Source organism: Nyctereutes procyonoides, unplaced genomic scaffold (genome assembly GCF_905146905.1).
Source record: "Nyctereutes procyonoides isolate TBG_1078 unplaced genomic scaffold, NYPRO_anot_genome, whole genome shotgun sequence".
NCBI classification, from domain to species: domain Eukaryota; kingdom Metazoa; phylum Chordata; class Mammalia; order Carnivora; family Canidae; genus Nyctereutes; species Nyctereutes procyonoides.
In genome coordinates, this window is record NW_026575132.1 from 24999980 (window position 1) to 25114180 (window position 114201).

General features: G+C 51.6%; 6 protein-coding genes across 9 annotated transcripts; 4 read left to right on the plus strand and 2 right to left on the minus strand.

The window, feature by feature from the left end:
• Nucleotides 1-2366: 2366 nt before the first annotated feature.
• Nucleotides 2367-32168, plus strand: ARPC2 (actin related protein 2/3 complex subunit 2). Its single transcript, XM_055345495.1, has 11 exons — nucleotides 2367-2487; nucleotides 2702-2783; nucleotides 10373-10407; nucleotides 12292-12404; nucleotides 16849-16894; nucleotides 19778-19964; nucleotides 20757-20850; nucleotides 26575-26701; nucleotides 28370-28470; nucleotides 28932-29032; nucleotides 31712-32168. The coding sequence occupies exons 2-11, from the start codon at nucleotides 2710-2712 to the stop codon at nucleotides 31734-31736; spliced, it is 903 nt and encodes a 300-aa protein (XP_055201470.1). The 5' UTR covers nucleotides 2367-2487; nucleotides 2702-2709; the 3' UTR covers nucleotides 31737-32168.
• Nucleotides 32169-36438: 4270 nt separating this feature from the next.
• Nucleotides 36439-39465, plus strand: GPBAR1 (G protein-coupled bile acid receptor 1). Its single transcript, XM_055345413.1, has 2 exons — nucleotides 36439-36554; nucleotides 38230-39465. Exon 2 carries the CDS (start codon nucleotides 38266-38268, stop codon nucleotides 39256-39258), a length of 993 nt encoding a protein of 330 aa, XP_055201388.1. The 5' UTR covers nucleotides 36439-36554; nucleotides 38230-38265; the 3' UTR covers nucleotides 39259-39465.
• Nucleotides 39466-39650: 185 nt separating this feature from the next.
• On the minus strand, nucleotides 39651-44557 carry AAMP (angio associated migratory cell protein). Of its 2 annotated transcripts, none has more exons than XM_055345334.1 (11): nucleotides 44364-44557; nucleotides 43798-43953; nucleotides 43038-43157; nucleotides 42395-42534; nucleotides 41986-42130; nucleotides 41609-41692; nucleotides 41388-41503; nucleotides 41145-41248; nucleotides 40885-40975; nucleotides 40553-40707; nucleotides 39651-40110 (listed from the first exon to the last, which is right to left on the minus strand). In XM_055345334.1, exons 1-11 carry the CDS (start codon nucleotides 44482-44484, stop codon nucleotides 40035-40037), a joined length of 1308 nt encoding a protein of 435 aa, XP_055201309.1. In that variant the 5' UTR covers nucleotides 44485-44557; the 3' UTR covers nucleotides 39651-40034. The 2 variants fall into 2 exon arrangements, with proteins under 2 accessions (XP_055201309.1, XP_055201308.1); XM_055345333.1 differs by having other exon boundaries at nucleotides 43798-43956.
• A 322-nt stretch (nucleotides 44558-44879) lies between these two features.
• On the plus strand, nucleotides 44880-47426 carry LOC129523026 (probable hydrolase PNKD). The gene is made up of 3 exons (XM_055345652.1): nucleotides 44880-44997; nucleotides 45733-45901; nucleotides 47017-47426. Exons 1-3 carry the CDS (start codon nucleotides 44931-44933, stop codon nucleotides 47207-47209), a joined length of 429 nt encoding a protein of 142 aa, XP_055201627.1. The 5' UTR covers nucleotides 44880-44930; the 3' UTR covers nucleotides 47210-47426.
• Nucleotides 47427-48141: 715 nt separating this feature from the next.
• Nucleotides 48142-66423, minus strand: TMBIM1 (transmembrane BAX inhibitor motif containing 1). Of its 3 annotated transcripts, none has more exons than XM_055345650.1 (12): nucleotides 66316-66423; nucleotides 55926-56166; nucleotides 54060-54160; nucleotides 53208-53272; nucleotides 53018-53071; nucleotides 52461-52511; nucleotides 51957-51996; nucleotides 51712-51749; nucleotides 51438-51525; nucleotides 51030-51125; nucleotides 50003-50056; nucleotides 48142-49570 (listed from the first exon to the last, which is right to left on the minus strand). In XM_055345650.1, exons 2-12 carry the CDS (start codon nucleotides 56125-56127, stop codon nucleotides 49424-49426), a joined length of 936 nt encoding a protein of 311 aa, XP_055201625.1. In that variant the 5' UTR covers nucleotides 56128-56166; nucleotides 66316-66423; the 3' UTR covers nucleotides 48142-49423. The 3 variants fall into 3 exon arrangements, with proteins under 3 accessions (XP_055201625.1, XP_055201624.1, XP_055201626.1); XM_055345649.1 differs by lacking the exon at nucleotides 66316-66423 and adding an exon at nucleotides 64763-64905; XM_055345651.1 differs by lacking the exon at nucleotides 66316-66423 and adding an exon at nucleotides 64753-64895.
• Nucleotides 66424-84306: 17883 nt separating this feature from the next.
• LOC129523024 (probable hydrolase PNKD) lies at nucleotides 84307-104790 on the plus strand. The gene is made up of 9 exons (XM_055345648.1): nucleotides 84307-84479; nucleotides 98288-98403; nucleotides 98543-98655; nucleotides 99237-99295; nucleotides 99979-100071; nucleotides 100442-100605; nucleotides 101297-101383; nucleotides 102527-102642; nucleotides 102889-104790. The coding sequence occupies exons 1-9, from the start codon at nucleotides 84319-84321 to the stop codon at nucleotides 103060-103062; spliced, it is 1083 nt and encodes a 360-aa protein (XP_055201623.1). The 5' UTR covers nucleotides 84307-84318; the 3' UTR covers nucleotides 103063-104790.
• Nucleotides 104791-114201: the final 9411 nt, after the last annotated feature.

The following is a 114201-nucleotide window of genomic DNA, read 5'->3' on the forward strand; positions in this document are numbered from 1 at the left end:
TAGTGATTACTTAAAAAATAAATAAATAAAGATATTTTCAAATATGCAGATTCCAACAACATATCTCTTAAGTTCCTTCCTTAGGAAGTTACTAGAGAAGATGCTTTAGCAAAACACGTAAACCAAGAAAGGAAAACCTGGGATCCAGGAAATGGGCAAAACAGCCCAGAACAGCAGTGAAGGAAAATCCCAGAATGACAACTGTACAGTAAGTCTAGAGAGCAGTCAATCCAGACTGAAACAAGAGAAAGGAGGCACTCTGGGACAAAGACTCTAGAGAAAAAGTGGAACTTATGTATTTGAATATATTGGAAATATTGCTAGACTTTGACAGAGTCTTAGAGCACCTGAAGAGGGGATAGGCAGGCAACTGCAGATAATATACAAAATTGACAAGTAAGAGAGAAAAAAGGCAATAATCAGGTCTAAGGAAAATAAAGGGTTGTATAAGTTAGAAGGCATGGTTGTAGTGGACTTCAGGGCTCATCAGTGAACGATATTTGCATACATAATAATTTAAGTGCTTACTATTGGTTTCACCAAACTTTTTTTATTTTTTTTTTAATTTTTATTTATTTATGATAGTCACACAGAGAGAAAGAGAGAGGCAGAGACACAGGCAGAGGGAGAAGCAGGCTCCATGCACCAGGAGCCCGACGTGGGATTCGATCCTGGGTCTCCAGGATCGCGCCCTGGGCCAAAGGCAGGCACTAAACCGCTGTGCCACCTGGGTTTCACCAAAAATTATTACATAACTTTGCAGAGGGCAAGGGCAGAAGTGAAAGACCATGTTCTTCTGTTTTTTAAAAGATTTTATTTACTTGACAGAGAAAGAGAGCACAAGCAGGGGGAGTTGCGGGCAGAGGGAGAGGGAGAAGCAGGCTCCCCACCAAGCAGGGTCCCTGATGGGGGGCTCCATCCCAGGACCACGGGATCACAACCTGAGCAAAGATAGAAGATTAACCAACTGAGCCTGAGTGGCTATCTATCAGGTTCTTATCTATCAGGGCAGAAAGTCAACAGGTAATGCTTAAAATTAACAAATCAAGAATTAACAGTACAAGCATTTATTTTGATTTATGGATGGAATCAGGATATGTAAGAGTTGAAGATACTGCATTTACAAAGTAGGCCAGGGAACTGCTTTTTTTTTTTTTCATTACGAGACTTTTAGTTTACCTATACATCTTTACACTGCGTTTGTGCATTATTTTAGTTCAATAAACACTAATGCTCAAGTATTAGCACGTAAGAATCTGTTTTACAGAGCTGCCTGGTGGGGCGCCTGGGTGGTTCAGTCAGTTAAGCGGCTGCCCTTCGTCTCAGGTTGTGATGTCAGGGTCCTGGGATCCATCCCCCAGTATCTGGCTCCCTGCTCAAGTGGGGGGGGAGGGGAGTCTGCTTCTCACTCTCCCTCTGCCCCTGCCCCTCCGTGCCCAGGCACTCTCTCTCCCCCCAAAACAAATAAATAGTAAAATCACTTTGGATTCTAAATGTTTAAAAATGTTAATCAAAAAAAAAAACAACAACAACAAAGAGCTGTCTGGGCCTTGATGACAGGGGCTAGTTTTTGTTCATTTTTTGCTTTCTCCCTCTCCCACCCCCAAGAGTACATGGCAGAAAACAAGTCCACGCGTGTAGGAGAGACTCCACGGAGTCTGCTAAGATTCCCCCTGGAGGAGGAAAGCACAGGGCAAGGCGCACGCGCAGAAGGCGCAGACCCTGCACGCGGTAAGTATGCACGTGTGCAACGGATGGGGAGGGTGTCGAAGCCAGGGACCACGTGCGTGGCACCCACACGCAGCCCCCCAGGCACAGAGATGCAGGCGTGAGGAACCCGGGGAGGCCCATTCACCCGGGGGGCTCCTCACTGCCCGTCTAACTGTGTGTAGTTCTGAACTGAGGGTTAGTCGGTCACGCTCCCTCGACCAGGCTGTCGACTCCACGAGGGCAGGACGTCCGTGCCCCTCGCCGCTGTACCCCCAGCACAGAGCACCAGCGCATGGATTCGCGACGATGCCGCCGGACAGCCCTTAGCGCCGCACGGGGGGCACAGCGACGAGCTGAGAGCCACGAGCAGGCCGGGAGACGACGCGGGCGACACTCACCGCGTCCCTGACCTGACAGGACCGGAAGGGTGGAGCTGAGCCTCCGGGACGAGCGGGAGGGAGGGGCTGGACAGACCGGCGGGCTTCGGAGCCCCAAGCGAGGCGGGGGGGGGGGGGGCGGGGACCGGGGGATGATGGGGGGGTCGCGCATGCGCCAGCCCAGCCTCCGCGGCGCCCCTGCGTGCGCGTGCGCGAGGGGTCGAAGCGGAAATGGCGCCGCGGGGCCGCGCGTCCGGGCAGCGAGCGGAAGTGGGTGTGAGAGCGGAAGTGGCCGGCTGGAGCCGGGGGCTGGGCGGGGACCGGGCTTGTCGGTGAGGCGGCAGCGGCGGCGGCGGCGGCGGCGGCGGCTCGGCAGGCGGGTTCAGGCTTCGGGGGCCAGGTCGGTCGGGTGGGTGGGTGTCTCCGCAGCCCGCGCGTAGGAGGGCGAGCGCGCGTCTGCGCCTTCCCCCGGCCCCGGTGCCGGTCCCCTCTCCCCCTGACCCCCTACCCCACCCACCCCCCTCCTCCGGGGGCAGCGGGGCCGCTCCCTCCGTCCTTGCCTCCCTATCACCCACCCTCACCCTCCCTTGTTTCTCCCTCCCTGCCCGGGGCAGCCGCCGCCATGATCCTGCTGGAGGTGAACAACCGCATCATCGAGGAGACGCTCGCGCTCAAGTTCGAGAACGCGGCCGCCGGGTGAGCGCGCGCCCGGGGCCGGGGGGCGGCGGGGGCGGCGGCGTGGACCCCCGGCTGGTCCGCGGGGTCGCTCGGAGGGACGAGGGCGGAGGCCCGGCTGGGCGCGCGTCCGGCCCCGGCGGGGTGATCGTGGGAGGCGACTGGGCGCGGCGGGGCGAGGGGCCGAGATGCGTGGGGAGAGGCTGGGAGGAGGGATGCGGAAGCGGCGGGGCACCGGGGCGCGCGTGCCAGAGGGCAGGCGACCTGTGGGACGCGCGGGCAGCTGCGGCCGAGGACCCCGTGGCCTTCTGGAGCGAGCAGGCCCCCTCCCTCTGCACCCCGCGTCATTGTTCTGAACCCCGAGAAAGCCCGTTTGGGGTTGGGCTGGAAGGAGTTGCCAGGAATTCCCGGGACTGGAGGAGGACAGAAGGTGCAGGCCCAGATCCCCGCCGGCCTCCTCGCTCCCCGGCCCCGGCCCCACCCCCACCCCCACCCCCACCTCTTCGTCTAAAGGAGCAGAAAGCAGACCCAGGCTTGCAGCCGGAAAAACGCGACTTCTCTAGTTTCCCTTCCCCGAACCTTACTGTAAGACATAAGACACACTGGCCATTTTGTTACATATTTCTCAAGCAAAGCAGATAGGCTCCCCATCCGCACCCCTCCCTTATCTCTCTTCTGAGGTTCTAATACTCCTCTCCCCACCCATTTATCTTTTAAACTCTTATACAAGACCCCTGGCCTGTGATTTCTTGAGTGGTAATCCTGGCCCAGGTACACACTCAGAGGCATCCAAAGTCTATAAAGTTCTCAGATAACCTTTTTTTTTTTTTTTTAATTTACCAGTGGCCTTTTTAAAGGTAGCCTTAGCACATATTTCCAAGGCAGCCTTCTCTGTGAAACGCAAGCATCAGTGGAAAACAACCTCCTCCTCCTCCTCCTCCTCCTCCTCCTCCAAAGCTTCTTTGCTTTTTTTAATATTTAAAACGTGAGCCAGGGATCTGATTTTAGCTTCTGATTTTCGGTCGCCTGTAGCCAGTCCCTCTGCCTCGTTTCCCGCATCCTGAGGCTGGGGCCTCGCCTCTTGGTTGCACAGTTGAGGAAATAAGTGCCCACTTGCTGGTGAACTGGGAACTAGGGATAGGAAAGTAAGTGGCCGGGAGAGGATTGGTGGAGGGGAAATTCTAAGTGCTCCTAATGAACTTGTGGCTTGGAGGCATTAAGAAAAGTGCTTCTAGCTCACTGCTTAAATTGAATATATTGTGTCTCCTATCTCTTTTGTAAGGTCACAGGTTTTATCTGTAAAGTAAAGCATGGCTTTCCTTGAAGTGAGGCTTACAGTAAGCAAGAGCTACTGTTTCCTGCCAGGGGCTGCAGTTACTTATATTTTAAGCTAACTTGCTTCTTGTCTTCAGCCTCACTTACCAGTTCCTTTGCATTTTAAATGTTTGAGTGAATCAGCTCCGAGTCTTATTTTGGGTGATCGCTGGGTACTTTTTTGAGCAGTGTAGCACATAGGAGGAAGTTAAATTAACTTCTGCATTTTCACAGATGAACCTGTTAAGCGCATTCTCGAGTCCAGACTAGCAAAGAATGAGACCTGTGTGGTTATAAGCTGATCTACAAGATAAATGCCTGTTCATTTTCAAGTAGAAGCATGCCTTGTAGTGTAGAAGTACATTCACATCTATTTGTGTGTTTGTGATTCCAAAATGAAGCCCATTATCCAGACCATCCACTCTTTTCCTTTTAGAAAACTATAACTCTTACAAAATATCATTTCAGAGGAATTAAAATAGGCACTCAAGTCTGGAAGCCTAAGTTAGAACTTCTAGGACGTTTCTCAACAAAGTATATGTTATAGCGATGTTGGATATTGGGGCAGGGCAAGTTTTGGCTTTTAGTCTGGCCTGTTTTCTCTTTGAGATGCTACTTTAAATACGTGGGCTTAAAAACATGTTCTGCTGAAAAGCACTCTGAAAACCTTTGAAAAGAGACCCGGATATCAGGCCTAGGAGGTAGAGCTTTCTTGGGATTGCAGATGTTAACAGCCAGCAGGAGCTGGCCTCTAAGCTTGCGGTGAGTTTCCAGGCATACATGGTGAGGCAGCAGTGAAGGAGTTAACGTTATTTATTAAGGCGCATGCCTACTACACCAGAACTTCCAGCAAGAAATGACTAGTGTGATCATCATAAACATTTATGGGATTCTACCAAGCAGGGACAGAGAAAGGAGGCCTTTCTGAAAGAGCCTGTTGGCAAGAGAGGAGCTGAAGGGTGAGGTGTGTTAGGGTGGCGCTGGGAGAAAGACATTAATGAAGAGAAGTAGCTTGCAGAAGAAACCCTGAAATCGGAATGGCTTTGCCAGTGGGGGGACCTGCTGGGAGGGGGCAGCTCCACCTGGCTTTGCTTCTCAGGGCAAACCAGTTGGGGAACTTAGGGGTTCAGAGCAGCATTTTCCTGAGTGAATCTCTCCCAACTCTGTGATGTCCAGTATAATAACCGGTGGCTGCATGTGGCTGGTTAAGTTTAAATAAGAAAGTGAAATAAAACTAAAATTAAGTTCCTCCTCACACCAGCCACAGTTCTAGTGCTCAGTTGCCACATGTGCCTGGTAGCAGCCATATTTGGAGAGCCCACAAGTAGAACATTTCCATTATTGCAGAAAGTTCTGTAAAACAGCACTAGGACTCTTGCAGCTACTGAAAATGCAAGCATGAGATAGTCTTAAAAATAGTTCTGTGGTATATGCTTCAGTATACAGTTGCAGTAATTTTCCTCCTGAGGTTGATTTTTTTTTTTTTTTAAACGATGCCTCACACCATCCTCCTAAGTCGTCTTGCCTGTGACATCCTAGTACTAAGTAAGAGTCTAAGACTCTAAACTTGCTTTGGGTAAAACAGCTCTGTTATCTAAATGTTAAACATTTAGGCATGATCACCTTTTAATTTGGAGGCAGTTCCAAAAGCCTAAGATTCATTCCCAACAAATTGCTTTTAATTTTTTCCTACCACACTCCTGGGAAAATGGCTTATTGGAACAATTCATATATCGTCACAAAATGGTAATTATTAGTAAACAGTCTCCCCAACAGCCTACACACTAAGAGAATATGCTGATGAAGAAGCCATGCTCAGCACTGCAAATAAGCTCATGCAGGTGTTGTCAACAGCATTACCTTTTCATTTAGGAATTCTTACCCAGATCCCCAATTAAAGCAGAAGTAATCTGGCAAATTAATTTAATTTTTTTGTTACTGTATACACACCAAGAACCTTTTCAGCCTCAAAAACTAGGCCTGTCAACTTACAGTCTGAAGTCCAGAATTGAGGAAATGCTGTCAGATGCGAATTGCTGTTGCTTTTAAATACATGCTGGCTTCTTGCCACAGCTGTGCATATTGTGGGGCTCTGTGGTTGTGTGAGGGGGAGTGAAGCTCAGTAAGCAAGCGGTGCCAGTTGGGGTGGGCAAAGACCGTGGGAGGAGAAACTTGAGAAAGGAATAAATTAAATCTTGCTGATACCTTGTTCTCATTCCTAAATATGCTGCATATGTCCTCAGAGAGACAGACTGGTTTGAAGTGATATGGAATTGGGACATTAAGCATCCAGAAGAAATGGAAATGTCTGGTTGGTCTTTTTACAGGTCATTACAGTTGCACACTGCTGCCTAGCTTCTGACCTCGGCATTGCTTTGTGCATGAAGTCCTAGAGCTATGCTGATGGCTCCTTAAGGTCAGGGCCTATCACTTTGGTTGTCTTCTTTCCCAGCATCCTCGTTGTATATATAGTTAGCTCAGTAAATATTCTCTTGAAGGAATGGATGAGGCCAGGCAGAATGGATCTTTGTTTCTTCGGGTGCTTAATTTATCACTATTCTGATGCTGTGTGAATCCGCTTTTAGTCATGTTGGTTCTTCATATTTTGAGATACGGCTTAGAGAGTAGGGACCACAATTTTTTGGTCTTTGCTTAAATAGGATGATAGGAGCCTTATAGGGGAATTACAGAAGAGTGATCAAAAACTTTATAGTGAAATAGCAGAATTCAGTAATTCCTCTCGTTCAGCTCATAGAAGGGGTAAGTAGAAGAGGGACATAAATGCCCAAATGGAGAATTGGATGCATTCAGGAGTAAAAACTACCAAAATCTTAACAAGAAAAGAAGATTGGAAAATGCAGCTGTCAGGAGTCCTTTATTGATTGGTGACATTTTAGAAGCTTCCTTACAAAACGGATAGAAGAAAATTTTTCCTAAGGATTTTAAGAATAGCTTTTGAAACCCATCTGGATGAATTGAATATGTTTGTGTCCTGTGCTATCCAGTCAGTTACCCTGAGGATTTATCTAGCTGGTTTGTTCTAGGATTTTGGACATTAGAACACTGATACTAACAGGGTTCTGTTTCTCCTTGTAGTGCTGACCAATTCGTGATTCTGGGAGTTAGCACGGTCCCACAACTTCTTCCAACCATGACTTCAAAGTCTGGTCTTTTCTGACTCCGTCAGAAAAACTGATTCATCAATCACTGTCTATGAATTAGACAAATAAGCAAATAGCTTATTTGTTATAAGCTTTGAAATCATAATTCCATTTGATTTTAAAATGTGCCTGTGTGACAGCAGTTCCCATTTACAGTTGAGAAAACTAGGGCTCTTAAGAGTTGTGGAGGGAGTAGACGTATGCATGAAGCATTGTGCAGATATCTTTCACTGACTTCTAACCTTATTTATGATCTGTCATACACAGAACATATTTGCATGGCAAATTTGAGTAAATGGTCTAGCCTAGAGATCCTGCTACTGGGCTGCCCCTGAGGGCTGTGAGGCTCATTATCTCATCATGTCTGTAACTTAGTCACAAGACACTGGTTGGGAAACTTTCCTGTACACATGTCATCTCAATTAGTCTTCACAACAACCTTTTAATCTTCATTTTCTAGAAAAGGATCCTGAGGCTCAGCAACATCTGAGCCACATTGGGTATGGTTTTTAGCCAATAGGTGACAGGACTTGAGTTGAACAGTCAATGCTAAAGGCCTTCCTTTTATTGTGATTAATTAACCTCATTCCCAGCATCTGAAACTTTACCAGATGGTAAAACAGAAAAACTTGAACCATTTATCTTCTGGGCTTGTTTAATGGTACACTTCCCCCCAGACCAGTCTTTCTGGGGAAACAAACACCTGGTCTTAGTAATTGACATGCCATCCTGTTTGGTATATTTCACTCTTGGTATGATCTGTTTGTTGGGGTACAGAGTTGTAATTCCCACATGACCTCTCAGGAACACTCCTTTGGCCAGATGTTCTTCTCTACAGCTTGTCTCCTCTATAACCTATTGTGTAGCCATAATTAGTAAACTAAAATATTAATGGCAGTGATTTGACAAATATTCCCAAGTCAAGCAGCAAACCACTTAGTATACCTCTTCCTAAGCAACTTCTCCCAGTGGGGATATGCTTAGGGAACTTTACAGCCTAGAGAAGTTCATAATTTTAGTTAAAATGTTGATAGCTTGGGGGCACCTGGGTGGTTGTCAGTTAAGTGTCCAACTCTTGATCTCAGATCGGGTCTGGATCTCAGGATCATGAGTTCAAGCCCTGCATTGGACTCAGTGCTAGGTGTGGACCCTACTTTAAAAAAAAAAAAAAAGGTGATTTTGTTTTCTTTTGTTTTAATGTTTACAGCTTGCAACCCTTAGGGTTTTTATTTATACCTAATTTTTCTCAGTCTGCTGATAAAGTAGGAGAGTGAGGAACTCAGTCCTTTGTTGACTGAGTTAAAGTCTAAGGATTTAAAAAAACAAAAAAAAACCAGCTACCTACTAAGTGATGTAATACGGACTTTTACAAGCCTCCACCCTGACTTTTTTGGCATAGCCACCCTTTCCCAGGAAAATAGACTTCCATGCTTCCTCCCATTGTGCAGCCTCTTCATATTTCGTTCAAGTGAGCCATAGATTAATGTTTGTGCTGCTTCTTCCTTTGTTCTTGTTTTCTAGAGGTGAGGAATGGTGGTTGGCCATTCATTGTCTTTGCTGGCTACAGTTTCTAATGAAAGATCAGAATCAGTTTAAGTTTTCATCTCATTCTTTTCATCATACTCTAAACTCATTGCTTCTCCATAAACCCACTTGGTGCTTCCATTCTTAGAGTCTCCCAGAGCGATTTTCCTAAGTCACATGGATGGCCATGAAGGAGTAGAGTGGAACTCCGTATGTGACTTGTATTGGTTGATTTTTCAACAGGGCTAACGTATGCTTCGTAGAAGCCAGTTTCCTGGAAAGGTATTGTGTAGCATCTGCAGCAGCTTTTTAACACTCATAAACCACGCCACGTATTCCACTATTTCCCAGCAACCCTAGAGGGCAGCTCAGTTGTGGTTCTCTTTACAGGTAAGGGAGCGGAGGTAGTATAAAAGAGATGTACTTGATGGTGTGGTCTTGAGCAAATTAGGCAAGAATAATTGTGGAAATGTGTGTGTCTTGTCTGCTGGTCCATAAAACAAAGTGGAATCATTGCAGTCCTAGGTAGCTAGAGATAAAACCTTGGAGTCTTCCTTTGTTTCCTACCATTGGGTTTTGAGGAGAAGTGGGGAAATCATGTAAGGTGGCTTTTCACAGGAGGTTAATTGACCATTATTGTGTATAGCTAGTATGTATGTCATGCTTTCTAGGTAATAACTCAGCAGCATTTATCAAGTAGAAGTTTCTGTACCAGGCTGAGCTAGGAGCTGCACAGAAAGTATCAGGCTGTCCTCATTGCCTGCCAGGATAAGTTATTCTGTGTCTGTTCTCTTTATCTTTAGTAGTTCTATAAGGTCAGTAAGATCACTTGTATTCTCCCATTTTACAGATGAATAGGTGAAAAAATAAAAGCGTGCAGTGTTAATTTGTCTGAAAACATGGTCCTGATGAAAAGCTGAAGGTGGAAAATTGATGTCTTGACTGTTCTCAGTGATTCCACAGGGTTGTTTTGTCCTGCACTTCCATAGAAAGTGGATTTTCAAAACAAAACAAAACTAGAGTAGAACCAGTGAAAGAGGGCTTCCTGAAGGAGAGTGGTGAGTACTTTGGTGACATAAAGGGAGAGGGAAAGACATGTAGGAAGACTTCCAGATTGTCTTTGAAATGGTATAGAACTTCTTGTTTTATGGACTGAAATTATGCTTTCATCTTCAATAAATTAAGACCATTCTGCATTCTGTTTAGCAGCTCTCCTGTGGAATGTACTACCTCCACTTCCATCACTCCTGTCCTGTGGGGGAGACATTGATCAAAAGATAGCATTTGGTAGTTTCTATATATATGCAAAAGTGTGTGTGTATCATAGTCCTAAGGAATTCAAAACTAGAGGTAAGACCAACCATGACAGAGATTGGACAGCAGCTGAAAAAAGCTGTGTCTGTCCTGCTGCCTTTTTGTATTCTCTACCTTAAGTGAGCCTAAAGGTTCAGGTACCTGAGGAAGCAGATTGTGTACTCAGGTCAGCAGTGAGCATAAGATTGGTCCAGAATGCTCCAATCTGAAGTAAAGCTCAGGGGTCTTTGTGAGTCCTTTTGAAGGCCAGCAGCAATACAACTATCTTTACTAAGGAACTTTTCTTTTGTTTTGCAGTAACAAACCAGAAGCAGTAGAAGTAACATTTGCAGGTAAGTGTCCTTACCTTAACCCTGTAAGAGAAGGCACAATATAAAAATAGAAAACAAAATCATTCCTAAAGTAAGTTTTGAGATTTGGAGTACTGTCCCCTGATTGTCAAGGCTTTTTGAGATCTTTGCTTTAGATGATTATTTATGGATTTATTGAACTTTGTAAAGTTACCTACTGATATCTCAGAGGTTTGGGCTTAATGTTATGATATAAACTAAAGTTTGTTTAATTTGGAAATATTAAATTACTGTCTTCAAGTAACCTTCATCTCAGTTTTCCCAACACTAGAGTAGTGGGGAAATATGGAAAATACTAGAGACCTGTTCAAGTCAGAGAGGTTACTGCTTTCTGTTCCCTATTAAGAATTAGATATTGATGCTACTCATGTGCTGTGTGGACTTCATGGAGTTAAAACAGTCACCCTCTGTATAGTGAGGGTATTTGACTAGGTGATCTGGGAAGACTTTGCAGTTCTGAAGTGCTGTGACTGGAGGCTAGGCACCATCCCTGTCCTCTCCCACTAACTAGCAATGTCAAATCTCCCTAAACTGAGGTTCTCAGCACCTGGTTTCGGGAACTACACCAGTTAAATCCTCTCTGCAGGAAGGTAGAAGCCAAAGAGAAGGGAGGCTTGTATATAGATTAGAAGAAACTTAATAACCAAACGCAGTGTGGGGCCCTTATTTGGATCTTAATTCAAATAAGACAACAGTATTTTAAAACCATTGTGGGGTTTTTTTGTTTTGTTTTTATTTTGGTTTGGTTTTTTGAGGCAGAATATTTGAACACTTGACTGGATATTTGATATTAAGAAGTTGGTTTTAAAAATTTAGGCTTGGTACTGGTATTGTAGCTGTGCTTTCTAAAAAATTCTTGAGACGCCTGGATGGCTCAGCAGTTAAGCTCTGCTTTTGGCTCAGGCCGTGATCCTGGAGTTCAGAGATCGAGTCCCACATTGGACTCCCTGAGGGGAGTCTGCTTCTCCTTCTGCCTGTGTCTCTGCCTCTCTCTGTGTGTATATCTCATGAATAAATAAAATCTTTAAAAAAAAGTAAATAATTCTTTATTATTTGGAGATACATTGTGAAATATTTATGGATAAAATGATGTGATGTCTCAGATATGCTTTAGAATAAATCATTGAGGGGGGCATCTAAATGAAATAAGATTGGCCGTGTGTTGATAATTATTGAAGTCACAGGGGGAAATTAAGAGTTGATTATACATTATAATCTAGGCTTGTTTAAAATACTTCTCAACAAAAGCGTTTTTAAAAAAAATACTTTCAGGGGCACCTCAGTGGCTCAGTGGTTGAGCATCTGCCTTTGGCTCAGGTTGAAATCCCAGGGTTCTGGGATCAAGTCCTGCATCAGGCACCCCTCAGGGATCCCTCTGCCTATGGCTCTCCTTCTCTTCTATGTCTCTCATGAATAGAGAAATAAAACCTTTAAAAAAATACTTCCTGGGCAGCCCGGGTGGCTCTGCAGTTTAGCGCAGCCTTCAGCCTGGGGCGTGATCCTGAGACCCGGGATCAAGTCCCATGTCAGGCTCCCCACATGGAGCCTGCTTCTCTCTCTGTCTCTCTCTCTCTCTCTCATAAATAAATAAAATCTTTAAAATATATATATATTTTCTGCACCAAGCTATGATGAAGGTAAGAATAGCTTTGTAATTTTAGAAGAGAACCAAGAGATAAGTACTTGATAGTTTTATCCCAGTGTTTTTTTTTGCTGACTTTCTGCATGGATTTAAAATAAATACCATTTTATTTATGTGCCTACTTCCAAGGGGGACCTCCTTGTGTCCTGTAACAAGGCAGACCAGTGTTTTGAGATCTTACTCCCCATTCCCAAGTTAATCAGTTTTATTTACTTTCTTCACAGATTTTGATGGAGTTCTCTATCATATTTCAAATCCTAATGGAGACAAAACAAAAGTGATGGTCAGTATTTCTTTGAAATTCTACAAGGAACTTCAGGCACATGGTGCTGATGAGGTATGTTCTGCATCATTTTCCTTGGGACTCCTGTTTCCTCTTCACCTTTTATTGGTAGCTTGCCATTCCTAGAAGGTCTGTTGCACTGATCAGTCTGGACAGCTAGCCCACTTAACCAGTGAAGTGGTTGACTTCATTTTCAGTCCAATTTTAGTATATGTGCTGCCGAAGCGAGCACTCATTTTCAGTCCAGATGTGAAGTGAAGTGACTTCACTTCAGTCAAGACTTCTTGACTTCATTTTCCATAATGATAGCATATTTTTCAGAAAAAGCTTTGGCTCTTTGCTTACTTGTTTGCTACTCCAGAAAAATAAAGATGTTCCCTAACCAATGAAAACAAAACAACTTTAGTTCTCAAAAAATGCACCAAAGAGTACATTCTTTGACCAGTATAAAAATAGCTATCACGGGGCAGCTGGGTGGCTCATTTGGTTAAGTATCAGACTCTTGATCTCAGGGTTGTGAGTTCAAGCCCTGCATTGGGCTCTGTGTTGTGGAGCCTTTTTTTTAAAAAAAAAAAAAAAAAGCTATCAGATGGGTTCCATTTTATTTCTATAATATTGTGAAGTAGGTATATAGCTCTGGCCTTTAAATTTTATGGTCTTAATTTCTCATTCTGGAAATTTAGGTACAAATCTACCCTTTTTGATGTAAACTTCTTTAGAGCTGGTCTCCTTGAGTTTCTCTTCTTCCTTATGACTACCACAGGGGAAATAGAAAGGCTCTCTGTGCATTTTGAAATTCTTAATGGCCATGCCTTATTCACTGGCTTTTTTCTATAGCTAAAGTAGCAGGTTTGGTTCCTGTTGAACTATATTTGCTCTGGATAGAACCATTTATGGAAGAAAGAAAATGTTGTTACACCAGTGAGCACACGTTGTGGTTGGGTCTCAAAGCAGGAAGTATGACTCAGTTCCTGAATCAGTTTTCAGATATCTTTTAGTTTTAACAAGCTAGGTTCTCCTTAATCCAGTTAATGAAGATACAGCTATTTCTAGTTTCTTTCTGATTAAGGGTGATTCCTTTTGAATTACTTAAAACTTATGCAATGAATATGGTGTTTGTAAAAAAAAAAAATCTCTAAGTAATATTTTGGTATAAAAATTAAAGTTGATGTTAAGTAAATGCAATCCTAGAAATCATAGACCATTATTTCTCTTAATTATTCATATGCAGTTGATCTGTCCCAGCAATTCAAGGGAAGAGCCAAAACCTTTTCCGATTTGCCTTATAAGTTCAAGGGAAGAAGAAATGTCTAGAGAATTTGTATTCAGGGTGATTTTACCTGAAAGAAAAGCTTAAGGAGGAAAACCTAGTCTGATAAAAACATATGAAGGATTATTCTATAAAAGTTAGCGGCCACCTCTTCTCTTTACCAGATGAAGAACAGAAGGAAACAAGCGGCTATTAAGTGGCCCTGCTTTTGATTAACCATAAAATAACTACCTGAAAAGAATTGTTAAACCTTCGAACAGACAACTCAAAATTCTCCCTAGACAGTTTTCTTTCTTTAAAGATGCAGGTGCAGTGATAATAATAATCTTTGGAAGGGAAAAAAAGCATTAAAGCTGGATTTCTTAAGCCTCCTTTCCAGTCTGTGACTTCCATACCCTAGAACTCCAAACACAGTGCTGTTGTTGTAGCTCCCGCAGGGTCAAAGAACCGACCCCACCCACCCAAGTGGGTGGAGCAAGTAACATTCGGAGTTTTGGAGCAGAGTGCACAGTAAATGGCTCTTGGGTTTGGTTAAACAGTGACTAGTCTGTGATAACCAGAGGAAGCTTGTTTCTTTGCCCAGGCCCTTTTTCAAGGCAGAAAACCTCTGTTGCTAGGGCAGGTAGATCTGATGGTGAGTGAGGACTGATGGGTTGTTGCCTCCACGCATCTTCTGGTGTCAGGTTGGAAGAGGGGGCGTTCATTGAAAAAGTGAATTGTGGTTTAAAGTACAAGTGGAATCAACACGGAAGCGTTGGCTGGTTTTGCCAAGTGGGAGGAGCTGAACAGGGTATAAATTTGGCTCTTAGAACCTTTTAGATCTCAGAGTATTAAGCTTGGAATTAAACTAAATCTTAGGAGTTACGGTTTTTTCTTCCACATCTAATTTCCCCTTCTTCCAAGTACCCATATTGCACACAGTACAGTATTATGACTCAGAGATAGCATGCTAGTTAAAATTCTTATGAGATACGCCTGGTTATACACCACCCCATCCCTCAGACTCTTTTAGGAGAAGTGGTGTATATAAGACACCTGAAGGTCAGATCTCTCTGTGCCACCAAAACTCTGTGACCTTAACATCTCCTTTGAGTTCCTCTTCTGTAAAAGAGAGAACCTCACAGTGGCTACATGGTCACTAGATCGGAACTGCGTGTGGTATTACTTATCTTTTGCCTGGATACAAATAAGTGTGATCACAAAGTCATGCATTGAGATCTATTCTGTTATCTATAGTTTGCAGATAGAGAATTTCTGCCAGCTGTAAGAAAGTGGTGAAATAAGTATGTGGAATATTAAAGAGTATTTAAGAACAGGAAGGAAGGAACCTCACCTTGTGATAATTTTTTCAAATAGGACAAAAGATACATGGTTTGCTGTTGCTTTTTTTTAATTATCATTATAGAGGGTATGTTGAAAGTAAGATTAGAAGAAAACATCAGGGATCCCTGGGTGGTGCAGCGGTTTGGCGCCTGCCTTTGGCCCAGGGCGCGATCCTGGAGACCCGGGATTGAATCCCACGTTGGGCTCCCGGCGCATGGAGCCTGCTTCTCCCTCTGCCTGTGTCTCTGCCTCTCTCTCTCTGTGTGTGTGTGACTATCATAAATAAATAAAAAATTAAAAAAAAAAAGAAAAGAAAACATCAATATTGACTAAGCTCTGTTTACTGCAAATCCCCATACACAGGCATGTGTGGGTGCAGAGACCACAACAGTGAGCAGGGCTGAGCTCCTGCTCACATGGAGCTACCCTCTAGTCTGCCTATGTTTGCAGTGCTTTCTCTGGCTGATAGAATTCTTTAAAACATGCGTTTATAACTCTTAAAACTAAAACAAAAGTTAATGCTTTTGTTTACTTTTAACTTGGTAGATTGTTCTGTATTAAGTATCCTTTTTTAATTTTTTTTTGATATCCCAGAAAATTCCAGAGGATCATGAATGTGTTTGTGGTGAGATAGTGTTGAGAAATTGACTAAAACATCTAGATACAAAATCCTGCAGCCCATCGTACTGCTCTTACATATACTGTTAAGATACTGGCCTCAGTTTTTCCCTTCTTGCAGAATAATGACGACCCCCCCTCCCTCCTAAGTATGTTTTTAATGAGGGCTAAGAATCAGCCATGTCTGTTTTGCTCTTAAACATATAAAGACTGATTAAATAGTTCTGATTGCTCTAATGTTTACTTTTTTCTGTCTTCAGATAGCTGCCTTTTGCTTACCATAGCCTATGTAACATTTAAATCTGAACTAGTCCTTCTAAAATGTTTGTTTCTTGAACTGTCAGCCTAGGAGCAGTTTCCACCAGGTGAACCAGTTATACTAACAGAGAAATAGGAAGGTATAAAAAAAGGGTTCTTGTTTTATCATTTACTCCTCAAAGCTGGAGAGTAGCCAAGCAGTAAGTATTAGTTTTGGGGAAACAAACAAACAAACAAAACATGTAGAAAGTACAACCTTCTGTGGACCCACCAGTGTAAATAAATGGCTATGCTTCAATGATCTATTGTCTTTTGTCATAAAACTGTTGGTGAGCTAAATAATTTTAAAGCTTACAAGATAAGCAGGCTAACTGGAATCTGTTCCCAGTAATTCTGGTTTTATCTCTTCACTTACCTGGGTTACTGGTTTGGCCTGTACTTAGCTGATAACTGACATAATCTTCTTTCACTTGGGTTTGGCACCCTTCAGCACTCTTGAAAATAAAAGTGATTGTGTGCAATACATGGTCTGGGGGAGAACAGAACATATATAGGGTGTGACCAATTCCTAAAAGAGTAAAAGATGAGCCTTGATTTAAAAACAGATCCTAGGGGATCCCTGGGTGGCGCAGCGGTTTGGCGCCTGCCTTTGGCCCGGGGCGCGATCCTGGAGACCCGGGATGGAATCCCACGTCGGGCTCCCGGTGCATGGAGCCTGCTTCTCCCTCTGCCTGTGTCTCTGCCTCTCCCTCTCTCTCTCTGTGTGTGTGACTATCATAAATAAATAAAAATTAAAAAAAAAATCATTTTAGAAAAAAAAAAAACAGATCCTAGATTAACCTTTTGGATTTAATCTCAGTTCAATGAGTGACTTGCTTGGTAACTCAGTTAAATCTGCTTCCCTTTATGTGTCCAGTGTCCCATCCACCAAATGAAAAATTCTGGCTTAGAAGAAGCTTGGCAAATACAGTGCTTTAAAAATGGCATTATCATGCTCTTTGGATTAACATTTGTTTTTGTATTTTCTAGTTATTAAAGAGGGTGTACGGGAGTTTCTTGGTAAATCCCGAATCAGGTATGTAGCCATGTGAGCAACTGTGGAGTGACATGGGAAGATACCTGTCCTGTTTTGTACTGTGCTTTTTTTTTTTTTTTAACCAAAGCATTTCATTTAAATATTGTTCCTTTTACAAATATTTTTGCCTGAGCCCAGTTCCCACTTCAGCCCTCTCCATGAAACTAGTTTATAAGGGGCTTTGCTTTATCCAGTAATGGTACACAGTGTGGTGTGCAGAATTGATGTTTGTCATTTTTAACATTTATGTTGTGGAGCCAAGTGACTTGCGCTCAGTGGGCCACTTGTTTTCTCATGGTGATTTTCTCTTAGCCTTTTGAGACTAATCAAACATTGATTTTCACCCCAGCCCCTAGTAACACCATTTTCTGTACTCTGCACATTTGGAGAAGGAAACACAGCTATTCTCACACATTCAAAAAACAGAAATTTCAGCCCCTCCTTTTAATCCGTTCTTCTAATGAAGAATAATAGCCTCTTTGCAGCCAGAGGAATTGAAAAGCACCATGGCCTTCCTTGATTACAACAGCTATGTTCTATTGCTTTATAGAAAATTTAAAGCAAAAAAAAAAAAAAAAAAAAAAAAACGAACAGTATTTTCATCCTTGTGAATAAGTGGTAGTCTTAAATTCTGAGGCATTTAGCTTGCCCCCCCTCCATGAGGACCAAGTAGTTAAGTTCCTTTAAACATAATATTACTTGAATTTTATTCCTGTGGTGTCTCTGTAGATCATTCTAAGAAGGTAGGCATGTCTGTCTTTCCACAGTGGTTACTTCTGCTAGCTTATTTCCTCCCTCAGCCTTTGTGAGGGTTTTGTTTGCTTGTTTGTTTTCTTATAATATGACATGCCTCACCACTCCTAGCGGAAGACCTTTCCCTGTCTTCTGTATGCTCTGGAAACAAAATATCAAATACAGAGAGATGTCTTTGGGATGAAACTTGTTTTTAGGAGTACTGTGGGCAGAAGCATTAACTGCAGTCCATGAAGAATATTGGAATATGTTCATCCCCAAATTGATGGTAAAAATATATGGAGAAATAAAAACCAAAAAATAAATAACACTGTAGGCTTTAAAAGGAATCAAGGAATTTCAGAGAGAGAGGGAGAGGAAGGAGCAGAACTGGAATAGAAAAAATTTGTGTAGGAACTCTTGGGTGTGCTTGACACAGCTCAGATCTCACAATCCATCAGAACTCCTGGAGTGTAACACAGAGGGCTTATGTTTCTGTCCCTGGACCTTTTCTTCCACTTCTGCTAAAGCACAGGCATTGCTGGATTGCAGACCTTGTGTTCATACAAGTGGAGAGTATAAAAACGAATGAAAGTAGTGTGTCACCTCCTGTCTTTCTATGGGTTTATCTAAGCAAGCTTGGGGGGTCTCACCAAGCCATACTAGATTTTTACTTTTAATCGATCCTCAGTATGTTTTTCTTCATCATATCAAAGCCTTACTTAAGAGTCTGACTTTAGCTGTAGTTTTACTTAGCTTGTTTTATTTGGCTTCTTAAAACTAACAAACCTGAACTCTAAATATTTTCTTTTTCTATCTCCTCTTGTAGTCTGCTTATCGGTTTTCAGATGCCCAAAATGGAATGATGATTGATATTAAGATTGGAGTGCCAAAAATATGCCAAAAGCACAACCTAGAACAGAGATTTGGATAGTCCGTGTTCTCAGTGAGGATAGATACAACAAAAAACAGATCTCAGGAATGTTCTTAGAAAAAAATTAAATAGTGGCAAAGTATAAATGTCTAAGACATTCCATACAGTTCTGATAAAATTATTCCCAGCAGTTATCTATATAAAAAGATCCACAGTGGTGTACAGATACTCTTACAAAACCACCTATAGGCCTTTTGGCATGTATTAATCATTTGATTAGATAATCAGTTGTCCCAGCCTTGTTCGGTGGAACTCCTACTCAACATGCTGTAAAGAGGCAGAATAGGGTGTAGTGGTCAGCAGACTTGGCTTCAGGTCCCATTTGTTAATGACCTACTGTGTTCTGGGCACTTTAAAATACTGTACACTCTAAATTTTCCCAAGGGCCTCCCCCTCTCACTATCCTTTTTAAATAGACGCAGGAATTTTGGAGGTTAGGTAGTTTGTCCAAGGTCACAAAGTGGCAAGGCCAGGATTTGGACCCAATTCTGTTCAACTCAAAATAGAATACCTACGCCTCTGTATCATGCTGCATTTAGCATAGCACTCTGCTCCTTTGAACTTCTTTTCCCTGTAAAATAAGAATAACCATATCTGCCTGCCAACTTAAAAAATTCTTATAGAGACCAAATTAAGTAAAATTAAACACTTTGAAATTTTTATAGAGTATGCAAGTAAAAGCTCTTGGGGAAGTATATACATGTACACACACACACTTTTTAGATTTTTCCATACTTAGCCTCCTTCCACAAAGGATTTGTAATGGTATGTGATGGGGTTTTGTTGTTGTTGTTTTAATCAAAAAGCTACCCAGCTACTGGTTGTGTTAGCACTTGGCAGGTTAAACCATCAGAAAAAAATGTGTAACTCATGTTATTATAGCTTGATAGCATACACAAGTCCCCTCTTGACTACGGTATCTGGAATACTAGATTTCTAATCGGAGTTCCTGCATTATGGCTTCTACTTGTTATCAGTCATCTTTGATACTGATTCCAATTTTGGCATAGCATCTATTAGTTAGCTGTATATATTCATGTGGTTTTACAAGAATTAAGGTTTTATCTTACTTAATTTGCCATATGAGACAGATGAGAATAGATAGCAATCTACCTGGGTTAAAAGAATGGACACTGAAATAAAATAGAATGTCCTTAGAACCTGCAAAGTTGTTTGTTCTGTATTTAATATAACCACTGGGTTTTTCCCCCATCCAGGATACAATGTCTCTTTGCTATATGACCTTGAAAATCTGCCGGCATCCAAGGATTCCATTGTGCATCAGGCTGGCATGTTGAAACGAAATTGTTTCGCCTCTGTCTTTGAGAAATATTTCCAATTCCAAGAAGAGGGCAAGGAAGGAGAGAACAGAGCGGTTATCCATTATAGGGACGATGAGACCATGTGAGTATAGAACTTGCCCCCCCCCAAAAAAAAAATAAATAAAATAAAATAATAAAATAAAATAAAATAAAAATAAAGGAAGGAAGGAAGAGAAAGAAAGAAAGAAGAAAGAGAAAGAAAGAAAGAGAAAAGAAAAGAGAAAAGAAAAGAAAAGAACTTAGTCCCAAAGCCTTGGTGTGACTGTTACATGCCCTTTCTGAAAGACACATGGTTAGGTCAGACCCTTAAACTCTGTTGTATGAATCCCCCCTACCATGTCTTTCTCATAAAATTCTTTAAGCCAGGAGATAGATGACAGGGGGAGAAAAGGAGGCCACTTTTGCTCGTCTCTATATCAAAAGTTGGCAAAAGTTGAAAGGCAAATCCAGTGCTTTTCTTTAAAGCACCACTATTCTTCAGTCATATAGCCTGAGTAATAGGGAAGTAGAAGGGACTGTGCATTCTGTATGTTTGCAACTCTTGGATCATCTACATAGTAGGAATCTCCTAGTATATAAAGAAATTTTTAGAAGTGAGGTTCTGAGAGTCACAAACCCTAGATTCCATGTCCTACCACACAGACAAGTCAGTACTAGCCACTGAGGGTGATTTTCCTCTCCTGCCCCTCTCAGGGCATGCATGTGTTATACTGACTTTGTTGGCCATACATACTGAGTCTCCCTTGGCATGCCTGGTTTTATGAACTAAGAGATTTATTTGGCTTTACCCATCTACTTCACTTGGAGATAAAGTTCTTGACAAAACCTCATGCTCATTCTGTACTTCTTACCTCGTGGGTTTTGTTATCCTCAGGTATGTTGAATCTAAAAAGGACAGAGTCACAGTAGTCTTCAGCACAGTGTTTAAGGATGACGATGATGTGGTCATTGGAAAAGTGTTCATGCAGGTATGGAGTGGACATCTTGGGGGGAACACCATGGGTGTGGTGGTTTATACCTGGGTACCGTAGCACACATAAATATAGAAAACGGGCAGCTCTTTGGATGCCAGAGCTTGAAGATTCAATTAAACAGCTCCTACCAAACTCACTGTGGATAGTTTTTCCTTAGTGGCTTTAACCTTTTGCAGGACTGAATTGGAGAGTGCATTAAGGATTAAACATATTAATGGTGTGACTGAGTTTTAAGCATCCTTGCTGCCATAGGGTCTTTGATTTAAAGCTTAGTCACATTTCCTGCCTTGCGTTTCCTGTGATTTCTTGGCAAGATCCATTCTTGGCTTGGTTTAGTCCTAAAGTCTTCTCAGAACAGAATCTCTAAAAATTCTTAGTAGTAAGTATTGCATCAATAGGCCAGAGTCGTTGAGTGGTCAGTGAGGCAAATTAACCGTAGTTTGCTTGAGGTCACTGTAGAGCACGTCCCTCAAAAGCAGCTCACGTACCAAGAAGAGGAATGGGGTTTTAGTGGGACATTTTGTAAATGAATTTCTGGTACATCTGGACTCCAGTCTGATACGATACTTCATTGTGGCTTTGTTATGCTGTCTGCTAACCAGTTGCTGGCTCTAAGACATGAAGAGCTCATCATTGAAGTAATAAAACAGGCTGATTTCTTCTGAGATGGCTCAGCATTCAAAATCTAGTACAGTGGTTAAATTTTTAAACACCTTTTGCACATTCATGCTGTTCCTTGGCAGGGTAAGGAGATTTAAGAATTCTGGGACAGAATCTTTTTTATTGCGTAGAGTTGAAAGATGGTTGTGCTTAATGTAGTGAGGATATTTTATGGGTGTCCTCTCTAAGCGGCAAGGAAAATGCTCAAAAGTGATAGCCTCAATTTGATCTATCTCTGGGGGCTTTTTGTGTTTAGTCTAATTGATCAGAAATTCTAATTTTGGAGCCACTATACAGAAAAATTGGAATATTGATACAGCATCTGGGAGTACTAAACTTTGTGTTAGAGAGAGAGAGAGAGAGAGAGAGAGAGAGAGAGAGAGAGAGAGAGAGTGTGTGTGTGTGTGTGTGTGTGTTTCTGTGTACGTACAGACCTATAACCTATATCTTGGGTCCTAAATGTAAGCTTCCAGAAAGGCATTTCATCTGTTTTTATGCAAATTGACAGGGGAATTAAATGCAGTAGCTTAGAAATTGGCCTGAATCCAGACTGAGAAACTAATTTTAAAAGCTATGAAGTACATATTTAGATTTGGCTGGTTTTTTACCAGTCTTGTTCCATTTTATTCCAGGCGACATCTTATTTTTATGCTTTAAACAGACCTTATCTTGGAGAGCTTCCAGGAGATTTGTTCCTTAGGAGAACTTAGTGTATTTTTTGCATATGAATTTAAACTCCTCCCTCAAAGTACATGTGGTAGGGCACTGGTCTTAAAAGAAAATCTCAGCGTTTTTGCACTGACCGTAACTCTAGCTAGTGACTGGATGGGCACCATGCAGCCCCATCTGGCGTCCAGGAATATGGAAAGGCTGTGTTGGGGAAGCCATCTGCCTTGCCTTCCTCACCAAAGTCCAAGGCTGGGGCAATTTATTTGAAATGACCTTAGAAACCTGGGTTTATTTTGCTGGCTTTTACCCCAGAATAAATCATCTGAGAATTTTCCTGGGCCTTGTTATAAAATCCTGGGAGAACAGTGATGCCTAGCACAGAATGCTGCGACCCAGGGACGCTGTTTGAAGTCCCTCCTGGTCACTTACCTGTTTGCTGTGGGCCTTTGTGGGTTTCCCCCTCCTGGTGTGGACCTCCAGTCTGCTCAGAACACTTTTGTCATTCAGCCGGCAGACTCTGAGGGATACTTCCTGCCTTTATTTATTTATTTATTTTTAAGATTTTATTTATTCATGAGAGACAGAGAGAAAGGCAGAGATACAGGCCAAGGGAGAAGCAGGCCCCATGCAGGGACCACAAGGTGGGACTGGATCCCGGGTCTCCAGGATCACACCCTGGGCTAAAGGTGGCGCTAAACCACTGAGCCACCAGGGCTGTCCTCCTTCCTGCCTTTAGGAAAAAGACAGAGTTGCTATTCCCCATTCACAGGGATATTCTAGTGTTTGCCTTTGGTATGTTATCTTTATCAGCATGCAAGCTGAGCACTAGAGAAAGTCTGATAGAGAGCATTTCACTGCTTAGTCTGTGAAAAGCATTAGGAACAATAGTTTTGGAGATTAGAGTATTTTTCATATTTTTTAGATCTTAGTGTCAGCCCTGTAACCAAGAAAAGTTAAACAGAGACTATTGGTTTCTGTATGTTTCGGGACAAGACACAAGCAGTCTACCTCTTAGGCAGTCACAAAGACAGGATGTTGAGGACTCTGTCTACCTAGATGCCTCTGTGGTTGTAGCTGTAGGATGTTTTCCTGAAGTGAGAGCACTGAGTCAAAGTCAGTAATTTTGGTAGATATTGCCAGACCCTCCTCTACAGAGTTTATACCCTTTTGCCTCTCACCCTACGATGCATGAGAGTGCTCGTTTTCCCAGGGTATGTTGGCAGATGTTCGGATCTCTGCCAATCTGATAGATTAAAAATGGTATCTACATTCTCTTGTGAAAGAGGTCCAAAATCTTCTCTTATGTTGAAGGCTGTTTTTCTTCTCCTGTGAAATGTCTCTATGCCCTTAATCCATTTTTCTGTTCAGTTACTGATCTTCTCCATTTCTTTATATACTAGAGAGATTAGCCTTTTATCTATGGTAAGAGTTGCAGATATTTTTTCCAATTTGTTATTAGAGTTTGTGGGGGGTTTTCCCCCTCATACAGAAGTTTATGTTCACATGGTTAAGTCCATCAGTGCCTCCTAGAGGTTCTAGATTTCGAGTCATAGTTAGAAATTACCTACTCCAAGACCATAAAGAAATTTGCCTGTATTATATCCTAGTAATTTTACAGTTTCATTTTTACACAATCTTTTGATTACCTGTTTAGAGTTTTCTCCTGGTATGTAGTATGAAAGATGGAGCCATCATTTTTTTCTAAATGGCTACCTATTGGTATCAGTAGCTGTTGTTTCAAAGCCAATGTTTATACAACCAATTTAAGATGCTATCTTTATCACTGTGTGTGTGCATATGTATATATATGTGTGTGTATATGTATATATATATTCTGAACTTGCTATCATAAATTATGCTTTGATGGAAGAGAGAAAGGTATTCTGATACTCAAAAGACATCTTAGTTGGAGGAAGAGAAAAGAGGCATCGTTGCTGACACATACAGGACAAAGAAAGACCCTAATGAAAAAGAACTGTTTGGGTGGGTTGGTTGATTATTTCTTAATAAGTATTATTTAGGAGACAGCACCAAGGAGACCCAAATCAGAAATAATTGTTAACCAGATCTTACATGTTATCCTCCTTTTGCCACTAATTTGCTAGGGCTTTCTGCCCAGTGCAAACCAAACGTACACAGAACTGATGGAATCCACTGTAATAAGTTGTCACATCTGGGTATGAATGCCAGTAAGTACCAGTGATTTGGAGCCTTACTAAATGCAAGAAAATGCTGGCATTTATTATCTGTTCTATTTTATCCCCGGAGGCTAAAGAATAAAAATAATAGAAGTTAGAAAACTTCCCAACCTCTTTGCAAGGTAAAAAGTAATTTTTCTAGGGAAGGGTAATCTCAGAAGCTTAGCTTTAGCAATTTCCATTTTGAATGATACTGACTCCTTCCCTGCCTCTCCAAACATTTTTCCTTTGAGGAACAAATTTTAAGAGAAAGCTAACCTAACCTCGCTATGTTTTTTATCTCCCCTTTTGCCACTAATTTGCTAGGGCTTGCTGCCCAATGCACATTCTTCCTATCTACAAATGGAAAATGTAATCCCTGCCCCTTCCAATACAGTGTGAGGCACTAAGTCCGCCAAGGTAGGAAGTGTTTGCTTTCATTCAGCAAGCCATGTGCTAGCCAGTCTCTTTGAAGAAAGAGGAATAGATACAGAGTAATAAAGGAGGATCCTTGGCTTGCAGAGCTTACAACTTGGTCGGAAGCCAGAGGTGTTAGTGAATGGTAAAGTGCCATGGTAGAGGCTTACAGAGAAGACATGGGAACTTCCCACCATAGAGCAACCAGCTGCCTGAGTCTGTTGGAGATGGCATGATAGAGAAGGTCATATCTGAGCAGCAGTAGGGCATTGCAGACCTGACAGCTGTGTTAGCATGCCTTCTGTACTCCAAAAACTCTCCTGGGCTTTGCACAACCTTTGGTTCCATCCTTCCGCTATCATTTAGTGAATTTGGATCACCCTGTTTTACTGGTATTGCTGGAAAATCTAGTTCTGTTCTTGCAGATCTAGGTTGAGACCGGGATGCCTTTGTTATCACTTCGGTATGTCCACAGGAATGTATGCGTTAGAAAAGCTCAAGATTTAAAGATTAAAACATAGGAACAGCCTGGTTTTTACATGCTCATTTTCTTGTTTGATGAGGGTGGGGACATTTTGTTAAGGATGATGAGCTCTTATGCAGAGTGGTGGTGATTGAGTCTTTGGCCATTCAATGCCAGAATTAACAATCTGGCTTTCAGTTCTCCTGTCACACAGCCTCCTTCTTCTCAGCGAACCCTAAAACTCAGCTTCTTTAACTGTTGTCTTCTGTCCCCAAGAAGGGCTTACATGTAGTTTAAAGTTTTGATTGATGGATTCTAAACAGTAAGTCTAAGATGCCTCCATGAAACAGGACTTGTGCAAAGGTTCGGAGCCCTGAAAAAGCATGGTTTTCATGAAACGGGAAGAAGTAGATATGGAGGTGCAGGGGGGGTGAGAAATGGGCCAGCTCATAAGGGGCTTTCAGGCAAAGATGAAAGGAGTTAAGATTTGATCTTGAGTCTTAACCAAGCTAGAGGCTGGGTTCCATGTACCCTGAGATTTTCAAGATTTCCTAAAAAATAAAACCTCTTAACATGAAATAAAACGAATCAGGGCAGCCCGAGTGGCTTAGTGGTTTAGCGCCACCTTTGGCCCAGGGCCTGATCCTGGAGACCGGGATAGGTCCGTGTCGGGCTCCCTGCACGGGACCTGCTTGTGTCTCTGCCCCCCCACCCCCACCCCTTCATTAATAAATAAAATCTTAAAAAAAAAAACTAATCAGCAGTAGTCCTTAATCCTAAATGTCTAAATTCATTGTCTGTTTAGTCTCAGACAAACTTTTACTGCTTCTGTTGTTCCAAAACAAAAGAAAGGGAATGGGATTAAGAATGCTCTCATCAGGGGTGCCTGGGTGGCTCAGTCAGTTAAGCATCTGCCTTCGGCTCAGATCACTCACTATCCTAGGGTCCTGGATTTGACCCACATCAGGCTCCCTGCTCAGTGAGGAGCTTGCTTTTTCCCTCTCCCTCTGCCCCCCCCCCCCGCACACCCCCCTCCCGGCTAGTGCACTCATGCTCTCTTTATTGCTCTAAATAAAATCTTAAAAAAAAAAAAAAAAGATCTCCTCACATTCTAAAGATCAGCCTTGCTACATACTCTGTGGTCTCCTCCTTTTTGAGTTTGGATCACATTGATAGCAGCCAGCACTTGTACTCTTGGTGTCAGGTGTTTCTTCACCTGCCAGTCCGGAGTGGTACAGGGGTCACACTACACCGGACCAGCCTTGTAGTGGGAAGTTGGCATTCATCTTACATTACATTTTCTTCTGGTTACTTTGTGCTTCTTCCCACCAGGAGTTCAAAGAAGGCCGCAGAGCCAGCCACACAGCCCCACAGGTCCTCTTTAGCCACAGGGAACCTCCTCTGGAGCTGAAAGACACAGATGCTGCCGTGGGCGACAACATTGGCTACATTACCTTCGGTGAGTGGGGCAGGAATGCCAAGTCAGGGGGCCTCTGATGCCTTCCTGCTGCAGGATGCGTAAACTAGGACAGACCTTTGTTAAGATGTAAAAGGGGCAAAGGCATGTGTACCAGATCGTTCTGATTACAAATGCTATGACTGTAGAAGGGTGTGCCACAATCATTTTCTTTTTTTCCTGTTTTTCTTAAATCCTGAGGGAAAAAAGTATGGTCCCTGATGTCAAGTGTTAAGAGTTGGGACCACGTAAACATTGCCAAGCAGCAGGGTGGGAGGAAGTTTCTGTCATTTGCCATTTGTTGGGTTTTTGCTAACTAAGCCAGAGCTCCTGCCATGATTCACGTATTCCACTGAAGAAATTTAAGTCTTCTTATGGTTGGTCCAGACCAGTGAGCTGGCTCTAATGAGTATCTAATGAGCTCAATTGGAATTTGGAATTCAATTTGGAATAACAATTGGAATAACAGCTCATTCCCACACTGCACTTAACACCATTAAAATATTGCTTTTTGTGAAATTTAAATCATCTCAGTACTGAAGGTGTACCCATTTATGGGTGATGAGCCCACCGATTTACCATATTTCATTAAATCTAAACTACACATTTTCTTTCACGTGACAGTCTTTGATGTTGGGATGCAGCTTACAATTCATGCCACACGGTTGGGTTTTTTTGTGGATTTTTTTTGTTTTGTTTTGTTAAGATTTATTCATGAGAGAGACAGAGACACAGAGGGAGAAGCAGGCTCCGTGCAGGTAGCCTGATGCATGCCACACAGTTTAATTAGCCTTTGTCTTTATGGTGCATAAACTGATGGTAAACTTCTAGTTGTTGGCAGTTCTGCTGTTCATTTCTTCTCAGAATTGACACACAGGTCCCACCCTTTCTTTTGAGGCATTCCTTTTCATGTTAGGAAAACCTCCTACTTGGAGAATTTTATGGTTGCCAAGACCACCGACTAGAGTAGATACAGGAGATGGAGAGGATTCCAGAAAGCTGAAGGGGGAACGAATGCAGAGTGGCTAGAGGGGGCTTCGGTGCATGGCACCTTGGGAGGGGCTTTTCCCATCCCCCAGCTGAGGAGCTCCTGCTGCCTGTCCTCATCAGGAGAGTTGAGGTCCTTGGAGCTTAGTGTTTAGTTTTCACCACAAGACCACAGAATCTTCTGGAACCATGTGCCTCTGAAAGCTGCAGCACCAGGGATGGAGGACAGGCAGGCTTTGTTTCCTGACACTGATATCTAAGATGAAGTGTTTTCTCCAAGGCCCCCAACTCCTGTAGCCAGTGGTATCACCGTCTCAGGAGACCTCCATGCTGCAGAGGCAGAGGCTAGTAGGCGTGCAGCAGGCAGGGCGTAGATCTCAGAATGCACAGCCGCAGGGTGGAACCCAGACCTGGAGTGATGCCCGGCACTGAGTCCTTTCCCAGGGAAGCCCTGGTTTTCTCCCATCATCTCCATTTTCCTTGACATAGCCTCCATCTGCACTCCCTGGTACCTGTCCTGGTTATGGTGTTTATCCCTTCCTCATCTGAGGGGAAAACCCTAAAGCCTGGCTGGGGTGAACCAGGTGCGATGTACTCAGGCAGGGAGAGATCGGAGCTGACCGTAGACTCTACCTGCCCACCTTTCAGCCTCCATGTGACACCTTTTTTGTGCCCTGCCCACAGTGCTGTTCCCTCGGCACACCAATGCCAGCGCTCGAGACAACACCATCAACCTGATCCACACGTTCCGGGACTACCTGCATTACCACATCAAGTGCTCTAAGGTGGGAAGGGCCACAGCAACTCCTCTCCTATGGTCCAGGTCATTCTCTCCACCACAGTTAGTGACATAAAACGTCATTCGGGTTGGGGGCTGCCTCAGTCAGTAGAGCACATTGCTCTTTATCTTGAGGTTGTGTGTCTGAGCACCACACTGGGGATAGAGTTTACTTTTTGGGAAAACAAAAGTCATTCTTCTAGTCAAGGCTATTGCTATGAATTCTGATGGTTCTAGAGACTTTAAGATCCCATGGCCTTCCTTCCATCTCTCCCTCTAACCTCCTCCCTGTAGGAGAGAAATGAATATTTGTCTTCAGAAAGGGTTGCCCTCCTGCTTATCTGCATGGCCCTGTGTCAGTCCCAGGGCATGTGTTCCCAAACTTTCCTGGTAACTCTTACTAAAACCAAAGTTGTCTTTCTAGAACAATGTGTTCATTGCTTCAGTACCCATTGTGTTTGCTCCCAGGCCTATATTCACACACGTATGCGGGCAAAAACATCGGACTTCCTCAAGGTGCTGAACCGTGCACGCCCAGATGCCGAGAAGAAAGAAATGAAAACAATCACGTGAGTAGGGCGGCCACACAAGCAGGACCACTTTCCTTTCTTGATTCCCCCAAGAGGAAAGTAGTGGGTGCTGGTGCCCTGGCCCTCCGGGTATCTGGACAGCAGTTACAGGTGAGGCAGGCAGGGCTGGGCCTGTAGCCATGTGAGCGACTGAAGATGGGATGGACAGGTTTTCACTTCTGAGTGGTTTGGGCTGGACTCTCGTTGCACGTCTCCATGAGCGAGGGGGGTGGCAGCTAGGGATCTTGTATCTTGTTACCGAGATACACTGTGTCCTCCCTGGGCAGCTAGGGATCTTGTATCTTGTTACCGAGATACACTGTGTCCTCCCTGGGCCTACGTTAGGAGGTCAGCCCCCTCGAGGTCTTCCTGCAGAAAGGGGGAGATTTGCTTCTGGCCATTTTAGTTGAGTGAACAGGCCGAGAGCCCACCCCTAAGTGCTGTTATCCCCCAGTCTGCTTCTCAGTGGGAATTTTGTATGGAAATGAAGTTGTCTCTCTCAGAGATGGACATGTTGGCTAGCACGCTCCCATGTGTGGCTGTGCAGGAGAGGCCAGCGTGGTCTAGAGCCTAGGTAGGCATGTAGGTCTTTGGACAAAATGTCAGGTGTTGGGTTCCTCTTTTGGTGACGTTTAGGTGATCCTGTTCTCAAGATAAGGCAACAAGTTCTTCTCTGCCAGCCTTTGTGCCCACTGAACTCAAGTCTTAAGGTGAACTTAGTGCTGCACACCCCTCACAGCCGGTGTATTTGCCAACACCTACTCCTCTTGGGGGTGACCTTTGGCAAGTGTGTCCACGAGGCTCCAAGTTCCCTCCCTGGGCATGTGAGGCCTCTCCTGCCAATCTAGTTTCTGCTGCTGCATGACAGGATGAGAGAAGTGCCTGACGCCTGATACCTGAGCAGAGAGTTTTCAATCTCAGAAACATCAGATGGTTGTAAAAGCAGTTTGTCACTCCTGACTTCCTTAGGTGAAGGCTGTAGAGGCTACCCATCTCATGAAAGTGGTTCCAAAGGCCTCTCTTGGTAGTAGCTCTATACTTCCTGTCCGGAGCCTAAGAAGTGGTGTTCAGCCTATAGTTGGAATCTCTGCTTCCAGAGAGTGTCCCAGGTGCCATGGTGACACAATGGCAGCATCATGCCTTCTACTCTGCAGCTTTGTGGCAAGGCCTAAAATGGGCAAAACTGACACAGCGTAGGGAGGGCATATGTCCTGGGACACTTACGCTCTTTCTGCCCCTTCTGAAACTTGCCTCCCTCTTGGAGTTTACAAGTTCCCCTGCACCTCTTGCCACAGGACTGCCCTTCTCACGGGGCACCACTTTGGTGACCTTGAGTATGGAGCAACCAGTGCTGTGCCATTTTCAGGGCAAGTGGAGAGACTGGCTGGGAGGTAAATGGGCAGCTGGGAACAGCAGAAGGAAGCCTGACCTGGCCAGCCCGTCCTACACCAAATAGGACGGCTGGCTTCGTAAATAGCAGTCATGGGGCTGCCTGCGTCATCTTCAGCCCTGTAACTTGTCTGTTCAGAAGAGGCCAGCGCGGCAGATGCCGCCCAGTGTCTCCCCAGAGAGCTTCCCCCCTGCCCTGGTACCCCACCAGCAGTGGTCTTGGGTGCTGCAACACAAATACAGTCATCTGAGGTACAGGGACGAACCCCCTGCCCTGCCAGGGAGCTGAGGAAGGATAGATTCTTAAAACCAACCAGGCATCCATAAACCTCCTTCCTGGGACTGAGAAAGTAGCTCTGCTTTTTTTCTGCCCTGTGACCTTTCTTTAGCAGAGATGGGCCCCAGAAAGGAGAAGGGGGAGGCAGACAACCACATCTGAGCTGAAAACCAAGTCATGTTACTAAGGATGAGTAGGGGAGGCCAGGACCCCCCACAGACAGCAGAAACAGGGGGATGCTGCATGGAATAGGATGGCAGGCCTGGCTTGGTGCCTCTGCCAGAATCGAACACTCAATGATCTTTGTGTGGTGAGGTGGGGATGGGAGTGAAGAAACACGATTTCATTTTAGGGTAGGTGAGACCTTCAGGACAGGAATATTTAGCTCCCATGTCTTTGCCCCAATTTCCCATAGTTCTCAGCCCTAGACTGAATTACTACCTCTGTCTTTGAGAACCAGCCTGTTCCCAAAAATGGCCCTCCCAGAGAAATACTGGGTGGGATGGAAGGCCAGGACTCAGGAGCCTAAAGTCAGGCGAGCATTCTGTAACCCAGAGTGTGGTCACCACATGACAGCATGAAGGGCCTGTACTTGGAAGTTTTGAGCATCCTATCCTCCTCCCATGGTGGAAAATGAAGGAACTGTTATCTGTAAGCCTGAAGAGGTATAAGCTGTGTAAGAGGAGCCGGAGCTCTCAACCAGGAAGAAGGTTGAGCCCAGACTGAAATTCGAGTAGGTTTGGCCATCCAGAAGTTGTGGGCAAGGGACTCTCTTAACTTGATATTTATTGAACATCCTTTTGGGCTTGGCCTAGATGCTCCCTGTTACCCCAAAAGTATTCAACAGGAAGAAAGCTGATGAAATCTCTCTGGGCCTAGAGTTCCCACATCCTCTGAGGAGCCTTGGCACCCGTGTCTCAGTGTCTCTGGGGTCCCATCCCTAGTCCAGGAGCATGGGGTGGCGGGACAGGTGAGCCCAAAACCAGCCTTCACACTTCTCTCTGTTCTTGAAGGGGGAAGACGTTTTCGTCCCGCTAACTCTGGGGAACAGGAAGAGGAGGCGGCTGGCAACTGAAGGCTGGAACACTTGCTACTGGATAATCGTAGCTTTTAATGTTGCACCTCTCCAGGTTCTTAAGGGATTCTCCGTTTGGGTTCCATTTTGTATACGTTTGGAAAATAATCTGCAGAAACGAGCTGTGCTTGCAAGGACTTCATAGTTCTCAAGAATTAAAAAAAAGGAAAACAATTCCACTTGATCAACTTAATTCCTTTTCTTTACTTTCCCTCCCTCACTCCCCTTGCCTTCCTCCCCCTCTTCCAAGCTGTTGCGCTTTGCAATATGTTACTGGTAATGAGTTGCAGGATAATGCAATCTTAACTTGTTTTCTCCTAAGTGTTTGAGTTCAAAACTCCTGTATTTAAAGAAATACAGTTGGGGTCATTAATAAAGAAAATCTTTCTATCTTACATGAGAATTTGCTGGGTCTCTAGACTGAGTCCAAAAGAGAGAGGAGGAGGGAGGAAGAGTACACATGACGCTGCCCTTGAACCTACAGAGTCCCATCTGGGAAACCTTAGATTCAGGAGTCCCCTAACCTCCCACTTCGAGGAGAGAAAGAGGATGGCTGGCTAGTGGGCTCTGGTCAATGGTTCTGAGTATATGTGAACAGGCTTCCTGTAAACCTTGGTGACAAAGTCTGGCTGTGGCCAAGTAGTTTCTGGGACCATGACAGTCATATTGTTTTCTGGCTTCTTATTTTATCATTAATTAATGCACAGCATTTCCCAAAACATGTGTTCCGTGGCCTGTGTTGTTCTGCAGGACATTGATGGGTATTATGTCTGGACGTAATGCAGACTGAGCGGCCGCCCTTTGTCTTCTCACACAGTAGCCCAAAAGACTGGCATTCCACAGAATTACCTTTGGGGAGATGCTCACCTAACATTACCAGGTCTAGCAAAGCATGCTGTCCCCTAGCAGGACACTGATCCCAAAAATGAAAGCGTTCAGAAAATTCGGTAAAGAATTATCAGGGCAATTTTAGGAGCCACTGAAATGGTCTGAGGGCCATCCTAGTGGTTTCTAGCTTCTTGCTTTCCCTTTTAACTTGTCTCCACCTAGTGAAGTGAGTTTCAGGCTGGTTTGAGACCCATTCATGAATTGTCCTGACGTTTTTATTTCCTTTTTTTTTTTTTTTTTTTTTTTTTAAGATTTATTCATTCATTCATTCAGAGAGAGTGAAGAGAGAGGCAGAGACACAGGCGGAGGGAGAAGCAGGCTCCATGCAGGAAGCCCGATGTGGGACTCGGTCCCGGGTCTCCAGGATCACACCCCAGGCTGCAGGCGACGCTAAACTGCTGCGCCACCAGGGCTGCCCACATTTTTATTTCCTAAACCGTTATGAGATCACTGGAGATTCATATGCAGTTATAAGAAATAATATAGAAATTCTGTGTGCTCTTCACCCAGCTCCCCCCAGTGGTAGCATCTCGAATGACTGTAGTACAACGTCTTAGCCAGGACCATGTTGTGGTCCAGGCCTGACTCACCCGCCCATGTGCGCGCACACGCGCGTGTGTGTGTGTGTGTGTGTGTGTTGTGTATTTCTGTGTCTCTCACATGTGTAACTTCATCACTGGCCTTTTTAAGGTCTTATTTTTTGAGAGCACGAATAGGGTAGCGGGGGTGGATAAAGGGAGAAGCAGGCTCCTTGCTGAACAGGGGCTCGATCTCAGGACCCTGAGATCATGACCTGAGTCGAAGGCAGACAATTAACCAACTGAGCCACCCATGTACCCCAGCCTTTTTTTTTTTTTTTTTAATGGGATAGTATAGATCAGTATACATCACACTTCTCAAGGGTAAGTATTGATTTGGGAATGTGTTTTAGTTTTGTACATACATCTTGATTGGATTATGAAATGCCTTTTTGCTGTGAGTCAAGTCTGAAAGCCACAGGTCATTGAGTCACCTGGACTCCACTGAAATGGGCTCTTAGCTCAGGACTTAGTAGCTAAGTGCCCATCCCAACAAACGTGTACTGGGGAGTGCTGGTGCTGACGGGGCGGCCCCTTGTCACCTGCTTCTGGTGGCTGGCAAACCTGGAAAAGGAAGTGCTGGCTGCTGCAGAAGCCGCCTCCTGGGGAGCCAGTATTTAGTTGCCATTGCAGTTCCCTTCAGTCTCAGTGGTATGAAGACCCTTGTCCTAAGAGCTCCTGAGGCCAAAGACCCAAGCCTACGTCTGCTCTGGGAGCTGTTTTGAGTTCAAGCAATGCTACCCCTTCTGGGGATTGCTAAAAGCAGTGCAGTGTGGCTCTGAGGGAGCCGTGGAGAATCTGGTTAAGCACCAACAGGGAGGACCGGGGTTTCTTCAGCCCATAGACTGGACTCCAGGCTTCCTGAAGCCAAGTTCCTGGCCAGGATTGTGCCCAGAGGCTGCCAAGGGCTTGTCTGCTCTTGCCTATGGAGACTGAAGAGTTTTGACAGCGGCTCCTGGAGGTCAGCCAGGGTCCAGAAAGCCTTGAGCCTCCTTGCCCTCCATTCATCCCGTTCCCCGTACCCATACCCCAGCCCCTGCATACCACACCCACCCAGTCCTGGGCCCCCAAGGTCAGCAAAGAGCTTCAAATATCCCAGAGAATGGAGTGAGCAGTGAGCGAAGGCCAGGAGGATGCTCTGGCAGGGTTGAGCCCCCAATAGAGGCTCTGCCTGAGGAGAGGAGAATGGGGGCCACGGAGGGGGCTCTCCAGCCTGCAGCTGACATGGAGCGGCTGGAAACTGCTGGCGCCAGAGCCCTCCTGTGGGCAAGAGGAGAAGGCCAGGGATGAGTCCGTGCCAGAGGTTGATGGAGCCGAGAAGGCCTGGATGGTCCAGTGAGGAAGAGACAGGACCCAGGCTTCCCGGCCCCTTCATACGTCATCCCACACACAGTGTTTAGACAAAGCAGCGAAGAAGAAACACAGACATCCTGGATCCCGTAGGGAGGAGGCCAGGGCTGGGAACAGAAGGTCTGTTTATTCCTGGCAGTCGAGCATCTGAGGGGCCCCACACCCACTTCTGTCCGGGCCCCAGGCTGAACTCTCCCAGAGCCTCTGACTTCTGCCGCCAGATAGCGTGGGTCGGAGGGCCGGCTGCCCGCTTGAGGATGGGCTTGGGGCTGGATGCTTCCCTCCTCTCCCCTCCTGTCCCAACAGAATTCCTGCCTCCCCAGGCCCCCTGGCCACTGTGCAGGATGGGTGGAGCTAGACCCCTGGGACGCCCACCCCCCACCTGGGTCTCCCACCCCCCTGCCAAGGGCACGAAAGTCCCCTGGCTCTGTCTGCCTGTGCTCCTGAGCAGGGAACTCTTTCCTTGTTTCTCATCTCCAGCTTTATTGCTGCAGTTCCAACCTGCTCCCTCCCACTTAAGCCGGCTTCTTTCCAGCACCCCAAGGCCTCGCGTGATACAAGCAAAAATTAGAGCATCACACCTCCTGGCTGCCTCGCCTGAACTTACCTGCCCTTCCTCTCCTGTACCTACTTTCCTCAGCATCCCCATGGAGCAGAAGTGCCCATTCTCTTGCTTTTCCATGAGCCTCTATCTGCCTTTCCCTACAGAGTTCTCTCTCTCGGACTGGACAGGTGGCTGGAGGGAAGTGACATGCAGAGAAGGGCAGGAATCCTAAAAATGGTAATGACGGCTGCCTTTCATGGAGTGCCTGTGTGCCTAGTGCTCATCCAAGTCCTCATCACGCATTAGCTCCGTTAGTCTCACCATAGGTGAGTGCAACATAAGCCCCATTCTACAGATGAAGACACAAAGGCAAGAGAACTTCAGTAATTTGCCCAAGTTCACACAGCTTAAAAAAAAAAAAATCCCAGCCGGAATTCTAAGATTCAAATCCAGGCCTTCTGGTCCCAATACTGGCTCGCGCCTCTTACCACCATGGAGGGGAAGGAAATGAATCATTTGTTGAGAACCAACACCTCCCCCCCACCCGATCAAGTGTCCGGCACCAGAATATATGCAGTCACGTGTTACTCCATGATATTCCCCAACAGCCCAGAGAGGTAGGTGTACTTGTTCCCATTTTACAGGTGGGAAAATTGAGGGTAGCCGGCCCAATGCCACACCCCCCAGAGCCATTTCAACCTCATAGCTCAGAACTTGATTCAAAGTCATCGAGAAAAGTGCAGGATGACCCCAGGTTCTTGAAGGCAAGGTTGGCTTTCTAAGCTGAAAGGCCCACCAGGTGACAAGGATGGGGAAGATCCGCAAGCTCCAAACAACCCCGCCACTGCCGCCATCAGACATGACTCTGCAGTGCACGGGTCCGGGACGTGCTGTCAGCCGGCCGGCCACTCCGGGGGTTCGAGTCTCATAAAATGTAAATGTATTAGCTCAGATGGGAAGTGGAGCAGGGTAGACAAAACCATGATTCCTCATTGACTGGAAAGCAATTCTCAGACTAGCTAGGCTGGTGGCCAGTGACCGGCTCCAAGTTGGGTGACCTGACGTAGGGGATCCGCCGCCTTGGTGGCGAGCTGCAGCCAGCGGCCGGGGAAGGGGCACACTGGTGGAGGATAAGGAGAGGGCACTGGACAGGGATGGGAAGGCCTCCCCGTTGCCGCGGCGCAGGGTGTGCCAGGTCCCACCCCCAGAGGCGGGGCCAGGCCGAGCCCCACCAGCCCCAGCTCTGTCCCTCCAGAACCCAGGCGGGGGCAGAGCCTGGGCAGCAGAGATCCCGGGGCCCCGCGGTCCCGGAGGCACAGCAGACGGCGCCTGAAGCCCTGCCCGCCTGCCCGCCTGCCCGCAGCCAGTCCCTGACGCGAGGAGCAAGGCCCAGGCCGGCCCAGCGACACCTGCCCCAGCATGTGAGTAGCACCTAGCCTCACTGGAGACCGCAGCCCAGACCCTGGAGAGCGCCGCACCCAGTCCAAGCCGCGGGAGCCTCCCGGTGGGAAGGGGGCCCTGGGGCCACCCCGCCCCCTCGCTGCTCCGGGGGAGGAGGGGTGAGGACGCCCTCCAGGCTGAGTGCTGGGAGCTCCAGCCCGTGACCCCAGAGTCCAGCTTTGACAAACAGCCCCCGAGGTCTCCTGGGGCTGGGGCTTAATAGAGTTCATGGCGTGGGGACGAAGGAACAGAAACCAAAGGGCCTGCTAGACAGGGAAGGAGGTCCTGGGGAGAGCGCAGGGGTGAGGAGCGGGGGAGGTTGAGGAAGAGGAACCGGGCTGCGGGGAGGGGAAGGGAGGAGGCAGCCTGGCGGGGCTTGGCGGGCCCAGAGTTGGGGGGAGGAGGGGTCTGGGAAGAGAAGGGGTCAGCCTGCGTCTCCGGGGCTCGGGGTGGCAGCTCAGGGTGGCGGTGATGCCCTCGGATCCGGGGTGAGGAGGTGGGGGCAGGCAGGAATCCATTCCTTATTGACTTTAACCCTGGCAACAGCGGCTGCTCCCCTGCTGACAGCAGCAGGAGATTCCCCCGGGGGCCCGGACCCCCCCCCTCCGCACGGCGTGGCCCTGGGGCCAGGGTGTCTGAGGGGCCTGAGGACACAGAACCAAGAAAGGGAAGGACAGGCCCAGATCAGAGTCACGGAACGGCAGCTCCTCCTGTGTCCGCTCTGGGCTCAGCCCAGCGCCCCGGGGTGTGGGGACTGTCCCCCTTCCTGCTGGCACCTTCATCCTCCCCAGTGACTCCCCTCTGCCTCCAGTTCCCAGGAAGGGCCCTGTTGCTAGTGTGGTGAGGAGGAGTCAAGTTTATGGGCTGGAAGTCCTACCCAGAGGCTGCTCACTGGGCTGTAACCTGTGAGGCGGGGGAGAGGCGGGGAGCTCAGGGGACAGGGTCCCCCACTTGCTGCTGCCACCCTGGCCCTGGCCTGTCACTAACTCAGGCGTTGAGCAAGCCCTGCCTTTGCCTCTGCCTCCTGCCTGCCCTGCCCACCCCTCCGGGTCCTTCCCTAAAGCCCTGGCACCAGCCAGGCTGCGAGCGCCTGAGGATGGGGACCCCTCTCCGTCACAGCGGCCACCCCTAGCACTGGCCCCAGCCCAACCTGAAGGAGCCCCTCACGTGCTGGCCTGGCTGGAAGACCAGGACACACCCGCCAGACCCCGTCCTCCCTTTCAGCCAACTTAGAGGCCTCGGCTGGTGGAGGCCGCCGGACAAGACGCTCTGGGGCTTTGGGGCCCCGTGGGGCGGCCCTGCAGTCTCAACAGAGGCCTCAGCACAGCTGCGGGGAGCGGGTGGGACGGGGACAGGTAATAGCAAGGGCCGGCGCGGCAGGGCGGGGACGGGGACACCGGGTGGACACAGCCCGCGCTCGGCGCCCGACAGTTGCTACCACGCAGGACAGAATTGCTGGCTGGATGTGACTTTTAAGAGAAGCCCCAAATCGTGAATTTTTACGCAAACTGTAACCGGCTGCTCATGAAAAAAAGGGCGTATCCGCAAGCCAGATAAGGCCGGGCGGCGGCTGGTGGCGGCGGCTGGTGTGCAACCCGCGGACGACGCGGACGACGCGCAGCCCCGGCTGATCCCGGCCGCCCGTCTTTCACCCAGGCTCGCCGGCCGCGGCCCCAGGCCTCCCCAGTCCCGATGACACCCAACAGCACCGGGAAGGAGCCCAGCCCCGTTCCCGCGGGGGCCTTGGGGCTCTCCCTGGCCCTGGCCAGCCTCATCGTCGCTGCCAACCTGCTCCTGGCCTTGGGCATCGCCAGGGACCGGCACCTGCGCCGCCCGCCCGCCGGCTGCTTCTTCCTGAGCCTGCTGCTGGCCGGGCTGCTCACGGGGCTGGCGCTGCCCGCGCTGCCCGGCCTCTGGAGCCAGAGCCGCCGGGGCTACTGGTCCTGCCTCTTCCTCTACCTGGCGCCCAACTTCTCCTTCCTCTCCCTGCTCGCCAACCTCCTGCTGGTGCACGGCGAGCGCTACGTGGCCGTGCTGCGGCCCCTCCGGCCCCGCGGGAGCCCGCGGCTGGCCCTGCTGCTCACCTGGGCCGGGCCCCTGCTCTTCGCCAGCCTGCCCGCGCTGGGCTGGAACCACTGGGCGCCCGGCGCCAACTGCAGCTCCCAGGCCGTCTTCCCGGCCCCCTACCTCTACCTGGAAGTCTACGGGCTCCTGCTGCCCGCCGTGGGGGCCGCCGCCCTGCTCTCGGCCCGCGTGCTGGCCGCGGCGCACCGTCAGCTGCAGGACATCCGGCGGCTGGAGCGGGCCGTGTGTCGCGGCGCCCCCTCAGCCCTGGCCCGGGCCCTTACCTGGAGGCAGGCGAAGGCGCAGGCCGGGGCCACGCTGCTCTTTGGGCTGTGCTGGGGGCCCTACGTGGCCACCCTGCTCCTCTCGGTCCTGGCCTATGAGCAGCGCCCACCGCTGGGCCCAGGGACCCTGCTGTCCCTCATGTCGCTGGGCAGCGCCAGCGCGGCAGCCGTGCCCGTGGCCATGGGGCTGGGGGACCAGCGCTACACGGCCCCCTGGAGGGCGGCCGCCCGAAGGTGGCTGCAGGGGCTGCAGGGAAGAGCCCCCCGGGGCGGGCCGGGCCCGGGCAGTGCCTACCACACCGGCAGCCAAAGCAGCGTGGACCTCGACTTGAACTAGGGGCAGGGCCTCTGCTGGCTCCTGCCAGAACCATCTGTCCATCTTGGCCACCAAGCCGGCCTCCTCTTCCCCACGCCTCTGGATCAGAAGCCCTGCCCTTATCCGACTCCACCCTGACCCAATAAACCCATCGGGCCCAGTTCCTGGTTATCTCATTCCGCATCCCTGAGCAGGAGGCAGGAGGGACACCAGCGGAAAGAAACTAGAGCCAGACACGCACCTGCGGAGATCCCGACTCCCTCAGAACTGACTGGGGCGGGGGGGGGGATGAGACACCGCCCCAGGTGGTGAGCTGAGGTACCTCGAAAATGAGATTTTGCTGGGAGCCTCACCCTGACGTGCCCCTCACCGGTTCCTCCTGCCCAGAGGCCACAAGACCCACACACACACGGTCTCTGGGAAGTATATTTTATTTACATTTTTAAAATCTGTAACTAATATCTCTTCCTCCTTTCCACCCCCAGAGACTTGGGAAGGGAAAGAACGGGAACCTCAAAGACCTACTCCCCACATACAAACACTCACCCCCGCAGCTCACGCCAGCAAATGAAGGTGAAAGAGAAAGAGGCCTGACCCCCCTCTGAGGGACCCGCAGGTCTGGGCGAGGGTGGGGTGGGGGGCCAAGGGGTGGGTCTCTTAAGAGAAGGGACAGAGGGGGCAAGTCGGCTGAAGGGGTTGGAACGCAGTCCGTGGCCCCCTCCTCCTCCCCGTGCCCTACCGCCTCTGCTGGTGGGGTCTCCCTTCACCCCTCAACACCAAAGCAGAGGCCGCAGCCGTTAGCGGTCAGGTCTCTGCACACAAAATACTTTTGCTTTGTGGTCTCCTGACGTAGTCACCACCAGGGAGGCATCTCTGTGGACAGAAAGTGCAGGTCGGCGGGGCCGAGGGCCCGGGGCCCGGCCCAAGCCCACCACCCGGGGCCCTCGGGTGGCCACCTCCAGTGCAGCCTCGATTCTAGATCCCCAGTGCCTGGCACCGGGCTGATGTGCCACGTGGAGGGAACACGCTTAGAGCCAGCAACCACTAAGGGGATCAGAGGAGAGCCACCGCATGGGGGACAGTCCCAGCCCCTCAGCCCTGAACTGAGATGGGAGAGCCCAGGCAGGTCCCCGTCAACCAGATGTCGCAACTCCCTTGGGCTTCCCAGTGCGTCTGGCTCGCGGGCCGCCACCAGGCCTTGGGGTCCAGCTTCCCTGAGGAATCCCCTCCCACGGCCCAAGGACTCCATGGCCCCCGCGTGCTGGTCCCACCTCCCAATCACACAGGGGCTCTGGCCCTGGCCCAATTCACATACTTGCTGAGGGCAAAGTCCAGGATCTCGGCCGTGTGGCCCCGGTAGTCGGTAAGCAAGCGGCCGGTGCGGGCGTCCCAGAGGCGCACGATGCCGTCCAGGCTGCAAGTGTAAACCACGGCGGTGCCTGCCTCCCACAGCAGCTGCACGATGCCCGACTACACCCAGGTGCCAGAGAGAAGGAGGGCGTCAGGGCCAGGGAAGCTGACAGGCACCTTCCCCAGACTCTCAGGGACAGAGGGAGGGGAGGAAGGAGGGGAGGAAGGAGGGGGGGAGGGAGGGGAGGAAGGGGTGGGCGACAGAGAGGCCCCGCCAGAGCTCCAGGCTGCCTGTACCTGGTGCTGACACTGATGCCTGAGGGTCTGCGTAGACAGGTCATAGATGGCCAAGGTCCCATCCAGGTAGCCAACAGCTGCCAAAGGCATCCTGAGCAGAGGGGAGTACCACTAAAGAAAGGCTCGTGGAGGGACGTGGGCTCACGCACCCTGCACTCCTCCCTGGCTCCCCGGCCCAGGCGCCCCTTGCCCCACCCCCTTCTCTACAGCTGTCCTCATCTCCAGGCCCAGGCCCTGGCACTTCTCACTCTCACACTCACACGCTGCAGAAGCCCAAAGACTCCACGGAGTTGGACTCGCTCTCCTCCCCCTCTCCGACGTTGGGCTGGGAGGCCACGGTCTCGGGTCTGAACACACCCACCACCTGTAAGCCACGGGGGATGGAGAATCGGGACGGGAGGAGGGCTGATGGGAGGGCTGACGAGAGGGCAGCAAGGCAACGGGAGAGGCACAGGGGACGTGGGCAGCAGAGGCTCCAGCGACAGGCTGCAGGTCGCACTCACCTTGCCAGTGGTGGCACTGACCAGCTGGGCCTGGCAGTCCACGGAGCCAGTGAGGATCAGGCTGCCGTCCTGGTTGGTGGCGACACAGGTCAGAGGGCCCTGGTGACCCTCGGTCCCTAGGAGGGGGCAGACAGCTAGGTCAGGCTGCCCCAGGGCCCCGAGTCCTGCCCCAGGTCTCCTGCACAGACACCCCCAGCGAACCCTTCCCCTGCCTTAGAGACCTTTTAGTACGTGGATCGGACTTCCCTGCTTCAGGTCCCAGATCCTGATGGTGCCATCTTCATAGCCGACCACAGCTCTCTTCCCTGAAGGGCCACAGGCACAGAGGAGGTCAGATGGCACCTTTAGGCACACCCAGCAAGGGAATGAGGGGGGCGGGGAGACAGGAAAGTAAGGGAGCAGACCCTGCCCCATGGAAGGAAGAGTGTGCAGTCCAGGCCGGAGAGGGGACGCGGTCTGCTCTGGGGCCTGGGTCCACGCTCTGGACGGCAGACCTCAGAGCTGGCCGGCCAGGACCCGGAGGGAGCCCAGGAGGGTGAGTACACCTGGAGCCAACCTCTGTACACCCAGGGAAGGACGTACGGAGAGCTGCCCTCACCATCAGGGAGGACACGGCCACAGGTAGCTGGGCAGTTGGGGCCTTGGAAGGTCTTGCAGTCTCCATTTGGGACCTTCCACATCCAAGTGTTGCCATCAGCGGTGCCCGCCAGGAGGACAGGTGCCCGAGGGTGCCACTCCATCCACTGGGCAGAAAGGAAGGGTCAGCAGGGAGGCGCCTGTCACCCCATCCCGCCTAGGAGCCTGTCTGTCCCCTAAGCTCCACCCAAGCTGTCCTTGCTGCTGAGGTCAGCGGGGCCTGAACGGGAAACGGAGTAGACACCCTTGCTGCAACCTGAGAGCGCACTGGCTCAGAGCTGGCTGTGTCCGGGACAGGCGACACCGGACCCCCAAGCCCTCACCTCCCACCCAAGGCCCCACACAGCCAAACACCACTCTGACGATCTCACCTCCAGGTCTCCTGCTTCAAAGGACCACACTTCCTCCTTGGTGTCCACCTGCCACACTTTCAAGAGGCCACTCATGTCCCCGGTGGCCACTAGGGTAGAGTCGTGGCTGAAGCCAGCACAAGTAACAGAGTCTTTATGGCCTGCAAAGCAAAGTAGGTAGAAAGAGAGGAGAACGTCAGGGTACCTGGTGCTGGCGACACACGACCCAGGCATCCGGCCCCCAGGAAGGACCAGCTGGGAAGGAAAGAGGGGGGGTTCCCACCGTTACAGGTGACTCGAGTCACTGCCCGTGCCAGGCGCCAATACCCCCAGGCCTCCCTAGGGGTGGCAATGCTAGCCTCCCACTCAACCGTGCCTCGCTCAGGCTTACATCCTCCCCACTCTGTCCACTCCACGCCTCTGCCCCAAATACCTGCTCCCCCTTTCTGCCTAAGCCAGTGCTACCTCCTCGCAGACCCTGCCCAGACTCCTTTGGCCACTACCAGCTCCCTCCCCTGCACCCAAAACAGACTAGATCATCTGCTTTGAGGTCCTCGGGTCCAGCACAGGACGGAGATCAGTAAGTAGCTGCTGGAGGCATGAGCACAGCAGGCTAGCCCCCTAAGACCTCCAGGAGAACAGGACCTCAGCTGCGCCCCCTCACCTGCACACTCAAAGAGCAGCTCCCCATCGCTGAGCCTCCACACGAAAGCTTTGTCATCTTCACCCCCCGTCACAGCCAACGTGTTGGTCTTGGGGTCCAGGCTCACACAAAACACAGACGCTGTCCCAAGAGAGAGTCCACGAGTGAGCGGACAGGGCTGCCACCCAGGGTCCTGTCCTTCGGGAAGCCCACCCGCTTCCACCCAGAGCACCATGTCTTTCCTCCAGAAAAGAAGGGTGCATCCAAGTTCTAAGTTTCAAGCATCAGGTTGTTGGAGAAATCCCTCCCTACGCTTGCCAAGCTCCGGGTCCTTCTGCAGGGCCGTTGCCTTCACCACCCCAGACTGACGCTCAGACCAGAGCAGTGGACACGTGCAGGGCTTACAGGCTCAGCCGGGGCTGCCACCGGGCTGAGCACGGAGTGAGGGCACCCTGTCACCTGCCTTATTACGGACCAGTATTTGAGAAGATTATACAAAATATGCTCAGAAAAAGTACTGCCACCTCTAATTTACGATAAGGTAACTTCCTGAAAAGAAACAAAGACCTAGAGACGCTGACAAAGACCACAAATCCGTAAGGAGCAAAAGCAGATCCGACGCCCGGTGCCTGGGCGGGCTCCAGCAGCCCAGCCCCCCCCCCCCCCAGGCCATCCGGCGCGAGCTCCTCCGGGGCCCTCTCCCCGTCCCGGGGAAGGCTCCGGGCACAGCAGGCGTCTGATGTTCAGCAGCGCAGGTGCACGGGGTTTACCAGGGACCTACCTGAGTGCAGCGCGAAGGTGACTTCGCTGTCGTCCGGGCCCTCCATGCTGCCCACCACTCCTTCCTGGGGTTCCAAAACCCAGCCCTCCTCGTTGCCCTCTTCCTCTTCTTCCTCTTCTTCGAAGTCCACGTCTTCCATCTCCTGGGCCAGATCATCTGCTTTGGGGAGAGGGTTAAAAGGTGGGGCTCGGCAGCCAGAAGAGGCTTAGGCTGGGGTGTAGCAAGAGGGTCGGCTGAGGTCACACGGAGGGGGTGAAGCGGCGGGGAGGGGGGCACTGGCGACGGAGGACGCCGAGGCTGAGGACCCGGGGCTGGCCAGACCGTGTGGGAAGGGAGGACCGAGGGGATGACGGGAAGGGGGTGTGTGAGGGGAAGGGCCGGAGGAGGCGTCAGGGGAACCCCCACCCCTGCCAGGCCTGGGAACTACGTGCGGGGGCAGGGCAGGGAGTAAGGGCGACGGGGAGCGGCAGGAACGACCGGAGGGGAGGGGGGCCGGGGGGAGAAGCAGGGGTCAGGGGCCGGGGGAGCGCCTCCCGTCCCGCGGCCCGAGCGGCGGCAGTTCTCACCCGGGTCGGGCGGGCCAGGATCCAGCTCTACCACCTCGATAATCTCTTCATCACCATGGAAGCTCAGGGTCTCCAGTGGGGGGGTGTCAGCAGCGGCCCCGCTCTCCGATTCGGACTCCATGCGGCGCAAGCGGCCGATCCACTTCTCTGGGCCCAAACGCCTCCCAGAGTCAGCTCTGCGCGACGACGCGGAACTCGAGCCCCTCCTCCCGGGAGGAAGTAGGCGTAGGCGACTCCCCGGCAGGAAGAGCGACGGCCGCTAGCCCAATAGCGAAGGGGGCTACCCGGCTGATCCACCAATCACGGGGCAGAGCTGGGAAAGGGGGCGGGCCGTGGCGGGGAGAACCCAAACTCCGCCCGGCCTGACTCCGCCTCCAACAGGAGGGAAACAAGCGAGCGTGCGCGCCTCCGGGGTCTCCTGGGAAGAGTAGTTCTCCCGGGTCCCCTCGCGGGCTTCTGGGAGATGTAGTTTCTGGTCTGTAGGCAGGACGGAAGGAGCGGGGGAGGCCCCTTACGCAAACTACAATTCCCGGCGGGGAGCGCGGTGAAGGGGGATGGGATCTGAACATGGCGGCGGTGGTAGCTGCTACGGCGCTGAAGGGCCGGGGGGCGAGAAATGCCCGCGTCCTCCGGGGTAAGAAGAGGGACCCCGGGGAGGGCAAGGCCGCAGGGGATCCCCTTCTTATATACTCCCGACCAGCGATAGCAGGAGGTCATGGCTGTCGGTTCCTGCCCGCACCTCTCTGCGGGATCATAAAGAGTCTGGGGGCTAAAAAAAGATGCTCTCTGGAGGTCACCCAGCCCATCCCCTGCCCTCAAGTTCCGCGACACCTGCAGGGTCATGCTGCGAGAGGGAGCTCCGAGGAAGCCTTTTAGACTCCCGCGCTCCAGGTGTCTCACACTCACCGCAGTGCAGAGGATAGAGCCCCGGGCTTCGGGAGGCTTGGGTTCTAGCCCCGGATAATTGGCAGTTTGACCTTGGGCGAAGCAGCTCGTCTCTCGGGGCTTCAGTTTCCTCTTCTATAGAATGAGGGGAAGGAGTAGACTACCTTTAAGCTCCAGTGCTAACGTTCTGCAGTTTGAAAACCTTTTCTCCGATTCCCTTCCTACGTCTTATGTGAGCCCCACTGCAGTCCTTCACTTCCTGTGGTCCGAGCAGACGAAGAGCGACGAAGCTCGCCGTCCTGGCACCGGGGTGATGAGCCCGCAGTGACGTGGAAGTGGCTTTCAAAGGTGTCACCTCGATGGCAGTTTTCCCATCTCCCTTTGGATTCTCCCTAGCACTTGTTACTCCAAACCGCAGTCACTCCCCTTCCTCCCCTGGGCTCTCCTCCTCTTACTGACCTTCCTTCCTTCCTTCCATCCACAGGGATTCTTTCAGGAGCCACAGCTAACAAAGCCTCCCAGAGCAGGACCCGGGCACTGCAAAGCCACAGCTCCCCAGAGTGCAAGGAGGAGCCTGAGCCCCTATCCCCTGAGCTGGAATACATCCCCAGAAAGAGGGGCAAGAACCCCATGAAAGCTGTGGGACTAGCCTGGTGAGTTTTAACTAACTCTTTGCCCACCAACGGGGAATGGCACAGGGGAGGGCGGGACCCAGAAACTTCTCCAAGTTTCGGGTGGTGAGTTGAATCCGAGGTTGTGGGGATGGAACTGCTTGGAGTGAGGATTGGACTCTCGGAGGAATGAGGCAAGGGGGGTGGGAAAGTATGTGGAATTGGAGACACAGTGGGTTTTCTGTAGTAGTAAGCTGAGCTAATCTGATTTGAATTTGGGTCCCTGGCTTTACTCTCTCTTTTGGGAGCTTGGGGTGAAAGGCAATTGAGCTTTCATTGAGGTCACGTGAGAGAGAGTGTATTAGTTGAATAAGGAGCATCTAGAAGGTGTTCAGTGTATCGTTACTTAGATCTGATTCTGACCTTAATATGTATCGATGATCAATATTAAAAGGAGAGGAGGGGGAAATTAACGTTTTTTCCCCCACACCTGAGGTGTGCCTGTACTTTACAGTGTAATATGTTTAGTTTTTCTGAGATAAATGTTACATCTCCTAAATCCAAAAGATGAAAACATGTAAGAAAAAAATTACATCTCATTTCATAAAGGAGGGAACTAAGGTTCAGAGGTGGGATCCTCGCCAGGTCTTGTGACTCCATGCCCTCTCCCCCACACCAAAGTGCCTCCCAAGTAGTGGTTACTCAGATGGAGAACGGGGGTCTGGGAAGCGACATGGGGCGGTTAAGGCAGAAGGAACCTTTGCCGACACTTGGAGAGGGAAAGAGGGTGGGCTATCTGGAGAATCTGGCATAGCTGGCACAGCGGGATTGCGGGGGCTCATGTCAAGCAGAGTGTCAAGCTGTAGGGGACAGGAATGGAAAGGTGGGCAGAAAACCAACAACACGGGGCCTTTTGTGCTGTGCCTAGGAGTTTGGATTTGGCCAGGAAGTGACGGAGAGCTGTTACAGAGTTTTAAGCAGTGCAGCAGCAGGACCTGGTTTGCTTGGGGCCTTCCAGCAGCCAGTGCGGAGGCTGCATAGACACAAGAGGTATTGCAGTATTTGTGCGATCGATGAAGCTGGAATGAGATTCCCCCAGCAACTCTGACTCAGGCTTGGCCCCTCCCCAAACCCCATGCACATCTCCCCACCCCTAGGGCCATCGGCTTCCCCTGTGGTATCCTCCTCTTCATCCTCACCAAGCGGGAAGTGGACAAGGACCGTTTGAAGCAGATGAAGGCTCGGCAGAACATGCGGGCATCCAACACGGGCGAGTATGAGAGCCAGAGATTCAGGGCCTCCTCCCAGCATGCCCCGTCTCCTGAAGCTGGGCCGGGAGTGCAAGCCTGAGGAACACTGCAGCCCTCCCCTAGACTGTTGACTGTGGCCTCCAGACTGTGAAGCCCTTTGGGTTTGGCCGGATTCTGGTCCTTGCCTGTGAGGTCCACCAGAGGGCGCATGAAGCCCAGGCCGCTGCCGGCCCCTGCCCTGCCCTCCCGCGCCCTGCCCCTTCCCAGAAGCCAGCCAAAGGCAAATAAAGTCATCGAGTGTTTCAAGCAGAAAGGAACCAGGAGTGGGCTTGTGCATCCCTTGGGACGGGAGGGGCAGAGGGAGGGGTTGGTTACTCACGTGTGCTCCCTCTCACAGAAGCCCTCAGTGTTCCTGGCTGGATGGTTGGGGAGACTACAGAGACTTAAGTACAACAGGCCTAGGCTCAGGCCCTGGGGACCAAGCCTTCAGAGCTGCTGGCCAGGAGGGTGGGGTCCCACTGAGCCTCTAACAAAAAATAAAGAGAACCTGAAAAAGGACAGTCAGAGTGTGAGGGGGAGAAAGCAGGACTCCTCTTGGTCCGGTCCAAGTGACTTAGCCCCTCGGGGCCTCAGTTTCCTTTGTTGTCACAGGGATTGAACTAGTGATTTTCTAAGACATGGGTTCTAAAACTTGAACCTGTAGTCCATCTCCTCCGCCCCCCTACGGGCAAAATTGTGTGTACACATACAGCTCTGTGGGGAGGAGAGTTCATAGCTCTCCTGGGCTTTTGTAAAGGGTCCATGAGATGCCACTGCTCTGACCAGTCCCTGCCAGACCCAGTATTGCAAGGTTGAACCTGTACCAGAGTATTGCATGCATTACAGGAAGCACTGGGGCAAAACATATTTGGTTATCTTAGAAAAGGCGGAAGATGCCAAGCCAGAATGCAGAGGTGGGAAGCGGATGCTCTGGGCAGAGCCAGACCAGCACTCCCAAAGCTCACACCATAAAGAAACCAGAGCCAAACAGCGTTTTAACTTCTAAACATAAAACTTTATTACACTTCTAGATATGTCCTTTTGTGTGATATATTTAGAACCAAGTAGTTAAGAGAAGTCTTAATTACACCCTCGGGCTGATTTGGTTTCCACCCCCACAACAGTGACTCTTGTTCCCCCTTCCCCTTCACTTGAGGCACTTGGTGTCACAAAGAAAGAGGCAGGTTTAAGGCTCAAGTCTAAAATCCCCCAGCACAAACTTTGAGGGGAAATCTTTCGCTCAAGGTCCTCCCCAGGTTAATGTAAAGAAAGAACATAGAAGTTTCCATGGACGTCACAGGAGGTGTTCATTTCCCTCAGACCAGGTGGAGGACCCCCAGGGCATTTTCCCTGCCCCCACCCTGGCCTCTCTTCACCCTGGTTACTCCCTGGCCACACTTAGGATCCTACAAACCACCCCACCTCCTGACCTTCGCTCCTCACCTTCTGCTGAGCAACCTGGGCAACAAGAAGCAAGAGGTCTCTGATCAGAGATCTCAGAAGCACCCAGGGAGGCCCCAGGCAGCTTTGGAGAATGGGGACCAGACAGCTGCCAACGCGGCCTGTCCTCTCTACCACCAGAAGCCATGAGAAGCCCAGGGTAAATGCTGCTTTTTATTGCCCCCTGTGCTTGACTTTGCTGACTCTCCTCTTCCTCCCCAACTCCAAACAAACAGCACATACATGCCATCAAAAGAAGAGGGATTGAAGCAGGGGAGACCCATGGGCACAGATCTCATCTATCTTTGTAAGCTGGAAGGCGCCAAGGGTTGTCAAAGGAGTACAGGACAGTGGCCTAGGAGCACAGGAGGCTAGGGACAGAGCTCTCTGGCTTTGTTGGGGGTTGAGGGCAGAAATAGCTCTGGCTATTATGTAGAGCCCAGAAGCCTAAGGCATAGGTGGGAGGGGACACCTCATCACCTCAAAGTCACTTCTACCTCTCATACTCCTTTTTGGCTTTGGAATAGGCTCTCCTTGTCCCTCCCTGCAACCCCAGCTGCTAAGAAGAGTTTGGTGCCAGGTAGCAGGTAGGCAGCCAGCCCATCTTCTGCCTCGTTCTCACTGAGTCTGCCGAAGGCAAGAGTTAGTCCCCAGTTCCTCCAGCCCGCCCAGGACCTGCACATCCGCCGCCAGAGAGGCCACCCATCCCAAGGCAGAAAAGAAACTGGGCATGTTACTGGAGGAGAAGGAAAGGGATCTGGGATCCAGACTCTGGTCACAGGGCCCAGCCCTCTAGGAAAGGGAGAGCCTGCAGTGGGGCGGAACACGGTGTTCCTTAATTGCGATCCCCAACCAGCTGCAGCACAAAGGTGAAAATGTAGATGATGTCAGTGTAGATCTGCAGAGCGCCAGTGATGTAGTCCTCTGGGCTGATGGTGTGCTTCCGGTTACCCAGGACCAGCTGCGTGTCATAAGCCAGGAACTGTAGGAACAGGGAAGGCACGAGTGAGGACCCAGGGTGGCTCGGAGGCCAGAGCCTCCTTCTGGTTCTCCTTTGCCTGAGCAGATCTGTCCTGGGAGGCTCTGGGCCATGCAGTGTGCTTAGGGACCCATGAACGAACAGCAGGACACACGGTCTCTACCCTCTAGCGGTTCAGAGTCTAGAAAGGGAGAGAGACACCCTCATCTGTAACACGGCCTGCTGGGTGTGTTCTATAGCCGGCGGGTGAACAAGAGGTGGCAAGAATGCCCAGAAAATCTGTCACCTCTTGACAGTGGGGACTGGGGACGGGGAAGGGTAGCTGTGGCCCCGCTCCCTGCCTCCCAAGCAGCCTAAATTTAGGCTTCATCCATCTAGTTGCTCCTCCTCCAGCCCTTCAGCTCTGCTCCCTAGAGCGAACAGGGCCTTACTCACCAACGTGAAGCAGATGGCCCCCAGAGCAGCATACACCATGTGAAGCCAGTAAATCTGGAGAGATGGGACAGGCGTGGGGTTAGAAATCCTAGCAAAGCATGGACCGAGGCAGTCCCTCAGGACCAGCTGCTCCTGGAATTCTGGCGTCTGAGTAGGGAGACCCAGGAAGCTAGCTACACGAAAGGACTACTGCCTCTTAGATCCTGGAAGCAGTTAGCAGCATCCCACATTTGGGATGCCTGGGGCACAGTTGGTGGAGCATGCGACTCTTGATCTCGGGGTTGAGTTCAAAATCCACATGGGGTATAGAGATTGGTTTAAAAAAAAAAAAGAATAGCAACAAATCTGGACAAAGGAAACAGAGGCCATCCTCCAGTGGTCATATGAAACCAATCTCCAAAGTCAGGGTATAGAAATGTCCACTGTCCTTCTGGAAAAAAAGCAGGTGGTTGAGTTGTAGCTCTTGCCAGGGACAAAGCCATGCAGGTACTGGTTAAAGAGCCCTGTCACTGCCCCCGGTCACAGCACTCAGTCATGTTTCCTTCAGCCCAGCCTGGGAAGGAAGCCCCCTAACCACCCTAAGGACTGTCAGAATCATGGACCCCCCCAGGGCAGCCTGCTCACAGAAGGACAGGGCCAGCCCTGGTCCAGTAGACAGGTGGCCCTCCCAGCACTGTGCTCCCCTCTTCATGGGTCCCCTCCATCCAAGCCCATCTTCTCAGTCCTAGGTGCCTCGCCCAGCTCCCTTCTAGAACCTAACCTCAGCTGTGGGGCAGATCTCATCCACTACTTCGCATGGGAGTTGTGATGCTGAGCAGGGCTTCAGGTTCTACGGCTCTCAAGGCCTTCTGTCTCCAAACAGAGATTACCTGAGCCCCAAGAATGGCGCTCGTGTTGGCACCTTTGCTAGTCAGTTGAGAGCTTCCAGAAGTCAGAGCCTGCCCAGAGGCCAGGGCAGGGCCTCCTATAACACTTTATATGGAAGCATTTATATATCAGCTGACCCCAGCTCTCCCCAGACACTCACATATTTGAAGGACAGCACAATGGCAGTGACAATCCCTGTCACCATCAGCACAATGCCCAGGACACAGAAGAGGCCTGTGCATGAAGTGAAGTCCACCTGCCAGGAAGGGAGACGAGGCAGCTGTCAGGTAACTGTCGCAACCACTGCCCTGGCTCCCTGACCAGGGAGTCCCAGTGCTGCCTCCTAGCAGGCATGGGACTCACCATGCCACTCTGAGGACAGACACCAGAAAGAGTTTTGTAGGTGCAGACAGGAGGAGAAGGGGACTAGGGTCTCTAAGGGAAATCTCTGATGTAGAGGGGTCTGGGCCCTCGCAAGCCTGCTGAAGTGCCAAGCCTGGAGGGCCAGGTTTATATAAGAAAGGGATATGGTGTGGCCAGGGAAGGCCCCCCCACCCCATACCCTCACCTTGGTCTGGAAGCAGAAGATGGTGACTGAAATGGACACCACAGCAGTGATGATCATGGCGATGATGACGGCTTTGGTTTCATACACACTGAGGGGAAGGAGTCCAGAGAGGCCAGAGACATAAGTCATGTAGGAATGACTTCCAAACAGTTGCTTCTAGAAGGATCCTGCCCAGCATCCCCCACCCCCTGCAGATGACTGCCAGCCCAGGGACACCCCCAGGCCCCCATACTAGACACTTCACAAGAGTGTGGTAGTTTGCCCCTGAACGTACCTGGAAATGGTGCCGGTCATGAAGCCCATGGCAAGAGTCTGAGGGAAAGACAGAGACAAGAGCGGAACACATAAGAAAGGCAGCCTTGGAGGCGTGGCTGTGGGGGACTGCCAGGGCAGTGGCCAGAGGAGCCCCAGGACTTGGCCGGGTCAGGTTAGGGTGGGGAGGAAGCCATGGGCCACTTCCACAATTGTGTCCCCAGCCCTTCCCTGGGGTCAACCCTCCCTCGCCCCTTCTATACTTACAAAGAGGGTCAGCAGGATGATGTTCCATGGGAATCGGCGTCTGGAGGGAAAGAGACCGTGATTAAGTGACTGGGGCCAGCTTGGTATCAGAGACTCCTTTAGCAGAAGGAAGTTCTTGGCTCAGGGGCTTAGAGAATTAGGCCCTGACTGGGGGAGGGGAGGCTGGCGTGGCCTTTGGTCCCTGCTCAGGTGTTCTCTGCAGGCACAACATGGGCCACTGGGACAGACCTGGATCCATCTGCAGCTCTTACACTGCCTGCCTGAGCCTTGGATTCTTCCTATTTGCTAAACAGTTAAACTCTTACATACCTTGCAGATGTACCGTAAAAGTAACAGCCACATAGCTGAATAGATCCCACACAGGCAGGAGACCTTGAACACACCTGAATTCCAGCTGTGCCCACCACCATTCAGCTGCTAGAGGGGGATCCCCTTCTTCCCCAGACACTTGGCCCTCCCCCCTCGCCCCCCATCATCCCTTCTCATTGTCTGTCTGGGACTCACCTGGGTCCCTGGCAGCAGGCAAGGGTCAGATAGGTGGCCAGGAATACAGCACTGGGAAGAAATGGATGAGGAAGTAGTCTATGGGCCCAGCACATCCCTTGGCCCCCTCCGGGCCCCATCTGGCAGCACTCACCGGGCCGGCAGGTGGCAGACCCACAGAACCGTCTGGAAGTCTGAGGGGAAGCTACCCAGGACAAGATTACCCAGCCAAGGACACTGAGAACCTCTGAGAGGTTTGGGGTTTGGCCAGGAAGGAGACTGAAGGAGACTATGGAAGACGGACTAAGAGAACCTGGGGACCATTTGGCAGTATGCGTGTTGCCACCCACACCCCACCCCTGTTCTCGGGAGTTCTGTGGTGCTGGTACCCCTCCCTCGGTCACTCCACACACCCATACTTCCCAGCACAGCTGGCAGCTTGGTGGGCCCCTCTCAAAAAGTACTTTGATCCCTGCCTGGAGAGAAGCTGGTCAATGGTCCCCCTCATCTCCTTGCCCCCCTCCCCGAACACACACACACACACACACACACACACAGGGACAGGAGCAGAGACTCACTAGGACACATAGTAGACAAACAGGTTTCTCCTCACAAAATCACCGACTGGCTTCCTGTGGAACAGGGGAGGGTAGAAGGGGAGGAGTCACACACGGGCTTGGCCCCCTCCCTGCCCAGTCCATCCAACACAGGACCCACCCCCACCCACGCTCCCCACTGGGAAGACTGGGGCAGAGTCCTCAGACTCACACGAAGGTGAAGATAGCGATGATGGCCACCGTGATGAGCAGCTGGATGGAGATGATGGAGTAAACCTGGAACGCGAGTCAGGGGAGGGGCAGCCTGGTCACCATCCTGCCCATCTCCCCAGGAAGCAGGCAGCACCCCCCCACAACCCAGGAGCCCAAAACACCACCCTTTAATGGTGGGGAGGGGGCTCTCTTCCTTAATTCCGAAGGCTGTACTCTTACTTCATTTCCACCCGAGAGCTCTCCCCTGCTGCAGCCCGTCCCGAAGGTTACCCGCAAGCGAGGAGTCTGGCTCAGACACTGTGCACACCCTCAGGGCTGACCATTCCCCTCCAGCTGCCCCCTGACATTGCCCCTGCTTGTCCCACGTCTCGCCTGGGTTCCCTCCCTACTCCCCCTGCCTCACTGCACTAGCAGCCACGGCCTCCAGCTCGTCCAGCACTTGCGTGGGACATTTGGCGGGTGTCTGCGTACTCAGAGCAGGGCGCTGAGAGACGGGACATGGCAGGGAGGAAGGCTATACAAAAGCAGGATCGTTCTGCCTTCGGGTTGCTTCAAGTCTCAAAGGAGAAAGAAGTTTGCAGAGGCCAGAACACTTTGGCAGAGCCCATCTAGATTTTCCCAGATTGAATGTGTCCCCTGCCACAAGGTCACGGTGGAGAGGAGTGAGAGGGAACGTGGGTCAGAGGAGCTGGGGGCCCCTCTGAGGGCAGGGCAGAGCTGGAGAGAATTCAGAAGGTGGCAACAGATCTCCATAGGAATGAGCACCCCGGGGGCTCACGGTGCCTGGCCACCCACCCCATTCCCACAGCCAAGGGGCCTGGTTACGGTGGCCTCCGGGCCCATATCTCACCTTTCGGATGAAGGTATGCCGGACTTTCCTGTCATCCCATTCTCCAGGCCCGAAGCTTTCACTCACTGCTCTCTCTTCCCCATCATAGCCCTGGCCTGGGCCTGGGGACAAATCACATATGACCAATGGGGGCCTGGGACGTGTGGCCTCAATCCCAAAGCCTGCATGACATTATCTCAGAGCCTCCGGTATCTCCAGCCAAAAGACAGGTGCCATAAATCAGGAACTGCTCATCCAGCCAGGTCCTCTAGATGCCCTCTGAGTGACCCAGTGCTGGCCTGGGCACCATATGGAGCCATGTGTCCCTGTCACGAGGGGGCTTAGGTGTGCACCAGTCCATCAGTGCGCATCCACTGAGAGCTCCTTGGGTGAGGGTGTCTAGCCCACACCTGGGTGCTCTGGGGCGTGAACACACGTGGTCCCTGCCAGCTAGGAGTCACGACCTAGTGAGGAAGCCAGGCAGGGGCAAGGCTTGGAGTAGCAGCCAGAGGAGCTGGCAGGGTCAGGACAGGGGCATGATGGATGGAAGGAAGAAAAGGAAGGTAGAAACAGAGTACTTATGTGTGGAAGGTGGAGAACAGATTGAGGGCCGTGATCTCCAACCAGCAAACACGAGCGCTCAGGGATGGCAGGGCTCTGCGTGCCAAGGACAAAGCGTGACTGTGAACGTGACTGGCGTGCCAACATTCCCACCGGAACACGTATGAACACGTATGGGCAGCTGAAAGCCAGCCACGCTCCAGCATTTCAGAGGCTGCAGGGCTCAGAACATTCCATCAGTGCCTCCTTGGGAACTGCTTTCAGAATCCACATATGAGCCATTCGAGAAAAGTCCCTGCCTCTAACCTGGAATTTCTGACCCGACAGAGCATTTACCTGCCATGACTTTTATCAAACATCCAAATGACTTCTGGATGTTTGCAAACCTCAGCCATTACCTTAACAAAGGAGGGCCTGTCAGCACTGAGAATATTTGTTTTTATTTATTTATTTTTAAGATTTTTGTTTTATTTATTCATGAGAGACACACAGAGAGAGAGAGAGAGAGGCAGAGACACAGGCAGAGGGAGAAGCAGGCTCCATGCAGGGAGCCCGATGTGGGACTGGATCCTGGGTCTCCAGGATCAGGCCCTGGACTGAAGGCGGCACTAAATCGCTGAGCCACCAGGGCAGGCCAGCACTGAGAATATTAAAAAAAAAAAAAAAATAGGCTCCAGGTTCCAAAGGCAGTTCCAAAGAGAGGAGTCTGGGAACAGAGGTGGCAACTGTCTAGTTAGGACATGGAAGTGGCCTCCTAAGGTAGTCTCTCTCAAGTAACTGGTCACTTCACCCTGCCACTTTGCCATGAACTGTGTTAAGTTCTGGTGTGTAATATGGACTCAGTCTCCTTCCTGAATAAGGAGGATAGCAGACAGCCTGGGAGGAGGGGCTAGGTGCTGAGGAGGCAGGTGGGGAGGTAGCAGGTGGCCCAATGGGGGGGCAGGTGGGGAGGTAGCAGGTGGCCCAGTGGGGGGGTCCTAGGTGCTGAGGGGGTAGGTGGGGAGGTAGTAGGTGGCCTAGTGGGAGGTGCTAGGTTCTGAGGGGCAGGTGGGGAGGTAGCAGGTGGCCCAGTGGGGGGATCCTAGGTGCTGAGGGGGGCAGGTAAGGAGGTAGCGGTCAGCCAGGGAGGGGTCCTAGGTACAGAGAAGGCAGGTGGGGGGGTAACAAAGACAGGGAAACAGAAGGAGAGCTCTAAAGGAGGTGAAAAAAAGGGATGAAACAGGAAGCTGAGATGGAAGGAAAAGAAGTGGCTCATGTGGTACAAGTGCCACCATGTCCCCCTCCCCCGCCCCCCCCCCCCGCCGCTGCCGCCCTTCAGGGACTCACCATAATGCATGGGCATCGGGTGGATGGGGGGCACAGGCTGTGGGTAGCCAGCAGGGTGGCCGTAGCCAGGCTGTGGGTAGGCAGGGTAGGCAGGGTAGCCACCGGGCAGGACGGAGGGCTGCCCATAGCCCCCCTGGGGCGGAGAGCCAGGGTACAGGGGATTGCGGTCCTCATATGGAGGGGGCGCGCTGGGGTGGGACATGGCTGCTCAAGGCCTGAGGGGAGACCCCGCTGCTGGCACCTGAAACGAAGATAAGAGTAATCAGGGGTGCCCAGACTTGGCTCAGCAGGCCCCGTCCACGCTTCTCTGTGGAGAGGGGACCCTCGTATCTCCTCCCTTCATCATGAGGCCAGCATGTCATCCCGTGCCCACAGGCCCTCCCCATCCCCACAGTGCTGCCTGCCCCACCAGCTCAGCCCCTGCCCCCCTTCCCATGCAGCTTCGCGCCCGGGAAAAGCAGAAGGCCAGGGTTGTGCGGGAGCCCAGAGCCATCACTGGGCACAGGGGAATGGGGGTGAGAGATGGGGGACGGGGCCTGGGAACCTCCCCGGGCCCATTTAAGAAAAGCTTCCAGTGACCCAAGAAGAAGCCGGGTGGCCCCAGCCAAGCCGTGGGGTGAGTCACAAGGCCAGCTGGGACCCATGGAAGGGGTCACCCAGCCCCCAGGGCAGCTGGCAGGAGCCGCAGGCCTGAAAGGCAGAGCTGGGGAGGAGCCAAGGCTCAGCTTGGAGCGGGAGGGGGTGGAGGACAACAAGCTAGCCCCAGGCCGAGTGGCAGCGGGCCCCTGGCCAGCGGCTGAGTCAGGGGACGCCTGAGAGGCCTGGGCCAGGAGGTGCCCTCGGCTGGCCACCCGGGGCTGGGAAGCTGTACAAAAGGGCAGGCCAGGGACAGGACTTTCTGGTTCCTTCGAATAATAACTAAGGCGCATCCGATGGGTGTGGAGCAGCCTCGCTGGGGAGTGGATGGTGTGTGCAGGGCCCTGAAGCTCTTTTGGAGGGACAGACACATGTTTTGACCCCTGGGGCCTCTGGTATCCCCATGTTCCCCAGCAGGGGCCATGGCTCGTGGGGAGGAGAGAGCGCCAAGGAGTCGTGCCACCAGGTCCAGCCTGTACCTTTTGTGCATCAGGAAGGGAAGGGCTGAGGAACAAGGAGGAGGAAACCCCAAAACAGCTCAAAGGGACCCTCAGGTGGTGTGGCTCCAAATGCTCCATTCAGATAAGGGAATCGAGGCACAGAACAGTGCAGTGCCTCATGACCCCCCAAGGTTACAGAACTAGCAGGTGAAAGCACAACCAGAATTGAGGCCTTTAGGGTCCTAGGCACACTGTGTGTTATGTTGTGCTCTTTAATTTTTATTTTGTTTTACTTAATTGACAGAGAGAGCGAGCCAGGGAGCACAGCAGGGAGCCTGATGCAGGGCTCGATCCCAGGACCCTGGGACCATGGCCCGAGCCAAAGGCAGACACTTAACCCACTGAGCCACCCAGGCACCCTTATACTGTGTTCTTGATGCCTCTCAGGCCCCACAACTGTCCTCCAGGCCTGGTGTTCCCCTGAGGTGGCAAAGATGGGGGCTTGGAAAAGCTAAGGAGGCCCCAGAAAGGCCCTATGTCCTTGGTAAAGAGGGGCCTTGAGAGGGCCATGACCTCGTCCTGTAGCATCTCCCAAGGGGCAGACCTTCGGGCCCCAAAGGGAGGAAGCACCCCCAGATCCAGGCAGTCAGACACCCTCTGAACATCTGCCGGGAGAACCGGCTTCTCTTTTTAGGGTACTCCATGGAGTCTAGGGAGCAGACAGGGGGCTATCTTATCTCCTCTCTTAAGAGAAGTGGGAGAGTTCCGAGAGGAAGGTGGGAGCAGCAGCGGGGAGGCATGGAGTACCAGGCCAGGCCTCTAACTGGATTACTTTGAGGAAAGTAGACAGACCAGCACGGCAAGGATGTGTCAGGTCAGAAATCAGAAAGACCTTTCTAGCAGTGAAGGTGGGACACAGTGACCTGAGGCGCCCACAGCAGGCTTGCAGTGTGGCCTGCACGGTGGAGCAGAGCCCGCCAAGGGGCTGAGGACCAAAAGAGAGCAGGCGAAGACCAAACACTGAGTGTTGGGAGTTTCAGAAACAGATATACTAACTGCTCTAGGAATGTTCTGGTCTCACGTAAGGGTAAAGAAATAAGCATAAATAGTTGTAATATGGAAATTTCTGTAGATGTTTTAAAAGGAAGAAATGCAAGCTGGCTCTACTCCCCTGAGGCAACTGGCTCCTTCTCCCTCCACCCCATCTCCCGCCCCTCTCCAGGAGCACCCCCCCCCCCGCCTCTCCCCACACACACCAGGTCTAACTCCACCAAGAGAATGAATGGCCTCCTGTTTGTTGGAAGAGGTACAAACAGGTCACTTAGGGAGCAAGGCTGCCAGTCTTTTTATGGCCATCTCAGCCCAGGGCCCTGTGACACTCACCCACCTGGCTGGCAGCACACAGGTGAACTGGCTACACATGACCCAGGAGACGGGCAGGGAAGGCCCTGTGGTTGGAAGCCCCAGCTGGGCCACCACACGGTGATGTCACCAGGCCCTGGCCCTGTCTCCTGCTCAGGGTGTACCTCTGTAAAATGAGGTGTTATGGGCCAAATGATCTGTGAGCTCATTTCCAGCTCGAGCAGACTGAATTATCTGAGCCACCCAGCTACGTGGGGCTTGCCCTTTGCCCAGCCAGCAGCTGGCTCTCCCTCCTTCCTCTAAGCCAAGCCAGGCAAACAGGTCCCTTCCCAGACCACAAGGGCTGGGGCCCCAGTGGTGAATCACTGAGAGGAGGGTCAGCCTTGGATGGGCTACCAGGACTCCAGGGGCCCCCTCCAGCTCAGAAGGCTGTTGACTCACAAGGACTCCCTCTGACTATTCTGGTTTCAGAGGAATTCACCAGTAAACCTGCTTGCTGAGGACACAGCAGGTCACAGTCCAGTTCTCCAAGGGCTTAGCCACCAGCCCTCGCTCCCCAGAGACTGGCAGTGGACCACTTCACCTCACGCTGCCTCCATTTCTCCACCTGGAAAATGGGTTTAACACTATAATAGTACCCTCCACAGAACTGTAAAAATATGCACGAGGCCCTTAGAAGGGTACCTGACCCCCAATAAAAACAGTAAATGGTGGCTATTTTTAGTGATTATTTTTATTAATCCTTACAGTATCCTTACAGTAGTCCAACACAGTGGGTAAGTGTTATCCCTATTTATAAACGAAGAAAAGAAAACCCACTGTCTCAAGGTTACTTAGCTAGGGTGTGATGAAGTCAACCCCCGACCTCCAAGACTCCAGAGCCCATGCTCTCATCCCACATTTGGCCCCCATCTATCTAAGCCTCTCGCCACTTGTCACGGCTACCCATCTAAGACTCTCTAACAACAGAAGACTTACATAGCAAGTGGACACTGGGCCATTCAGCGCCCTCTCTGTCCCTCCCAACCCAACCCCATTTCCAGACAACTGGCAACAGGTGAAAAGGGTGGTCAGAGATAGAGATTCTTAACTGCCAGAGCTGAAAGCAAACCCACTCATCGAAGGTGAGCCAACCCCTTCACTTTACCAACCAGACAGGGAAGTACACTGACCTATCTGCGGTCGTGGAGCTGGGCCTAGGGCTCTCTGAGGTAGAGTCCTGGGCACGGAAGAGGGAGATAGTGTTCAGGTGAGTCGGGGGAGTAGCTAAGTTCAGCCACACACCCCTCTGAGCAGGGCCCGGCAGGGCAGGAGCCTCGTGGGGCAGGAGCCTCCAGCCCAGGGCTGCCAGCGCCAGGCCTTCCCCCTGCCTGCTGCCCAACCTACACGAGGGCCCCGGCCACTTCCATGCCATCGAGGCCTCAGCTAAGGATGAAGGGCTGGCCTCTGCCTACATAGTAGGGAAAGGGGGAAGTAGTGGTCAGTATTTACTTTCGTAGCTATGACTAAGGGTAGGAGCTGGAGAACGGGGAGTCCAAAGGGAAGGAGGGGAAAGAGGAGAGAGACAATCCAGGGGGGGCAGGGGGATGACTGGTGCCCAAAGCCTAGAAACCAGGAATCAGGTTGTCTGGGTTCTGCTAGGAGCTGGTGGAGGAGCTCAGTCTCCAGGGACTAAAAGGAACCAGAATCTTCCTAAAACACAGTAGGCCTTCACTTTCTCCTGAACGCTCTCTACAACAGGAAGCAAGGCTGTTCCACTTGCGAGCAGCCTGAATCATTAGAACATTCCTCCTCACCACTCCTGTCATCAAGACATCCTAACTCTCCCTCCTCCTTGCCATGTTACAAATCTAAGTTTGCGCCACCCCCATCCTCATGGCCCCAATCCTCCCCATCAGGAGGGTGCCAGAAGCTCTCCTTTCTCCTCCAGACCCAGCATTCGGGCAGCAGAGTGGGTGGGCTCAGACGCAGGTTTTCAGATTCAGCCCTGGGGAAGCGTCTCCCTCCGCTGGAGCCATCTCAGTGCGGCCACCATACCCCTGCCAGCTGAGGTCACGCTCCCCTGGGGGCACCTGAAGGGTTAAGGCTCTGGAATCCACAGAGAAGGGTAGTGCAGCAAGAGGGCGAGGGTGTGTGTGTGTGTGTGTGTGTGTGTGTGTGTGTGTGTGTGTTGGAGGGAGGGGCGGAAAGGAACAGCTGACTGGTCCAGGCAGCCTGCCCTCCTCTCTGCCAGGAACGGATGCCCAGAGCCAGAATGGAAAGAATAGCTCAGAGCATGCGTCTCAGGAAACCCCACCCAGCAGGCCCAGGAGCACAGCCCCTGGACTCTCAGGACAGTCTCCTTCCCTCCCTTTTCCTTTACCTACCCCCCTACTCCCCTAGCTCTCCCCCACCCCCAAGAACTCCCCTCCCGTCCCCACCCCAGCTCTGAGCCACCAGGGCAGAGGAGTAAAAAGATACACCCAGGAGTGTCTGGGCAAGTCACCAGGCCTGCTGCACACGGGCACACGGAAGAAGAGGCCCAGAATCAACTTATCCTTCTGTCTGCCGGGCTTCTGGGAATAACAGGATGACTCGGAGGGGATCTAAATCTAAAACCTGAAACGTAAGAGCTGGCGTGGCCTTTAGGAATCATCTGGTTGTCTGACAGACAAGAAACCCCAACGCCAGTAAAGTTCCCGCCCAGCCCATGAAAGGCCCTCTCAGTCATGGGGTTTAGAACTTCCATTCCCAGCCCTGCCCACTGTCCGAGAACCCAGTAACAGACGCAAGCACACGCACAGCTGAGGCGGAGCCAGGATAGGTCACCCTGCCCCCCCCACCTCCCCACCCCACCCCACCCCACCCCCACCCCCGTCCTCTGTGCCCTCCTGCTCAGAAATAGATAAGAAGACTGCCAACCCACGACTTCCCTCCTGGCCTCCGGTCTCAAGCCAGGGTGGCCTCTCTCCCATCCGAGGTGGAGAAGGATTGGGGAGACACCCTGGAGAACAGGGGAGGACCCAGGCCCCACAGCTCCATCACCCTTCAGTGGGCGGGAATGGAGTGTGTCACCAGTGCAGGCAAGCTCAGTGACCCCAGCCACGTTGCTGGTCCCAATGGCCTGGAAATGCAGATAAGGAAGGAGGCTTCAGAAACACAGTCCCTAGCCCCCCTCCTCCTCTGCCTTTCATCTCCTGCATTTCTATCAGACTTCCAGGTCAGGAGGGAGGAGAGGCAGACGTAATGAGCCACCCACAGTGGAGAAGGGAGACTGACCTTTCCCTGCGGTGGGCAGGACGGGCAGGGAAGGGAGAGAACCTTCAGCAGTGAGTACTGGGTACCTGTTACTGGCTACTAAGGCAGGTCTGAGCCTGACAGCAGCCCTCTGATGAGGTGCGTATCCTTCTCCCCACTCTCCAGAGGAGAAAACTGAAATTCAGAGAAAAACAGATCTAAGGACCCACAGCGGGCAAACAGCAGAGATGTGTTTGAACCCAGATTTGATGTCTGATTTTCGAGTTCACGCCCCGTCCTTTTACACCTGCTGAGTGTAAGCCTCTGAGGCACCCCCACCAGCCCCCCTGCATGAACAGGCCAGCACCTGGGGTGGGCTGAGGCCATAAAGACCATTTCCTTGTAGACAGTCAGTCCACGCCAGAGCCCTGGGCTAGAAGGTAGGGAGCGGGGTTCTTGTCCTGGTCCGTTCTTGTCCTGGTCCTAACTCCACCGAGAGTCAGGGTGGGCCACTCCACATCCCCGGACTCACTTTTCCCCTCCATAACACAGATACACTGAACCAAAAGGTCAAGTTCATTCCAACTCCAACAGCCTCTGATTCTGAAGGAGCAACCTTACAGAGCACAGCAGGTTTCGGGGCAGAACGACCTGCTTCCTAAAGAATCTACACTTGGGGTCACTACCGATGTAGAACATCTACGGAGGCAGAGGCACGTGGCATGTTCAGGGGACGGGAGTGACCCTAACACCCTCTCCTCCCAAACTGCCCTCATACTGCCCTCTGGAACCTATGGCCAAGCTTACCCCAGAGCCTGAGAGAAACAGTGGAACCCTGTAGACAATAAAGAGGACCAGGCAGGAGGGAGGTCAAGAGACATGGGCTCCAGGTGGGCTCCGCCAACCAGGCAAATGACCTCCCTTGGCCAACTTTTCCTCCACCTCAGCCCCCATGGAGAAGAGAGGGAGGGACCCACTACCCAGAACCATGGAGCCAAGAGCTAAAATCACCCAGCCAGGCATTTCCGGGACTGCTCTAAGGAACACACCCCCAGGAGATGTTAATGGATGAGCTCTGAAACAGATAAGTCTGAAAAACAATCCATACCCCTTTTGGAAATTCCCAGGGCACAAAGGCATACTCCGCCTCTGAGCCGTCCTGCAGTGAGCACAACTGTTCAACTCTGCTGTAACCCACTTTCCCTCCAAACTTCCTTACACCTGAAACACTTTTATCAGGGCACATCTAATTACTATCCTGTGGGATGGTGACCAGTCCACCTTTGTTTTACAGATCAGATCCAGCCCTGAGAATGATTCACGTCCTAACTCTTAAAGTCCCTGTGCTTAGAGCCAGCCCTCAGAGCAGTCACATGAAGGACGGGCAGGCCCCCTCACTCTGAGTCAGCTCAGTGCCACGGTCCCACGAGGGACCTTCCTGTCCTCTCCATCCACTGCCCATGCCCCCACCCCCACCCCCAAGACAGCCGCTATTATAATCTCCACAGTGGGATTTACTGCCAATCGCTGGGGCACATCTTCATAGCACAACTAGGAGACTGGCATCCCCGAACCTCACCTTTATGTAATGAGAAAATATACGGATCATTAAATGCAAGGACTCATTTTTATCTTCCTCCCTGACCAGTGCACTGAGTACTCTCAGTACCTGGCGCTGCGGCCTGTGGAGTTCTGAACAGCTTCTTCAAAACAAGACCCAGGTTTTAGTCTAGAATCCCCGACCTTAGGGTTGAAGGATTCCGGGTCAAGGCCATCCCCTCCACAGCATTCCCAACAGAATGCTCAAGAAAGCCCACATCAGCGGTAACTGTAACCGGATTGTTAGCAGAGGCCTTCCTCCCAGAGAGCTGTCTGCGCCTTCACTCTGCGGCCCTCCCCCGTCGGCCCTCCAAAGGCGCGAGTGTGTGTTCCTTCTCCGGGGCTTCTGCTCTTTCCGAAGGAGCCAGGGTGAGAAGTTCCAGGGGTGGAAGTGCTCTGAGGTGGACAGCTTCCAGCTGAAGGAGGCCGAGCTGAGGTGGCTATTACCCCAACTCGTGATAGGAAGCGCTCCCCACACTTATGGTGTAACCCATCATTAGGTCTCTGACAGGCCCATTTTTACAAGTGAGGCCCTGAGGTTATAGCACCAGAAGACAGAGGAAGTCAGGGCCCTTGACACTGTGTGGTGCCATCTCTTCCTTCTAAGTTACAAACCAGGTCTCTGGTTAGGTCCCAAGCCTAGAGAGACAGGGACAGCAGGCAGGTGAAGAGGAAGTATGGCTCTGCCCCAGCCAAAGCAGCCCCCAGGCAGCACCTGGCTCCCCCTGCCACCACTGGCCAGGCCAAAGGCGCCAGCTTTGAAACCAAAGCTCTCACCGGTGAGATGAATATTTCAGAGCCCCAAGGAACTGGACACCCGAGGGACCTGCCATGACATCTGGCTCTGACCCTTTAGTTCCCAGGCCTACCTCCATTTATCCCCGCCCTAAGTGCCTCAGGTAGGAGGCCACCCCCTGGATACCACCCCGAGGCACAGTGGGGCGAGGGGACGCACACCCCCAGAGGACAAGAGCTGATGCAGGGCCCAGGGGTCAGCCTCGAGCCTCCCAGCAGCCTTGCCCTCCACTGGCTCCTGGCTCCGACCCGCTCCACTTGTTTTCCCTTTCCCGAGTTCCTGTTGGGTTTTCATGATGACCCTGAGGCTGCGGGACTTCCTGGTCGCCTCTCTGGCCGGCGGGGGGCGGGCGGCTGGAAGCAGGTGGGCTGAAGCGAAGTCCGCGACGCGACGGGGTGACCATTCCCCATGCCCAGCACGGTGGGCGGCCGTCCGCCTCCGCCCCGTGCCCTTTTACCTGCCCCCAGACCCCCAGGCGCCCCTCCCCCGCCCCCCCGCCGGCCCAGGCCCCGCGGCCCTCGCCCCGCGCCAGGAGGGGGTGCGCCGCCCCCAGACCCTGCGCTCGCGGGGCCGGGCCCGCCGCTGCCCCCGCCGCTGCCCCCGGCGCGAAGCGGGCGCCACCGGACAAGGAAAACTTCCCGGGCGAGGGCCGCGGCGTCTCCTGCGGCGCCGCCCGCCGGGCCCCGGGCCGAGCCCTCCGCGAAAGTTCGGGGCGCCGCCCCAGCCCGGCGTCCGTCCCCGCCGCCCGCGGCCCCCCCCCACCCCGCCGGCCCCGCACCCCGGCTTGCCTGGCCGCTCCGACCGTGCGCTCCCTCCCGGCGCGGCTCCCGGCTCCCGGCCTGCCCCCGGCGCAGCGAGTCCCGCACGGAGCGCGCGGCCGGGCCTGGGCTGCGCTGGGCTGCGCTGGGCTGACCCGGGCCCCGCGCCCCGCCCCGCCGCGCCGGCCCTCGTGGGGAGGGGCCTCGGGGCGCCGCCAGGGGGCGCTGGCGGGGGGAGGGGGTCCCGCCCGGGGTCCCGGCTGCGCGCCCCCCGTCCCGTGCCCTCTGGGGTAGAAGCAACACGTGACGGTCGATGGAAACTTAGGAAACACCGAAACGCGGGAGGGGAGCCTCCCCCCACGCCTCCCGACGCCCTGCGGCAGCGCTGGCGCCGCGCCTCGCCCGCCCGCCCGCGTCCTTCCTCGCCCGCTGGGGCCGGCCGTCCGGCCCCGCGTGCGTTGCTCGTGTTCCACCCAGCGCGGCACCACGAGCGTTTTTCTTGTCACTGGGTCATTCTTCAAAAGCGTAGTTTTAATGCCGCGGAGCGTTCTACCGCGTTAGCCGTGCCGACTTATCTAAGCAATTTCCCACTGGAAGACATGTAAATTGTCTCCCATTTCTCCTTATTGGCCATAAATCCGTGGTGAACCTCCGTGACAGTTCTCTCCTCTGAAACCCAACGCACTTCACACGCTGAAGATGGGACTTAGAATCCCTCTGTCTCTGGGAATTAAGACATTTCCTGCTTGAAGTTACTTCAACCAGGAAAGCAGACGTTTTAGAGTCAGAAATCCTGACTTGGGATGTCGGTTACTGGCATTGATGGGCCTGTCATCGCGGCCCCCCACGCCACTCCCACCCCGCCACCTAATGCAAGGATTTCCTCCTAGTAAATTTTACAGACCAGGAAATGGGTTTTGCGAATTTGTGAAACATTTCCTGAGTTGGGGTAATTGCAAAGTCCATGTTTTTTTCCATTACGCCAAAGCTGCCAGCCGATGAACAGCTCTCTATCAGGTGCTTGTCTAGTGCTAATAGCTACAAATCAACACCACCGCTGGATGGCCTTCCCAGCCTGTAGGGTGCTCACCTCTTGAATGGCAGCGATGGGGCCAGGACCCTTGAGGAAGCACAGCTAGCAATGAGTGCCGGTAGACCACCAAGACAAGCAGAACCCCTCCGGATTCCAGACCCATCACTAAGCCCTTCTCTTGACCCGATTCCCTCTGGTGGCCAGCCAGGCATTGTCATAGAGCAACACTTAGGAAGGAAGGGCCCATAGACTTACCTGGAAGCTCGTAAGTGAAAGCCGTGTGCCTACTAGCAAGCACAGTAAGCAAAATTACCTCTTAGATTGTATATTTCAAACCAATTAAAATACAGATGTTTTTAAAATCGCGTCCCCCCCCACACACACACAGTTTGTATGTTTATTTGTATAGATATGATTTAAGTAGGAGTTACTTAGGGGGACTGGTGGACATTTTGGCAGGCTAACCACCCCCCAGCCACCCCAACTCTCAATATGAATTGAGAGCCACAGACCTCATTTTAGGAAGTCCCCTCCCAAAGTGTGAGCTTACCCGCCAGAGCTCACAAGAGCAAGTTCCCTGACAGCAGAATAGAGCCCTTGGTGGGATGTAAAGCCCCGCAGAATCTGGCCAGATCTCTGGACACCCCCTTCATGTCCTCTGCACTTAGCTTCCTTCTCCAGAAAGCACCCTCCACTTTCTGGAACTGCCAGAACAGTCTCCAAGGAGATTTGCTTTCCGGCCAGCAATCACATCCGCCTCGTGGGAAAGTGGAATGTGGAGACACGCACTGACAAGCTCCACACAAGCTTTGCTGCGTGCTTTCTCCTGAGCCCATTTTCTGATCATGGAATCACGATCCTAATCCTAAAGAATCCGAAACGAAGCACCTAGCCCGGAGCACACCATGGGCATTCAGTAAATGATGTCTCCTTCTCTTGACCCCTTTTTATCCCTGGATAAAAGGAATAAGGGCCTTATTTATAAGACTCTTAGCAGATTATTAACTAAGCCCCTACTGTCTGTCAAGCAGACAGGAATTTCTGGTTCTGGAGATAACAAAACTGAAGGACACATCAACGCCCCCCCCCCATCCTCAAGAAACTCACAGTCCAAGAGAGAAGGTAAAAGACCACATAATGTTAATTTTGACAGCTTGGCAAGTGCTGGATGAAGAAGTATTCGCTTGGGAACAGCATCTTAAGCAAAAGGTTTAGGGCCCCTAGATCCCAGTAATCTAGGATTGAGCAAGTAGAGTGGGAGTGCTAAGAAATTGGTCTGGGGGGGCACCCGGGTGGCTCAGTCAGTTAAGTATCTGACCCTGATCTCAGCTTGGGTCTTGATCTCAGGTTCATGAGTTCAGGCCCCATGCTGGGCTCTACACTGGGTATAGCCTACTTAAAAAAAAAAAAATGGGGCTGAACAAGGAGACAAGGGGTCAGAATTAAGATTTTATCTCCAGGGCAATGAGAGGCATGTGTCTGTTAACAGCCAGCTAGAGGGAAGTTTTGGGGAAGGTCACGGGAGGCTTGGTGGTACCCCTGGAGTGGGGCTGCCAGCTTCAGCAAATAAATATGCAGCATGACCAGTTATATTTGAACTTCAGACAAACAACAAATAATTTTTTGGTAAGTATGCGTCATTGTCCCATATAATATTTGGGAATACCTCCACTACAAAGTGTTCGTTGCTTATCTGAAATTCAAATTTAACTGGCCATCTTGCATTTTTCTGGCAACCCTGCCCTGAGAGGAAAGTCAAATGAAGTTCAGTCAAACCTGAAGCAGCAGCAGGAGTCCAGGTAGAGGGAATGAAAGGAATCAGGCTGCTGTTTGTTTTAGAGATGAAGTAGCCAAAGCCTAGTAATTGGAGGCAAAGGGAGGTTGGAGGGACTGGGCCCCTGGAGCGGTTTCCCTGGGGCTCAGGTGAAACCAGAAAGGAGTGGGTGGGGAAAGCTTGACTTTCTCTGCAGCCAGTCCCAAGGCTCCACTAATCTATCCTACAAATTCCTCCTGCCCTGTGCCTGATTACTTAGAGTTTACCCATTACTCCACCTGAGAAAGGTCTTTTCATGTATCGCTAGCTTTCTCCAAAAAGCTCCCTTTTGTTTTTCACAGGTAAATATGGGAGTAAATATGCCTCCTTCTTGTCACTGGAGGGCAAGGACAAAGTCTCATTCATCCCCGGCCTCAGACAGCCCTGCCCCATCATCTGTTGAATTAAATTAAAACTCTAATGGGCTAAATTGGGGTGGGGAGGCATTGGCACTCTTTCCCCTAAAGATTAGTCTTATTGTCTATCAACATGAGTCATAACTTTTTTTTTTTCATAAAGATAGCAGGACTAGAAAGAATAGTGGGTTTGAATGTCCCAGGAACAAGAGTTTTGTCCCAGCTTTGCCACTGAAGGGTTGTCAGGCCTGGGGCCCATCTCTTTATTCATAAATGAGTCTAATCATATCGTTCTTTCCTATCTCCTACACTTTTGAAGCCTCAGATGAAGTCATCTACATGAAAAGCACTGAGAAAGGCATGCACGTGGTGCTGTTGTTAATGATCTTACCAGCTAAGTAGAACTGGAAACAGGTTAGGTGAGAGGTCCTCCTTCCCTGAGTGTGTGTCACCTGGTGACAGAGACTGGGCCGTGGAACCGGCCTGGCATCCGCTGTGCCACAGCCAGGACACAGGGCAATGCTTTCCAGTCTTCCCTGACCATCAGAATCACCCAAAGGGCCTTTTGAAAACATGTCAGTTCCTTTGGGGATACCTCTTTCTAGAATCAGAAATGTGAATCCGAATCTCCAGGGGAGGCTGAAAGAAACACCCCCCTGGTGAACCCAATTCTCAGCCAGCTTTGGTGCTAGACAGATCTGGACTCTGTTCAAAACGCGTTAGTGGCTGTGTGACATGGGGCATATTACTTCACTTCTCAGCGCCTTGGTATCCTTATCTGTAAAAAAGGGAGGTAACAATAGAGGGTGTAAGTTTTTAAAATAGCAGTTTTCAGGTGCTTGGGGCCTAGCAAAACTGTCAATTGTTACAGTCGGTGGTGAGAGAGAAGCCCAGTGACTCAGTGATGAGCACACACTGCAGTTTAGCCAGCAGTGTGACTGCATCTGGAAGACCAAACAGGACCTGAATACAGGTGAATTTGCCGTCTCGCCCTGCCCACTGCCACTGTGGACCTTGGCCTCCTCGGTCACCCTCACCTGTTGAGGAATTCCCAGCCTCCGCATAAAAGCAGCCTTCCTCATATTTCACCTACATTTGTCTAAACGACTCCGCATCCAAAAAGCCAACAAGCCATTTCCTCTTGTCTTATTCCCAGCCCGAGATTGTAGCTTCCCTAGGACCTCCCGTTGCCAATAACTGCACCCCCCCCATAATCTCAGTGTCAAGCTCCCAAGCTCTGACCACTGCCTGTCTCCCCAGCTCAACAAACCCCAACAGCGACAACTCTGAGCACACCAGGATTGACGGTTTCTGCATCTTATCTCCTTTTCCTTGTCCACCCCCCCTCCCCACACCATGGGAATCCCTGGACTCCTTGCCCCCTGCCTGGTGGAGCTCAGCACCCTGCCCACTGCCCACACACAGCTGAAAGGAAAAAGGAAGACCTGCAAGGCGCTGACGGATCTCACTGAGTTCATCAAGACTTAGATTTTTCTGGGCATTGATCTTGACCTTCCCGCCCTAGATAATTACTTCACACTTCCATCAATCTCTTCAAAGCTCCAACTACCCCCAGCATCACTCTCAGCCTTGGCCTTGCTTCCTACATCACTGAGCAAGCAAAAGCGGTCAGAGAACCACCACCTGCATCTCCATGGGGCTCTCTCAAACCTCAGTGTGCAAACACATGATGTGGGAATCTTGTCTAAATGCAGATTCTGCTTCTTGGGGTGGGACCTGGGCATCTGCATTCCTAATGAGCTCCAGGTGATGCTGCTGCCTGGTGGCCCATGATCTTCCAGGTGAGGTCATGGGCATCTCAGGCTTAACTTGGCCAACACTTTATCCCTAATCCCCATCCCCATCCCCACCCAGCCTGATTGAGGATTCTAGCATCTTCATCTCCATCAAGGATGCATGACACACAGAAGGGGCTGCAAGGAGGGACATCGGAAGGAACTCCAGTCCAGGAGAAATATGATTTAAGCCACATGAGTAATTTAAAATTTTCCAATAGGCCCATTTAAAAAGTAAAAATAAACAGGTGCAATGAATTTTAATAACTTATTTAACACAATATTTGTCTAAAAGAATTCTTTCAATGTTTAACCTAATATTAAAAATCATTGACAGGACTTTTTTCATGCTAGGAAAGCATGAAGTCTGATGCATAGTTTACACTTACAGCACATCTCAATTTGGATGTTAAACTTTCATCAGAAATATTGACTCTTTGTCTAGATCTTATAAAAAATGTACAGTTGAAAAGGTTAGATTCACATACCCAGGTTGTTCCAAACATATTTGGGTACCTGAAATAAGTGTTGATTTTTATATTTATCTTTCAGTGAATTGAAATAAGATAAAATTAAAATTCAATTTCTCAGTTGCACCAGCCAAAGTTCAAGTATTCACTAGTCCCTTGTGACCTGTGGCCACCATGTCGGACGGCACAGATTATGGCAGTCATGCTGGTCATCAGCAGGGGGAAGAATCTGAGGGTCAAGGTCTATGCTGTAGTTCATCTCAGAAATCCCCCCTCCCTTTCTCTCTAGACCAAGGACCTGAACTCACCACTTTTTACTGAAATAAATTTATTCCTGGGTCAAAAATAGACCTCTAGGAAGACCCGCTTAGTTCCCAAAGATGACCGCTAGGCGGCAGGATCTGGCTATCATCTCTTGGCAAGAAAAAAAAAAAAAAAAACGAGAACCCTAACAATTGTCTCCACAGGTGGAAGATCATCCGGTGCAGTGTTTTTTATTGCTCATCGTGACCCATTAGTGAAGTCAGTTAAGTGCGTCATACCAACATTAAAAAAATAGACCAGATAAAAATGAGAACATAAGCACTATTATTGTTACATTGTAATTTTGTTTTAGGGTTGTTTTTTTAAAAGATTTTTATTTATTTATTCGTGAAAGACAGAGAGAGAGGCAGAGACACAGGCAGAGGGAGAAGCAGGCTCCATGCAGGGAGCCTGACGTGGGACTCGATCGCAGGTCTCCAGGATCAGGCCCTGGGCTGAAGGTGGCACTAAACCACTGAGCCACCCAGGCTGCCTGAGTTTTAGTTTTATTTATACATCTCTTGTGTATGAGTCTTTTTTTTTGTTTGTTTATTTATTTATTTGAGAGAGAGAGAAGGAAAGAGCACGCACATCGTGCGAGCTAGGGGAGGGGCAAAGGGAGAGGGAGAGAATCACAAGCTGACTTCCTGCTGAGTGTGGAGCAGGCCCAGGGCTCCATCCCACAACCTCGGGATCATGACCTGAGATAAAATCAAGGGTCAGACACTTAACCAACTGAGCCACCCAAGCACCCCTGTGTGTGAGTCTTATTTTTTTAGATTATATTTAGTTACTTCAGAGTTAAGAGAGAGATACAGTGCAAGAGGGCATGACGGGGGGCAGGGAGAGGGGGGTACGGACCTGTATGGTATATTTGTGTGTGTGTTTGGGGGCTGTTTATGTATGTGTATGGGTGTGAGGTGTGTGTGGTGTGTGTGCAGATGCGTATGGTGTGTGCTTTGTGGTGTGGATGTGTGTAGATGATGTGTGGTGTGTGTGTGTGTATCTGTATGTGTGTCATATGTGGTGTGTGCGGGGGTGGGGGCAAGTGGCGGGCATGCTATGATCATTCTCCACTGAAGGAACAAGCTGTGTGGAGGTGGCTTTCAGCTCCTCTGAAGCTGAAAGTGCCTGGGGTGCCTGGGGAACTTTGAAGTGAGGTGAGCACTGGGGCGTGTCCAAAGTGGGGGCAGGGTCCAGACCCGCAGGACCTCTTGGGCCTCATTAAAGATTTTGAATATTACCTCAAAGGGAAGCCACTGAATGGTTTTGAACAAAGGAGAGATGTGATTTGGTTTTCATTTTAGGAAAATCCCTGGGACACCTGGGTAGCTCAGTGGTTGAGTATCTGCCTTTGGCTCAGGGCATGATCCGGGACTCCTGGGATCGAGTCCCACATGGAGCTCCTTGCATGGAGCCTACTTCTCCTCCCTCTGCCTGTGTCTCTGCCTCTCTTTCTGTGTCTCTCATGAATGAATAAAATATTTTAAAATATAAATAAATAAAATTAAAAAAAAAAAAAGAAAGAAAACCCCCTGGCTCTGAGTGGAGAACGGGCTCGGGTATGGGCATGAGAGCACGGCGCCCAGTTAGGAGGTGTCTCAGGCATCGGATGGAAGTGGTGGTGGGCCTTACCTCTGAAGAATCAGCACACTTCCACCCACAGCCACCCCAAACGCACATATCTTCTTTGGCCTCATTTGGCTGGCTAGCTTTCATTTGCTCCCCTCCCCCAACTATCTCTGCCCTTCACTGTGCTCAGAGCTGGCCTGGGTGACATATCCGTGGGCCCTTCGTCCTCTAACTTCAGCTGGGTTTGGCCATTGGAGGTGGGGGCGTCAAGGAGCAAGTGAAGTCAGGGTATTTGTTCTCCTTCCCAAAGGGTCACCACAAACCAGCTCATCCCTCCACCAAAGGGCCTGTGGCCCTGTCCACACATCCCTGTCCCTCCAAGTTCTACACCTGCTTCATCCCCTCACCTGCCAGGCTAGAGCTAGTACTGGTGCTCCACTGTCAGAGCCTTGGGGAGCTGCACAATCCCTCGTGCTTCCTGTACAAGGAGTGTCCCTTTGCCTTGTAATCCATTCACAACACTCTCCTCAGGCCCTTAATTTGAGTGTGTCCTCCATTTCCTGGCCGACTTGGACCCAACCACCTTCTCCCCCAGCTGGCAACGCAGCATCAGTGGGATGTGCCCCGACTTTGGGGTCAGATAAAACTAGGGCCGAATTCCAGCTCTGTCACCACTGGCTCTGTGATGGGGTGCCTCATTTAGCCTGCCCAAGCCTCGGTCCATTCATCTCCAACGTGAGGACACCCTTACTTGCTTACACCGTGGCTAGGACAGGGACAGAACACGTGCAAGGGTACGGCTCGTGCCTCGTGCCGGGTAGACGACCATCCATCCTGGTTCTGTTCTTCCTCCCCCGACGACTGAGCAAGCATTTCCTACTCTGCACTGGGATGAGGGGGAGGCTGAGGAGGCCGCAGTCCTGGAAACAAGGTACAGTGGCTCCCCCAGTCGGACTCCACCACAGTTCAAGGTAGAAAATCGTGAGGGGGACACCTGGGTGGCTCAGTGGTTGAGCATCTGCCTTGGGCTCAGGGTGTGATCCTGAGGTCCTGGGATTGAGTCCCACATAGGGCTCCCTGCATGGAGCCTGCTCCTCCCTCTGCCTGTGTCTCTGCCTTTCTCTCTGTGTCTCTCATGAATAAATAAATAAAATCTTTTTTAAAAAAAGAAAGAAAGAAATCATGAGGGTTACTTTTCAACTATTCATTAAGTTGCTTTTTTGACAACTATGTGGCACGTATTTTTTCCAGAGTCTGGAGACAGAGTAGTGACCAGGCATAAGCTGTGGTGATCAGAAGGGGCTTCGGGACGGAGATTGAATTTATGTTTAGCTTAAAGGAGCTGTGCTCCGAGGTAGGACATACCCATCTCCCTGGGGACTGACCTCAAGTTCCTCCCTTCCTGCTCCTGGGAGAGCCTGCAGAACACCCCAGACTGAGAATCGGCCTTAATTAGTTACAGCGACTTGTGGAGCGTATTAGATCACCTTGGCCATGCGGGGACAGAAGGTAGCCGAGAAGGGTGCCTCGGGGGATTTCTCCAGGCCTGGTGGGGCAGATGTAGGGGACAGAAAATCCAAGACAGTGACCAGGGCAGGCCTACTGAAGGGGTGGGGGGGCACATGGAAGGGAGCAGTAGGAGCATAAGATGCTGGAAAACTGGGTCGAAGCCATATTGCCAAGTCAAACGATGTGAATGTAATGGTGTAGACACTGGCTTTGAGCAGCGGGGGAGCAGACCTGGTTGAGAGCCGGGCTTCCAAAGGCTTTGCTGATAGCGTTTGTAAGCTGGATGGGGGCTGGAGGTGTCTGCGGTGGACCAGGCGTGAGGACTCTGCCCAAATTTGGGGGATGGCAGTGGGAAATGGAGGGGTAGGCTCACACCCTTTGCACCCATTCCTGAAATGTGTCTTGGCGCACCCACAAAGACCAGACATTGATGTTGCAAGCAATTGAATCCAAGATTCAATAACATCACTGAATGAGTATCTGCAAAGAACCGGGCACTGCATGCTTTCCTGGGGGAACCAAGGTTAATCCTCAGGAGAGCTCCGCACAGATCCTCAGTCCCTTTTGCCAAGAAAGAGATTGAGGATCCCCTACACCTGCCCTGCCACACCTGGAAATGACCAGAAGGAGGATGGGCATTTTGATTTGGATCTTGAGAGGGAAACCAAGGTGGACGTCCCTTTTTGGGAGCGATGCATTCTAGGCCAAGCTGAAGCAGGGGCAACAGTCCATGTGGCTTGGGAAGTAAAAGGACCAAGTCGTGAGCTCTGGGGAACGATGGCAGCAGAAGGGGATGCTTGTGGGAGGACAGTCAGAAGAGACTGTGACAGGGAAGGTTAGGTGACCAGGACTGAACAGTGACAGAGGGGTTTGTTTGTTAATATTTTTTAAGATTTTTCTATTTTTTGCGTTATCTCTACACCCAGGGTGGGGCTCAAACATACAACCCTGAGATCAAGAGTCACTCACTCTAAAAAAATTTTTTTTAAAAAAAGAGTCACTCACTCTACTCACTGGCCAGGCTAAGGGTTTGATGTTCTAGGAGTCAGAGCCAAATTAGGATGGGATGGCGGGGGCAGGAGCTCAGTTGAGTGGCCTAAGAATCAGTGCAAAGTGAAAAGTAACAGCAGGAAAGAGGACTGCTTTCTTTGTTTTTTTGTGGGTTTTTTTTAATATTTTATTTATTTATTCATGAGAGGCAGAGAGAGAGAGAGAGACAGAGACACAGGCAGAGGGAGAAGCAGGCTCTGTGCAGGGAGCCCGATGGGCGACTCAATCCCAAGACTCTAGGATCACGCCTTGAGCCGAAGGCAGAGACTCAACCACTGAGTTACCCAGGCATCCCTGCTTTCTTTGTTTTTGTTTTGTTTTAAGATTTTATTTATTTATTCATAGTGATGTCCCATAAGTTCATTAATCAACAGTCATCACTGGTAGCATCTTAGATTTTCTTCTATGCATTTTTGTTTACACCAGTCTTATTAAGGATACAAAATGTGTACGTTTATGTTCTGTTCCCCCCCACACTTGAAATAGACAATTTGCCCACAATATTAGTTTGAATATTTTTGGCTTGCAAGTATCAAAACAAAACAAAACATGGGACACCTGGGTGGCTCAGTGGTTGAGCGTCTGGCTTCAGCTCAGGGAGTGATCCCAGGATCTGGGATCGAGTCCTGCTCCCCTGTAGGGAGCCTGCTTCTCCCTCTGCCTGTGTCTCTGCCTCTCTCTGTGTCTCTCATGAATAAATAAATAAAATCTTTAAAAAAGTAAATATTGGGATCCCTGGGTGGCGCAGCGGTTTGGCGCCCGCCTTTGGCCCAGGGCGCGATCCTGGAGACCCAGGATCGAATCCCACGTCGGGCTCCCGGTGCATGGAGCCTGCTTCTCCCTCTGCCTGTGTCTCTGCCTCTCTCTCTCTCTCATTCTGTGTGACTATCATGAATAAAAAAAAAATTTTTTTTTAAATAAAAAATAAAAAAGTAAATATTTGCCATTATTGTCTAGTGGCAGGAATTGTATCACATTCCTGGGTCCAACCAATTACATGGCGTGGCAAAGAATGCACCAACTGGCTTGGACAGTCAAGTTTCACCCAGCAGGGCTGGGACGGGGCTCACTTGGAAGCCATGGCAGTTCCCTGGAGAGCTGGCAAAATGGGTGTCAACCAACCAGCAGGATCTGCCAAAACCTGTATTGTTTTGTATGTGTGTGTATTTTGTTTTGTTTTGTTTTGTTAAGTAGGCTCCGTGCCCAATGTGGGGCCTGAATTCTTGGCCCTGAGATCCAGAGGGCCTGTACTCTACCCACTGAGCCAGCCAGGCAACCCCACAACTGAGTTGTTTAAAAAAGACTAGGGGCACCTGGATGGCTCAGTAGGTTAAGCATCCAAGTCTTTTTTTTTTTTTTTTTTAAGATTTTTTAAAATTTATTCACAAGAGACACAGAGAGAAAGGCAGAGACACAGGCTCAGGAGCCCGATGTGGAACTCGGCCCCAGGACCCCAGGATCATGCCCTGAGCCCAAGGCAGACGCTCAACCTCTGAGCCACTCAGTCATCCCAAGCATCCAACTCTTGATCTCAGCTCCAATCTTGATCTCAGGTTCGTGAGTTCAGGCCCCACGTCTGGGCATGTAGAAAATTATACCAATTGATACCACCACAAGCAGTGTGCAAATATCCACCTTCCCATAGTCTTTCCAATCTTCAGATTTTATTAGGTTTTTTGGTTTGGTTTTGTTTTTTTAGAGATGGGGGTGGGAGCAGAGGGAGAGAGAGGGGAGAGACTCCCAGGCTGGCTCCACACCCAGAGAGAGCCTGAGGAGGGACTCAGTCAGAAATTAAGAGTCTGACTCCCCAGATTTTATTAGTTTTAATCTTCTCTATTTTGACAGATGAAAATCATATCTCATTCTTTAGCTTACATTTCCTAGATTTTTTTAATTTAAGGAATTTAATAACTCTTAAATGTTAAGAGTTTAACATTTTTTCATGCATACTAACCATTTATCCCCTTGTTAATTGGGCTCTTTGTATTTTCTTATTTAAGGTCTTTATATTATAAAGGTCTTTATTATTTACCAAGTAGATTAACTCTGTGACACATTTGAAGCAAATATTTTCCATGTTTTTTGGTTTTGGCTTTTTCCTTGTGTGTGTGTGTATGGTTTTTCTTTCAATATACAAAAGGTATAAATTTTTTTAAAGATTTTATTTATTCATGAGAGACACAGAGAGAGGGGAAGAAACATAGGTGGAGTTCAGAGAAACAAGCCTCCCTATGGGGAGCCTGATGTGGGCCTCAATCCCAGGACCCATGGATCACGACCTGAGCTGAAGGCAGATGCTCCACCACTGAATCCCCCAGGAGTCCCAGGTTTAAATTCTTAAGTAGCTAAAAGGGTAATTGCTCCCTTTGTTAGGCCTTCACTTGCTTTTTGCCCAAGTTTAAGAGTCTTATATGCCTATTTAAAAAATTAGAAAAACACTTCTGTTGCTTTTAGCCCTAGAAAGTCTTCCACTGTCCAGAGGTTGAATGTGTATTTAAATTTCCTCTAATTTTGTATGGTTTCATTTTATGCCCTTAACACTTTTCATTCGCTTGTAATTTATTTTGTTATACTCTACCAGACATTGATCTAAATTGCTGCTGTCCAAATAGCTAATCGGTTATCCAAGCATCAGGTTTCCAGCACCATTCATAACTAATCTTTTTGCTCCCCACTGTCTCCATCAGCTAATGTTGCAATCATGCCGCATAACAAGCAAATCCAACACTGAGTTGCATGCAGCAACAACTATCATTCTCTCATGCATCTGTGGGCAGGCTGAGTTTGATCTAGGCTGGGCTCTGTGGGGCTGAACTGGCTTCTAGGTTGTGAGTATGGTCAAGGTGGCTCCGTGTGTTTTTCATCCCCCTTAGACCAGCAACTGCCTGAGGGATGTCCTCACAGCAAAAGGCATAGATATAGAGACCAAATTCAACCACAACTGCATATTAAAGACCTCTGCTTATATCATGTCTGCTCACATTCCACTGGCAGGAAGCGAATCACAAGACCAAGCCCAACCTCAATGGTGTGGGGCAATATATTTCACCTTTATTGAAATGTACATAGTCACATGACAAAGAATGTGTTTACAGGGAGAGATAAAGAATTAAGAACTGGAAGGAAAAAAAAATTGAGAACTGAAATGCAATCTAACAAACCCATGGAGACAAACTTTCAGGAAACTCAGTCATGTTGAGGTCAATGGCAGAACAGAGTCTAGAAAGTGATCCGAAGTCAAAGGAAGTGTTTTTAAGGCAATGAGGTACTCAAGTTTGTTCATTGGTTGAGGAGGACAGTTGTCAGGAGGAACACCAGTTGAAGGTATGAGCAAGGCTAATACCATTTCCTCTAAAGATGGATATGGAAGCAGCAAAATTTGTAGAGGGAGGGGTGGGTGGGCACGGAAATTATTTCCTCTAAGAAGGATATTGGCTGGAAGCAGATGAATTGGAGGTGGGCCTGAGGCTTCCAGTAGCAACCGGGGGCCATGAGCAGGCATCTCAGCAAAGTCAAAGCATTGTCAAGTGTTGGTGTTGGGGGCTCCCAGTAGGGCCTGAATCGTAGAGGTCCTGATTCACATGGGATGGCCATTTTCTCCAGCCCCCTCCATGAGGCTGGATCAGAACAGTGGGTTGTCAGGTTGGTCCAGGTTGGTCCAGATGGCCAAGGGAGCAAGGAAGCTGACAGCCTCCTCAGCTGGTGAGTGGCTCAGGGGACTGAACCCAGGTCCTCACTGGGAGGGAAGAAACTGTGGACAGGAGGAGCTGAAGGGGCTGGGAGAAAACATACGGTTTGAGGAACTAGAGATAGAGGAGCACAGGAAGTGGGGCTGAGGGGTCAACAGGAAGCAACTGACTGGAGGATTTCAGAGGTAGAGAAGTTCCAGGGGGAGCCAGGGTGTGACCACGTGAGTGGGCTAGTACACTGCATTGAAGGCCTTGGAAATGGGGTCAGGAACTGAGGCCAAGGCACAGTTCAGAGATACCTATGCTAAATGCAGATTCCTGGGCCCTAGCCAGACCTACCAAGCCAGACCTCTCTTTTAGGGAGAGGCCCAGGATTCTGCATGTTAACAGGCTCCCCTGAGTGGTTCTTAGGTTCCCTGCTGAGCTGAAAGTTCAAATGAGCCATGCTGGCTGGAATTCCCTGAAGGCAGGAGGCAGGCAGGAAGACCAAAAGCAGCTGTCTAAGCCCTCAGTCTGGGCTGGGTCGTGGCTGGAGTGAGGAGGAGGGCTGGAGAGAAGTTTTCACATGAAGCAGGTGGAGCAGCGATCCTGACCTGGAATGGCACACGACAAGCATTGGAGGCTGAAGGTTTCCCCTCCAGAAGGCAGGGCAGCAGGATGGAGGAAAGAAATAGAAGATAGGGGTCATATTCAGTTAGGACAGGGCAGGGTGTGAGGAGGCAAAGGATGTCGTGGAGGGCCTCGTTTTCACACAAACCAGGGTTCCAGAGTGTACAGCACAGCACCTTGGAGGGAGGCCCACAGTGGGAAGGTGGGCTTGGCCTGGGGGCAGCAGATATGGGGTCGGACGGATATGAGTGGGGCTGGGCTGAGCGGGGCCAGGTTAGCCTCACCACCACTGCTGCATCCGGCTGACTTTTCTACACTGAACTTGCTTCTCCATCCTGGTCCAACAAGATGTCTCTTTTCTCTAACATTCAAACAGCTCCAACCATCTCAGCTCCTTCATGACTGCTCACCGTCATCGTCGTTATCATCATCATCATCACCACCATCCTCACCATCAATACCATGATGTCCTGACTGCCAGCCAAGCGCCAGGCATCAAGGCTGAGCTATGATGCAAGATGAAGGCAGGCTCTCGATCCTAATGGAAGGTCCCCGGGCCAATTGGGAAGACAGGACTCAGACACCAGGGACAGGCAAACTGCAATGGCAAGTGGATAAGGGGCAGAGTTGAGAATCCCTACCCCGCCCCAGGAACCCATGAGGAGGCTTGCTCTTTGTGAGTTAAGTTCTGAAACCACCAGAATTGCACAACTGCCAGTCACTTGACCCAGGTGATGGATGGGTCTCTCCTTTTATTTATTTATTTATTTATTTTAAGATTTTCTTTATTCATGGGAGAGGCAGAGACACAGGCAGAGGGAGAAGCAGGATCCCTGAGCAGAGAGCCTGATGTGGGTCTCAATCCCAGGACCCTGGGATCATGACCTGAGCTGAAGGCAGACACTCAACCACTGAGCCACCTAGAGGCCCCAATGGGTCTCTCCTAAGGGAGTCGCAGAGGCAAACCTTAGCCATGGCAGGGCACCCCAAGCTGCCCAGGGGAGGAGATCATGGGCAAATAGGGGTTCTTCGGACTTGGCTCTCCCGCCCTAATGTTAGGACACACGGGCAGCCACCAGGCTTGTCCCAGGTCCCTGCTCACTAGCCGCCCTCCTGGGTGGGACATGGTTTCAGCACAGCAGTCCTGCAGGGACTCAACCCACCAATCAGAACTCTAGTCTTCTGACAGTCACAGGACTCGATGGCAACAACCAAGTTATTCCTTGTTTCTGTCATTCAGAAATGACAGAACAGACACTTCAACAGACACTTAACTAGATACCCACCCTGAGCCAGGTATTGTGCACGCCACGGAGAATACGGTGGTGCAAAGGCAGACAGATCCTTCCCTGACTTCACAGGGCTTCCATGCCAGCGGGGTGGCAGGCAAGAATCACCAAATAACGTCATATTGTGAGAAGTGTGGTGAAGGCAGCGAGCAGAGCAATACGATCGACAGTGATGGAGTGGTCAGCGAAGACCTCTCAGAGTAACATTTTTTTTCTTTGATGTATAACTTACACATGGTAAGTGGACACATTTTTTAGGGCACAATCTGGTGAGTTTTCACATTTGCAGGTGCAAGGGCTTCTCAACCTCTGCACTATTGACATTTGGGGCTGGATAATTCTTTGTCGTGGGGGCTGTCCCGTTCATTGTTTAGCAGCATTCCTGGCCTCTACTTGCCAGATGCCAGTAGCACTCCTCCCCCTCCCTTTTGTGACAATCGGAAATGTCTCCAGACTTTGCCAGATGTCTTCTGTGAGGCAAAATCACCCCTGTGGGCAGTTCCCCCCTGGGATAAGCCATGTCATCATGTCATCACCAGTCAGCTCAAGATACAGGCTATTCCCATCACAGAGAGGTTGACATTTGAGCTCCAACTCAATGGATGAGAAGCTGCTAAAGAACTGAGGGAAGGGGGCTTCCAGGGGGAGCGTGGGCAAAGGCCCTGAGGTGGGAATGAGCTTGGCACATTTGAGGAATGGTGTGCCTGGTCCTTGGTGACAAGGGGAAGAATGACACCTGGGAAGGTAGAAGAGGTAGGCTTGGCACCATCAATCAGGGGACTTGGCTTTGGGACATTTCAAAGAACATTTGTGAGTATCTAGTATGCATCTGGTACCACGCCAGACACTGGAGACTCAAAGATGAATCAATTAAATCATACTCCCTACTCTTCAGGAAAACAGTAAAGTCTTTAAGACTCTAGACTCTGAGATAGACATGTAAACAAACATATATATGGCATGAGGTATCGCATTGAAAGATGGAATTACGTACAAGACCTACAGCTGGCAGAAGGGGCGCCATCCGGAGTCAGCCCATGCTGGAGAGGGAGGGTTCGAGAACAGCTTTCTTAAAGAGAGCACATCTGAGCTGAGTCTTTAGGGAACATGGGATGAATGACACTCCAGGCAGAAGGCACAGCCTGTGCAAAGTCACAGGGGTATGAGGCAATATGATCGATTCAGGGAAAAATAACTAGTTAGGTAATATAAGGTACAAAGTGCAAGAGGAGGTAAATAATGAGGCATCGGTCTGGCTGGGACAGAAGATTCTCATGGGAGAGGAGATGAAACTAAAGCAGATTTGGGGGTGCCTGGCTGGCTCAGAGAAGCCTAAGACTCTTGATCTTGGGGTTGTAAATTCAAGCCCCCCATTGGGTGTAAGGATTACATTAAAAAGTAAAATCTTTAAAGCAGATTCGGAGCAGATGTTGGAAATCTTCCAGAGTAGTCCAGGGAAGGAGAGGAGGGCTTCCTGAGCCTACGTGAGGCCCCTAAGACACCCACCCTCACTCATCCCCAGCCCTGTCCTGGCTCCATGTCTTGTGAAACGCATTTTGGACGCATTATCTGTAATCTTGTCAAGGTGTGTGTGGCTGGAGATTAAGGATTTGATCACTGTGTATCCTCCACAGGCTCATGCCTGAGCCTGCATTTCCTGTTTCAGATGACGGAGACGGTATTTTAATTTCAATATAATGCTTGGCACAGCCTTACCTGCAGAAAAGTGTGTTCACAAAGATTTTTTTTAAGACTTTATTTATTTATTCATGAGAGACACACAGAGAGAGAGAGGTGGAGACACAGGCAGAGGGAGAAGCGGGCTCCATGCAGGGAGTCTGACCTGGTACTCGACCCCAGGACTCCAGGATCACACCCCGGGCTGGAGGCTGCCCTCACAATGATTTTTTATGAGGTTTCACAATTCTTCACTTTGCATGGACGCAGACTTAGAGACATGCAGACTCCCTTGGCCTGGAAGGGCCTTCTGCAAAGTAGCCTGCCAGTCCTGTGCCCTCCCCCTCAGGCTCAGCGCCCACAGGTGGGAGGCTGTCAGCCGGAGCCTAATTCCATTCTATCTGATACTTGTTTACTGAGCCCCTTGGTGTGCCAGGCCCGGGCCTGAGAAGGAGCCGGATTGTGGGCAAGGAGATAGGGAGGGAGCGAGCCATAGGCTCTGTACCCACATAAGAGGAAGTCCATGTCCAGGGTTTCTGAATGAAACCAGGATTAGGTGTTGTGATTACAATTCCTTTTGGGGATAAATCAATCCATGTCTTGGCTCTTTCAGAGGGTGAGGATGAGGCCTCCAATTCATTGTGAGTAATGATCCTCCACTTCTATGCTCTCCACACTGGGGACCCAGCCTTTAGACCTAGCTGGCCATCAGAGGGACAGAGTGTGTGTGATTGGGGGGGGAAGCTTATCCAGGGTCTTAGGCCTGAGCACAGGCTGCAGGGAAGAAAACAGGAGCATCTGCCTCCCCTGCTTCCCTCCCCCCACAACCATCTCCCAGCAGGAGAGAGAGCTAATTTGACCATTGGCAGCATTTCCTTCCCTTCTTGTGCTGGGCCAGGGCTAGGGCTGGAGCAGAAGGTTTGCCCAAATTTGTCGATGTCACCATACCCGCCCTTGCATCTATTTTCCTCCCACCGACCTCAGCAACTTCTGGAACCCGGCAGGGCAGCAGTGCAGGGGGTGGGAGCAGGGGGTGGGGGACAATGATGTGGAAATCCCACTGGGCTTGGGTGGCAGGATACCAAGGTCCTAGTCCTGTTTCTGCCACCCATTGTTGCATAATCCTGGTTGAATCACACCCTCTGAGCCTCTGTGCCCTCTTCTTATCCTTAAGGGCATGATTTACACTTCACCTGCTTAGGGAGCGCCTCCCCTACCTAAATTGGTCCTCTGTCCTTGTCACTGCCCTCTCTGCTCGCTCCCTTTAGCACAGCCACACTTTGGTTGTTTGTGTTTGTTTTTGTTTTTGTTTTTAAGATTTTATTTATTCATGAGAGACAGACAGAGAGAGAGAGAGAGGCAGAGACACAGGCAGAGGGAGAAGCAGGCTCCCTACAGGAGTCCCATATGGGACTCCATCCCACCACTGGGGGATCACACCCTGAGCCAAAGGCAGATGCCCAGCCACTGGGCCATCCAGGCATCCCTATCACAGCACATTTTTGTAATTACACACAAGTACGTACATATGTATGTGTGTGTGTGTATATATGTGTGTGTATATAAATATAAATAAATGCATATATAATTATGTTTGCTTATTTGGTTTGTTTCACTGCCAGATTCTAGATTGTAGGCTCCAGGAATGTAGAGGCTGTGTGCCCTTTTTTTTTTTTTTTAAGATTTTATTTATTCATGAGAGACAGAGAGAGAGAGAGAGGCAGAGACACAGGCAGAGGGAGAAGCAGGCTCCATGCAGGGAGCCCGACATGGGACTCGATCCCAGGTCTCCAGGATCACACCCCGGGCTGAAGGCCGCGCTAAGCCCCTGAGCCACCCGGGCTGCCCGAGGCTGTGTGTCCTTGACCCTTGCATCCTCAGAGCCTAGCACAGTGCCTGGCACAAAGGTGGGCACAGAACAGTCATTTAGTGAATGAATGAACGAACGAACGGATGGATGGATGGATGGATGGCAGCTGACCACATGCTCTTCCAGGTTCCCTCCTGCTGCAAGAGTCCCAGTCTTGGTTTCCCGCCCAGAGGACCATTCCAGGGCCTCTCCCAGGCTGCCTGTTGGGGGAGGGTGGGAGGACGGGAGGCGGACGGGGGACGGGTACCCGCCGAGCGCCCGTCCCCCGCCCCCACCCCGGGCCGGGAGACCCTGGGCGACCTCCCCTCCTCTCCCCTCCCCGGCGGTGGCCTCCGGGGCTCGCCCGGCCGAGGGCGACGAGGGGGCGGGGCGGCGCGCGAGCGGCGGGGCGGGCACAGCGCCCCCCACGGGCCTGCGGGCAGCGGGGGCGGGGCCGCCCCGCCGACTCCCGCCGGGCGCCCGGGCGCAGCCGTCGCCTAGCAACGCCCCGCCCCGCCCGCCCCGCCCCGCCCCGCCCCCGCCGCGGGCGCCGCGGGCGCCTGCCCCCAGCATGGCCTGGCCGGGCGGGCCGGCGCTGTGGCTGTGGGTCGCGGGCTGCGGGCTGCTGCTGCTCGTCGGCGTCCTGCTCGCGAGCCCCCGCAGCCGCCGAGCGCGGCGGACCCTCCGCGGCCTGCTCATGGCGCGCAGCAAGCGGCTGCTCTTCCGAATCGGGTTAGTGCCCGGCCGCCGGGGCGGGATGCGGGGCTCCGGCCGCGGGCGCGCGGGGGCAGGGGCGCGGGGAGGCGCGGCCGGGTCGGACCGAGCCGGGGCTGGGCATCCAGGGCCACACGGGAGCGATCCGAGAGGCGGGCAGGGGAAGCCACCGGTTTGGGGGAACTGAGGGAGAGCGGGCATTGGGGGGCTGGAAAATTGGGATGGACTGGAGCGGCAGGCCAGGGCGGCCCGGGGAAGGCGGCAGGGAGGGCATCTGGAGAAAAGAGCCCGGGGAGGGGCCGGAGAGACGGAGCTGGGAGAGGAGGGCAGGTGCCAGAGAGAAGGGATGCCTCTGCCCGCCAAGGTGTCACCTGAAACCGCCCGCTCCTTCCAAGTGTCCCCATCCTGCGCCCCATCGCCCGGCTGCCCACCACACGCCGTAAGCGCTTCTGTCCCAAGCGAGAGTCCCAACTTTGTAGGTCTGTCTCTCCTTCCACTCCCCCAGCCCGGCCCGAGTCCAGAGCCCCGGGCTGTGAAATCCGACCCCACTCACTCAGCCACAAGTGTGGAGCTTCGCTGACCTCCAAGGACTTTTTTCCGTCCGACCCCCTCCCCCCCAGTCCTCACTCTCCTTCCCCCTACTTCTCCCCTAGCCCCGAGCCAGACAAGGAGGGTAACCAGCTCCCATCTGCCACGAAGACACTAAGAGGCAGGGAGGGAACCACACACGAGAAGCCTTCCTAGGGCCCCTGTTCCCTTCCCGCAGCTGCTGGGGGCAGGACCTCAAGCCTGAGGACAGCTATGATAGGGACGGGAACTGTGGGAGCCCTGGCCACTGGCCAGGTTTGGGGGAGGGCGCAAGTCTGGGAATTTCCTGAGCTTCAGAGAGGACATTGTACAATTTATCCGTCCTCCCCAGACCACCCCAGATCTTCCAAGAAGCTTCGGCCCTGGGCTTCTTCCCAAACTCCGTCCAAGGAGTAGAGATACAAGGGCTAGTGAGGGGAAAAGTGGAAAAACTTGCAGGGGAGAGAGAATCCTGGGTGGGTGCCTTTGGGGCATTCACATCTCTAATGGCTCAAACACTGGGCAGACTCTTTTTTTTTTTTTCCTTCTAAGATTCTTTTTAAAGTAATCTCTACACCCAATGTAGGGCCCAGTGCTCAAACTCACAACCCCAAGATCAGGAGTCACATGTTCTACCCACTGAGCCAGCCAGGCACCCCAACATTGGTTACATTCTTGCTAATGCTCCAGGCAAGTCACCATTGCTCTGCAAATGGTGTTAAAATAATGAGATTTACAGGTGTTTAAATAATTTCATATTTGGGACCTAAAAAATATGTTCCCCATAAAATTTCTGGGAATTTCACAGCTCTATTTGGGAAAGGAGTTTAAAATTTACTTCTGACTTTCAAAATCAGTAATGTTGAAGTCATACAAATGCCCTGAGGAAGTGGAAAATGAAGGTTTCCACAAAGAACTGGAATCAGAAGTCCTGAAATAAGAATTCCCAAGATTGCCTTCTCTGAATCCCGAGGGTCTGGGTATTCCTAGAACTTAGGACCTGGGAGTTTCCAAAACCCAAAACTTGGAATTCTCAGAGAGCTTCTTTGGAATTCCGTGTTCCTGTTGGGCTCCCCTGTGTCTGGATCTCACTCTTGCCTTGGAATCAGCTCCCCAAATTTGTAGAGCAGAAGGGCGTGCCTAGAATCAGAATCCAGGGTCTGGGAAACAATCAGTTCAGTCCCCTGGGGGAGAGACTGTTGGCTGCTGGGAGGGACAGGGGGTGTGAGCAGGAAATGGTCTGGGGGAAATGGGCAGGTGTTGCTGCTGGGAGGTTGCCTCCAGGAAGGATGGAGAGGGCAGGGTGGTGGGGTGGGACTGGACAGGTCGAGATGGGAAGGGGGAGCGCAGGGGCACACTCCACCCCTGATATGTGGCTGAGAGGACCACAGATAGAAGGTTCCACTGGGGGCTGGAAAGCAGGTGATGGACATACTAAGAGAAGAGCAATTGTTATCATTAATAGCAGTAATCACTGGCGTGTGACAATTTTATAAAGGGCTTTCCTCAAACATAACCACAGTTGCCTTGGGACGGGGATGGCTGGGTCTGATGGAGGGTACATCTGGGCTAACCTGAGATAGACACACATATTTGGGACTGTGCCGGGTACGGGAAGCACATGGAATGTGGGGTTGGGCAAATCTGCTTTTGAGGCTTAGGTTTGTTGCTTAGTAGCCATGGGACCTTGGACAGATAACTCAACCTGTCTGTGCCTTGGTGGTCTGCATCTGTAGAATGGGCATGGTGATCGTACCTCTCTCATGGGGATCTTCTGGGGATTGAATGAAATTGTGCATATAAGTGCACAGGGCCTGGCTCCTAGCAAGTGCTTGGGAAATGTTAACAATGGCTCGTTCTGTAGGATGGAGAATGGGTGGGAAGGTGGCATTGGCCAGTCTCCTTCTGGAGCTTCCTTTCTTCCTTCTCTTGTTTTCCAAGCCTATCCTATGCACCCATCCTTCAGGAGATCCCACATCCCTTTATTCATCCAGTGAACTCCTAACTCTTCTGGGTTGGGACCGTGGGACCACAGATAGGAACGGAGTCTGGTCGTTGCTTTGCTGCTCTCAGGGAATACAGGGAAAGGAGCATGAACAGAGACCCCCAGTCTATGGCAGGAGGCAGGGCACGACAAGTTCCCCAAGGGGTGGCAGGGGTTGCCTGTGGAGGCTGGGATCAGGAGCATGGGACTCTCCTATGTGTGCCACCTGCTTCGTGCCCCAGTTTCCCTTTTGCCCCTTCGCCTTCTCAGTGGTAGTTGAGAAGGTGTTGCAGAATGGGGCCCTGAGCAGGGCATCTGTCTGCAGGGGCAGGGGTGAATGGGGAACAAGACTGGGCTTGCCCAGGGCTCCGAATGTCTTACAGAACTGAGAAAGCAAATGGCAGCTGGCCTTGAGGGTAGGCAGTCCTAGCTGCCAGAGCCCTTCTTCCCCCCTGACCAAACCTCCTCCTCATTCCTAGGCAGAGAGGGTCTTTCTTGACTCTCCTGACCCGAGGAAAGCCAACTGTCCCCAGGACAAACCTTGCTTGCTCTACTTCTGCAAGAGGAACCGCTTCTCTGGGGCCAGTGAGGCCCACTGGCTCGATTTCAGGGAGAGGCTGGAATCCTGAGCTGAGGGCCCTGGAGGAAGTGAGCCACCTGCTCGTGACCGGAACCCTGAACGAAGGCCGGGCAGAGGCAGTGGGGTGCGCCTTCCCCAGCCCAGCACAGCCTGCATGAGGGGAGCAGGGTCCTCCACCCTGGGCAGCTACAGCCCCTGCATCCACAGGGGCCCTTTGCTGTAGGGTCATTTCCAAAGCATGGCTCTGAGTGGGTGTCGCCTTGCCCAAGCCACATTGCCTTGGGGAGTCCATGCCCCTTGCACAGGCCTTTGGGGCCCTCCTTCACCTGCTCCAGACCTGCCTCATGCTGTCTTCCCCAGGCCCGCAGCAATTTCTCTACTTCTGTCTGGGACCTGTCAGACCTTCCTTCCTCCCTGTGTCAAATTTTGTTGCATTCTCGAAGCTCACTTTCAAAATATATCCAAGTGTACCTGGCTGGCTCAGTCGGTAGAGCATAGGACTCTGTGGTCCTGAGGTCAAGCCCCATGCTGGGTGTAGAGTTGACTTTAAAAAATAAATAAATAGAGGGTATGATGCTGAGTGAAATAAGTCAATCGGAGAAGGACAAACATTATATGTTCTCATTCATTTGGGGAATATAAATAATAGTGAAAGGGAATAGAAGGGAAGGGAGAAGAAATATGTGGGAAATATCAGAAAGGGAGACAGAACATAAAGACTCCTAACTCTGGGAAACGAACTAGGGGTGGTGGAAGGGGAGGAGGGCGGGGGGGGGTGGGGGTGACTGGGTGACGGGCACTGAGGGGGACACTTGACGGGATGAGCACTGGGTGTTATTCTGTATGTTGGCAAATTGAGCACCAATAAAAAATAAATTTATTAAATAAATAAATAAATAAATAAATAAATAAATAAATAAATAAATAAATAAATAGAAATAAAATATATCCCAAATCTGAAACACCTACTCCTACTTCCACTGTTATCACCCTGGGCCAACCATGGTCATCTCCTGCCTGACCTCCTGTGCTGCTTCCTGGCATTTGTTACTCCCGCCTCCCTCAAAGTATTCTCAGCACAGCAATTAGAACAAAACCATGAAGATTTAAGTCAGAAATGTGCCATCCTCTGCCCAGATCCCTCCAGAATGGCTTCAAGGTCCCGTGGAACCAGCCCATCCCCCTCCTCACCGTTTAATGCTCTTCACCTTGCTCATTCTGCAAAGTGCCTACTCCAGCCACTTGGCTCGTCTCCAGATGCTCCAAGACAGTCTTACCTCTGAGCCCTTCAATTGCTGGTCTTTCTCACTAGAACCTTCTTTCCCAGATGGCCACATGCCCTGCTGCCCCACTCCCTTCAGGTCTCTGCTCATATTTTACCCTACTAGGGAGTCCTGCCCCGACCACCCTTTATAACATGGCAATGCTCACACCCCTGCACTCTATCTCGTCTCTCCTGCTTTATTGTGGTCCGTGTACATGTCACCATAGGGCATCCTATATATTGATTTGTCTATTTGTTTATTGGTTTCCTCCCCCAACTGGAATATGAGCCACAGGAGGGAAGAGATTTCTCTCACTAATGTATCCCAGGGCCAGGACAGTGCCAGGCAGAGTTGGCCCTTGTTAAAAGTTTTTTGAATGGATGAAAAGCTTGGCACAGGTGCCATCTCCTCCATGAAGCCCGTCCAGGCTCATCAGTCAAAACTCATCTCTGCCTCTAGTGTGACCCTTGGCACTGGCATCCCCCTTAGAGCTTTCTTTCTTTTTTTTTAAATTTTATGTATTTATTCATGAAAGACACACAGAGAGGCAGAGACACAGGCAGAGGGAGAAGCAGGCTCCCTGCAAGGAGCCTGATGCGGGACTCGATCCCAGGACCTCAGGATCTCGCCCTGAGCTGAAGGCAGACCCTCAACCACTGAGCCACCCAGGTGTCCCCCACCCCTTAGAGCTTTCATTGCACATTTGCTTGTTCTTGCTTAGGTGTCCACAGGTCAGAGTCCCCCCCACTGGACTCCTAGCCCAGGGAACAGGCCTGAGTGAAGAGGAACTGGCACCGGGGGGAGGGAGAGCAGGGGAAAGCCAAAAGAACAGACCAAAACCCAAATCAAACAAAACCCAGGGGCCTTGGCTGGGCAGGTGGCCAAGAATTGCAGGCAGGGAGGCAGAGCTAGTCCAGGCCAGGGGGTCTCAGCAGTGGCTGCGCCTTGGTCCTCCCCGAGGGCCCCCAGCAGCAACTCCTCCTCCCTCTGGAGAAGGTGGTTGGAGTCCAGGGAGGGCTGTGAGGGCTGCGGACAGGCCCCGTGGTCCCCCGGGCAGGCCTGTCCCCCCCACCCCCATGCAGGCGCTGGCCCTCTCCGGGGCACAGGGACGTGCCCCCCCACTCCAGGCCTGCGGGCAGCTTCAGGAAACTCCCTCTCCAGGGCCTTTTCTGCTGTCTCATTATCTTCCTTGGTTTCCTCAGTTTTGAGAAAGCCTAAGACCTTGAGCCTCTTTCTGTTCCTCAGGGTCCTGGGAGCAGGCCCCGCGGCGGCCGAGCTGTGACCCGGTGGCCCTCGCAGGCACTTCTGGGTTTGGTTTCATAGACAGTGTGTCCTGTCAGGTGCAGAGCCCGGGACAGGCTGTGTCCTGGCGCCCGAGAGGAGGTGCCCGGGAGGTGCCCGGCCAGAGGCCTCGCAGCGGGCCTGAGCCCTCGGGGAGGAGGGGAAGAAGAGCTCCATTGTGTGCCTCTGGCCGGAGGGGCCGCGCCTCAGTCCCCAGCTGTCCCGCAGGCCCCCGCTCCTCCAGGGAGGCTGGGGGTGGAAGGGGTGCCCGTGACCCTCGCTGGGGTGGCTGGTGCTGTGCCGCGCGGCCCGCAGGGAGGGCCCACTGCGGGGGATGCCCGGGGCAGTCTGCCCCCACCGCCACCCAAACCTGCGCAGTGGTTTTTCTGAGTCCCAGGGGACCAATTAGGAAACTTCCTTTACTTTTTGGTGAAGCACAGTGGGTGGTGAGCCCCTGAACTGCTCAGTCAGAATCCAGGTGAGGGGCGGGGGGGGGGGGGGGGGGGGGAAGGGGGGGGCAAGCTGAAGAGGAGGAAAAGGTACAGATCGTCCTGTTTAACCAGCACCCCCAGATCATTCCGATGCAGTGACCTAAGGCCGAGATCCGAGCTTTCTGACGATGCCCGGGAACCCCAGGCAGAGAGTTCGAATCCCGCATCAGGTCCCGAGATGTCAGCGGCATTTTGTAAATCCTGTGACCTTTCCAGGCTAAGCTGCTTGCCTTCAGGGAGGGGGAGCACCTGGTTTCACAGAGAGGGAAACTGAGGCAGGGAGTGAGCTCTGCTTCTCCCCTCCAGCAACAGAAGAAAGGGAACTGTAGGCGCCCTTACATGGGGCAGTGCCTCTCAGCTAGGTGGGGTCCAGGAGATGGGACAGGTTCTTCCCTGTGACTCCTTCCCCTTCACTTTTGCCTGGCCACAGGGTCTGTTCTTTTCTCCTACCCCGTGCATCGGGCTCGCGATGCCACCCATGGAACCATCAACCCAGTCATAAATCCAGGATGAGGAATCAGAGCCTAGATTGGAAAGGGACCTTCAGGATTCTCCAGTTCAGGGTGTCTTACCCGGGGGCCCACGGGGTCTCTGGCCCTCTGTGTTCATCGGCAAAATACAGCACATGTAATTAGTTTGGCCTGAGTCTGGGTCTCAGAAAGGCCAAAAGCAGTGATCCAAGAGGTCCAAGAGGTCCCAGCGGCCAGATCCACAGCTGCGTGTCTGGGTCACTGAAGCCACCCTGACATATCATTTTTCTCAACAGAGGCCCTCAGAGGAGGTGGGTCTCCCCCAGAATACTTCAGGCCCCCTCATGTCATCCTCCCCCCGCTTTTGGGGTTTGGGGAGGATGTTAGCAGTTAAGAGTGTGTGCTCCAGCAGCAGGCTGCCGGGGATGAATCTCTGCCCCGCCACTCGCTCAGGTGCGACCCTGAGCCCACCCCTTCCCAGCATTCAGGGCCTCAGTGTCCTTGTCGGAGGAACTAATAGTGGCTGCCTCCAGGTTGTTTGGAGGCCGACAGGATTGCTGGGAGACACTTAGCTCAGGGCTGCCCTGAGGTGAGGCTGGGGAAAGAAGAGCCCGGGAGCTCCAGACACATGCTCTAACCTGTGTGTGCAGACCCCGTCCAGCGCTCCCTCCATCTCCTCCCTTCAGGGGTCCTGGGCCCAGACCTCAGGGCCTGGGAAGTTGGGATTTTGTGCCTGTGATAGCCGCACCCATGCCCGTGGGTCTAGGTGACCTGGTTATCAGAGCACCCTGCTTGGCCAGGTGTGTGGGTGCAGCAGGGAGAGGGAGGGACTGGGGAAGCAGATGAGTGAGCAGGGGAGGGCAGAGCAGGGGCAGAGGCCTCACGAGCCCCCACTGGGCTTCGCAAGGCCCAGAGCGGGCACATGGGGCCCCCTGAGCTGACAGAGCAGGTGGCTCTAACACCCGCATGCTGCCCCCACTCCCCCCACCTCTCCTGGGCACTAAGCCAGCATTTTCTGAAGGCCCTTTCTGCGGTGTGCTGGTGCTGGGGGCACCCCGGGGGGCGCAGAGGAGCCTCGAGGAGCAGGCCGGGTCACAGGCTGGGTCACCAGTCAAGTCTGCCTAGACCGTGTGTGGAACTGATTAGACACCGGGTAGAAGTTGATAAGGCCCTGCCACTGAGGGGCTCAGCTTCTGCCACCCCCAGGGGCAGGGAGAGGCCGAATGCTCTAGATGGAGCAGAAAGGCGTCGGTCTACTGGGGTTTGAACTGAGGTCTGAAGTGGGTTTGAACTGAGGTCTGAAGTGGGTTTGAACTGAGGTCTGAAGGATACTTAGGATTCTAGCAAATAGAGAAGGCCTGGAGGGTATTCGGGGTAGAGCCATGCGGGAGCTGAGGCAGGAGGGTAGCCTGAGATTTGAAGGCGTTATTGGGGACATTCAAAAGGACAAAGATAATAGAACAATCCCCACGACCTCCTAGCTTAAGGATCAGAATATTACTGACACCGTGAAGGCCCTGGGCCCACCTCCCCAGCCTGCCTCCTTCCTGCCTCTAAGGGCACCCTGCTGACCTGCCCACTGACTGTCCCCCTAGCTGCCCATATTTTTTCACCACAGCCATCTGTACCCCCAAACAATATAGATAATGGCTTTGCATGCTCTGGCATATATATTTGGTTTTATTGGTTTTTTTTTTTTAAGATTTTATTTTTTTACTTGAAAGAGAAAGAGAGAGACTGAGCAGGAAGGAGGGGCAGAGGGAGGGGGACAAGCAGAGCAGTGAGCAGGGGGCCCGATGTGGGGCTCGATCCCAGGACCCTGAGATTATGACCTGAGCCCAAGGCAGACACTGAAGCGACTGAGCCACCCAGGCGTCCCTGCATTGGCATTTTTAAAAGCTGTTGTCAGATTGTCTGTTTTCCTTGAATGTGTCTACTAGCTTAAGGTTGTATGTTTGAGTTTTGTGCATGCTGAGACCTGGTGCTCTGGATCATTCTGGTTGTCAGGCACTCTTCTGTCACCAGTGGGGAGCCACTGCAGCCTCTTGAGCAGGAGCAGGGTTCATTTAGGTGGCACTTTAAGACCTTAAATTTTTCCAGTGGTTTGCTGTTTGGGCGGTTTGGGCGGAGAGCTAAGGGGAGGAGGCCTCCTGCAGAGCTCCTGGGACCTGTTCCCTGGGGGCAGGGGGAGGGGGAGCCGAAACTGAGAGGATTTGGTTTGGGAGCTCAAGCTGCGTCACTGGGAGGGTGACAGGGCCTGTTCCAGACAGAGAGGCCACAAGGGGAGGAGCTGACAAGTATGGTTTTTGGAACCTGGTGATTGTGACACCCACCTAGCCAGCGCCACGGGCAGATGGAGAAGGTGCCCCAGCTCTGGGACTGGAAAGCGTCATACAGAAGTCACTGTCAGTGAAAGAGCAGGCCTGGGGACAGGGTCCCAGGGTCACCAGGTCCTCACCCCCGCCTCCTGCTACAGGCCAGCCTTCCCCTGCTCTGTACAGTGACCCGGACTTCAGGCCCCCAAGGCCACCTCCCCCTGCAGCCAAGCAGGGCACACCAACCCATCTGAGATCTCAGGTCTGGCATCCATCCCCACCGACCTCCAGCTCCCCCTCCAGTCCAGCTCAGGCCCTTGTCATCTCCCCAACCCCTGGCGACTCAGTTCCTCCTGCCACCTGCCACGCTGCTTCCTCCAACACTGACACTCCAGGCCAGCAAGCTCTCAGAAAGGGAAGTCAAAGCTTGTGCCTCCCCCGCTTTCAAACTCCCAGCAGTTTCCCTCCCCCGGGGTGACCCTTAGGGAAGCGACAGGCCTTCCCTGAGCCCCCGTCTGCAACAAGACTGCCTCCCCTCTCCCCTCCGCTGCTCTCTTGCCTCGCCAGCTGCACTTCACTGCCCACCTGCGATCGATTCGTTTCCTGGTTCGGTGTCTGCTGGCAGGGCCTGCCTTGTGCTCTGCTTGTGCCCCGGGTCTGGCACATGCAGCAAATGCTCGCCGAAGAGAGTGAATGAAAGAAAGAGGCTTTGTTTCCTGCAGCCTCTCAGTGCACAGCCCCTGCCCTGGTGGATCTTGACCTTTGCTGGTGGAGAAAGCACGTATAATAAGCACCAGTAAGGGAAGCCAGGGAACGTTTACCGGTGCCTCCCGAGTGTGGACAACCGCATTCTAACAGCTGTGAGGGGTGCCCCGTTGAATTCGGGAAGGAAGCCACAGTTGCCAAACCTTCCACCCACCAGGCCCCCGACTATTAGCGTTTGTCATCTTGTTGTATGGCCACTTAATTTCACATGGTCCTGGAGGAGTAAGTCATGGTATCGCCACTTAATAGACAAGGAACCTGATCGAAGAGTCTGATAGTTTGCCCAAGGACACCAGGCTGGGGGTCCGAGCCATGACTGGAACCCAGAGCTTTCTCTTGCCAGGGCCTCTGTACGTTCCTTAAGCCTCAGTAGGAGGGGGTGAGGTCAGGAACAGGACTCCGAGAACAGATGCGAGGTGCTATCCGGGGCACAGAGCAAAGAGTGAGTTTCTGTACTTATTATCGTGTAAGTTTTCGTTCTGCAATAATTTCAGACTGGCAAACAGAGCACACAGGGTTCCCGCATACCTCTCATCTGGCTCCCCTGAATGTTACATCTTCCACGACCACAGACAGCACAACCAGGATGCTAACGTCCATATAAACTCTGAACTACTCTCCTTACTGAAGTTTTTCCAATTGTCCCACTAACATTCCTCTTCTGGCCTAGAATCCAATCCGGGATATTCATGTTGTCTCACCCAGTCCCCTCCCCTTGGGCAGATCCGTTGTGCCAACTCTGTTATTACAACAGCACAGCGCAGAGAACCAGCAACCCCCCCCCGCCCCCCCGTGGCTCCCTCCCTCCCTCCGGGGACTTGTACACTTCCCGCCTGTCCATTTCTTGGTAAGCCCTCCCCACATTCTGGCACAGCGCGCTGCCTTCGCTTCTTGGAAATGTCACCTCCACAGTGGCCTTCCTTGATGTCACCATTCCCTGTTCTGTTGCCCAGTTTTATTATTTTTTTCTTCAGTTTTATTATGTCATCTCGACTTGACAGTAGTATTTGTTATCCTGTCTGCCCCACGAGCACTGGAGGCGGCGACTGCCTAACTCCCTGTACTCTGTGCCCAAAGCGGAGCCAGACCTCGCTAAATCCTGGTGAACAGGTCAAAGTGAGAAGACCTGGAACCGATCTGAAAACGGAACAGAAAGAGGAGGCCTAAGGAAACTGGGCACAAAGACACAGAAAGCCTGGCACAACCTTGCCATCGGGTGTCCGGATGCCCAACGCATACGGGCACGCGGGCACCCAGGCAGGGACCGCAATGCTTAGATGAAATCACGGAAACCTGCTCATTTTTGGCTGACTTGTTTGTAGACAAATCAGCCAGCTCTTGCCAAGAGGCCTGAAGAGCGGCTGCCCCTGCCTCCTGCCCCCCCAACAACACAACAAACCTCCGTAGGGATTTAGGACCCACCGTCTACCCCAACCCTGCACCTCAACTTCTCTGTCTCAGTCCAATCACCTAGAATTCCTGCCCCTTTTCTGACTGACTTGCTGCACAGCCCTAAACATCGACACAGGAGGTGTTTGTAAGGGTCCCCCCAGCCCCCCAGCCTAGTCTCCTCTTCCCTTCTGAGAGGCTGGGGCGTGAGACAGCTCGAGGAGGCTCATGCTGAGCTGCTCACATTATTGGCAAAGCCCGGTGTAAAATGGAATTTGGAGCCTCTTGTTCAAAGGAAAAGAAAGTTTTTCCTTTCTTCTATGATTTCTCTTTTGACTTGTCCTGATGTTTCTTTTTTTCTTTTTTTTCTTTTTTAGAGATTTTATTTATTCATGAGAGACAGAGAAAGAGGTGGAGACATGGGCAGAGGGAGAAGCAGGCCCCTGCGGGGAGCCCGATGCAGGACTGGATCCCGATCCCAGGATCATGCCCTAGGCTGAAGGCAGACCCTCGCCTGCTGAGCCACCCAGGTGCCCCTTAAGTAGCAAATTATTATTTTTTTAAGATTTTTATTTTATTATTTTAATTTTTTATTTATTTATGATAGTCACAGAGAAAGAGAGAGAGAGAGAGAGAGAGAGGCAGAGACACAGGCAGAGGGAGAAGCAGGCTCCATGCACCAGGAGCCCGAAGTGGGATTCGATCCTGGGTCTCCAGGATCGCGCCCTGAGCCAAAGGCAGGCTCTAAACCGCTGCGCCACCCAGGGATCCCTAAGTAGCAAATTAAAAACATCAGGCCTGGGGCACCTGGGTGGTTCAGTGGTTGAGCATCCCACATCGGGCTCCCTGCAGGGAGCCTGCCTCTCCCTCTGCCTCTGTCTCTGCCTCTCTCTCTCTCTCTCTGTGTCTCTCATGAATAAATAAATAAATCTTTAAAAAAAAATAATTTGCTACTTGACATCCCCCTAAGTAAAGAAAAATTAAAAATCTAAACCATTAGCACATATTTTGCCTTTTGCTTTTTTACTGTACAATCCCAGTTTTTGTTTTTGTGGGTGAGAAGGAGGGAGAGAGAGAGAGAGAATCCCCAAGCAGGCTCCACTCACAGCACAGAGCCCACACGGGGCTCGATCCCACCACCCTGAGATCATGACCTGAGCTGAAACCAAGAGTCTGAGGCCCCTGACTGAGCCACCCGGGAGCCCCTGTACAATCCCAGTTTCAAATGCAAATATAACATGTGACATTTAAGTCACACGTGAAATCACCAGAACTATAATTCACATTTCCCAGCTCGTACACGGATAGTATTTTGATCTCACCGGAGCAGTGGAAATGCCGCACACTACGGAATTACCTGTTTCTATTTCCCTTCTGGTTCGCGCACATTCCGCCAACCCTGTCTGCCTTCAGCTTACTGATGAACCAGGGGGGACCAAAGGGTCGGGACAGATGGCTTACCCTCCCTTGCCTCCTGTGGCATCGTCTGCTGCAAAGTCGGATCACACGGGGACGTGACACAAGGAAGAAGGACGGGGCAGGGTTTCTCGGTCGCTTGTGTTTCTTAGAACACCACCATCTTCTCCCTGCATTTGAAGCAAGTTCTGGTCGGCCAGGCCAGGCAGCGAGCCCCCTCGCTCAGTCATGAGTCATGGACGTATTCGCACCTTGCGACCACTTTGAGTCTCGCATCCCCAGCATGGTGGGGCCACCAGCATCCTGTGTGCGGGGGCAGCTTGAATGTGGCAGGTGTGGGGCCACCCGGGACAGAGCGTGCAGGTGTGGGGGTCTCCTCCGCCCAGCGTATGTTCCGTTGTCCTATCACACTTCACTTACAGGACGCAAACTCAAAGGTAAAAGCGTTAAGAATTCCACGAAGGTGACAGTGGAGCATTGAGCCAAGCGTGGGCCCCCCGTGACTGTGCCGGTCGCATGGCTGGGAGGCTCGCCCTGCAGGCCAGCATCCCGTGTTTGGAGGACTCTGTTGGTCACAAGTCCCCTCTGTGTCTTGTGCCACCGTTCCACTTTTTCTGTAGGTAGCCTGGGATGGCCTCACATGGTGGCGGGAAGACAGAAGGAGTGTGCTCAAGCCATCCATCCCGCCTCACCTCTCCCTGCTTCCTCCACCAACCGGCCAGAGAGAACTTTCTAGAGTTTCCCCGAACAAGCCCTTCCATCTGCTGCCTCTGGGCCTGTTGTTTCCTCTGCCCCCAGAGGCTCTCCAACTTTGGTCCCTGGGCCAGCCCCAGCCAGCATCCCGCGGAGCTTGTTAGAAATGCACGTTCCCAGGCCCCACCCCAGACCTGCCGAATGGGGGAGGCTGGGGATGGGACAAAGAATCAGGTCCAGCAGCTGCCTGGCGCCATGTGATGCCCACTGCTCTTTGGAAATACGTTTTCCACCTGTGTCAGCTTCTTAACTGCTACACCCTCGTTGTGGAATAAAGGCCTCCGCCTCCGAGTCCCTTCCGCGAATCCCTCAGTTCACCTGTCCTCGGATGGGCCTGGGGCTTAGGGTGCATCTGTCCCATTTGTCCATCTTGGCCTGGGGACCGAGCAGGGCAAACTGTAGGCGCATAATAAGTGACGGTAGAGATGCGCTGCCTCGGGGGTGGCCACGGGAGTGGAGCTGTGCGGCCCGGGCATCGCGAGGGCCACCTCGCGGAGAGGCCAGGGCCCGGGCCCGGGGTGGGGCTGAGCGCCGGTGTCCCACCCCACAGGTACAGCCTGTACACCCGCACCTGGCTCGGGTACCTCTTCTACCGCCAGCAGCTGCGCAGGGCTCGGAATCGCTACCCCAAAGGCCACTCCAGAACCCAGGCCCGCCTCTTCAACGGTGAGCTCCGGCCGCCCCGGGCCCGCACCGCCCCCCGCCTGCGCCCCATCACGTCCCGTCACCCACCCCCCATTTGCCCCCCCACTGCCGCTGGGCTCCCTGCCCATCAGCCTGCCCACAGCCCATCTCTGTCCCCCAGGAGTGAAGGTGCTTCCCATCCCCGTCCTCTCAGACAACTACAGCTACCTCATCATCGACACCCAGGCCCGGCTGGCTGTGGCTGTGGACCCCTCCGACCCTCAGGCCGTGCAGGTGAGGGGAGGGGGGGGCAGGGCTACCTGGGGCCACCTGGGGCCACCTGGGCGGCTGGCAGCTTTCCCTCCCTGGTCCCTCTGCCAGTGGGACGTGCCTGCACACACAGGCCCCACCGTGCAAGTACACACAGGGACCCCCACAACCACCCAGGGCAGGGCTGGGCGGGGGAGGACAGCCGTGGGGGAACCCTAGGGAGAGGGATGCTCACTCAGGACCCTGGTCTGGGGTTTCTTCTGTCTCTCACTCTCTGTGGCCCCTTTCTGACCCTCTTCTCTCATCTGTGTCAGTCGGTCTCTGGGTCTCTCCATCTCTCCTTCCCACTTCTTATTTCCCTGTGTGCGTGAGTACCTGGGTGTTCCCTGCCCCTCGGTCTCCCTCCCCGCACCTCCCCATCCTCTCCCCTGTGCTCTGGCTCAGCCTCAGCTGCCCGCATCCTCCCAGCCCTCTCGTCCCTACCCCCTCATCCTCTAGCTGCGTCACTTCCCTGGTCCTCCTCCTCCCCGCTCTCCCCCTCTTCACCCAGCACCTGTGCCCCTCGCTGCCCACTACCCAGTCTCAGCACCTCCTCTCTCTCCCAGGCTTCCATCGAAAAGGAGGGTGTTAATTTGGTTGCCATCCTCTGCACCCACAAGCACTGGTAAGGGGCTGGGATGGGGGGCTGGGGGACAGATGAGCTTCTCTGGCCGTCCCTGGCCCCAGTGGGCTTGGCAGGATGAGGCCCAGTGAGGACAGGCCGGGCTGGGGGGCGGGGAGTCAGGATGCCAGGGCACCCGCCTTCTTCATAAAGTCATAGGGGCACCAGCAGAGGAGGGAAGGGGCGAGGCTCCCCCCATGGCACTTATCAGGCCCCTGAAGCCCTGGAGGAAGGCAGGGCGGGCATTTATCTTTCATTCCTTGGGCACGTATCAGATGCCCACTGTGCTCGGGACATGAGCAAACCCTGTGAGTTCTTTCCCCAAGGAGAGTATAGTCCAATAGGGGAGACAGCCCTGCACTCCAGTGTACGAGAACCAACGTTTAGGTAGCAGTTGGCACAAGGGATGGGAGGTGGGGGGCACTTGGTGAAGTGTGACCAGATCCTCTTGGGAGAATTAGAGGTCAGTGACCCTGGGGCTGAGAGAGTCCAGGGCAGGGGGGCAAGTCGTGGGGATGAGCAGGGCAGCAGCTTGGACAGAGGCCTAGAGGTGTGGATGGCTTGGCTCAGTTCAGAAGCCCGGGGCTCAGGACTCAAAGGTCTGGAGACCCGGAGAGAGGAAGGCAAGGGGGCCTCCCAAGTCCCTTTGTCCCTCAAAGTCCCTGCCTGTCTCTGCCATCCTCCAGGGACCACAGTGGAGGGAACCGTGACCTCAGCCGGCGGCACCAGGACTGTCGGGTGTATGGGAGCCCTCAGGACGGCATCCCCTACCTCACCCAGTAAGGCCCTGACCCGGGGTGGGTGGCTCCTCTGTGAGCCCTTTGCCACACCCATCCTTCAGCTGAGTCTTGCAGGACCACCAGCAGCTGGATCTGTGCTTGTGCCCTTCCTGCCCCTTCCTTAGAGGGCAGATCACAGCCCGTCTGAAGACTGGCACTGTCTGCCCCCCAACTCATCCAGCCATGGTCCCCAAAATGGGGAGAGGCCAGGTTTTGGATCTGAAGCCCTGGGGACTGTGAGTGCCTCCCCTCTCTAGTCTGGAAGCCCTGCCTCCTTCAAATCACCCAGCCCCTTGAGGCCTAGGGTAGGGCAAGGATTAGCACAGCCCAAGATCTAGCACCTTCTCTCCTCTACTGCCTTGCTTCTCAGTCCCCTGTGTCATCAAGATGTGGTTAGCGTGGGACGGCTTCAGATCCGGGCTCTGGCCACCCCTGGCCACACGCAAGGCCATCTGGTCTACCTGCTGGATGGGGAGCCCTACAAGGGTCCCTCCTGCCTCTTCTCAGGGGACCTGCTCTTCCTCTCTGGCTGTGGTGAGTCCTGCCCCCCCACCAAAGGGAAGCAGGAGGAGGGGGGCAGGAAGGAGGGGGAGAGGTCACAGCAGAGACCCGAGGATGGCCACAGCCCCATGCAGCACATGAAAACTTTGCTGTTGGCACAAACACTGCCTCGCTTTTACTCCATCTGTGTCAGCCCATTGTTTTAATACCCTCGCGACTTCGCACGGGGGATGCACAGAATGAGACAATGCTTGGAACTGGGTATAGACCTTGCAGAGTGTTGGTTTCCACTGGGTGGAGCCTAGTTCTCTGGCACAGTAACTGGAGAGACTAGGTCACAAAAGGTGGAGAACCCTCGAATGAGAGGGTGACCCGTGGGCAGGGGAGGATCACAATCCCAGGCCGTATGAGTCTCAGAGGGCAGCGCAGGCAAAGAAGTGCGCATTGGAAAAGAGCAACCACCCACCAACTATGCGTGGGGCCCCTGGCACTCAGCCTGAAGCTCCTGTCCCCTCTCCATCCACGTGTCAGTATTTGTGATGGAGGCCTTGGCTGGGGGGTGAATACGTGGCTCACCTGCCATGGGAAGGAGGACGGAGAACCTGGGGGTGGGTATGGCGGGGGCACGGTTGAGGGCCGGTGGCCGGCCCCAGCTGTCCTCACCCCCTCTGCTACCAATCTGTGTTCTCCTTGTACCTGTGACATGCCCGCTGACCCTCCCCAGGACGGACCTTTGAGGGTACCGCAGAGACCATGCTGAGCTCCCTGGACACGGTGCTGGGGCTGGAGGATGACACTCTGCTGTGGCCTGGTGAGGTGCCCCTCCCACTCCCCCCTCACTCCCCTGCAGTCCTGGCCGCCCCAGCCTCTGGCCCAGAGGCCACACAACCCCACCTCTGGTGGCTCCTGGGAGCCAACTCTAGCAGTGAGCGCAGAGCCCCCTTCATTCCAGAGTGCTGGCTCCGAATGCCTCTGCTTCTCATGCCAACTGCCCCTGACAGCCAGCCCTCGGCCTCTTGGGAGCTTTGTTGGTCCCGGTGCATCCCAGAGAGATGGCTGAGATTTTAGAGCCAAAGCCGACAACAGAAAATAGCCTTTGCTTATCAGAGAAGTCAGTATCTCTCCATGTATCACCCGCATGCACCCGTACCACACATTACGTAGGCGCCCCTCCCCATGCATGTACGTGGCATATCCATGCATCCGTCCTTCCAGACTCTGCATGTCCCTACGTACATACACGAGCATTGGGATATCCATAGTTCCTAAAACACATCACTAAGATGTTAGGTAATCCTCAAAACATATGTATATACACATATATATATATTAAGATTTATTTATTTATTCATGAGAGACACAGAGAGAGAGGCAGAGACATAGGCAGAGGGAGAAGCAGGCTCCCTGTGGGGAACCTGATGCAGGACTCGGTCCCAGGACCCCGGGATCATGCCCTGAGCCAAAGCCAGATGCTCAACCACTGAGCCGCCCAGGTGCCCCCTCAAAGCATATATTTATCCACCCATTCATTTGATCATACTTGATTAAACACCTGACGCTTACCAGGCTCTGTTCTAGGCACCAGGGACACGTCTGTGTTCTAGTAGCATTATTTTCTCCAGATGACAAAACTGCGGCCCAGAGAGGTTCCACGACTCGGCCAAGGCTGCACAGCCAGGCAGGGGCAGAGTCAGGACTAAGACTGCAGGGCTGTCTGGCTCCAGGTCCGGTGGTTTTACCCCTGAACTGCTTCTGCCCCTCCACTCGGGGCTGACCTGTGCCCACGTTTAGAGAAGCAGCTCTGTGGGGTTGGGCCTTTCCTGGAAGTGCCCCCCCTCCCCCTGGCTGTCGGGTACCCAGAGGCCTGGGGCAGGGAGGACTTTTCCTGACAGCACCTCCCCTCTCTCTGTGTCCTGCATCTTGCCCGCCACCCCCCACCCCTGGTGGCCCTTAGGTCATGAGTACGCGGAAGAGAACCTGGGCTTTGCGGGTGTGGTGGAGCCCGAGAACCTGGCCCGGGAGAGGAAGATGCAGTGGGTCCAGAGGCAGCGAATGGAGCGCAAGAGCACGGTGCGGGGCCAGGGCCGGGGTCCAGGCGGGCCCCCAGGGTGCTTCCCCAGTAGGGACACCAACCGGCTGAGCTGTGGCCTGCAAGCCCCTCCCCAGAGCCCCCACATGTTTGGTCACAGGCCTTGGAGTGAGGCCCTCTGGACCCTGAGACAGGGGAGGGGGTGCAGTGGGGGGCTTCCCCGATGGGATCTGTTTTCCAGATTCTCTCCATCAAACCCGCTAATCCTGGTACCTCTCGTCCCCCAGTGCCCGTCCACCCTGGGAGAGGAGCGCTCCTACAACCCATTCCTGAGGACCCACTGCCTGGTGCTGCAGGAGGCTCTGGGGCCAGGCCCGGGCCCCACTGGGGACGACGGCTACTCCCGGGCCCAGCTCCTGGAGAAGCTCCGGCAGCTGAAAGACCTGCACAAGAGCAAGTGACGGCCCCTCCCGGCGCAGCCCACCCCGCACGGCAGGGAGGCCACCTGTCTCATCCCGCACCACACCATCCCTCTCATCACTACCACCATCACCTCCATCAGCGCCCACAGGGGGCATCAGTCCCCAACACTGTCAGAGGGAGGAGGGACAAGGTGACAAGGCCATGAGAGCCAGAGGCTGGAGGCTGGCCGAAGGCATGGAGACCCCACGGGGTGAGGCTGAGGGAAGGGGGAGCCTTGGGACACCTCCAGACCCAGCTGGGAGGGTGCCTCCTCCCCTGTCCTGCTCCTGCCGGTGAGGACATGGAGAGTGCCGGTCACCCCTCCCTCAGGATGCCTCACTCTCCCTGTAGCCCCTGAACCCAGGGCAGCCGGAGCTTCCAACAGGTTGAGTCCCCTTCCCCCTTCTCCCACACAGGGTTGGGAAGCACAGGCCCCCTAAGTGGCCCGAGGTGTGGTGCCTTGGAAAAGTGGTCACTCGGGGAGGTGGCTGGGCTCGGGTGTCCTGAGGCACTGGCCCTCCTCCTCATGCCTCCCTGCCTCCCAAAGGCATTTTTCAAACAGAGACATTTCTGGGAAAGATGAAAGGGCTGGAAGTCTGCATGTCTGGACAGTCTGGGCCTCAGTGCCTCCCCTATGGCCTGGAAGACGGAGGCTCCTGGTTGCCACAGACGGGACCGAGGTGACAGGCTGAGGAGACGCCCGGAGCTGGGACTACAGCCCCATAGGCTCCCTGTGTAGCTGGCCTCTGCCCTTGCCTGGCGCCCAGAGGACTCCCCTTGCCAGGAGAGCGAGAGAGAGAGAGAGCGAGAGAGAGAGAGAGAGAGCTGTCCTCCCCGGCCAGAGCGGTCTTTTCCTGATGGCCCTTGTCCTTAGGAACGTCTGCCTTGTTCTAACTCCTGCTTTATCCTCGGTCCCTCTCCTCTTTTAGTTTATAAAGACATTCATCTGGCCCTCAGCAGTTTGCCAAGAACACCCCATGTCATTTCTTGTTGATCCCGGGCCCCATCCTGGCTGGGGACGGGAGCAGCAAGCTGTCAGCCCTCGAGGGAGCAGCGGCCCCCAGGACCCCAGGCTTGAGCCCTACCCCCAGCTCAGCCTCTCCTCTGGGCTCTGGTCCGGGCCCCCTTGGGGCCACAGAGAGGAAGCCCAAGGTCCTGGAGCGGGCCTACCTGGGGTCAGCCAGGAGCCTTCTCTTCCTGTGTTCAAGCCTCTGGGCCTGTGCCCGCCTCTCGTGAGCCTCCGAGATGCCCCCTGCCCTCAGTTTCCCTCCTCGTCCTGCCTCTGCCTCCCTCTCCAGCCACAGCCTCTGGTACCAGCTCTAGCAATACCGCCAGAATAGAGCTCCCACCCCCCAGACCTGCAGTTTCATGCCGCTGTGCCTTTGCTCATGCTGTCTCTTCAGACTGGAATGCCTTTCCCCTGCTCCTCTGGCCTTGTCTGCCTGGCAAACACCCATTCATTCACCTCTCACAATCCCCCTCAAAGGCCCCCTCCTCCAGGAAGACAACCCCGTGCCCCCCCACCCTCCAGGCTACCTCTGCTCTTTGTAAATGCTTCTCTCGTGGCACTTCTCACACTGTATTTTACTTGTTTACATGTTTGTCTCCCCTTCTAGACTGTGAACCCTTCAGGGCATGGACTGTATCTTATGCATCTCTGTAACTCTGCGCCTAGCACGGTGCCTGGCACGCAGTAGGCGCTCAATAAATCTTGAATGAAGAATTTAGCTGGGGCTCGGTCACTCAGTGAGATCAGCTTTCCTGCCCGTTCCGTCCTCCCGTCTGAGTTACAAGCCTGCTAACTTGGAGTTACTGCCCTGCCGCAGCCTTGGCCAGAGACCGTGCTAGAAATACATCCTCCCGCGGCCTGTGTGCACTCGTTCGGGGTTACGACGAGCTTACCTCAGTGTTTCCCGGAGCTCGAGAGGCACGGGCGCAGCACCGGCCGCAGAGCAGAGGAATAGCACCGGGAAGCCAGGCCTTGGCACCAGCTTCCCTTCAGTGCGTCTCTAACAGAGCCAGACTCCGGGTCCATACCTTAGTCAACTATCTTGAGGTTTTTCGCTTTTTTTTTTTTAAGATTTTATTTATTTATTCATGAGAGACACAGAGAGAGGCAGAGACACAGGCAGTGGGAGAAGCAGGCTCCCTGCGGGGAGCCTGATGCGGGACTCGATCCCAGGACCCTGAGGTCACGACCTGAGCCAAAGGCAGCCGCTCAACCCCTGAGCCACCCAGGCGCCCCAAACTGTCTTGAGTTAAACTTTAACACTGGCTTTGTTTTCATTGTATTTACCTTTGGGGTCAATATTTTTTAAAATGTATTATTTATTTTATTTTTTTTAATTTTTATTTATTTATGATAGTCACAGAGAGAGAGAGGCAGAGACACAGGCAGAGGGAGAAGCAGGCTCCATGCACCGGGAGCCCGATGTGGGATTCGATCCTGGGTCTCCAGGATCGCGCCCTGGGCCAAAGGCAGGCACTAAACCGCTGCGCCACCCAGGGATCCCCCTGCGCCACCCAGGGATCCCCTATTATTTATTTTAGATAGCACAGGTGCATGCAGAGGGGCAGAGAGGGAGGGAGAGGGACAAGCAGACTCCCTGCTGAGCACAGAGCCCGATGACAATGTGGGGCTTGATCCCATCCCCCTGAGATCATGACCTGAACTGAAATCCAATAGTCAGACACTCAACTGACTGAGTCACCCAGATGCCCCTGGAGTCAATGTTTTTGACAAGTGACAGCAGTTTTCTTTTTTTCTTTTTTCAAAGTGATAGCAGTCCTCAATTCATGAAAGTAATTAAAGATGTGTATTGAAATAGGAGTGAAGTAAAGGTGGTACTTGACCATAGCAGAACTCACATTTTTTTAAGATTTATTTATTTATTAAATATTTATTTATTTAGAAAGGGGGGGCACAGAGGGAGAGGGAGAGAGGGGGATCTCAAGCAGTCCCCAAGCTGAGCGCAGAGCCCAAGCTGGGGCTGGATCCCACGACCCTGAGATCACTACGTGAGCCAAACTCAAGAGCCAGCCGCTCAACAGACTGAGCCACCCAAGCGCCCCCGTAGCAGAACTTTTAAAGGTGGCCCTGATATGGCTGAGGGCCAGGCAGCACTGGCTTCACTCCACATTTCCTTGGGACCAGGCCAAGGCGCAGTTCTCCCACCCCTTGGTACAATGGGCGCCCTCACCCCAAGCAAGGGACCTTGGCACTGGTCCCCCGCTATCCCGGATCAGGGCTGTGCTTAGGGTGGGCATGGAGGAAGGGGCTGTGGTCCTCACCTTCCCGAAGAAGAGCAGCTCCCTGTGTCTGTGGTTGTCTCTGGGTCCCTCCTGCCGTGAATGGGCAAGCCCCAGGGCCAGGTCTCCTGGGGTCTACCCAGCTTCAAGAGGCACTTGGTGACAGCTCTCTAGGGCTGGTGGGCATGTTCCTAGGGCCTTTGTGATCCCCCCACTGGGGCATCATCCCAAAGGATAGCACGTGCTTTTTGTGGTGCTGGCACTGACCAGCAACAACCAGGCTCCCAGCCCGTTGCTTACGGGACCGCAGGTGTCACTGGCCTTAGAGACTTCAGTTCCATCCCCAGCTCTGTCATTCAACATCCAAGTGTCCTTAGGCAGATGTCACTTCCTCGACCTGTTTCTTCACCTTCCCTGGAGGTGACAACCTTGAATGAGTCCGAACGCTTTTCAGGGGCCAGTGACATACTCAACACTAAGCTTAGACCAAGAGGAAAATTTATCAGTTTATGAAATTAAGAAGTGGGGGATTAGGTCATGGTGGCTTCGGGCATTGCAGGATCCATGGCTTCAAAGGGCAATTTTATCATTCAGCTTAACTTTCTTCTGCATTGGGATCAGTCTGCCTCAGGCTTTCTCCCTGAGGTGGAAAGATCATGTCTGGAAGTGCTAGGCTTGCAGGCTGCTAGTTAGTTCAGCAAACCCGTGCACAACCTCCCAGGGTCTATCCAGCTTCCTCAGTTCAGCTTGAGCCGCGTGCCCAACCCTGAGCCAATCAGGAGTTAGGGGCATGGGCCCCTCTCACCTGCCAGGTTAGGTCCTATGACCACTCTTAGAAAGGGCAGTGTCAGACCCAAGCAACCAAAAGGTGTGCTGAGAGTGTAGAAAATGTTCCCCAGAGTAACAGAAATGACGCAAGGCAGCAAAATCATAGAGGTTCACCAACAATTCTGCTTGCGAGAGGCTATTATGAGCAAAGGCATGTGAAGTCACTTTGGAAAATGCTACATCAGACTCCTAGTGCTATAATTCATTAGACAGAGGACATGGAGGTAGATGTGTGGCCGCAAAGGTATTTGAATAATATGTAGTTTTAAAAATAACCAGTAAGCAATTTGTTTCTTCCTGAGTCACAGGCTGGCTGTCTCTAGGGCAGGAAAGGAGAAAGGGAGGGGACACAATGTGGGCAGCCCCAGGCGTTCCAGGGAGGAATGGAGATGGGGAGGGGGGAGGCGAGGAGCCCTGGGCCTACCCGTGTGTGTTGGGGATGGTCTCAGCCCTCCAAGGCCTTAGCCACACATGGAGCCTTGGAAAGCGGATGGGAACCTAACTCTGGGGTCAGTAAACCCCAGGCAGTTACATTTACTGGGTTCCTAAGCATAGGCAAAGCCCCACAAGAGATGCAGAGAAAGGGCTCTTAGGGTTCTTAGGGTTCTTCAGAGGGACAGAACCACTAGAAAATGAGATCATAGGTGATAGATATAGATAGATGATAGATAGATAGATGATAGATAGATAGATAATAGAGATGACAAATAGATAATAAGGTGGGACAGGGTGGCAGAGAGAGGACTTGGAGAGGGACCAGGCTGGATAGGAATATAGGTTCTGCCTCTGGTTGACCGTGAGTGACACCAGATGGGCATCTCATGTCACCCAGCTCCATTCTGGAGTGACTGCGGGGACTGAGGAATGAGCACAGTCACGGGGGAGGGGCAAAGGGAGAGGGAGGAGCAAGCTTCCCCCTGAGCAGGGAGCCCAATGTGGGGGCTTCATCCCGGGACCCCGAGATCGTGACCTGAATTAAAGACAGTTAACTGACTGAGCCCCCCAGATACCCCCATGGTTTCCATTGATTAACCAGATGACCTTGGGTAAGTTACTTAACCTTCTGTGCCTCCATTTCTCCTGAGCCCACTGAGGACATGGGTAGCACCACCGTGGGAGCTGATTGTGACGACTGAGTTCACACCCGCAGAGCTCATGATGCCATAGACGCCCATCCCAGCAGCTGGGAGGACACAGGCTGTCCCTGTCACAAGTTCAGAGAGACCAACCTGCCCAGGAGGGCTGCACAGCTCACAGATCTACCTGCTACAGAGGGTCCCTCCACTGGCCTAGGAGGCCCTAAGGGGACCGGTAACAAGGGTCTGCAGTGACTCTCTTTCGGAGGTTTAAAAATTAGATTAAAAGAATTGGATGTTGGGGATCCCTGGGTGGCTCAGTGGTTTGGCGCCTGCCTTTGGCCCAGGGCGCGATCCTGGAATCCCGAGATCGAATCCCACATCGGGCTCCCGGTGCATGGAGCCTGCTTCTCCCTCTGCCTGTGTCTCTGCCTCTCTCTCTCTCTCTCTCTCATTCTCTCATAAATAAATAAATAAATCTTTAAAAAAAATTGGATGTTGATCCTTCTAGGAACCATTCTGTCAAACTTCTTTCTCTTCTAGCAGGAAACAGCCAGCATGAATGGGGGGGTTCTTGGGAGGGGCGGGGAGAAAGAACCTGGTTCTCCCAGGGCTGGGAGCCTGTGTGCGCAGGGAGGTGGCAGTCCTGTGCAGCTCCAAGGGCCTGACCAAGGAAAGGGGAGGGAGGAGGGGGGCAACTCTAAGGGGTAGAGGGCTCTGGGAGCAAATCTGCCCTCAGGCCAGGAAGAGGGTGTACAGTAGGGACGGAACTACGTGGGCACCCCTTAAAGAGCATCTAGACCATAATGTGCTTCTTTTTTTTCCGACTTTGTCCTAATAATCAAAAAAATGTTTCCAATTTTATATAATTTACATAAGAAAGTGATAGAGTTTGCTTTTTGTAGACCTTATTTAAATCTTCTATCTTGGGGTGCCTGGGTATCTCAGTGGTTGAGCGTCTGCCTTCAGCTCAGGTCATGATCCTGGGGTCCTGGGATCGAGTCCTGCATCAGGCTCTCCCCAGGGAGCCCACTTCTCCCTCTGCCTGTGTCTCTGCCTCTCTCTCTGTGTCTCTAGTGAATAAATAAATAAAATTTTTTTTAAAATAAATCTTCTCTCTTTTATTAAGAACTTTAGGGATCCCTGGGTGGCGCAGCGGTTTGGTGCCTGCCTTTGGCCCAGGGCACGATCCTGGGGACCCGGGATCGAATCCCACGTTGGGCTCCCGGTGCATGGAGCCTGCTTCTCCCTCTGCCTGTGTCTCTGCCTCTCTCTCTCTCTCTCTGTGTGACTATCATAAATAAATAAAAATTTAAAAAAGAAAAAAAACAACTTTATCAAGCTATCATTTCCATAACACAAAATTCATCCTTTTAAAGTGTACAATTAAGTAGTTTTTAGTATATGCACTGTTTTGTGACCATCACAGTCTAATTTTGTTTTAAGATATATTTATTTATTTGAGAGAGACAGAGACAGAGAGAGCATGCGTGGGGGGGGGGAGCAGAGGGAGAGAGAGAAACCTAAGCAGATTCCGCGCTGAGCACAGAGCTCACCATGGAGCTTGATCCCACAATCCTGTGATCACAAGCACAACCTGAGCCAAAACCAAGAGTCAGATGCTGAACTGACTGGGCCACCCAGGGACCCCACAATCTAATCTTAGGACATTTTCATTCATCCCCAGATGAAAGCCTGTGCACACTTGATGTGACTCCATGCCTCTGCGTACCCACACCAGGCGACCACTGATCTCTCTGTCTCCACAGATTTACCTGCTCTGGACGTTTCACATACGTGGCATCAGACAATATGTGGTCTTTTGTGACCAGCTCCTCTCCCTCGGCATATCCTCAAGGTTCACGTCGGAGCACATGGCAGTAGTTCACATCTACTCTCCTTATGGTTGAATAATATTGCATTGTGGGGATATGCACCACATTTTGTTTATCCATTTGTCAGTTGACAGTTGGGTTGTTTCCATTTTTCGGCTACCATGCATCAGGTGCTGTGAACATCTGTGTACAGGTTGTTGTGCAGAGAGATGCTTTCAGTTCTCTCGGGTATAGACCTAGGAGTGGAATTGCCGAGTCATATAGTAACTCCACATTTAACTTTTTGAGGAAGTAACAAACCACCTCCTAAAGTAGTTGTGAGTTTTCTTAATGCCACTGACAGTATCTCACGTGCAGAGAAAGGCTTCTTCAGAATTCACTTTCGCTTTTAAAATGAATAGTCAAAATAAAATTTAAATGGCAAATAAAATTAGGAGCACCTGGATGGCTCAATTTCCTAAATTGCAAATTTTAAAACGTAAACATTTTTTTAAACTTTTAAGTTCAACTTCTGAGTCATTTTTGTTGTTGTTGTTAAATATAATGCTTCTATCCAATACTGTTATTTCTTTTTTTTTTAAGATTTTATTTATTTATTCATGAGAGACACAGAGGGAGGGGGAGAGAGAGAGAAAGGCAGAGACACATGCAGAGGGAGAAGCAGGCTCCATGCAGGAAACCCAATGTGGGACTTGATCCTGAGACTCTGGGATCACCCTGAGCCAAAGGCAGACGCTCAACCGCTGAGCCACCCAGGCATTCCCTGAGTCACTTTTTAATCAGAAATCTAGCACATGTTAATCATGATTAATGATTAATAATTGGTCCTCTTTTCAAAACTGCAAATGGTTTAAGCAGTTTATGTTGTATTTATTCATCCTCGATATTCTACTTCCTTTTTAAAAGCAAATAATTGTTATATGTCAATTATATCTCATAAAGCTGGAAAAAGTAAAATAAGAAGAATTCAATTATCTTTAAAAAAAAAGGGAGAGAGAAATCAGCCTCCCAAGTACTTTCACTGCAATCTAATAAAAAGTAAACATATAAATATAACAAATTTGAGGGCACTTGGGTGGCTCAGTCGGTTCAGTGTCCAAATCTTGGTATCAGCTCAAGTCTTGATCTCAGGGTAGTGAGTTCAGGCCCCAGGTTGGGCTGCACACTGGGTGTGGAGCCTACTTAAAAATTAGCTAATTAATTAAGTAATTAAGCAAATTTAAATGTTTTTATATTATTTTAAATTTTTATTTAAATCGAATTAATTAACATATATTATTGGCTTCAGAGGTGGAGTTCGGTGATTCATCAGTCTTATATAACACCCAGTGCTCATCACATCACGTGCCCTCCTTAATGCCCGTCCCCCAGTTACCCCATGCCCCCCACTCTCACCTCCTGTCCAGCGACCTTCAGTTTGTTTCCTGTGATTAAGAGTCTCTTATGGTTTGTCTCCCTCTCTGATTTCGTCTTGCTTTATTTTTTCCTCACTTCCTCTATGATCCTGTTTTGATTCTTAAATTCCTCATGAGATCATATGATAACTCTTTCTCTGATTGACTTATTTCACTTAGCATGATAACCCTCTAGTTTCATCCATGTCATTGCAAATGGCAAGATTTCATTTTTGATGGCTGAGTAGTATTCCATTGCATGTATTTACCACAGCTTCTTTATTCATTCATCTGTCAATGGACATTGGGGCTCTTTCCACAATTTGGCTACTGTGGACAGTGCTGCTATAGACATGGGGTTGAGGGTGCCCCTTTGGATCACTACATTTTTATCTTTGGGGTAAATACCTAGTATGCAATTGCTGGGGGGTAGGGTAGCTCTGTTTTCAACTTTTTGAGGAACCTCCATTCTGCTTTCCAGAGGGACTGCATCAGCTTGCGTTCACACCAATGGTGTAAGAGGGTTCCCCTTTCTCTGCATCATTGCCAACATCTGTCCTTTCCTGACTTGTTAATTTTAGCCATTCTGACTGGGGTGAGGTGGTATATTGTAGTTTTTATTTGATTTCCCTGATGCCAAGTGATGAACATTTTTTCATGTGTCTGTTGGCCATTTGTATGTCTTCTTTGGAGAAATGTCTGTTCAGATTTTCTGTCCATTTCTTGATTGGACTATTTGTTCTTTGGGTGTTGGGTTTGATTAAGTTCTTTTTTAAAAAAATTATTTATTTAACAGAGAGAGTGAGGGAACACAAGCAGGGGGAGTGGCAGAGGGAGACGGAGAAGCAGGCTTCCTGGCTAGCAGGGAGCCCATTGCGGGGCTCTATCCCAGGACCCTGGGATCATGACCTGAGCAGGAGGCAGCCACTTAACCGACTGAGCCACCCAGGCGCCCCTGATAAGTTCTTTGTAGACTTTGGATACTAGCCCTTTATCTGATAATGCCTTTGCAAACATCTCCCATTCTGTAGGTTGCCTTTTGGTTTTGTCCACTAGGCACTTTATCTTAATGAAGTCCCAATAGTTCATTTTTGCCTTTGTCTCCCTTGTCTTTGGAGAAGTGTCTGGCAAGAAGCTGCTATGGCCAAGATCACAGAGGCTGCTGCCTGTGTTCTCTAGGATTTTGACGGATTCCTGTCTCACATTTAGGTCTTTCATCCATTTTGAGTCTATTTTTGTGTATGATGCCAGGAAATGGTCCAGTTTCATTTTTCTGCCTGTGGCTGTCCAGTTTTCCCAGCACCATTTGTTGAAGAGACTGTCTTTTTTCCATTGAATATTTTTCCTGCTTTGTCAAAGATTAGTTGACCATAGAATTGAGGGTCCATGGCTGGGTTCTTTATTCTGTTCCATTGATCTATGGGTCTGTTTTTGTGCCAGGACCATACTGTATTGATGATCACAGCTTTGTAATAGAGCTTGAAATCCAGAATTGTTATGCCACCAGTTTTGGTTTTCTTTTTCAATATTCCTTTGGCTCTATGGGGTCTTTTCTGGTTCCATACAAATTTTAGGATTATTTGTTCCAACTCGGTGAAATAAGTTGATGGTATTTTGATAGGGATTGCATTGAATGTATAGATTGCTCTGGGTAGCATAGACATTTTAACAATATTTGTTCTTCCGATCCATGAACATGGAATGTTTTTCCATTTCTTTGTCTCTTCCTCCTTTTCTTTCATGAGTGTTCTGTAGCTTTCTGAGTACAGATCTTTTGCCTCTTTGGTTAGGTTTATTCCTGGGTATCTTATGGTTTGGGGTACAATTATAAATGGGATGGATTCCTTAATTTCTCTTTTTTTAATCTCATTGTTAGTGTATAGAAATACAATTGATTTCTGTGCAATGATTTTATATCCTGACACTTTGCTGAATTCCTGTATGAGTTCTAGCAATTTTGGGGTCAAGTCTTTTGGGTTTTCCATATAGGGTATCATGTCATCGGCAAAGAGTGAGACTTTGACTTCTTTGCCAGTTTGGATGCCTTTTATTTCTTTTTGTTGTCTGATTGCTGAGGCTAGGACTTCTAGTACTATGTTGAACAGCAATGGTGACAGTGGACATCCCTGCTATGTTCCTGACCTTAAGGGGAAGCTCTCCGTTTTTCCCCATTGAGGATGATATTTGCTGTGGCACTTTTGATATATAACTTTTATGATATTGAGGTATGTTCCCTCTATCCCTACACTGTGAAGAGTTTTTATCAAGAAAGGATGCTGTAGTTTGTCAAATGCTTTTTCTGCATCTGTTGAGAAGGTCATATGGTTCTTGTCCTTCCTTTTATTAATGTGATGTATCACATTGACTGATTTCTGGATGTTGAACCAACCTTGCAGTCCAGGAATAAATCCCATTTGGTTGTGGTAAAAATCCTTTTAATGTACTGTTGGATCCTATTGGCTAGTATTTTGGTGAGAATTTGGCATCCGTGTTCATCAGGGATATTGGTCTGTAATTCCCCTTTTTTGGTGGGGTCTTTGTCTGGTTTTAGGATCAAGGTAATGCTGGCTTCATAGAAAGAGTTTGGAAGTTTTCCTCCCATTTCTATTTTTGAAACAGCTTCAGAAGAATAGGTTTAATTCTTTAAATATTTGGTAGAATTCCCCTGGGAGGCCATCTGGCCCTAGACTCTTGTTTGTTGGGAGGCGTTTGATGACTGCTGCAATTTTCTTGCTCTCTATTCAGCAAGGGTCTGT

Coding starts and splice junctions, on each gene's coding strand:
- GPBAR1 (XM_055345413.1), top strand. CDS start 38,266: ATGACACCCAACAGCACCGGGAAGGAGCCCAGCCCCGTTCCCGCGGGG.
- LOC129523026 (XM_055345652.1), top strand. CDS start 44,931: ATGGCGGCGGTGGTAGCTGCTACGGCGCTGAAGGGCCGGGGGGCGAGA. Junction 44,998..45,732: donor AAATGCCCGCGTCCTCCGGG/GTAAGAAGAGGG, acceptor TTCCATCCACAG/GGATTCTTTCAGGAGCCACA. Junction 45,902..47,016: donor AAAGCTGTGGGACTAGCCTG/GTGAGTTTTAAC, acceptor CCCCACCCCTAG/GGCCATCGGCTTCCCCTGTG.
- AAMP (XM_055345333.1), bottom strand. CDS start 44,484: ATGGAGTCCGAATCGGAGAGCGGGGCCGCTGCTGACACCCCCCCACTG. Junction 41,693..41,985: donor TGGCCGTGTCCTCCCTGATG/GTGAGGGCAGCT, acceptor GTGGCCCTTCAG/GGAAGAGAGCTGTGGTCGGC. Junction 41,504..41,608: donor TCCGATCCACGTACTAAAAG/GTCTCTAAGGCA, acceptor GCCCCCTCCTAG/GGACCGAGGGTCACCAGGGC.
- ARPC2 (XM_055345495.1), top strand. CDS start 2,710: ATGATCCTGCTGGAGGTGAACAACCGCATCATCGAGGAGACGCTCGCG. Junction 12,405..16,848: donor AGGCACATGGTGCTGATGAG/GTATGTTCTGCA, acceptor TGTATTTTCTAG/TTATTAAAGAGGGTGTACGG. Junction 20,851..26,574: donor TTGGAAAAGTGTTCATGCAG/GTATGGAGTGGA, acceptor TCTTCCCACCAG/GAGTTCAAAGAAGGCCGCAG.
- LOC129523024 (XM_055345648.1), top strand. CDS start 84,319: ATGGCCTGGCCGGGCGGGCCGGCGCTGTGGCTGTGGGTCGCGGGCTGC. Junction 99,296..99,978: donor CTCTGCACCCACAAGCACTG/GTAAGGGGCTGG, acceptor GCCATCCTCCAG/GGACCACAGTGGAGGGAACC. Junction 100,072..100,441: donor GGCATCCCCTACCTCACCCA/GTAAGGCCCTGA, acceptor CTTGCTTCTCAG/TCCCCTGTGTCATCAAGATG.
- TMBIM1 (XM_055345650.1), bottom strand. CDS start 56,127: ATGTCCCACCCCAGCGCGCCCCCTCCATATGAGGACCGCAATCCCCTG. Junction 54,161..55,925: donor CCCGATGCCCATGCATTATG/GTGAGTCCCTGA, acceptor ATTTGTCCCCAG/GCCCAGGCCAGGGCTATGAT. Junction 51,750..51,956: donor TCATCCTGCTGACCCTCTTT/GTAAGTATAGAA, acceptor TCTTTCCCTCAG/ACTCTTGCCATGGGCTTCAT.